The 140,180-nt window shown below is 42.8% G+C and overlaps 4 protein-coding genes across 6 annotated transcripts; 3 read left to right on the top strand and 1 right to left on the bottom strand.

Annotated features, from left to right (window-relative positions):
- Nucleotides 1-41,263: 41,263 nt before the first annotated feature.
- On the bottom strand, nucleotides 41,264-58,977 carry LOC135505684 (WD repeat-containing protein 20-like). Its single transcript, XM_064924728.1, has 4 exons — nucleotides 58,705-58,977; nucleotides 45,713-45,895; nucleotides 43,988-45,451; nucleotides 41,264-43,613 (listed from the first exon to the last, which is right to left on the bottom strand). The coding sequence occupies exons 1-4, from the start codon at nucleotides 58,951-58,953 to the stop codon at nucleotides 43,560-43,562; spliced, it is 1,950 nt and encodes a 649-aa protein (XP_064780800.1). The 5' UTR covers nucleotides 58,954-58,977; the 3' UTR covers nucleotides 41,264-43,559.
- A 1,408-nt stretch (nucleotides 58,978-60,385) lies between these two features.
- Nucleotides 60,386-66,394, top strand: LOC135505685 (heat shock protein HSP 90-alpha 1-like). The gene is made up of 11 exons (XM_064924729.1): nucleotides 60,386-60,631; nucleotides 62,544-62,693; nucleotides 62,901-63,267; nucleotides 63,434-63,567; nucleotides 63,748-64,056; nucleotides 64,182-64,347; nucleotides 64,470-64,660; nucleotides 64,777-64,927; nucleotides 65,047-65,315; nucleotides 65,412-65,745; nucleotides 65,994-66,394. The coding sequence occupies exons 2-11, from the start codon at nucleotides 62,544-62,546 to the stop codon at nucleotides 66,101-66,103; spliced, it is 2,181 nt and encodes a 726-aa protein (XP_064780801.1). The 5' UTR covers nucleotides 60,386-60,631; the 3' UTR covers nucleotides 66,104-66,394.
- Nucleotides 66,395-66,812: 418 nt separating this feature from the next.
- On the top strand, nucleotides 66,813-76,874 carry LOC135505686 (heat shock protein HSP 90-alpha). Its single transcript, XM_064924730.1, has 11 exons — nucleotides 66,813-66,953; nucleotides 69,384-69,533; nucleotides 69,820-70,189; nucleotides 70,359-70,492; nucleotides 70,775-71,110; nucleotides 71,309-71,474; nucleotides 71,577-71,767; nucleotides 75,098-75,245; nucleotides 75,343-75,611; nucleotides 75,831-76,164; nucleotides 76,393-76,874. Exons 2-11 carry the CDS (start codon nucleotides 69,384-69,386, stop codon nucleotides 76,500-76,502), a joined length of 2,208 nt encoding a protein of 735 aa, XP_064780802.1. The 5' UTR covers nucleotides 66,813-66,953; the 3' UTR covers nucleotides 76,503-76,874.
- A 696-nt stretch (nucleotides 76,875-77,570) lies between these two features.
- On the top strand, nucleotides 77,571-117,268 carry LOC135505687 (serine/threonine-protein phosphatase 2A 56 kDa regulatory subunit gamma isoform-like). 3 transcript variants are annotated; one of them, XM_064924731.1, is made up of 16 exons: nucleotides 77,571-77,697; nucleotides 78,124-78,183; nucleotides 82,361-82,526; nucleotides 108,481-108,680; nucleotides 110,261-110,371; nucleotides 110,455-110,547; nucleotides 110,674-110,804; nucleotides 110,941-111,000; nucleotides 111,108-111,216; nucleotides 111,396-111,449; nucleotides 111,662-111,832; nucleotides 111,928-112,055; nucleotides 112,227-112,328; nucleotides 112,414-112,486; nucleotides 112,835-112,945; nucleotides 114,328-117,268. In XM_064924731.1, the coding sequence occupies exons 1-16, from the start codon at nucleotides 77,671-77,673 to the stop codon at nucleotides 114,460-114,462; spliced, it is 1,731 nt and encodes a 576-aa protein (XP_064780803.1). In that variant the 5' UTR covers nucleotides 77,571-77,670; the 3' UTR covers nucleotides 114,463-117,268. The 3 variants fall into 3 exon arrangements, with proteins under 3 accessions (XP_064780803.1, XP_064780804.1, XP_064780805.1); XM_064924732.1 differs by having other exon boundaries at nucleotides 82,364-82,526; XM_064924733.1 differs by lacking the exons at nucleotides 77,571-77,697; nucleotides 78,124-78,183; nucleotides 82,361-82,526 and adding an exon at nucleotides 94,097-94,312.
- Nucleotides 117,269-140,180: the final 22,912 nt, after the last annotated feature.

A 140,180-nucleotide genomic window follows, 5' to 3' on the forward strand; every position in this document is an offset into this window, starting at 1 on the left:
TGTAAAGTGGCTGTTCCACTGGATGTCAGAAGGTGAATTCACCAATTTGTAAGTCGCTCTGGATAAGAGCGTCTGCTAAATTACTTAAATGTAAATGTAAATGTTTTCATTTTTTTAAAACGTATTTTTATCTGCTTCTCGAATTGTCACTTCGAAATGTTTATCAGACCATGAAAAGTCGACACTTTTTTGCAGCTTTCCAAAAAACAATTACCGTTATACCTTCTGATAATCGAGAATTATACTGACGACTACTGACGAAATGTGTGAATACTGGTAACAAAATGCAGCACGGACCATTGAGGGAGAAGTAAGTGTGAGCGCGATGCTTTGCATGAAACTGAGGCCAGCTCTCCCATCACCATCGACAGACAGTTCGGATAGGTTCATTTACCTGTGTGAAATGAGCTACAATAATGATTAGCCAAATCATTGGAATTTGAGATTCACCTTCAATTAAATCCCTTATTGAAGGTGATGCAAACGAATACAAAAAGTGGAATCATGTCATATGTTTGTACTAGATTAAGTTATACAAGTTTGGAATGTTGTTACATAATTTAAAATATAATAATTAATATATTTCACAATAATCAGAAAACAATTGAAATCACACTGTGGATATTTTAGACTGCATAATTGCATTGGGCAAGAGCTCTCAAACTAGGCAAATTACACTCTCCATCACTAAAGGCATTTGATATGCATATCTATTGATTTGTTTTTTTGCCTATTTGTTGTGTACAATTTTTGATGATACACCTTTGATGATGTTTTTATGCAGATTATATATGTTTTACCTGTTTTTGCATGACCTCACATTTCATGTGTGTTTCTGCATATGAACCAATATCTTCAAATCAACCTAAACCTTCCAAGGGCCCAACTGGACATCCAATGACAGTGTATGCACTAGCTTTATAGAAGCAGCACTTCTTAGTTTTTCCCATGCAAAGGCCTTTAGCCTACAACCGTCCTTCGTAATTACGTCACAGACTCCTACCTCTATCACCTTTACCTGCAGCTGAATATCTCGCCGGGTGCAGTGGCATGTGCCTGTAATCCAAGTCACTGGGAGGCTGAGGTTGGTGGATCAAGTGAGCTGAGGAGATCTGGGCTGCAGCACGCTATGTCGAACGTGTGTTCACGCTAAGTTCGGTATCAATATGGTGATCCTGGGGGAGCCCGGGACCACCAGGTTGTCTAAGGAGGGGTGAACCGGCCCAGGTCGGAAACGAAGCAGGTCAAATCCCCGTGCTGTCCAGTAGTGGGATAATACATGTGAGTAGATGCTGCAGTGCATCCTTGGTAAAACATCGAGACCTAATCTTTTCATTTTTTAAAAACGTATTTTTATCTGCTTCACGAATTGTCACTTCGAAATGTTTATCAGACCATGAAAAGTCGACACTTTTTTGCAACTTTCCAAAAAACAATTACCGTTATACCTTCTGATAATCGAGAATTATACTGACGACTACTGACGAAATGTGTGAATACTGGTAACAAAATGCATCACGGACCGTTGAGGGAGTAGTAAGTGCGAGCGCGATGCTTTGCATGAAACTGAGGCCAGCTCTCCCATCACCATCGACAGACAGTTCGGATAGGTTCATTTACCTGTGTGAAATGAGCTACAATAATGATTAGCCAAATCATTGGAATTTGAGATTCACCTTCAATTAAATCCCTTTTTGAAGGTGATGCAAACGAATACAAAAATTGGAATCATGTCATATGTTTGTACTAGATTAAGTTACACAAGGTTGGAATGTTGTTACATAATTTAAAATATAATAATTCATATATTTAACAATAATCAGAAAACAATTGAAATCACACTGTGGATATTTTAGACTGCATAATTGCATTGGGCAAGAGCTCTCAAACTAGGCAAATTACACTCTCCATCACTAAAGGCATTTGATATGCATATCTATTGATTTGGTGTTTTGCCTATTTGTTGTGTACAATTTTTGATATACACCTTTGATGATATATTTAGGCAGATTACATATTTTTTACCTGTTTTTGCATGACATCACATTTCATATGTGTTTCTGCATATGTACCAATATCTTCAAATCAACCTAAACCTACCAAGGGCCCAACTGGACATCCAATGACAGAGTATTCACGAGCTTTATAGAAGCAGCACTTCTTAGTTTTCCCATGCAAAGGCCTTTAGCCTACAACCGTCCTTCGTAATTACGTCACAGACTCCTACCTCTATCACCTTTACCTGCAGCTGAATATCTCGCCGGGTGCGGTGGCATGTGCCTGTAATCCAAGTCACTGGGAGGCTGAGGTTGGTGGATCAAGTGAGCTGAGGAGCTCTGGGCTGCAGCACGCTATGTCGAACTGGTGTCCACGCTAAGTTCGGTATCGATATGTTGATCCTGGGGGAGCCCGGGACCAACAGGTTGTCTAAGGAGGGGTGAACCGGCCCAGGTCGGAAACGAAGCAGGTCAAATCCCCCGTGCTGTCCAGTAGTGGGATAATACATGTGACTAGATGCTGCAGTGCATTTTTGGTAAAACATCGAGACCTAATCTTTTCATTTTTTAAAAACGTATTTTTATCTGCTTCTCGAATTGTCACTTCGAAATGTTTATCAGACCATGAAAAGTCAACACTTTTTTGCAACTTTCCAAAAAACAATTACCGTTATACCTTCTGATAATCGAGAATTATACTGACGACTACTGACGAAATGTGTGAATACTGGTAACAAAATGCATCACGGACCGTTGATGGAGTAGTAAGTGCGAGCGCGATGTTTTGCATGAAACTGAGGACAGCTCTCCCAGCACCATCGACAGACAGACAGTTCGGATAGGTTCATTTACCTTTGTGAAATGAGCTACAATAATGATTAGCCAAATCATTGGAATTTGAGATTCACCTTCAATTAAATCCCTTATTGAAGGTGATGCAAACGAATACAAAAATTGGAATCATGTCATATGTTTGTACTAGATTACGTTACACAAGGTTGGAATGTTGTTACATAATTTAAAATATAATAATTCATATATTTAACAATAATCAGAAAACAATTGAAATCACACTGTGGATATTTTAGACTGCATAATTGCATTGGGCAAGAGCTCTCAAACTTGGCAAATTACATTCTCCATCACTAAAGGCATTTGATATGCATATCTATTGATTTGGTGTTTTGCCTATTTGTTGTGTACAATTTTTGATGATACACCTTTGATGATATATTTAGGCAGATTATATGTTTTACCTGTTTTTGCATGACATCACATTTCATGTGTGTTTCTGCATATGCACCAATATCTTCAAATCAACCTAAACCTACCAAGGGCCCAACTGGACATCCAATGACAGTGTATGCACTAGCTTTATAGAAGCAGCACTTCTTAGTTTTTCCCATGCAAAGGCCTTTAGTCTACAACCGTCCTTCGTAATTACGTCACAGACTACTACCTCTATCACCTTTACCTGCAGCTGAATATCTCGCCGGGTGCGGTGGCATGTGCCTGTAATCCAAGTCACTGGGAGGCTGAGGTTGGTGGATCAAGTGAGCTGAGGAGCTCTGGGCTGCAGCACGCTATGTCGAACGGGTGTCCACGCTAAGTTCGGTATCGATATGGTGATCCTGGGGGAGCCCGGGACCACCAGGTTGTCTAAGGAGGGGTGAACCGGCCCAGGTCGGAAACGAAGCAGGTCAAATACCCCGTGCTGTACAGTAGTGGGATAATACATGTGAGTAGATGCTGCAGTGCATCCTTGGTAAAACATCGAGACCTAATCTTTTCATTTTTTAAAAACGTATTTTTATCTGCTTCTCGAATTGTCACTTCGAAATGTTTATCAGACCATGAAAAGTCGACACTTTTTTGCAACTTTCCAAAAAACAATTACCGTTATACCTTCTGATAATCGAGAATTATACTGACGACTACTGACGAAATGTGTGAATACTGGTAACAAAATGCATCACGGACCGTTGATGGAGTAGTAAGTGCGAGCGCGATGCTTTGCATGAAACTGAGGCCAGCTCTCCCATCACCATCGACAGACAGTTCGGATAGGTTCATTTACCTGTGTGAAATGAGCTTCAATAATGATTAGCCAAATCATTGGAATTTGAGATTCACCTTCAATTAAATCCCTTATTGAAGGTGATGCAAACGAATACAAAAATTGGAATCATGTCATATGTTTGTACTAGATTAAGTTATACAAGGTTGGAATGTTGTTACATAATTTAAAATATAATAATTCATATATTTAACAATAATCAGAAAACAATTGAAATCACACTGTGGATATTTTAGACTGCATAATTGCATTGGGCAAGAGCTCTCAAACTTGGCAAATTACATTCTCCATCACTAAAGGCATTTGATATGCATATCTATTGATTTGGTGTTTTGCCTATTTGTTGTGTACAATTTTTGATGATACACCTTTGATGATATATTTAGGCAGATTATGTATGTTTTACCTGTCATCACATTTCATGTGTGTTTCTGCATATGCACCAATATCTTCAAATCAACCTAAACCTACCAAGGGCCCAACTGGACATCAAAGGAGACAGTGTATGCACTAGCTTTATAGAAGCAGCACTTCTTAGTTTTTCCCATGCAAAGGCCTTTAGTCTACAACCGTCCTTCGTAATTACGTCACAGACTCCTACCTCTATCACCTTTACCTGCAGCTGAATATCTCGCCGGGTTCGTTGGCATGTGCCTGTAATCCAAGTCACTTGGAGGCTGAGGTTGGTGGATCAAGTGAGCTGAGGAGCTCTGGGCTGCAGCACGCTATGTCGAACGGGTGTCCACGCTAAGTTCGGTATCGATAAATATATATCCCATTTAGCAGACGCTTTTGTCCAAAGCGACTTACAAGTCAGCTGGGGCCACTACTTTTACAGCGGGAATCGAACCCACGACGCTTGGCGTTGCAAGCGCCATGCTCTACCGACTGAGCCACACAGTCGATATGGTGATCCTGGGGGAGCCCGGGACCACCAGGTTGTCTAAGGAGGGGTGAACCGGCCCAGGTCGGAAACGAAGCAGGTCAAATCCCCCGTGCTGTCCAGTAGTGGGATAATACATGTGAGTAGATGCTGCAGTGCATCCTTGGCAAAACATCGAGACCTAATCTTTTCATTTTTTAAAAACGTATTTTTATCTGCTTCACGAATTGTCACTTCGAAATGTTTATCAGACCATGAAAAGTCAACACTTTTTTGCAACTTTCCAAAAAACAATTACCGTTATACCTTCTGATAATCGAGAATTATACTGACGACTACTGACGAAATGTGTGAATACTGGTAACAAAATGCAGCACGGACTGTTGATGGAGTAGTAAGTGCGAGCGCGATGCTTTGCATGAAACTGAGGCCAGCTCTCCCATCACCATCGACAGACAGACAGTTCGGATAGGTTCATTTACCTGTGTGAAATGAGCTACAATAATGATTAGCCAAATCATTGGAATTTGAGATTCACCTTCAATTAAATCCCTTATTGAAGGTGATGCAAACGAATACAAAAAGTGGAATCATGTCATATGTTTGTACTAGATTAAGTTACACAAGGTTGGAATGTTGTTACATAATTTAAAATATAATAATTCATATATTTAACAATAATCAGAAAACAATTGAAATCACACTGTGGATATTTTAGACTGCATAATTGCATTGGGCAAGAGCTCTCAAACTTGGCAAATTACATTCTCCATCACTAAAGGCATTTGATATGCATATCTATTGATTTGGTGTTTTGCCTATTTCTTGTGTACAATTTTTGATGATACACCTTTGATGATATATTTAGGCAGCTTATATGTTTTACCTGTTTTTGCATGACATCACATTTCATGTGTGTTTCTGCATATGCACCAATATCTTCAAATCAACCTAAACCTACCAAGGGCCCAACTGGACATCCAATGACAGTGTATGCACTAGCTTTATAGAAGCAGCACTTATTAGTTTTTCCCATGCAAAGGCCTTTAGCCAACAACCGTCCTTCGTAATTACGTCACAGACTCCTACCTCTATCACCTTTACCTGTAGCTAAATATCTCGCCGGGTGCGGTGGCATGTGCCTGTAATCCAAGTCACTGGGAGGCTGAGGTTGTTGGATCAAGTGAGCTGAGGAGCTCTGGGCTGCAGCACGCTATGTCGAACGGATGTCCACGCTAAGTTCGGTATCGATATGGTGATCCTGGGGGAGCCCGGGACCACCAGGTTGTCTAAGGAGGGGTGAACCGGCCCAGGTCGGAAACGAAGCAGGTCAAATCCCCCGTGCTGTCCAGTAGTGGGATAATACATGTGAGTAGATGCTGCAGTGCATCCTTGGTAAAACATTGAGACCTAATATTTTCATTTTTTATAAACGTATTTTTATCTGCTTCTCGAATTGTCACTTCGAAATGTTTATCAGACCATGAAAAGTCGACACTTTTTTGCAACTTTCCAAAAAACAATTACCGTTATACCTTCTGATAATCGAGAATTATACTGACGACTACTGACGAAATGTGTGAATACTGGTAACAAAATGCATCACGGACCGTTGATGGAGTAGTAAGTGCGAGCGCGATGCTTTGCATGAAACTGAGGCCAGCTCTCCCAGCACCATCGACAGACAGACAGTTCGGATAGGTTCATTTACCTGTGTGAAATGAGCTACAATAATGATTAGCCAAATCATTGGAATTTGAGATTCACCTTCAATTAAATCCCTTATTGAAGGTGATGCAAACGAATACAAAAAGTGGAATCATGTCATATGTTTGTACTAGATTAAGTTACACAAGGTTGGAATGTTGTTACATAATTTAAAATATAATAATTCATATATTTAACAATAATCAGAAAACAATTGAAATCACACTGTGGATATTTTAGACTGCATAATTGCATTGGGCAAGAGCTCTCAAACTTGGCAAATTACATTCTCCATCACTAAAGGCATTTGATATGCATATCTATTGATTTGGTGTTTTGCCTATTTCTTGTGTACAATTTTTGATGATACACCTTTGATGATATATTTAGGCAGCTTATATGTTTTACCTGTTTTTGCATGACATCACATTTCACGTGTGTTTCTGCATATGCACCAATATCTTCAAATCAACCTAAACCTACCAAGGGCCCAACTGGACATCCAATGACAGTGTATGCACTAGCTTTATAGAAGCAGCACTTCTTAGTTTTTCCCATGCAAAGGCCTTTAGTCTACAACCGTCCTTCGTAATTACGTCACAGACTACTACCTCTATCACCTTTACCTGCAGCTGAATATCTCGCCGGGTGCGGTGGCATGTGCCTGTAATCCAAGTCACTGGGAGGCTGAGGTTGGTGGATCAAGTGAGCTGAGGAGCTCTGGGCTGCAGCACGCTATGTCGAACGGGTGTCCACGCTAAGTTCGGTATCGATATGGTGATCCTGGGGGAGCCCGGGACCACCAGGTTGTCTAAGGAGGGGTGAACCGGCCCAGGTCGGAAACGAAGCAGGTCAAATCCCCCGTGCTGTCCAGTAGTGGGATAATACATGTGAGTAGATGCTGCAGTGCATCCTTGGCAAAACATCGAGACCTAATCTTTTCATTTTTTAAAAACGTATTTTTATCTGCTTCACGAATTGTCACTTCGAAATGTTTATCAGACCATGAAAAGTCAACACTTTTTTGCAACTTTCCAAAAAACAATTACCGTTATACCTTCTGATAATCGAGAATTATACTGACGACTACTGACGAAATGTGTGAATACTGGTAACAAAATGCAGCACGGACCGTTGATGGAGTAGTAAGTGCGAGCGCGATGCTTTGCATGAAACTGAGGCCAGCTCTCCCATCACCATCGACAGACAGACAGTTCGGATAGGTTCATTTACCTGTGTGAAATGAGCTACAATAATGATTAAAATCATTGGAATTTGAGATTCACCTTCAATTAAATCCCTTATTGAAGGTGATGCAAACGAATACAAAAAGTGGAATCATGTCATATGTTTGTACTAGATTAAGTTACACAAGGTTGGAATGTTGTTACATAATTTAAAATATAATAATTCATATATTTAACAATAATCAGAAAACAATTGAAATCACACTGTGGATATTTTAGACTGCATAATTGCATTGGGCAAGAGCTCTCAAACTTGGCAAATTACATTCTCCATCACTAAAGGCATTTGATATGCATATCTATTGATTTGGTGTTTTGCCTATTTCTTGTGTACAATTTTTGATGATACACCTTTGATGATATATTTAGGCAGCTTATATGTTTTACCTGTTTTTGCATGACATCACATTTCATGTGTGTTTCTGCATATGCACCAATATCTTCAAATCAACCTAAACCTACCAAGGGCCCAACTGGACATCCAATGACAGTGTATGCACTAGCTTTATAGAAGCAGCACTTATTAGTTTTTCCCATGCAAAGGCCTTTAGCCAACAACCGTCCTTCGTAATTACGTCACAGACTCCTACCTCTATCACCTTTACCTGTAGCTAAATATCTCGCCGGGTGCGGTGGCATGTGCCTGTAATCCAAGTCACTGGGAGGCTGAGGTTGGTGGATCAAGTGAGCTGAGGAGCTCTGGGCTGCAGCACGCTATGTCGAACGGGTGTCCACGCTAAGTTCGGTATCGATATGGTGATCCTGGGGGAGCCCGGGACCACCAGGTTGTCTAAGGAGGGGTGAACCGGCCCAGGTCGGAAACGAAGCAGGTCAAATCCCCGTGCTGTCCAGTAGTGGGATAATACATGTGAGTAGATGCTGCAGTGCATCCTTGGTAAAACATTGAGACCTAATATTTTCATTTTTTATAAACGTATTTTTATCTGCTTCTCGAATTGTCACTTCGAAATGTTTATCAGACCATGAAAAGTCGACACTTTTTTGCAACTTTCCAAAAACAATTACCGTTATACCTTCTGATAATCGAGAATTATACTGACGACTACTGACGAAATGTGTGAATACTGGTAACAAAATGCATCACGGACCGTTGATGGAGTAGTAAGTGCGAGCGCGATGCTTTGCATGAAACTGAGGCCAGCTCTCCCAGCACCATCGACAGACAGACAGTTCGGATAGGTTCATTTACCTGTGTGAAATGAGCTACAATAATGATTAGCCAAATCATTGGAATTTGAGATTCACCTTCAATTAAATCCCTTATTGAAGGTGATGCAAACGAATACAAAAAGTGGAATCATGTCATATGTTTGTACTAGATTAAGTTACACAAGGTTGGAATGTTGTTACATAATTTAAAATATAATAATTCATATATTTAACAATAATCAGAAAACAATTGAAATCACACTGTGGATATTTTAGACTGCATAATTGCATTGGGCAAGAGCTCTCAAACTTGGCAAATTACATTCTCCATCACTAAAGGCATTTGATATGCATATCTATTGATTTGGTGTTTTGCCTATTTCTTGTGTACAATTTTTGATGATACACCTTTGATGATATATTTAGGCAGCTTATATGTTTTACCTGTTTTTGCATGACATCACATTTCACGTGTGTTTCTGCATATGCACCAATATCTTCAAATCAACCTAAACCTACCAAGGGCCCAACTGGACATCCAATGACAGTGTATGCACTAGCTTTATAGAAGCAGCACTTATTAGTTTTTCCCATGCAAAGGCCTTTAGCCTACAACCGTCCTTCGTAATTACGTCACAGACTCCTACCTGTCATGTCTTGTTATGTCTGTTCCTGTCCTTTCTCTTCACTCTGTCTCTCTCTGCTGGTCTTTTTAGGTTACCTTCTCTGTCTCTCATTCTTCAGCTGTTCTACATCTCCCCTAAGTAGCTCATTCACTCTTTCACACCTGTTCTCTCTTCCCCCTCTGATTAGGTCTCTATTTCTCTCTCTGTTCCTGCTACTTTCAGTGTCTGATTCTTGTTTGTGTTTTTGATGCCAGAAGCAAGCTGTCATCGCGTTTGCTTCCACCTTGTCCTATCCTGTCGGAGTCTGCCTGGCAGGTGCATCCTGCATTATACTAACGTTCTTTTTGTTCCATTGACTACGTTGGAAGAGGATTTATGCCATTCCTGTTTTTTCATTAAAGAACTCTGTTTTCTGTTAAAACCGCTTTTGGGTCTTCACTCAAGTACATAACAGAAGAATCAGACCAAGAATGGACCCAGCGGCTCCGGACCCTTTTCACTCCGCCGTCGAGATCCAGGGAGCGATGCTAGGCAGACACGAGGAGGAATTGTCTGCTGCTCGACATGCCGTTGAGACCCTGGCCGTCCAAGTCTCCGACCTCACAAGACAGGTTCACCAACTCCACCTCGATCCACCGCCCACTTCCAGGGTTTCCGAGTCTCCGGAGCCCAGGATCAACAACCCGCCGTGTTACTCTGGGGAGCCCACTGAGTGCCGCTCATTCCTCACTCAGTGTGATGTGGTGTTCTCTCTCCAGCCCAACACTTACTCCAGGAGCGCAGCCCGCATCGCCTACGTCATTTCTCTCCTTACCGGACGGGCGCGTGAGTGGGGCACGGCAGTCTGGGAGGCGACGGCTGAGTGTATTAACCAGTATCAAGACTTTAAGGAGGAGATGATACGGGTTTTTGACCGTTCTGTTTTTGGGGAGGAGGCTTCCAGGGCCCTGTCTTCCCTATGTCAGGGGAATCGATCCATAACGGATTATTCTATTGAGTTTCGCACTCTCGCTGCCTCAAGTGACTGGAACGAGCCGGCTTTGCTCGCTCGTTTTCTGGAGGGTCTCCTCGTCGAGGTTAAGGACGAGATCCTCTCCCGGGAGGTTCCTTCCAGTCTGGACTCCTTAATAGCTCTCGCTATTCGCATAGAGCGACGGTTTGATCTTCGTCGCCGAGCTCGTGGAAAGGAGCTCGCGTTCTCCGTTGCTCCCCTCTCCACATCACTGCCACCTGCCGCATCACTGCCACCCTCCTCCGCCGGCTCGGATGCTGAGCCTATGCAGCTGGGGGTATCCGCATCTCGGCCAAGGAGAAGGAACGGAGAATCACCAATTGCCTCTGTCTCTACTGCGGCTCCGCTGGTCATTTTGTCACCTCATGTCCAGTAAAAAAGCCAGAGCTCATCAGTAAGAGGAGGGCTACTGGTGAGCGCAACTACTCAGGCCTCTCCTTCTGGATCACGCACTACTTTTCCGGTCCATCTCCGCTGGCCCGGTTCATCTGCTTCCTGCAGTGCCTTGATAGACTCTGGGGCGGAGGGCTGTTTTATGGACGAGACCTGGGCTCGGGAACATGACATTCCTCTCAGACAGTTAGGGAGCCCACGGCCTTGTTCGCTTTAGATGGTAGTTCTCTCCCCAAGATTCAGCGTGAGACGCTGCCTTTAACCCTCACTGTCTCTGGTAATCATAGCGAAACCATTTCTTTTTTAATTTTTCGTTCACCTTTTACACCTGTTGTTTTGGGTCATCCCTGGCTAGTGCGCCATAACCCTTCTATTAATTGGTCTAGTAATACTATCCTATCCTGGAATGTTTCTTGTCATGTGACCTGTTTAATGTCTGCTATCCCTCCTGTTTCCTCTGTCTCTTCTTCACAGGAGGAGCCTGGCGATTTGACAGGGGTGCCGGAGGAGTATCACGATCTGCGCACGGTGTTCAGTCGTTCCAAGGCCACTTCTCTCCCTCCACACCGGTCGTATGACTGTAGTATTGATCTCCTTCCGGGAACTACTCCCCCGGGGTAGATTATACTCACTGTCGGCTCCCGAACGTAAGGCTCTCGAGGATTATTTGTCGGTTTCGCTCGACGCCGGTACCATAGTCTCCTCCTCCTCTCCCGCCGGAGCGGGGTTTTTTTTTGTTCAGAAGAAGGACGGGTCCCTGCGCCCATGCGTGATTATCGAGGCTGAATGACATAACAGTTAAGAATCGTTATCCGCTTCCTCTTATGTCTTCAGCCTTCGAGATCCTGCAGGGAGCCAGGTTTTTCACCAAATTGGACCTTCGTAACGCCTACCATCTCGTGCGCATCAGGGAGGGGGACGAGTGGAAGACGGCGTTTAACACTCCGTTAGGGCACTTTGAATACCGGGTTCTTCCTTTCGGCCTCGTTAACGCTCCAGCTGTCTTTCAGGCACTAGTTAACGACGTCCTGAGAGACATGCTGAACATTTTTGTTTTCGTTTACATGGACGATATCCTGATTTTTTCACCGTCTCTCTCGATTCATGTTCAGCACGTGCGACGCGTCCTCCAGCGCCTTTTGGAGAACTGTCTTTATGTGAAGGCTGAGAAGTGCATTTTTCATGCCGCCTCTGTCCCTTTTCTCGGTTCCGTTATTTCCGCTGAGGGCATTAAGATGGATCCCGCTAAGGTCCAGGCTGTCATTGATTGGCCCGTTCCTAAGTCACGCGTCGAGCTGCAGCGCTTTCTGGGCTTCGCTAATTTCTATCGTCGTTTCATCCGTAATTTCGGTCAGGTGGCAGCTCCCCTCACAGCCCTTACTTCTGTTAAGACGTGCTTTAAGTGGTCCGTTTCCGCCCAGGGAGCTTTTGATCTTCTTAAGAATCGTTTTACATCCGCTCCTATTCTTGTTACACCTGACATCTCTAGACAGTTTGTTGTTGAGGTTGACGCGTCAGAGGTGGGCGTGGGAGCCATTCTTTCTCAGCGCTCTCTCTCTGACGGCAAGGTCCATCCTTGCGCGTTTTTCTCTCATCGCTTATCGCCGTCAGAACGTAACTATGATGTTGGTAATCGCGAACTGCTCGCCATCCGCTTAGCCCTAGGCGAATGGCGACAGTGGTTGGAGGGGGCGACCGTTCCTTTTGTCGTTTGGACTGACCATAGGAACCTTGAGTACATCCGTTCAGCCAAACGACTTAATGCGCGTCAGGCTCGTTGGGCTCTGTTTTTCGCTCGTTTCGAGTTTGTTATTTCTTATCGTCCGGGCTCAAAAACACCAAGCCTGATGCTTTATCTCGTCTCTTCAGTTCTTCTGAGGTCTCCACCGACCCCGAGGGATTCTCCCTGACGGGCGTGTTGTCGGGTTGACTGTCTGGGGAATTGAGAGGCAGGTAAAGCAAGCACTCGCTCACACTCCGTCGCCGCGAGCTTGTCCTAGGAACCTTCTGTTCGTTCCCGTTCCTACTCGTCCGGCCGTTCTTCAGTGGGCCCACTCTGCCAAGTTAGCCGGCCACCCCGGCGTTCGGGTACGCTCGCTTCCATTCGCCAGCGTTTCTGGTGGCCCACTCGGGAACGTGACGCGCGTCGATTTGTCGCCGCTTGTTCGGTCTGCGCGCAGACTAAATCTGGGAACTCTCCTCCTGCCGGCCGTCTCAGACCGCTTCCCATTCCCTCTCGACCGTGGTCTCACATCGCTTTAGATTTTATCACCGGACTGCCTTCATCAGCGGGGAAGACAGTTATTCTTACGGTTGTCGATAGATTCTCTAAGGCGGCTCATTTCATTCCTCTCGATAAGCTCCTTCTGCTAAGGAGACGGCTCAGATCATTATCGAGAATGTTTTCCGAATTCATGGCCTTCCGTCTGACGTCGTTTCCGACAGAGGCCCGCAGTTCACGTCTCAATTTTGGAGGGAGTTTTGCCGTTTGATTGGGGCTTCCGTCAGTCTCTCGTCCGGCTTTCATCCCCAGTCTAACGGTCAAGCCGAACGGGCCAATCAGACTGTTGGTCGCATTTTATGCAGTCTTTCTTTCGTAACCCTGCGTCTTGGTCAGAACAGCTCCCTGGGCAGAGTACGCCCACAACTCGCTTCCCTCGTCTGCTACTGGTCTATCCCCTTTTCAGTGTAGCCTCGGGTACCAGCCTCCGCTGTTCTCATCTCAGCTCGCCGAGTCCTGCGTCCCCTCCGCTCAGGCTTTTGTCCAGCGTTGCGAGCGCACCTGGAGGGGGTCAGGTCGGCACTTTGCCGTAATAGGGCGCAGACTGTGAGGGCCGCTAATAAGCGTAGGACCAAGAGTCCTAGATATTGTTGCGGTCAGAGAGTATGGCTCTCCACTCAGAACCTTCCCCTTAAGACAGCTTCTCGCAAGTTGGCCCCGCGGTTCATTGGTCCGTTCCGTATTTCTCAGGTCATTAATCCTGTCGCAGTGCGACTTCTTCTCCCGCGCTATCTTCGTCGCGTTCACCCGGTCTTCCATGTCTCCTGTGTTAAGCCCGTTCTTCGCGCCCCCGCTCGTCCCTCCCCCCCCATCCTTGTCGAGGCGCACCCATCTACAGGGTTCGTAAGATTTTGGACATGCGCCCGGGGGCCGTGGTCATCAGTACCTAGTGGATTGGGAGGGGTACGGTCCTGAGGAGAGGAGTTGGGTTCCCTCTCGGGACGTGCTGGACCGTTCGCTGATCGATGATTTCCTCCGTTGCCGCCAGGTTTCCTCCTCGAGTGCGCCAGGAGGCGCTCGGTGAGTGGGGGGGGGGTACTGTCATGTCTTGTTATGTCTGTTCCTGTCCTTTCTCTTCACTCTGTCTCTCTCTGCTGGTCTTTTTAGGTTACCTTCTCTGTCTCTCATTCTTCAGCTGTTCTACATCTCCCCTAACTAGCTCATTCACTCTTTCACACCTGTTCTCTCTTCCCCTCTGATTAGGTCTCTATTTCTCTCTCTGTTCCTGCTACTTTCAGTGTCTGATTCTTGTTTGTGTTTTTGATGCCAGAAGCAAGCTGTCGTCGCGTTTGCTTCCACCTTGTCCTATCCTGTCGGAGTCTGCCTGGCAGGTGCATCCTGCATTATACTAACGTTCTTTTTGTTCCATTGACTACGTTGGAAGAGGATTTATGCCATTCCTGTTTTTTCATTAAAGAACTCTGTTTTCTGTTAAAACCGCTTTTGGGTCTTCACTCAAGTACATAACACTACCTCTATCACCTTTACCTGTAGCTAAATATCTCGCCGGGTGCAGTGGCATGTTCCTGTAATCCAAGTCACTGGGAGGCTGAGGTTGGTGGATCAAGTGAGCTGAGGAGCTCTGGGCTGCAGCACGCTATGTCGAACGGGTGTCCACGCTAAGTTCGGTATCGATATGGTGATCCTGGGGGAGCCCGGGACCACCAGGTTGTCTAAGGAGGGGTGAACCGGCCCAGGTCGGAAACGAAGCAGGTCAAATCCCCCGTGCTGTCCAGTAGTGGGATAATACATGTGAGTAGATGCTGCAGTGCATCCTTAGCAAAACATCGAGACCTAATCTTTTCATTTTTTAAAAACGTATTTTTATCTGCTTCTCGAATTGTCACTTCGAAATGTTTATCAGACCATGAAAAGTCGACACTTTTTTGCAACTTTCCAAAAAACAATTAAAGTTATACCTTCTGATAATCGAGAATTATACTGACGACTACTGACGAAATGTGTGAATACTGGTAACAAAATGCATCACGGACCGTTGATGGAGTAGTAAGTGCGAGCGCGATGCTTTGCATGAAACTGAGGCCAGCTCTCCCAGCACCATCGACAGACAGACAGTTCGGATAGGTTCATTTACCTGTGTGAAATGAGCTACAATAATGATTAGCCAAATCATTGGAATTTGAGATTGACCTTCAATTAAATCCCTTATTGAAGGTGATGCAAACGAATACAAAAAGTGGAATCATGTCATATGTTTGTACTAGATTAAGTTATACAAGGTTGGAATGTTGTTACATAATTTTAAATATAATAATTCATATATTTAACAATAATCAGAAAACAATTGAAATCACACTGTGGATATTTTAGACTGCATAATTGCATTGGGCAAGAGCTCTCAAACTTGGCAAATTACATTCTCCATCACTAAAGGCATTTGATATGCATATCTATTGATTTGGTGTTTTGCCTATTTGTTGTGTACAATTTTTGATGATACACCTTTGATGATATATTTAGGCAGATTATATGTTTTACCTGTTTTTGCATGACATCACATTTCACGTGTGTTTCTGCATATGCACCAATATCTTCAAATCAACCTAAACCTACCAAGGGCCCAACTGGACATCCAATGACAGTGTATGCACTAGCTTTATAGAAGCAGCACTTATTAGTTTTTCCCATGCAAAGGCCTTTAGCCTACAACCGTCCTTCGTAATTACGTCACAGACTCCTACCTCTATCACCTTTACCTGCAGCAGAATATCTCGCCTGGTGCGGTGGCATGTGCCTGTAATCCAAGTCACTGGGAGGCTGAGGTTGGTGGATCAAGTGAGCTGAGGAGCTCTGGGCTGCAGCACGCTATGTCGAACGGTTGTCCACGCTAAGTTCGGTATCGATATGGTGATCCTGGGGGAGCCAGGGACCACCAGGTTGTCTAAGGAGGGGTGAACCGGCCAGGTCAGAAATGAAGCAGGTCAAATCCCCCGTGCTGTCCAGTAGTGGGATAATACATGTGAGTAGATGCTGCAGTGCATCCTTGGTAAAACATCGAGACCTAATCTTTTCATTTTTTTAAAACGTATTTTTATCTGCTTCTCGAATTGTCACTTCGAAATGTTTATCAGACCATGAAAAGTCAACACTTTTTTGCAACTTTCCAAAAAACAATTACCGTTATACCTTCTGATAATCGAGAATTATACTGACGACTACTGACGAAATGTGTGAATACTGGTAACAAAATGCATCACGGACCGTTGATGGAGTAGTAAGTGCGAGCGCGATGCTTTGCATGAAACTGAGGCCAGCTCTCCCAGCACCATCGACAGACAGACAGTTCGGATAGGTTCATTTACCTGTGTGAAATGAGCTACAATAATGATTAGCCAAATCATTGGAATTTGAGATTCACCTTCAATTAAATCCCTTATTGAAGGTGATGCAAACAAATACAAAAAGTGGAATCATGTCATATGTTTGTACTAGATTAAGTTATACAAGGTTGGAATGTTGTTACATAATTTAAAATATAATAATTCATATATTTAACAATAATCAGAAAACAATTGAAATCACACTGTGGATATTTTAGACTGCATAATTGCATTGGGCAAGAGCTCTCAAACTTGGCAAATTACATTCTCCATCACTAAAGGCATTTGATATGCATATCTATTGATTTGGTGTTTTGCCTATTTCTTGTGTACAATTTTTGATGATACACCTTTGATGATATATTTAGGCAGCTTATATGTTTTAACTGTTTTTGCATGACATCACATTTCACGTGTGTTTCTGCATATGCACCAATATCTTCAAATCAACCTAAACCTACCAAGGGCCCAACTGGACATCCAATGACAGTGTATGCACTAGCTTTATAGAAGCAGCACTTCTTAGTTTTTCCCATGCAAAGGCCTTTAGCCTACAACCGTCCTTCGTAATTACGTCACAGACTCCTACCTCTATCACCTTTACCTGCAGCAGAATATCTCGCCTGGTGCGGTGGCATGTGCCTGTAATCCAAGTCACTGGGAGGCTGAGGTTGGTGGATCAAGTGAGTTGAGGACCTCTGGGCTGCAGCACGCTATGTCGAACGGGTGTCCACGCTAAGTTCGGTATCGATATGGTGATCCTGGGGGAGCCCGGGACCACCAGGTTGTCTAAGGAGGGGTGAACCGGCCCAGGTCGGAAACGAAGCAGGTCAAATCCCCCGTGCTGTCCAGTAGTGGGATAATACATGTGAGTAGATGCTGCAGTGCATCCTTGGCAAAACATCGAGACCTAATCTTTTCATTTTTTAAAAACGTATTTTTATCTGCTTCTCGAATTGTCACTTCGAAATGTTTATCAGACCATGAAAAGTCGACACTTTTTTGCAACTTTCCAAAAAACAATTACCGTTATACATTCTGATAATCGAGAATTATACTGACGACTACTGACGAAATGTGTGAATACCGGTAACAAAATGCAGCACGGACCGTTGATGGAGTAGTAAGTGCGAGCGCGATGCTTTGCATGAAACTGAGGCCAGCTCTCCCAGCACCATCGACAGACAGACAGTTCGGATAGGTTCATTTACCTGTGTGAAATGAGCGACAATAATGATTAGCCAAATCATTGGAATTTGAGATTCACCTTCAATTAAATCCCTTTTTGAAGGTGATGCAAACGAATACAAAAATTGGAATCATGTCATATGTTTGTACTAGATTAAGTTACACAAGGTTGGAATGTTGTTACATAATTTAAAATATAATAATTCATATATTTAACAATAATCAGAAAACAATTGAAATCACACTGTGGATATTTTAGACTGCATAATTGCATTGGGCAAGAGCTCTCAAACTTGGCAAATTACATTCTCCATCACTAAAGGCATTTGATATGCATATCTATTGATTTGGTGTTTTGCCTATTTGTTGTGTACAATTTTTGATGATACACCTTTGATGATATATTTAGGCAGATTATATGTTTTACCTGTTTTTGCATGACATCACATTTCATGTGTGTTTCTGCATATGCACCAATATCTTCAAATCAACCTAAACCTACCAAGGGCCCAACTGGACATCCAATGACAGTGTATGCACTAGCTTTATAGAAGCAGCACTTCTTAGTTTTTCCCATGCAAAGGCCTTTAGTCTACAACCGTCCTTCGTAATTACGTCACAGACTCCTACCTCTATCACCTTTACCTGCAGCTGAATATCTCGCCGGGTGCGGTGGCATGTGCCTGTAATCCAAGTCACTGGGAGGCTGAGGTTGGTGGATCAAGTGAGCTGAGGAGCTCTGGGCTGCAGCACGCTATGTCGAGCGGGTGTCCACGCTAAGTTCGGTATCGATAAGGTGATCCTGGGGGAGCCCGGGACCACCAGGTTGTCTAAGGAGGGGTGAACCGGCCCAGGTCGGAAACGAAGCAGGTCAAATCCCCCGTGCTGTCCAGTAGTGGGATAATACATGTGAGTAGATGCTGCAGTGCATCCTTGGCAAAATATCGAGACCTAATCTTTTCATTTTTTAAAAACGTATTTTTATCTGCTTCACGAATTGTCACTTCGAAATGTTTATCAGACCATGAAAAGTCAACACTTTTTTGCAACTTTCCAAAAAACAATTACCGTTATACCTTCTGATAATCGAGAATTATACTGACGACTACTGACGAAATGTGTGAATACTGGTAACAAAATGCAGCACGGACCGTTGATGGAGTAGTAAGTGCGAGCGCGATGCTTTGCATGAAACTGAGGACAGCTCTCCCAGCACCATCGACAGACAGACAGTTTGGATAGGTTCATTTACCTGTGTGAAATGAGCTACAATAATGATTAGCCAAATCATTGGAATTTGAGATTCACCTTCAATTAAATCCCTTATTGAAGGTGATGCAAACGAATACAAAAATTGGAATCATGTCATATGTTTGTACTAGATTAAGTTACACAAGGTTGGAATGTTGTTACATAATTTAAAATATAATAATTCATATATTTAACAATAATCAGAAAACAATTGAAATCACACTGTGGATATTTTAGACTGCATAATGACATTGGGCAAGAGCTCTCAAACTTGGCAAATTACATTCTCCATCACTAAAGGCATTTGATATGCATATCTATTGATTTGGTGTTTTGCCTATTTCTTGTGTACAATTTTTGATGATACACCTTTGATGATATATTTAGGCAGCTTATATGTTTTACCTGTTTTTGCATGACATCACATTTCATGTGTGTTTCTGCATATGCACCAATATCTTCAAATCAACCTAAACCTACCAAGGGCCCAACTGGACATCCAATGACAGTGTATGCACTAGCTTTATAGAAGCAGCACTTCTTAGTTTTTCCCATGCAAAGGCCTTTAGCCTACAACCGTCCTTCGTAATTACGTCACAGACTCCTACCTCTATCACCTTTACCTGCAGCTGAATATCTCGCCGGGTGCGGTGGCATGTGCCTGTAATCCAAGTCACTGGGAGGCTGAGGTTGGTGGATCAAGTGAGCTGAGGAGCTCTGGGCTGCAGCACGCTATGTCGAGCGGGTGTCCACGCTAAGTTCGGTATCGATATGGTGATCCTGGGGGAGCCCGGGACCACCAGGTTGTCTAAGGAGGGGTGAACCGTCCCAGGTCGGAGACGAAGCAGGTCAAATCCCCCGTGCTGTCCAGAGGTGGGATAATACATGTGAGTAGATGCTGCAGTGCATCCTTGGTAAAACCTCGAGACCTAATCTTTTCAATTTTTAAAAACGTATTTTTATCTGCTTCTCGAATTGTCACTTCGAAATGTTTATCAGACCATGAAAAGTCAACACTTTTTTGCAACTTTCCAAAAAACAATTACCGTTATACCTTCTGATAATCGAGAATTATACTGACGACTACTGACGAAATGTGTGAATACTGGTAACAAAATGCATCACGGACCGTTGATGGAGTAGTAAGTGCGAGCGCGATGCTTTGCATGAAACTGAGGACAGCTCTCCCAGCACCATCGACAGACAGACAGTTTGGATAGGTTCATTTACCTGTGTGAAATGAGCTACAATAATGATTAGCCAAATCATTGGAATTTGAGATTCACCTTCAATTAAATCCCTTATTGAAGGTGATGCAAACGAATACAAAAATTGGAATCATGTCATATGTTTGTACTAGATTAAGTTACACAAGGTTGGAATGTTGTTACATAATTTAAAATATAATAATTCATATATTTAACAATAATCAGAAAACAATTGAAATCACACTGTGGATATTTTAGACTGCATAATTGCATTGGGCAAGAGCTCTCAAACTTGGCAAATTACATTCTCCATCACTAAAGGCATTTGATATGCATATCTATTGATTTGGTGTTTTGCCTATTTGTTGTGTACAATTTTTGATGATACACCTTTGATGATATATTTAGGCAGATTATATGTTTTACCTGTTTTTGCATGACATCACATTTCATGTGTGTTTCTGCATATGCACCAATATCTTCAAATCAACCTAAACCTACCAAGGGCCCAACTGGACATCCAATGACAGTGTATGCACTAGCTTTATAGAAGCAGCACTTCTTAGTTTTTCCCATGCAAAGGCCTTTAGTCTACAACCGTCCTTCGTAATTACGTCACAGACTCCTACCTCTATCACCTTTACCTGCAGCTGAATATCTCGCCGGGTGCGGTGGCATGTGCCTGTAATCCAAGTCACTGGGAGGCTGAGGTTGGTGGATCAAGTGAGCTGAGGAGCTCTGGGCTGCAGCACGCTATGTCGAGCGGGTGTCCACGCTAAGTTCGGTATCGATATGGTGATCCTGGGGGAGCCCGGGACCACCAGGTTGTCTAAGGAGGGGTGAACCGGCCCAGGTCGGAAACGAAGCAGGTCAAATCCCCGTGCTGTCCAGTAGTGGGATAATACATGTGAGTAGATGCTGCAGTGCATCCTTGGCAAAACCTCGAGACCTAATCTTTTCAATTTTTTAAAAACGTATTTTTATCTGCTTCTCGAATTGTCACTTCGAAATGTTTATCAGACCATGAAAAGTCGACACTTTTTTGCAACTTTCCAAAAAACAATTACCGTTATACCTTCTGATAATCGAGAATTATACTGACGACTACTGACGAAATGTGTGAATACTGGTAACAAAATGCATCACGGACCGTTGATGGAGTAGTAAGTGCGAGCGCGATGCTTTGCATGAAACTGAGGCCAGCTCTCCCAGCACCATCGACAGACAGACAGTTCGGATAGGTTCATTTACCTGTGTGAAATGAGCTACAATAATGATTAGCCAAATCATTGGAATTTGAGATTGACCTTCAATTAAATCCCTTATTGAAGGTGATGCAAACGAATACAAAAAGTGGAATCATGTCATATGTTTGTACTAGATTAAGTTATACAAGGTTGGAATGTTGTTACATAATTTAAAATATAATAATTCATATATTTAACAATAATCAGAAAACAATTGAAATCACACTGTGGATATTTTAGACTGCATAATTGCATTGGGCAAGAGCTCTCAAACTTGGCAAATTACATTCTCCATCACTAAAGGCATTTGATATGCATATCTATTGATTTGGTGTTTTGCCTATTTGTTGTGTACAATTTTTGATGATACACCTTTGATGATATATTTAGGCAGATTATATGTTTTACCTGTTTTTGCATGACATCACATTTCATGTGTGTTTCTGCATATGTACCAATATCTTCAAATCAACCTAAACCTACCAAGGGCCCAACTGGACATCCAATGACAGTGTATGCACTAGCTTTATAGAAGCAGCACTTCTTAGTTTTCCCATGCAAAGGCCTTTAGCCTAAACCGTCCTTCGTAATTACGTCACAGACTCCTACCTCTATCTTCTTTACCTGCAGCAGAATATCTCGCCGGGTGCGGTGGCATGTGCCTGTAATCCAAGTCACTGGGAGGCTGAGGTTGGTGGATCAATTGAGCTGAGGAGCTCTGGGCTGCAGCACGCTATGTAGAACTGGTGTCCACGCTAAGTTCGGTATCGATATGTTGATCCTGGGGGAGCCCGGGACCACCAGGTTGTCTAAGGAGGGGTGAACCGGCGCAGGTCAAATCCCCCGTGCTGTCCAGTAGTGGGATAATACATGTGAGTAGATCCTGCAGTGCATCCTTTGCAAAACATCGAGACCTGATCTTTTCATTTTTTTAAAACGTATTTTTATCTGCTTCACGAATTGTCACTTCGAAATGTTTATCAGACCATGAAAAGTCTACACTTTTTTGCAGCTTTCCAAAAAACAATTACCGTTATACCTTCTGATAATCGAGAATTATACTGACTACTACTGACGAAATGTGTGAATACTGGTAACAAAATGCATCACGGACCGTTGAGGGAGTAGTACATATCTATTGATTTGGTGTTTTGCCTATTTGTTGTGTACAATTTTTGATGATACACCTTTGATGATATATTTAGGCAGATTATATATGTTTTACCTGCTTTTGCATGACATCACATTTCATGTGTGTTTCTGCATATGTACCAATATCTTCAAATCAACCTAAACCTACCAAGGGCCCAACTGGACATCCAATGACAGTGTATGCACTAGCTTTATAGAAGCAGCACATGTAACTGTGTTTGTCACTAAATTGAGGATAGATGAATATAAAAAGAAGAAGAAATAGGTGTGTCTGTGACTGCAACTAGTCCTTTTCTCAGTGGTTGTCCTTAAAATGGGAACACTGCCATTTTCCTGAGGTTGAGCAGAGAGCGAGAGAAAGCTGTCATGTTCATGGGTTGTCTTTTAATTTTACCACAGCGTCAGACCTCACTCTAAAAGAACATGGCTTGTCATTTTACACCTTCAAAAGAAGATCATTTTTGGCAGTTAGGGGTGGATGTACGTTCATGTTACTAGTGCATGTTCCTTTAAAACTTTGAAAAACAAGACTCTTCTTGTCTGCAAGTTGGTAATGGAGTGTCTGTAATGAAAATTGTTCAATTGTTAAAGAGGTGAATGTAACTTCCACCAATGATGTAAGTTTATGATCGCAGTCTGTAACTGGTCCTTCTCTCAGTGGATGTCCTTGAGCTCAGACTACTTCCAATGAATTGTGAACCAAAGGAACACAATGTACATCACATAGAATGACATGACCCTTCTGTCAAGAAATGTCCTGGAATACAATGTAATTGAAATGTGCGTATGTGATTTGATTTGTGTGGTTCATGCTGAAAGAGTAGGTTACACGTTTGACTACTTCGAGCAGTGGTTCCCAAACTTTTTATAGTCCCATACCCCTTCAAACATTCAACCTTCATCTGCATACAGGGGTCAGCACCAGGGTCAGCGCACTCTCATACATTGTTTTTTGTCATTCTTGTAAGCCTGCCACACACACACACTGTAAAATACATGTATTAAATGTATTGTACAGTATGCATTGTATAATACATTTGCTGAATTTAGCTTAAATTCATCAAAAAAGCTTAGCTTATAACAGTGAACCTTTTAGCTTATAACAGTGAACCATTGGCTGTGCTGCTCATGCATTGAATCTGCTCCTCAAGGACATCATGACACTCTACAAGAGAGCCAAGGAAATGGTTCGGTATGTGAAGGATCATCATGTTATAGCAGCAATCGACCTCACCAAGCAAAGTGAGAAGAATAAGAGCACCACATTGAAGCTGCCTAGCAACACCCTTTGGGTGGTGTTGTCATCATGTTTGACAGTCTCTTGGAGGGGAAGGAGTCTCTCCAAGAAATGGCCATATCACAGTCTGTCGATATGGACAGCCCCATCAAGAGGATCCTCCTGGATGATGTATTTTGGGAGAGTGGTAAGCAGCCTGAAACCTAAAGCAGTAGCCATTGCACTAATTGAGGGAGACAATGCCATCATGTCTGATGTGCAGACTCTGCTTGCAGATGTAAGAGAAAGAAATTGTACTGCCCTGCCCACTTCCCTGTTGCTCGAAGCTGAGGAAACTGCAGTTCTGAAATACATCAAAAACCGTGAGGACTTCTGCCTGAAGCCTGTACATGCCGCTGCATACATGTTGGACCCCAAGTATGGTGGCAAGAGAATCCTGTCTGGTGCAGAGTTCAACAAGGCCTATGGTGTCATCACTACTGTGTCTCGCCACCTGGATGAGGGCACGATTCTTGGCAGTCTGGCGAAGTACACTTCCAAGCAAGGGCTTTGGGATGGAGATGCAATATGGCAGTCGTGCCAACATATCTCATCGGCCACCTGGTGGAAGGGACTTCGTGGATCTGAGTCTCTTTCCCCTGTTGCCGCCATCATCCTCCAAATCCCACCAACATCAGCCGCCTCAAAGCACAACTGGTACTTCTTTGGGAACACACACACCAAAGCACGCAACAGGCTGACCAATACAAGGGTTGAAAAATTGGTGGCCACCCGGGCAAATTTGAGGCTTTTTGAGCCTGACAACGACCCATCCTCAACAAGGTTGGAAAGTGACAGTGAAGATGAGGCCTCAGAGTCTGATGTTCAAGAGGTGGACATTGAGGAGGTCCAAGGAGAAGACATGGAAGCCTGAGAGGAAGACAACCAAAGCTTTAATTTCCAGACTATCATTTACAGATGTATGTTGAAAAGGTTTTTGGGAGATGCGATGAATCATTGGGGTTCATTCAATATTCCCTTACTTTTGTTGTTCAGTGAAATCACCCCTTGTGAAGAATCAACTCATTATTAAAGTTCAATTCGTAACTATGTTTTTTTCTATTGGAAGGATTTAATCATTTGCAATTATGTCTACTTATGATAAGGTAAAATGCTTAAGTTTCTGTCTCCATATGATATGGTAAATATATCCAATGCAAAAAAACATCTACATTTAAATGGTATTGATATTAATTTGCATATGTTTCTGTTAATTCCCATATATTCCCGTTAATTCCCATGGAAAGGGTCTTGCTTTAACAAAGTTAACCATTTTCACTGTAGTGTCCAAAACGTCTTTCAAGCTGTCAAGCATTCCCTTGGCAGCAAGAGCCTCTTGGTGGATGCTGCAGTCTACCCAAGTAGCGTCGGGAGCAACTGCTTGCACGCGCTTACCACTCCACTATGTCTCCCTGTCATGGCTTTACGCCATCAGTACAGATACCAACACATCTTGACCACCAAAGCCCATTTGAAGTCACAAAGCTGTCCAGTACTTTAAAAATATCCTCTCATATTGTCCTGGTTTCCAGTGGTTTGCAGAAGAGGATGTCTTCCTTAATTGACCCCCCATAAACATAACGAACATATACCAGGAGCTGTGCCAGGCCCGCCGCCCTGTCTGTTGACTCACCCAGCTGTAACGCATAGATTTCACTGGCTTGTATGCGAAGCAGTAATTGTTTCAATACATCTCCTACCATGTCACCAATGCGTCATGAAACAGTGTTGTTTGATGAAGGCATTGTCTGTATTTTTTCTTTTGGCCTTTTCCCCAGCATTGTCCCAGCCAAATCCACGGCAGCAGAAATAATTAAGTCCTCCACAATAAGTATGGGCTTACCTGTCCTAGACACTCAGTAGCTCACCATATAAGACGCTTCTAGTCCATTCTTATTAATGGTGTCTGTTGCTTTTATACCTGTCTTAATACTCGAAAGTTGTCTTAATTCTCGCTCAAAGAACTCCCGTGGCTTATTTTTCTAATTGGCATGTTTTGTTTCTAAATGTCTGCGCAAGAGTGAAGGTTTCATCGAGTTGTGAGATAGTACTTTGCACATATAACACACTGTGACTGAGGAAAGGCACTACTCCCAATATAAGTGAACCAAATCAATGTAGTTCTCATCATATTGTTATATATCGTCTATTGTTCAGTGCTTTCCCGGGTAAGGGGGCAGTAGCTCTTCGGCTGCATCAGATTCACAACTGTCAGTGTCCATGCTAGCTGGGCTAACAACAAATGTAGAATTACTGATGCTAGCATTGAATGTGCTTGTGGAAGCAGAACAACTTGTGTCGTCAACATCTGCAGGTGTAGTACTGCTGGTAGTAGCAGTACTACCTGTAGAGCTGGTATGTGACTCTATGGACGAGGGCCTTACTTTTTTTAACCATTAATCCATTTTTGAGCAAACTGAATGAGCAGCAGCTTAGTGGAATTTCCGCAAGAGAGTAACGGTTAATGTGATTGGATGTTAATTATTTAACTAGGCTACCTGTATTTGACATTGTGTTGTTATTATGCTTAACACTATATGTTTTAATTTTAGTTTTGGCAGTGAAACGAGGTCACACAGGCAAGAAAGAAACCTCACCCAAATGTATAGCCCCGTTGGAAAATCTAAATGGACTGTTTGAAAATGTTTCATGTGAATCACATTTCTTTTTGGCGTACCACCTACGGCATTGCGTGTAATAATAGCTGCTCTAAAACATTGGCAACAGAGACGTGCATTTTTTCCTGTGTGTATTGGTCTTTCATAGTTGACTGTCCCAGGAGAGATTTCAGTGTCTCTTTGATAGGGATATATTGACAAAAACGTTCTTTGCCACTAGCATCAGAACCAAGGTAAACCTTTCGTGTTTTGCCCGACCTTAAGAATCCTTCATTGTGTACTGTAAGCAGATCTTCTTGTGATACTTCAACAATGATTTGCTTTACCTCACTGTCCTGCAAGTTAAGCATAGACAACTTCTCTTTGAGTTTTTAAAGTACACTTTTCATTCCTCAGTTGTGGACCTCCTGGAACTCCTCTCTTATGGACTGCATTCGGTTGTCTGGCAACAGCATTTTTGGCTTGCATTTTTAAGTAAAACAAGGCTAAGTTACTCAAGAATGCCCCTTGGTCAACTTCATCGTCTTTATCGACATGTGCATCTGCGAGTGTTCCATTCTCATCCTCTACTGTGTTTACTGCATTTTGTCTAACATGACTGATCTGCAACCGGCTCCTTATGTCTTCTGATCAGATGGCAGTTAAAGATAACCTGACATGGAAATATCTAAAGCAGCCTCTATGGGACAATATTTTTCCCATCTCTGATATGCTCAAATGAGCACACAAAACTGAAAAATAGGGTTCTAAAATGAGCATCCCTGAACCTGGCAGGTCTGTGGAAATTCCCCTTGTTGAGTCACCTCATTCTGAGGACTTGTCTTTTTATAACGCCTATATGCATGGGATTAAAAAGCAGAGAAGTTCTTAAAAATGCAAGGGCACTCCTCTACCCCACAAGCAAAACTTTGTTTTTTTGCATGAGTAATGAATGCTTTAATATTTAGGCAACAGGAATTGCAGGATTTACACCTGTACATTACCAATAAAGTTACTTCCAGCTACCAGCCAGCCTGCAATATTAAAATTACACTTCCCCCACCCACCAAATTGCATGCAAATTGCATGCACACACCTGAAGAGCTATCAAGCTACAGTTACCATGCAACTCATGCCAACCATACAATTTCAAAAAACATTTCTGAAAGATTAGCAAAAGCAAGAGGGAAAATTCTACTCCCGTGGAAAAATGCCACGACCATGGACTTGAATAATGCTGCTAGTTAACCACACAATTTGAAGAAAATGAAAATAAAAGATAACTGTCATATCCTGCATGGGCAAAATACCAGTCTGTGCTGTGCTGAATTAATTAGTGTAATGGATTAAGAAGGATAACACATGCAGGGGGAATATTCCACTACACTTCTACTGTAACAAGCACCCCCAGACTGAATATAGGTACAGTAACCAGAGATATTTAAAGAAAGATGTCCAGTGGAGTTCCCATCTCTGAGCTATAGCTCACATTAGCAAGCACTGTTCCCCTTTCATCTGAGATGCCTATCATTCCAACTACAGAATCCCAAAAAAACTATACATCCCAAATGCAAAATGTCAGTCTGTGCCTGCTGACAAACTAAAGGTGCATTCGACCTAGCTAAACTCTCGCTCCCTCCCTAGCGGGATAGTCTTTTTGTGTAGCCTAGTACGGCCACTTATGCCAGTAATATCTAATCAAACTTTATTTGTCACATGCAACGAATTCACCAGGTGTAGACAATATTGTGAAATGCTTACTTACAAGCCCTTAACTAACAGCACAGTTCAAGAAAGAGTTAAGTTTTTTTTAAACCAAATTAACTAAAGTAAAAAAATATTAAAAAGTAAAGTAACACAATAAAATAACAATAACGAGACAATATACAGGGGGTACCGGAGTTAATGTGCGGGGGTACAGGTCATTTGTACATGTAGGTAGGGGTGAAGTGACTATGCATAGATAATAAACAGAAAGTAGCAGCAGTGTAAAAACAAATGGGGGCAGGGGTCAATGTAAATAATCCGGTGGCCATTTGATTAATTGTTCAGCAGTCTTATGGCTTGGGAGTAGAAGCTGTTAATTAAGGAGCCTTTTGGTCCTAAATTTGGCGCTTTGGTACCACTTCTCATGTGGTAGCAGAGAAATACAGTCTATGACGTGGGTGATTGGAGTCTCTGACAATACCAACGTTCACACCATGCCACCTGTGTCATGCACCCTCCGGTTAAGTAACCTATCCAATGAAACACACATTAGGATTTCTGCATGTGGTTAATAGTAAAATGATTTGCTCTATAGCTACAATATCCCTGATCAGTCTACCAGCAGAAAAGATCAACGCAACAGACCGACATGTCAACTTGGCTTGCTAACACAATCCAAGCAGGCTAGCTAACTAACGTAGCTTGCATATTTTGTATATGGAATTAGTACATACTAGAGGTCGACCGATTATGATTTTTGAACACCGATACCGATACCGATTATTGGAGGACCAAAAAATCCGATAGCGATTAATCGGCCATTTTTTTATATTTTTTTTAATGTATTTGTAATAATGACAATTACAACAATACTGAATGAACACTTATTTTAACTTATATAATACATCAATAAAATCAATATAGCCTCAAGTAAATAATGAAACATGTTCAATTTGGTTTAAATAATTCAAAATCAAAGTGTGGAGAAGAAATTAAAAGTGCAATATGTGCTATGTAAGAAAGCTAACGTTAACGTTCCTTGCTCAGAACATGAGAACATATGAAAGCTGGTGGTTCCTTTTAACATGAGTCTTCAATATTCCCAGGTAAGAAGTTTTAGGTTGTAGTTATTTTAGGAATTATAGGACTATTTCCCTCTATACCATTTGTATTTAATTAACCGTTGACTATTGGATGTTCTTATAGTCACTTTAGTGTTGCCAGTGTAACAGTATAGCTTCCGTCCCTCTCCTTACTCCTCCCACTCCGTTCGGTTACACCAGCCTCATCTCAGGAGTTGATAGGCTTGAAGTCATAAACAGCACAATGCTTGACGCACAACGAAGAGCTGCTGGCAAAACAGCATGAAAGTGCTGTTTGAATGAATGTTTACATGCGTGCTTCTGCCTACCACCGCTCAGTCAGATACTTAGATACTTGTATGCTCAGTCAGATTATATGCAATGTAGGACACGCAAGATAATATCTAGTAATATCATCAACCATGTGTAGTTAACTAGTGATTATGATTGATTGTTTTTTATAAGATAAGTTTAATGCTAGCTGGCAACTTACCTTGGCTTACTGCATTTGCGTAACAGGCAGTCTCCTTGTGGAGTGCAACGAGAGAGAGGCAGGTTGTTATTGCGTTGGACTAGTTAACTGTAAAGTTGCAAGTTTGGAACCCCCGAGCTGACAAGGTGAAAATCTGTCTTTCTGCCCCTGAACGAGGCAGTTAACCCACCGTTTCTAGGCAGTCATTGAAAATAACAATGTGTTCTTAACTGACTTGCCTAGTTAAATAAAGATTAAATAAAGGTGTAAAAAAATATATAAAAAAATCTGCAAATCGGCGCCCAAAAATACAGATTTCCGATTATTATGAAAACTTGAAATCGGCCCTAATTAATCGGCCATTCCGATTAATCGGTCAACCTCTGGTACATACCTAGCAGCTGCTCCAAAATATTTAGGCGACTTTTCCCCAAAGGAAAAGATCCAATAGCTCGAGCAGAACATAAAGCTTATTTTTATTTTCTCATGCGTCTTCCCTCACAGACCGTTTGTCGCAGAGCATCGCATTAGTGGAAATCAAGACTGTTTCTAGATAGGTTCAAGTCGCATCGGGAACCATTTTAGCTTTCCCTAACCTTTACTTAATTATCATAACCTGCCACGTTAATTACCCTAGCATGCTGCATTAATTTTCGTAACCTGCTATGAAAAGTCTGCTAGTCAAAACCAACAGACCTGCCCTGAGAACAGTTTTGGTTTCAACTAAGCAATGCAGCTCTCTCTCTCTCTCTCTCTCTCTCTCTCTCTCTCTCTCTCTCTCTCTCTCTCTCTCTCTCTCTCTCTCTCTCTCTCTCTCTCTCTCTCTCTCTCTCTCTCTCTCTCTCTCTCTCTCTCATACTCTCATACTCACACACACACACACACACCCCACAGTCCGTTTGGCGTTCGGGTATTACTGTAAAGAAATATGTTAGAATAATTTTTACAGCAGGCTTACAATAACAGTTACAGTTTTTCTCAGTCGCTTTGGTGCATTTTTCACATCATCCCTAACATGTGCAAAATAATAAGTGCATTTCTCAGAACTATTTGTACAAACTGCAATATACAATGGATACGTTTCTAAAGCTAGTCAGTCACTAAAAATCCTTAGAACATCTCTCAAAAGTAAATATTCATGCCAATGATCATGTCAGTGTCATCAGAATGATATGTCATTGAGTCATTGTTCACGAACAAGGTCGTCAAAATGTTTAGGCATGTTGTCAATGTAACTGTGTACTTTGACAGTATTACCTAATGTAAACTTAGGCTACAGTTTGGATGACAGTTACTGTATTGAAAATGCACAGGGCTGCACTTCTATGGCATATATCAATTTCAACAGTACTATTTACATATTACTGTATGTGGGTTAGTGATTGAAAGAGACTGGACAACCCAAGGGGCACAAAGGAAAAAAAACTAAATTAGAAAGTAACACAGGAAACCACCCCTAAGGCACAACTTTGCCCGCAGCACTGTTGTGCTGTCTCTACACATCCAGACGTTCCTGTCTGTCGGCCCACATATTCTCATCCACATCACACCGGATATTTTCCCTTCCAATGCAACGTGGAAATAATCTTTTGGAATGCCTTATCCATCCTCTGCAGGCATCTACTGTGATGTGGGTCATCTCTGTGTATGTGTGTGGCTGACGATCGTACACCTTCCACCTCCATGCTGAAAATAACTACTCAATTGGATTAAGGAATGGTGAATAAGGTGGGAGGAATTCTATGAGCACCCTCGGGTGGGTCACAAACCCTTGCCTTATGATGTTTGATCGATGGAAACTAACATTATCACAAATGACCACATACTTTGGCAAATCCTCTCTAAGCAGACCCCTCTCATCATCAGGGATGAGAGCCCTGTAGAGAGTCTCTAAAAAGTTGAGTAGATGCTGGGTGTTGTATCACCCTATAAGGTGGATATGGGTTAGGACACCAATGCTCTGAAATATCACACATGGTGATATTTCCTCCCCGTTGGCCTGGCAAATCCACAGTAGCTCTGTGACCGATGATATTCCGACCCCGCCTTCTGCATTTGGTCAGGTTGAAGCCAGCCTCATCCACGTATACAAAGTTGTGATAGGGTTCACTTGATTCCAACTCCATTATACGCTATATCCCAGAACACACATTTGAATTTGTTTTGGTAAAGAAGAGTGATATAAAATGTACATATATTGCATGTTCCTTCCACAGCAATGGACATGTGTGCAGTTTATGCTTACTGTTCTATGTATCACTATAAAATGTTGCTGTAAAGTAGTTACATAGATATATGTTTTACCTGTACATACTGGTACCGTAGCTCCTTAACTCTGTCCTAAATTCCTTTGGAATGGTACACGGTACAGCTGTTTCATACTCATCTCATTTCTATGCAGCACCCTGTCGATGGTTGAGATGCTAACCGTATGGATGTTTTCAAAGACATCGTTGTCTTCTATAATGGTTCTTTGTATTTCCCTGAGTCTCATGGCATTGTTTACTCGAACCATGGTGCAAATAGCCTCCTCCTGTTGAGGTGTGAAAAGGCGTCCTCTGCCACCGGTTTGAGGTAATCTCGCAGTCCTATGTGGGGAAATGCAGTGATGCATCGCACACTTTCACATAGACAAAAACTATGCGAACACACATTTTACTGTAAAACATACAGGTGGGTGCATGTAAGGTGCAGTATGTATCTGTATAGAGTATATTTCTGTATGCTGTGAAATACAAGTGGACTACTGTAATATGAAGTATTGTAGGAAGTATACAGTATACTGCTTATATACAGTAACAGTGCACTGTACATTGGTGGACTTACCTGTTCTCTCTTCGAAAAGTTTGAACTATTGAGGACACGGTTGATCTCCCAATATTCGGCTGCACCCTTCTACCCGTCTCAGCCATTGTAAGGCCATGATTGACAACATGGTCTACAATAGTGGCCCTTATGTCATCAGATATGTCCTCTTCTGCCTCTTCCTCTGTTTTGCCTTCCACCACACATCCTTGCTCCTCTTCTTCCTCCTCTTGGCTGTTGACCCTGTTCGTTTCCTGGTCCATCCATTATTGGAAAATTGCAACTCTGTGTTGTGGTCTGTCTATATATGCTTGCCAATTGATTCTTCATGAGATGCAACTTTGAGCAATTTAGACAATTGGTTGATTGTTGGTTGAACTAATACTTTACATTCCTTCATGAGTGAGGGTAAATTTCACCTGCACGATTCATCAATTCACGTTTTTGTACAAAAGGTCTAATAGAATTATGTAAAACTATGCTTGACAGTTTATGACAAATAGTTCAACAATTTTGCATGTAATGTCTTATACAAGGAACTAATGCCCAGATGTTTTGAGGGGTAAGACTATTCAACAGAGAACCATCTACTATATTTTGATCAACATGACATGAGCAATTGATAATGTGGAAAAAGCTGACACTTGTACATTATCAATTGCAATTTGTTCAAAAGGAATAAGAATTCGCTTTAATGATGTGCACAAGTGACTAGATGATTTGGAATTTGTACAAGTAGTATCAAGAATTGCACTTTTGATCTAAGAAATGCACCAAAGCGACTGAGAAAAACTGTAATAACAGTATTTTTCAGCATTTTACACAGAATGCAGTGCAATCTACAGCATCAATGCTGTAAAACACATTTAAGGTATTTAAATTACAGAAAACTCTTACAGTGTTGGCTTGATGTTTATTATCTAACTTATTTTTGCCAGTTTAAAAAAATGTGAACTGGTGCAAAAATGTAAATTGCATGTATTGGTTTCCGAAATGTAGTTCCCAAGGTATGTCAATTCTGATTGGCCAATGGGATTTCACAGTGGTGACCCATCATTCTGCCCCACCTGTTTTGAGCCCCACATTTTTTTTTTTTTTTTTTTTTTTTTTTTTTTTTTTTTGGGGGGGGCGCTTGCCTGTTCTGCATGTTTATTTTGGCATTAATACGTGTCACATATCAGTTTGCAAATAATGTAAAAAATATATATATAGATCATTGAGTTAATAAAGCCACATACAAACATGGTCTCTTTTTTGTTTTCTTGAGTAAGGCAGCTCTAAAATGCAGGTGTTTCAGCCTAGCTCAGTGCTTTCTGTGATGGTGGGGCAAGCGTCAGAAAATACGGAGCGTTGCGCCATTATTGTCTCAGTGCTCTGTCACTCATGAGGACACTACGTCAATGCCAAGTCTAAGAGTAGAGCTACAAAAAAGTAATGCCCATCCAAGAAGGCTCAATGTCATTAGCCACAGATAAAATGACTTCAAATCACTCAGGCTCCTGAGTGGCGCAGCAGTCTAAGGCCCTGCATCCCAGAGGACTTGACTAGTTAAATCAAATGTATTATACGTACAGTAGTTTTGATTGGACTGATCATGTCAACATCATACTTTCAAAATCTTAGCTAGCAGTCGTCATCATGAATCAAGTCAACAATCTACTGGCAAATCCTTTTTAATCCTTGTCATAAGAAGAGAAATAATGAAGTGAAATAATAGCTAAATGGTATTGGTGCTCATCAGCCATTGGACATAAACATTACACAACAAGTTGGAAATTGCAAATTCAACAATGAGTGGTTTGGAAGGAATCAGTGACAGTGGCTAACTGCTAGCATTGCAAAGCAATCACTAGCCTACTATTCAGTGGAGTGGCTGTGTGGTCCCAAATCTGCGATTAAGGGTCTCTTTTACAAGTTTAAAATTATAAACATTCAACATTGGTCATGCTGTCAATGAAGCATGAATTGTGCCGCGCTCAAAACAACTGTTAACTTGGAACTGCGAAAACTTGACTTCAAGACAACTGGTACGTCGGGAATAAATTAACTCCGACTGGGACAACGCGTTTTGAACGGTCATTTAACTCGGAATTGTAAATCAGGCCTCTTTCTAGAGCTACAACGTGAAGATCAATAACATCATCATGATTCAAGCTTGTTTTTTTCAGTTCTCAGTTGTTTTTAAAGCACCATAAATCCAGAGAATACCAGACTTTGATGACAAAATTTGCAGAATCACCGCCACGCCACCTTCCTTTTCAAGTGAGCACAGTACAACGAGTTGAGTCCAAAAATGTACTGTATACTGCTGCATAAATTATGTAATATGCCAGGGAGATATATATACTGTAGCTAAGAAAGTAATATTAAGTGTATTTTGTATAGTAAGACGTTAGTAGCCCATGTGCCTCACCCTAATAATTTGGTCTATTTCCCCCTCTTAATTTCGCCTACTGTTCTGACTTGGTGGTGCACATGTAGCCTATAAACTGTTTTGGAGAAATGTAATTATTGAATATCGTATGAGCTTTCATTGTCTGCTTATATGCCCCCTTTATTTATCCTACATTTCTGGCTTGGTGTACAGGGAGAACACTTTAAGAACGGCTCTTGTTCTGAATTATGTTGCTGAACATTTCAATAGTGCTAAACAAATAGTTATACTGACTTACGTCCGTCCTAGCTCGCTCATTAATGTATTCATCGAAATAACGGATTGCCTCTTATCCGCTTGTTGTCCCCTTAAGCCATAGTTTGTACATCTTAATTGTCATTAGAAACCACATTTGTTTAAGCAAGTCAGCCATATCAGCTGTTTTTTTTAAAGGCAGTAAATAAGGCAGTAAATTAGGCTGAATAAACTGTTTCGCTGCCAGACAAGGCTCTGCTGATAGCCAGGTGTAGCAGTGGTAAGCTGTTTGGACTGCAGTTGGGACAGCTTTATGTAGGCAGTATAACAGTTTGTGGGCACTGTTTGTCACTGTTATAGTGAAATTAATGTATTGTTTAGTGTTGTGAAGCAGCTTTGCTGGAATGCATCCCACTTTTTTTTGCCCCACCAAGATTTACATGCCATTTCAACATGGCTAGCAGCTAGCAAGCAGTATTTTGTTATTTAAAATGTACCGGGTGCCAAATGTCATCAGCAAATAAAAATCGAATAGTATCTTCTGAACAATTTAACATGTGGCATAAGATACGGGCATGATAACATCAATACTGAGGGAGTTGCTGCATATCAACATTTGCTGGTGCTGTAGTGACACCCACTGGACATTAAATCAATTACCATAAGGGGAGAAGACATGACTCTTTCTGCTCCTTTTCTGATAGTATAATAACCAGCAGAGGGGTCAAGTTGCTGTCAGAAATGACCCGGTTGACTTGGTGAGTAAGATCACGGGAGAGTGCACCAATCCTCCCCTGAGATATGAGCTAGATTTCAACATCCATTATTTCACCCGCCCTCGAAAATATGTTTACATTCTCAACTTTATTGATCATGTTCACAATGTATTTTATTTTGAATTCAAAACACATTGACATTGACCCCATACTGGACGTCAGATCGTAGGGATTGCTATCACAGCTGTCCGTGGTACTGGATCCCCGATTTCCAAGCCATAGTTTGTTTAGGCTACTGTCTGCAAACCATTCTTCACATCGCATAGACACAGCAACACACTCACGATGATGAAATAGTTATTCAGACTTTATGATGCAGTCAGGAGGAGGATGGATAGTAAGGTTTTGTGGTTCATATTCTAATCTAGATGACTATTTCTGAAATCTTATATATGGATGGGATATAACGTTTTTTACTTTTAAATTTATAATCACATAACATTTTTTTTTGAAAATATCTATTCAACAATAATTTGTCAACAAACGTTGAGTTTCATGTCTTTCATTTTTCTTGTCTTCTGCTTTTTTCTTGTAAATTACAGGATCATCAAGAAAATTGGAAAAGGGCCATTTGCAGATGTTGTAAAGACCAAATGTCTAATGGATGGAAAGTAGGACTACTCTGCCTGTAAGACAATAAAGCAGCCTTTAGAAAGGTAATTCAGCTCACAGACTAGCAGAGATGTGCACCTTGTAATACAGATATTTATACCCACTCTCTCACACACAGCATTATTTGACATTGTGATTAAAAGTTAAAAGTGATTAAAAGCTGTTCGTCAAACATCTAATTCCAAAATCATGGGCATAAATATGGACTTGGTCTCCCCTTTGCTGCTATAACAGCCTCCACTCTTCTGGGAAGGTTTTCTATTAGATGTTGGAAATATTGCTGCTGGGACTTGCTTACATTCAGCCACAACTGATTTTGGGCGATTAGGCCTGGCTCGCAGTCGTCGTTCCAGTTCATCCCAAAGGTGTTCGATAGGGTTGAGGTCAGAGCTCTGTGCAGGCCAGTCATGATCTTCCACACAGATCTCAACAAACCATTTCTGTATGGACCTTGCTTTGTGCACAGGGACATTGTCATGTTGAAACAGGAAAGGGCCTTCCCCAAAGTTTTGCCACAAAGTTGGAAGTGAAGAATTGTCTAGAAGTCATTGTATGCTATAGTGTTAAGATTTCTCTTCATTGGAACTACGGGCCTAGCCCAAACCATAAAAAACAACCCCAGACCATTATTCCTCCTCCACCAAACTTTACAGTTGGCACTATGCATTGGGGCAGGTAGAGTTCTCCTGGAATCCGCCAAACCCAGATTCGCCCGTCGGACTGCCAGATGGTGAAGCGTGATTCATCACTCCAGAGAACGCATGTCCACTGCTCCAGAGTCCAATGGCGGGGAGCTTTACACCACTCCAGCCGACGCTTGGCATTGCGCATGGTGATCTGAGGCTTGTGTGCGGCTGCTCAGCCATGGAAACGTTGCTTTCAGAGGCAGTTTGTAACTTGACAGTGAGTGTTGCAACCGAGGACAGACGATTTTTAAACGCTACACGCTTCAGCACTTGGCCATCCCGTTCTGTGAGACCTTCCACTTCGCGGCTGAGCTGTTGTTGCTCCTAGACATTTCCACTTCACAGTAACAGCACTTACAGATGAGCGGGGCAGCTCGAGCAGGGCAAAAATGTGGCGAATGGACTTGTTGGAAAGGTGGAATCCTATGACGGTGCCACGTTGAAAGTCACTGAGGTCTTCAGTAAGGCCATTGTACTGCCAATTTTTGTCTATGGAGATTGCATGGCTGTGTGTTCGATTTTATTCACCTGTCAGAAACAGGTGTGGCTGAAATAGCCGCATACACTACTTTGAAAAGGTGTCCACATACTTTTGTAATATATAGTGTATGTAGATGTTTGTTAGTGACTGTGTTGTGGTTCAGCTCAGGGCATGTCTGTAAAATGAGGGAGGTCCAGGCTGACAGGAGACTGAGTTCTCATCTCAACATCCTGCAACTACATCAGATCATCTTGTGAGTAACATTGAATGTGTCTGTCCATTCCATAGGTCATCTAAGGCGACAAGCCTCAGTCACAGGCATTCGTAATTGTTACTAACATTTTATTTTTGGATTGAGGTTTAGTTACGTTAATTCTACATGGTTGTCTCAGCTCCTATTTTGAATGCATGTCACTTCAAATAAGCATCAGTTGACTGACTAGTTATGTTCTGTTCTTAAACAGAATAACTCTTCTGTACTACTTACCAAGAATTCCTTTCTGAAGTCATCACACTGAGGATAAACATTAAATATCAAGGCACACATGCTAGTTTCTTTCCCATTGCCACACTCTTCTTCTTCTGTCTGATGTGTCCTGTCAGTGATGAGAACAGTGGTGCCAAAGAGAGACAGTTGAAGTCGGAAGTTTACATACATCTTAGCCAAATTCATTTAAACTCAGTTTTTCACAATTCCTGACATTTAATCCGAGTAAAAATGCCCTGTCTTAGGTCAGTTAGGATCACAACTTTATTTTAAGAATGTGAAATGTCAGAATAATTGTAGAGAGAATTATTCAGCTTTTATTTCTTTCATCACATTCCCAGTGGGTCAGAAGTTTACATACACACAATTAGTATTTGGTAGTATTGCCTTTAAATTGTTTAACTTGGGTCAAACATTTTGGGTAGCCACGTTGAAATTCCTCCTGAAAGAGCTGGTGTCACAGAGTCAGGTTTGTAAGGCCTCCTTGCTCGCACACGCTTTTTCAGTTCTGCCCATAAATTTTCTATAGGATTGAGGTCAGGGCTTTGTGATGGCCACTCCAATACCTTGACTTTGTTGTCCTTAAGCCATTTTGCCACAACTTTGGAGGTATGCTTGGGGTCCTTGTCCATTTGGAAGACCCATTTGCAACCAAGCTTTAACTTCCTGACTGATGTTTTGAGATGTTGCTTCAATATATTCAAATAACTTTCCTTGCTCATGATTCCATCCAGTTTGTGAAGTGCACCATTCCCTCCTGCAGCAAAGCACCCCCACAACATGATGCTGCCACCCCCGTGCTTCACAGTTGGGATGGTGTTCTTCGGCTTGCAAGCCTCCCCATTTTCCCTCCAAACATAACGATGGTCATTATGGCCAAATAGTTCTATTTTTGTTTCATCAGAACAGAGGACATTTCTGCAAAAATAACTGTCTGGCTTTTTTATGGCAGTTTTGGAGCAGTGGCTTCTTCCTTGCTGAGCGGCCTTTCAGGTTATGTCGATATAGGACTCGTTTTACTATGGATATAGATACTTTTGTACCTGTTTCCTCCAGTATCCTCACACGGTCCTTTGCTGTTGTTTTGGGATTGATTTGCACTTTTCGCACCAAAGTACATTCATCTCTAGGAGACAGAACACGTCTCCTTCCTGAGCGGTATGACGGCTGTGTGGTCCCATGGTGTTTATACTTGCATACTATTGTTTGTATAGATGAACGTGGTACCTTCAGGCATTTGGAAATTGCTCCCAAGGATGAATCAGACTTGTGGAGGTCTAAGATATTTTTTTCTGAGGTCTTGGCTGATTTCTTTTGATTTTACCATGATGTCAAGCAAAGAGGCACTGAGTTTGAAGGCAGGCCTTGATAAACATCCACAGTTACACCTCCAATTGACTCAAATTATGTCAATTAGCCAATCAGAAGATTCTAAAGCCATGACATCATTTTTTGAAATTTTCCAAGCTGTTTAAAGGCACAGTCAACTTAGTGTATGCAAACTTCTGACCCACTGGAATTGTGATAAGGTGAATTATAAGTGAAATAATCTGTCTGTAAACAATTGTTGGAAAAATGACTTGTGTCATGCACAAAGCAGATGTCCTAACTGACTTGCCCTAACTATAGTTTGTCAACAAGAAATTTGTGGAGTGGTTGAAAAACGAGTTTTAATGACTCCAACCTAAGTGTATGTAAACTTCCGACTTCAACCGTCTGTGAGCTCATTAAAAGTCAGTGAAGGTTTATGTAGTCTTAGAATACACTTAGTATATGGCTGCATTTCATTTCAAAACATTGTTCCTTTTCTTCTTCATTTCTCTTCATAGATCTCAGACTGGTAGTCATAACCAGTTTTTCCATATAGTTTCCCGCCATATTTCTTCTACATATCCAACCCCATCAGAGTGAAAGAGGGCAAACGGGAAGGAACTTCACAACTGCCGGGAATGAAACAAAGTCTTTGCCTTTGTTGGAATTTAAAATGCTTTCAGCAGTAAACAGGTGATTTTTATCAGGGGTGAGGTGTAAAAACTATGCTTCATTTCTACCATAACCCTTGACCTCTGAGTTAGCCCGACAGTACTCCATGCCAGAGAGCAGGGCCCACAACTTCCTGTACCAGCTCTGCAAGTCTCTGGACCACATGTACCCGTAAGCACAGATGAGCATTAGAGAGCAGGCTCACTTCTGATACTGTGTCAAGGGTAATTTCAGTTGATTTCTGTGATGTGTAGATTCTCTCCTCACAGTCGTGGGCTCTTCCACCGGGATGTGAAACCAGAGAACATTCTGATCAAGGTGAGACAGACTCCCTCAGACAGATCTATTGAGTTTAGCAGAGAACTCCATTGCATCCATCATGGTGGCACATAGAATGCCATGACAAACACAGTACATTTCCATCTCTGTACGAACAAGTTCTATTCTACCCTACTCCGATAAAGATGATTATAGGCTCTGTCTAGCCCAGAGAGGAGTCCCATCGCCCCCCTGGGCTGCACATGTGGAGGGGTCCACAAAGTCCCAAAACACTAATAGCTTCACTACTCCTAGGCCCATAATGTTTAGGGTGGGGTAGGTGGAGACACAATGTTGTGGAAACCATTTCCGCTTTTTTAGTCATAACGCTATTGAACAGTTGGTCAAACAAAACATTATGTTGAGTGATTTCAGAGTAGTCTGTTCAAATGAAATTGAAGTGTCATTTGTCCACTCAATACTACCAAAACAGAGTGTTACAGCTACAATCATAATTGTTTAATTCAAGTGTGAATAAAACAGAATTGAGAGGGAACTTTTGACTGACTGTCCATTCATACTCATTCAGCCCGTAGGCCTACTCGTAAAGACTGGAGGTCGGAGACAACGAGGTCTGTCAAAGTTTTTTAATAGGTGTCACATGGAGGAAAAAAACAATACTCCCACTGTTAGACCTTGGAGAATCCTCACTGCCTACCTGGGTGCTTCACAAAACTCCCTCATCTCCTGGGGTGGGTTCAGGGAGGTGAAACACTCGGGTGCGAGTTTCCCGGACGCTTCACAGCGCTAAAATAATCCGTATAGACGTCCATTGTAGGCAATGGTTTTAAGATGATCTCAGTGCCATGAAGCTTTCGGAAAACGCTCAGCTGAAATGAGCACCTAGAAATGTCATGAATAGAGCCAACTCTAGTCCCCATCTACACAACAGATATTCCCATATCTTTTCTAGACAATACATTTCTATGTGAACGTTTCATAATGTTGCACCCCCGTAAACAAGGCCCAGCACTCATACTGCCATCAAGTAGTGACGTTGAACAGAAATGTGGTTGACACACAGTCCCATTGTCATTACTCATGTAGCAGCCATAGTCCACACACACATATAACACCGGTTTAGTCATATTTGTATACTAGGTAGGTGAATTCACAGATATTTTATGTACTGGGGCCTAATAATGGGTAAGAGAATTATGTTAGCGTTAGTCTTCCGTGGTTTACCTGAGCTCTGAGTGATGGCTGAATTAGACGGCTCCTACCTTAGCCTACGGCCCAGTCCCAAAACAACCACTAGCACCTAAGCCCTGTGACGATCTAAGAAGATTGGTTAGGTATATGAGCAATATGGTAAAGTATAGATCTAGTCTTTCAATTTCCACATTTCCTATACAATCCTCTCAGCATAGCACAGAGAAAAATATTACTCAGAACCCCGTCGACAGCACCCCCAACCCAAAACTTCCTGCGGCCATGCTCTCAGGACTTCACAAGTGCATAGGGTGCAGGAGCGAGTTTGGGACTGGGAAAACTTTTCTACATAGAGGAGACTGCAGCGACAGGCTAGCTTTCAGCACTACCTACTAGATAAAGATGATTCCATAGAGACATCTCCTATAACAAACATTTCATTATGAAAAATACACCTGAATTCTCTTTATGTACAACAGAAAGGAAAAAACATGAACCTGCATATTCAAGATTCATTTTTAATATTATTATGTATATTTTTCTGAATTAGAAATATCACTATTTTCTGAAATGAAGAACTTCAAACTAGTGTAACAATGATAATTTCACCAAATCATTGAAGTACAATATTTACATATAATACAGAGCCCATTTTTTAAATCTGAAACAATATTAAAATAAATGTTCAATAGATAAAGGTTTTTAATTCTATTTATATTTTTAAACAACCTTGTCGGGGGAGTCCTTGCACACTCCAAAATTGTAAAGCCATTCTCTTCTAACAAACTATTAAGTGCAAACAATTCTCTTTTCTTTAAAAAAAAAACTATGATTTTAGCATCCAGACAGAGATTACTCGCCACAACCCAAGTGCATCCAAAGGCTATCTTCAACCATCTTGTTTTTGTCATAATTATGAATAAAAATGTACATAAACAATAAAATCAGTGCAACATACTCAAGCTGTGATATTCTGATTTAAATTCAAAAATATTTTTTTATTGTAGTTATAGGAAGCTAACTGCTCCGGTCTCCCTTTGCTATGAACATGTGATCCAACTCCACCAGGGTTAGTCATGGATGAGGATCAAGCTAAAAGCGATAGCACCTGTCCCAAGACAACACCTAGCCCTTAATACCTAGGCAAGATCTGAGAGAACTGAATAGTGGAGAAATGTGCCTACTACCATAATGATTAAACCTATCCAAGGTCTTTCAGATCTACATGAAGAGCCTAGGGGGTAGTAGAGGCTAGGGGTGGTTTCTGGAAGAGGCCACGCTATTAGAGACAAGCCCAGTCTGAAAACAAGCTGTAGCTTTTACAGGGGTTGTTTTTGCCCGGGAAAGAGAATGTTGAGAGAGGAAGGGAGGTGAAAACTAAGTAAACACATCGCAGCCAGCCTCCCTCTCTGAACAACACTTTAAATCCTCCTGGACGATTTCAAGCATTCTGCACCTTTCACACGATCCTTTACACTCTTTTCAGACTGTGGGCCAACCCATCTACCCTCAATGGCCCACGTTAGCTATCCATCTTTCTATCTAAAGATAAACAGAACAAAAATAGCTTCAGTAGTGGTGATTGTGATGAAGGTGTGTGAGAGAGAGAGAGAGAGAGAGAACAGCGCTGCAGGGCTGTGGCGAGGTGTGGCCAGGTCATCCTGTCCCGTCATGTCTGGTGGAGCTCGGTTTAGTTTAGCAGCACTAGCACCAGGGCTATACAACAGTCCCACTAGGAGAGTTGGCCGGGTTCTGAGATGATAGTAAGCCCTGTGGAGGAAGAGAGCAGAGGGGAATGAGTTAGAGGAGAAGAGATGGTTTTTGGACACTCAGAACAGTAAAACAATTTGAATTCAAACTTAGGTAATTGAGGGGAAACGGTACGTTTTCATCATCATAAAGAAAATCAAATTAAGATCCTGGATTGATAATCACCCTTGTAAGTGAATCACAGTGGGCAAAAGAGGATGCTGCGCTGCAAACCCCAACTCACTCAATCATTTTTAGAGATTTATGATTTGTCTAGTCTATGTGTTAGATGTCAAACTGAAGTGTCTGGGGTTGAAAGTGGCTTGGGGTTAAGACTCACCACTTTCCAAGGCCTGGCCCATATGCCTAGGGGTTAGGGGTTGTAACAGACTCACCACTTTACCGGGCCTGGCCCATGTGCAAATGAAGCCCTCCTGGCAGGCTGTGACCAGACAGTCCTCCAGGAAGATTAACACAGTGAGTCTTTCGTGAGCAATCTTCTTACACACCAGCGGCTCCAGCAGAGGAACCTCCTCCATGCGCGGGCACAGCAGCGTGCCCAGAGTCTTAGCGGCGTCCGCCTTGGCCGTCCGCGCCGCAGAGCTCAGTTGGTTGAGCTTGTCGCTGCTCTTGCTGCTGATGTGGCCCATGCTGTGGTTGCGTTTGTGGTCCTTCTCGTGGCGCTCCTTGCGTGTGTCGTGCAGCGACAGTGTAGCGAACTTGCTGACGCCCGTGGCGATGAAGGTGCTGTCGATGATGCTGCTTCCTTTGCTGCTGCTCGTGTGGCAGTTAGGCGTAGTGCTGCCCCCTGCGGGGCCGGAGGAGTGTGGCAGGCTGTTGGAGCGCGGCAGGGGGGCGGGGAGCGAGTTAGCTGGAGCGCCACTGTTACCACTACTACTGCTCACTGTGTTGTTGCCATTGGTACCAGGTGGGTTAGTAGTAGGAGTAGTAGCAGTAGTAGTAGTAGTAGTAGTAGTAGTAGTAGTAGTAGTAGTAGTAGCAGCAGCAGCAGTAGTAGTAGTAGTAGTATTAGTAGTGGCCGCCCCAGTAGCCGGGGGGCTGGTGGCACTCATGACGTTAGTGTGAGTTCTGGTACGTGACAGGGGTAGGTGGGGAAACAGGATGTCCTCAGTCAGGTCCCACAGGCACAGCTGGGTGTCCTGGCCCACCGAGCCGAAGCGATAGGTCACGCTGACTGGCCTGCCATCTGTAGAGTTCCTCTTGGAAAGATGTGATTGGGAGCTATTAGCCCGGTCCCGCCCCCCTCCAAAGTGGATCTGCTCGTGGAACTCCTCGTCGCTCCCGCTGAATTCGGCGGGTGGGTCGCTGTCCTCCACGCTGGTAGTACAGTGATCAAACGCCACCACGCTCACCCACGACTTGTGGCCGTGGCCCCTGGCGATCACCCTGCAGTCTGAGAAGGACCAGACGGTCACTAGGTCGTCCTCCCCCCCGGCCACTATATATCGTCCGTCCGGGCTCCAGCACACGCACAACAACCCGCCGAAGTAGCTCTTCATTGTGCCGTGCAGCTCGGCTGCGTCGAAGCCAAACACGCGCAGGAAGCCGTCCTGGCTTGCGCACGCAAGGAACTTCCCATCGGGGGAGAAGGCAAACTCGTTCAGCGCCCCCTCGCCTACTGTCCAGCGCAGTAGGGGGTTGCGGGCCGACTTGCTCTTGCAGGTGTGCACGGCGTAGCCATCGCCCTGTTTGAGAAGCTGGTAGTGGGGTGGCGTGGTGCCACAGGTGTGCTCTACGTTGTACAGGTACAGGCTACCGCTGGAGTGGGCCACGAGGAAGAGGCTCTCTGAGCCAGGAACCCACCGTACACATGTCACACGAGACTTGTCTATCAGTCTCTGAGGGAGAGAGGGGGAGACAATGATTGTCAGTGAGAGACAAATAACTCAAGTGTCAAACATGCATTCAAACAAGATATCAACACTAGCGTTACACTTAAATGCATGCCTAATACATTGGATATTGGAACAGAACCTTTACTCTCATTTTGCATTAGAAAACAGTTTCCTCCCAGTAGGCAGTCAACATCATACATTGATATTCAACCACAGGACACCCATCTTAGCCAGCTTGGCTAAAGTAAACGCTGTTAAACCTACCTCCTCATTGAAGAGCTTGCTGGTCTCCTTCTTGATTGGGTCAATGAGCTGCACCTGGCCGGCCGAGAAACCCACGAGCAGGGAGACGCTCTCCGCTGTGGCTGTGAGGGGGTTGAAGTCATGACACGTGGGCTGCGTTCCTTTGTAGATCCTCTTGTCTATGGGCTTGCTCAGGTCAGCCGCCTAGAAACGTGGAGAAACACAGGACACAACATCTAACTCACAGGTAAAGCAATTATCTTGAACATACACCTCAGTTATTTTACAAAGCCATTCCTCCTGTCTATATAACACTTGCAGAGCATCATTGACCTAATGAGAAATAGTATCATTTCCATGTAAAAGGACCTATGATCACCAACATGTGAAGTTCATAGGAGAATGTCAAATTGAGTGTCAAATGAGTCTATAATGTTGAGGAATTAAGGGACATGTAAATTGTTCAACCATTTTCCATCCTAAAAACTTGGAATAATTAAAGGCTTTGAATTCTGGTCAAACAGATAGAAAACGGGTCTTAGAAAACATCTACCAGAAAAATAAGTCTTAAAGGTATTAGAAATACATTTTCTTCCATCATTTAATAAATATTGCCTTGTGCCTTAACTCCGTTATTGAAAACCCACATATCTAAGATATTTTCAAATCGCACTCCCTCATCAGGGAGAATAATGAAAGTTCACAGAAGTAACAAGGTAGACCTTTCAATTAGTTAAGTGTTTTTACTGATAGCAAATGTGTTCATTGTTAAGCGATTAAAACTAAATTCCTTTACAAAATCAGTAATGTAATTCCCTAAACAAAAATCGGTAACAGACTGTCTGCAATTGAATTGGCTACAACGGTAAATCATAGTAGTCACAAACCACAGTAGAGTTCACAAGTTTGGACAATACAGCACAGTAAAGAAAAGTAGAGTACAGCTCACTAAAGTACACAGCACACACTAGAGTTGAGTATACTCTACTGTGCTGTACTTTGATGTCCAAACTTGTGAAACAGATGTCTATGATTGGTGAAGAGTTGGTGCAGTCCATACATTGTTAAAAGCCTTCCTTGTGCATAGTTGTATGGATTGTTAAACTTTGAAATCAATGTTTTTTGTTAAGCATACATTTTAAGTGACATATCAGAGTCTCCGCACAATTCCCATATCGTGGAATTGCCCTATAGCAACAATATTAGTAGAGATTTAACGATTCACCACCGATAAGCAACGTCCCCAGATCAAATGTGTAAGATACGACTGCAACAGCCTGCGTCCGCTCTTTCAGTGTCGAGCTAAGTATGTCATTATGTTGACAGTCATTGATCTACAAATCATTTTTCCTATCGAACAACCCCAGGCAATATCAGTAGCCTAGTCAAAATGCACTGCGTCGAGAGCTGACCAATGAGGAGGTAGGCCTATTCCTGATCTGGCACATCTGCGCGTCACCTTCAGCATTAAAATGTTTGTAAAATGGCTTGGGGAACATAAGGCTTTATTAGTTGAATGACAACACAATGTAATTTGATAGTTTTTTTTTATCATGTGTGTTAAATTGTGTTTTACCGGAATAAAAATAGCCTAAGCTACCACCGATGACAACTCATCTGACTATATGTAGGCTACACGCTGATCAGGGCTGACATGAGATTTCATTTGATTGCTCAGATTTTCCATCACCAATAGGTTTGGTAGTTTTTCTTGAAACAGTCGGTATATATGCTGGCGCGGATCCACGAGGTGGCAAACAGGGGCTTCGCCCCCTCAGTGAAGTTTTATATGCCAATATATTAAAAGAAGCTAAAAAGTTCTACTGATTGAGTGACAAGTTGGCACAGAATCTGTATCTCCGCTGCTTCAGCACCATAGACAGCGCACGCCGCTGTGTGTATAGGGGGACTATGGAAAGCCACTGGGGTGGGTTAGGTATGACTCCTTTGGGTTTCCATAAAAAGCGGGAGGGATGCTTCTTATCTGGTAAGCTAAGTGAATAACATGACACGCCTCCACCTGTAATATTTGATTTAGGTTTATAAGGGCGGGGGGTCAAGTTCACAATTGAAGCTGCTTCTCTCAACTCTGCCTCATGCCCCACCACTACAAAGTTTAGTTAGCTTCTTAGCTTGCTGTGTGTGTGTGTGTGTGTGTGTGTGTGTGTGTATATATATATAATTATTTTTTTAAGTCTTAGCCTTAGCCTATTTAGCTAGCTCGAACCAGCTAATCTGCCATTGTGGATATCAGAAATTGGCTTCGCTAAAGTACTCAAACAAAGCCAAAGGAGAAGGGGACACATGGCAACTGTGTCAGTGGTTGTTAAAAGTTGACAGCATTGTGAAGTTCCTCTGTGACATCAAATGACCATGTTTGTACAACACAGAAGTAAGCCTCGAGGCTACAGGGCTGCTGAAGGCAGTGACGGACCCTGGCTTTAAATTTACAGCCACCATGGTTACAGAACCAGTCTTCTCGATCCTCCAAACAAATAACTCCATGCAAAAGCAACAGATCTTTACACGAGAGTCAAAGTGGTCCGCAGTGCGTTGGAGTGTTGAGAAGCTGAGGTGTGACAGCGAGTTCGAAACCATTTGGGCACAGTTCCGTGCCAGTGGCACTGACTCACCACCAGCTCCAAGCAAACGACAACGTTATGTAAGTACATATCTCCAGCAATACATGGTGGAAAGTACAGTAGGCCTATGAGGACAGAGAAAAGACTGAGTGTAAAAAGACTGTTCTTGGACGCGTTCATTGGTAAAATGTCAGAATGATTCAGCGAACGCAACAGCCAACTGGTGGAGGCCCTGTGTGCCCTGTGGAGGCCCTGAGAGCCATGACTTTCCAGATGTGAAAACGTGAAACCACTGCAGGATCTAAGCAAAACAGATTTGGTTGAAGCTGAGTTTAGTGTCACTTGCCAGTTTTTGCGCCAATGAGGACAACTGAACGCACTTGATATCCTGCAAACGAATCTCTGGGCCTCTCTCCGCTATGCCGACAGTGCTTACTGCACATGGATTGACTTTTGGGGCATCCACAACTTCATGTGAGAACTCCTTTTCCACTTTGACAAATGTGTTCAGTCAGCACAGAAGAAGCATGCTACACTCAAGGAAAACTAAAACAACTGGCATATGAGGGGGATCTTACAAGAAGATTGAGAATGGAATGATCGATTATTCAGGAAGTTCCACAGAGGATCTTTTGAAAAGGTAAACAATCTAGCTGTTTGATTTTTCAAAAACTCTTTGTGGTATAGCCAGCAGCGTCATTTCGGGCAAAAACCCTGGGTATGGAATGATAAAATTACTTCCTTAACCAGCCTACATTTTCAACAGCCTTGCTTTAGTGTGTAGGGTGCTTGGTCAAAAGCAATCAATGGTCTCAGTATTTGAACTTACATTTATTATGGTATAGCGTGATAGGTGATTATTTTTTTATTTTTTTAAGTACTCCAATTTTTTATTTCTTTAGCACTATCACATATCATTATAGACGGTATTTTTACAATACATACTGGTATGTGGCTCCATAGTCAGATCCACCATCCCTCACACACAGTTCAAAACAATCATAACCTAGCAAGTAGCAACATTGTCAAACTTCCCCAAGGACAATCATATCAAGGGCATTAGAGGTATCGCATGTCTGTAAATTCATTATTAGGCACAAGACGCTGGTCCAACTGCCTTCCTGATGCTCATTAGCCCAGAGTGAGAGAGCGAGAGCGACAGTGCCAATTTCTACCAACAGGTGGCTAGGGCAGAGACGCACCTCTGGGGTGACAACTTGACTCTAAATCAGAGAGATGCTGCCGTATAAACACTATAAGAGGGGTCATTTGTAATGTCGGCAATTTAACAGCGGTTGTCAAATTCATGAATGTAAAACATTTAAGAGTAAGGGTTTGTGGACAGCTGGTCGGTACTAGGCAGTGAGTGGTACAGTAGGTCACTGCAGCTGGATTTGAGGCCCCCCGAAGGTATAGGGTAGGTTATCACTTGTAAGATAAGTAGCTTTATTGTTGACGATTAGTCCAAGAGTTTTTCCTGTCCATGTGAACTCACCAGGAAAAACACCTGGCCATATTTTTACCTAAAACTTTTCTGAGGAAATTCAGAAAAACTCCTGGCCCAAGGGATGATACTGTAGGAGTCAGTCTGAGACCCTGGTGATGCAACGGAGTGGCGAGGGAGATTATATGGCTGTCATAAGACTGCTGACAGATCTGTCAGAGCACGGCCAGCACACTTTGATATGCCAAGAATCCATGCTGCTCCAAAGCCCTCGACAAACCAATGACCATAGGCCTTTTCTATCCATGGCATTTTAAACTTTAACTGAAGTCATGTGAAACTCATTCAAAACACACAAAAGACAGGCAATTGATTAGGCCAAGCCTATGTCTGAGAGAATAATGCAGAGTTCCACTCAGGATCAGATCTTGCTGATCTGTGGACCCTCAGATGAAAGACACCATGACAAATTCAATCACACACACCAAGAGCCACAACAGGGCATAAATGCTGTCAGACCTGCTAACTCCGAGCTCCAGCATGAGTGATGACAGTGAGTGATTGAAAATGAATGTCAATAACCAGGTTTCTATTAGGGGTGTGAACATTTTAAAGTTAAAAACTTTGAAATAAAGTGTAATCTTTAACATTAAAGAAAAATGTAAATAGTGCAGTTATCACAAAACGTGATTTTCCGTGTTATAGCCTAACTAGACGATAGGCTATAAGGCCTGGGGAAAATTGCGTAATTTAAATAGAACTTTAGGCTACTTTGGTAAATATATGCAAGGCATGCTAAACAGATTATCAAGACATTCACATCACAGCATTTTCTGCCTGCCCCTTCCTTGCACCGGCTCGCCTTGGGCGTATTCATTATGCCGATTGTGTTTCAAAACCATTTCTTAAACGGAAGCAAACAGGGAGCAACCTACCAGCATTTAAACAATAGAAATCTTGTTTCAGTTGCAAAATGTTTTGAGCCGAGATCTACCGCTCAATATGTAACTTTTAGGCCGACCCAACCAAATTCACATAGAAATGTGAGCTATCGATCTGTCACACATTAATAGCAAGTCTAAGAAGTGGTAAATATGTTCTATGTGCACTTTCTATGCTTTAGGTACTTAAGTTTGATTTTTGAAAAATATTTCACATGGGTTTAGATGGTACAATGATTCTCTACACTACACACTGCTTGTTTTGTCACAAACCAAAACTGGGTAAACTGTTAGAATTTTAGCAACCAGGAAATGGCAGAGCAATTGTGCACCTTTAATAACCCATTAAAAACCGTTCTGTAGCAATGAGGTTTGTGCAGGCTGTAGGCCCAATACATTATCACTGCATTTTGGCTATGCTTGAATTACCCTGCCAGTGTTATTCTCAGACCATTTAAAAATTATATTTCAAAACTTGAGGCATATGAATACACTGGTAATATATAATTTGTTGTATTACTTGTGAGGCACAGCTGAGTGAACAAAAACTAAAATGATTCCTTTTAATTTTCCTGGACTGATTGTGCCTGCATCTGATGGCCAGCCTCTCAGTTCCTCAGCTCTCGTTTCCTCTGCTGACACTGACCAAAAAGGGGCCACCGTCTTGCACCACATTTCATTATTTCTGCCTCATACATGAATACATGTTCTTACTCCTATCACCAGAGAACATGAAATATTCCTCAATATTAAAAAAGGCAAGCCACTAATAACATAAGCCAATCGATATTTTGTAGCGGGACTGGATAGGGAGAAGCACATTTTCTGGCTTATATAAGTGTTGACAGTGCTGAAAAAAGATAAACATTCACTCACTCAGAAAAACAGCTGTCACGACAGGCCTGACGGACACAGAATTTGTCAGTAAACTTTTCAAACGTCGACAAAACAAAAAAAACACACTAGACAAGATGGGATCTTTGTAAAAATGAATAATGTGATAAATGGTGGTAGAAATGCCTTTATGGGCAAATATTGACATAATAACCATCATATCGAAGTCAACTTGGAGTCACACAATGTGTTGTGTGGTCCTCCCACTACGATTTGGGAATTGATGCAGTTTATTACGCTACAGCTGAAATAAATTATGAACTTCACAGGGTGGTAAAAATGCACGGTGATGAGCTTCATGCTCCTTTCCAATAAATATCAAGGGTCTTATTCTGGTGGCATGATAATCAATGCTTGCCTGGCGTTTGACAAATAAAAAGAATCTCGCTCTTTTGTCCATAATAATCTGATCATGTAGGCCTAGGCTATAGTGCACTGTCTGTGAGCGGTTGGCTAGAGCGCACATGGCAAGACCAGAGTGGGAACATTCACTATATATAGAAAATAAATAAAATGCACAATTTGTGATAAAACCATCAGCAGAGTTGAAAATCCATTTAAACAAAAGTTATTTTTCTATACACTACGTGATCATGCATTTTATCCACAACAAGTCAATTGCATGGAAACATCTCTGGTGGGAAAATGCAGATATTGTTTTTATGATTTTAGAATATTCACATGTAAATCTGTCTTCAACTGGAAGGATAACTATCTAGTGACAACAAAAAACAGTTTAGCCAATTAGACTGGACGGTGCTTAGCCTTCTGCCTCCTTGTCTTTAACTGAGAAATGTCCACACAGACACTGCTAAAATATAATCCAATGCCACTATTAAACTCATTTCGAGATTAACACAGACTGTCCGAACTCTCTGGTAATGAGCGAGGGACTGTAGTCCTACTCCCTGCTATAAAATGACTTATCACAAATGTATCTCCTGCTTTAAACGAACCCAATGAAACCAAAAAGCACCCTCAAAACCAACAGGCATTAGCTCTGCAGCCCTATTTACCTAGGGGTGTTCTACAAAACAAGATCAATGAGTTAGCCACCTACCTCTAATAAAACTGCAGAAATAACCATTGATTTTCTTGTTAATTAAAAAAAAATAGCTAAACTTAGATGTGTTATAATTTGTTTAATCAATTAGACCACACACATTTCAAGCTTCTCTCTCTCAAAAAAAAGTTATATCAGAAGATTTAGGCAAGTTAGCTGGCTTGTGGTATACCCTTCTGGCATGCTTCACTGACGACAGGAAGGACTACATAGAGACCTGCTGAGTCCAGTCCTGGGGATGGCAGGTTTGCCAATCTTACCGACCTGTACTAAGAGAGCACTGTTTACAGGAAATGACAATGTGACAGGAGTGAACTCAGTGAAGAAGTAGGCCTTTATGATGCATTAAACCAGTCTGTCCCTAAAATTATTTTCCAGACAGGGCACAGAGAGCAACATCCAGGCCCTCTTATACAAAATATTTTGTGCCAATTGTGTCAAGGTCAGTAGACCATTTATTTGTCAGGAACACTTGCAAAACTTGGTGACAAGTGTTAAAATATCTTACAATCTCCCACACAGATCTACTCCATCCAAGAAGTGGCCCACAAGTCCCCCATGTTAAATGGGCAGTGCAGTCAAAAACATGACTTTCCTGTGTTTAACAGTGACTTTGGAAAGTATTCAGACTCCCTGACTTTTTCCACATTTTGTTAGGTTATAGCCTTGTTCTAAAATTGATGACAGTTTTTCCCCCTCCAATTTACACACACAATACCCCATAATGACAAAGCAAAAGCAGACAAAATGTATATATGTGTATATATATATATATATATGTGTATATATATATATATATGTGTGTGTATATATATATATATATATATGTGTATATATATATATATATATATATGTGTATATACATATATATATATATATATATAAAAAAAATTATATCACATTTACATAAGTATTCAGAAACTTTACTTTGTTGAAACACCTTTGGCAGTGATTACAGCCTTGATTATTCTTGAATATGAAGCTACATGCTTGGAACACATGTATGGGAGTATCTCCCATTCTTCTCTGCAGATTCACTCAAGCTCTGTCCGGTTGAATGGGGAGCGTTGCTGCACAGCTATTTTCAGTTCTCTCCAGAGATTTCGGTCGAGTTCAAGTCCGGTCTCTGGCTGGACCACTCAAGGACATTCAGAGACTTGTCCCGAAGCCACTCCTGCGTTGTATTGGCTGTGTGGGAACATTGTCCTGTTGGAAGGTGAACCTCCGCCCCAGTCTGATAACCTGCTCCAGAGCACTCAGGACTTCTTCACGGATCTCTGTACTTTGCTCAGTTCATCTTTCCCTCGATCCTGACTAGTCTCCCAGTCCCTACAGCTGAAACCTCCACACAGAGTGATGCTGCAACCACCATGCTTCACTGTAGGGATGGTGCCAGGTTTCCTCCAGACGTGACGCTTGGCATTCAGGCCAAAGAGTTCAATCTTGGTTTCATGAGACCAGAGAATCTTGTTTCTCATGGTCTGAGAGTCCTTTAGGTGCCTTTTGGCAAACTCCAAGCTGGCGGTCATGTGCCTTTTACTGAAGAGTGGCTTCCATCTGGCCACTATACCAAACAGGCTGATTGGTGGAGTGCTGCAGAGATGTTTGTCCTTCAGGAAGGTTTTCCCATCTCCACAGAGGAACTCTGGAGTTCTGTCAAGAGTGACCATCCGGGTCTTGGTTACCTCCCTGACCAAGGCCCTTCTCCCCCGATTGCTCGGTTTGGCCTGGCGGCCAGCTCTAGGAAGAGTTGGTCATTCCAAACTTCTTCCATTTAAGAATGATGGCATCTACTGTGTTCTTGGGGACGTTCAATGGTACAGCAAATGTTTCGTACCCTTCCCCAGATCTGTACCTCGACACAATCCTGTCTTGGAGCTCTACGGACAATTCCTTCGACCTCATGGCTTGGTTTTTGCTCTGACATGCACTGTCAACTGTGGGACCTTATATAGACAGGTGTGTGCTTTTCAAAATTATGTCCAATCAATTGAATTCACCACAGGTGGACTCCAATCAAGTTGTTGAAACATCTCAAGGATGATCAATGGAAACAGGATGCACCGGAGTTCAACTTCGAGTCTCAAATCAAATCAAATGTGATTTTGAATTTGATTTGAGTCTCATAGCAAAGAGTCTGAATACTTACAGTACCAGTCAAGTTTGGATATACCTCCTTATTCAGGGTTTTTCTTTACTTTCATTATTTTCTATATTGTAGAATAATAGTGAAGACATCAAAACTATGAAATAACACATACGGAATCATGTAGTAACCAGAAAAAACTTGAATCAAAATGTTATATTTGAGATTCTGTAAAGTAGCCACCCTTTGCCTTGATGAGAGCTTTGCACACTCACGGAATTCTCTCAACCAGCTTCATGATGTAGTCCCTGGGAATCCATTTCAGTTAACAGGTGTGCCTTGTTAAGTGAATTTGTGGAATCTCTTTCTTACTGAATTTGAGCCAATAATTTGTTCTGTGACAAGGTAGATGTGGCATACCGAAGATATACCAAATAGGGCTAACACCAAGTCCATATTATTGCAAGAATAGCTCAAATAAGCAAAGAAAAATGACAGTCCATCATTACTTTAAGACGTCAAGGTCAGTCAATGAGGAAAATTTCAACACCTTTGAAAATTTATTCAAAAGCATTCGCAAAAGCCTATACTCTTCTGTAAACTAGTCATCTCTGTATACCCGTCGCAAGACCTACTCAGGGCTCTATGGTGCTACCATTTTGGTCACATTGGCTCCTAAATATTTTGCTGTGCTACCTGACATTTTTATTTGGAAGCGCCAGTGCCCTTACAGTACTTGGATAACACTCTTCAGGAGATTTTTTCATGTGCTCCTACATGTTTGAACTGAGGTGCACGTGCTCCTCGTCAAAAATCTCAGCGTAGAGCCCTGCCACTGGTTGTTGCTTATTTATGAAACCCTCTTAGGCCTCACTCCCCCCTATCTGAGATATCTACTGCAGCCCTCATCCTCCACATACAACACCCGTTCTGCCAGTCACATTCTGTTAAAGGTCCCCAAAGCACACACATCCCTGGGTCGCTCGGCTTTTCAGTTCGCTGCAGCTAGCTGCAACAAACACTCAAACTGGACAGTTTTTATCTCAATCTCTTAATTCAAAGACTCAATCATGTACACTTACTGACAGTTGTGGCTGCTTTGCGTGATGTATTGTCTCTGCCTTCTTGGTCTTTGTGCTGTTGTCTGTGCCCAACAAAGTTTTTACCCTGTTTTGTACTGCTAACATGTTGTGAGCTGCCATGTTGTGTTGCTACCATGCTGTTGTCATGTGTTGCTGCCATGCTATGTTGTCGTCTTAGGTCTCTCCTTATGTCGTGATGTGTGTTTTGTCCTTTTGGTAGGCCGTCATTGTAAATAAGACTTTGATCTTAACTGACTTGCCTAGTTAAGTAAATCAAATAAAAATGTGCAAAAGCCATCAAGCGCTCATGAGGACAGCCACAGGAAAGGAAGACCCAGAGTTTCCTCTGCTGCAGAGGATAAGTTCATTAGTGTTCCCAGCCTCAGAAACTGCAGCCCAAATAAATGCTTCAGAGTTCAAGTAACAGACACATCTCTACATCAACTGTTTAGAGGAGGCGTGAAATTAGGCCTTCATGGTCCAATTGCTATAAAGAAACCACTACTAAAAGGACACCAATAATAAGAAGAGACTTGCTTGGGCCAAGAAACACAAGCGATGGACATAAGACCAATGGAAACCTGTCCTTTGGTCTGATGAGTCCAAATGTGAGATTTTTGATTCCAACCGCAGTGTCTTTGTGAGACGCAGAATAGGTGAATGGATGATCTCAGCATGTGTGGTTCCCAACGTGAAGAATGGCAGAGGTGTGATGGTGCTTTGCTGGTGACACTGTCTGCGATTTATTTAGAATTCAAGGCACACTTAACCAGCATGGCTACCACAGCATTCTGTTATTCAAAAGGACAATGAGGGGTGGCAGGTAGCCTAGTGGTTAGAGCGGTGGGTCAGTAAACTAAAGGTTTCCAGATCAAATCCCTGAGTTAACGAGGTAAAAATCTGTTGTTCTGCCTCTGAACAAGGCAGTTAACCCACTGTTCCTATGCCGTCATCGGAAATAATAAAATTGTTAACGGACTTGCCTAGTTCATTTTTTACAAATTACCCAACACACCTCCTTGACCAAGAAGGAGAGTGATGTAGTGATGCATCAGATGACCTGGCCTCCACAATCAGCTGACATCAACCTAATTGAGAGGGTTTGGGATGAGTTGGACTGCAGAGTGAAGAAAAAGCAGCCAACAAGTGCTCAACATATGTGGGATGTTCCAGGTGAAGTTGGTTGAGAGAACGGCAAGAGTGTACAAAGCTGTCAAAGGCAAAGGTTGGCTACTTTGACTAATCTAAAATAACATATTTTGATTTGTTTAACAGTTTTTTGGTTACTACATGATTCCATGTGTTATTTCATAGTTTTTACAAATGTAGAAAATTCATTAGGCCCTTATCTATGGATTTCGCATAACTGGGAATACAGATATGCATTTGTTGGTCACAGATACCTTTAAAAAAAATTTTTTTTTTAAGTAGAGGCATGGATCAGAAAACCAGTCAGTATCTGCTTCATGCTGCATGAAACACCTCCTCCTGCATCGAGTTGGTCAGGCTATTGATTGTGGCCTGTAGAATGTTGCCCCACTCATCTTCAATGGCTGTGCGAACTTGCTGGATATTGGCGGGAACTGGAACACGCTGGCTTACACATCGATCCAGAGCATACCAAACATGCTCAGTGGGTGACATGTTTGCGTATGGAAGCCATGGAAGAACTGGGACATTTTCAGCTTTCAGGAATTGTGTAGAAATCCTTGTGATATGGGGATTAAACATGAGGTAATGGCGGTGGAATGGCACGACAATGTGCCTCAGGATCTCTGAGGCAATTGTGTTCGTTGTCCGTAGTTTCTGCCTGCCCATACCATAATCCCACTGCCACCATGGGGCACTTTGATCACAATGTTGACATCAGCAAACCACTTTCCCACACATGGTCTGCGGTAAGATCATTAATTGTTAGCCAGAAATTATTTGATATTGTGATAAAAACAGCTGCAATGGACCTTTAAAACCAACTAGGCCAACACAGTAAGTCATGGAAGTGGTAAAACATCTTCCTCATCATAACACTAGAAAGCTCCTAGCAGCCAATGGATCATTTACTGGTGTCTGATAATGGTCTAAGTTTAACTTGTTTTATGATTTGAACAAGTTTAGAAATGTGTGGATCAGACATGTGATCACCATCATCGTCACTAGATACCGTAAACAAGCATACAGCTCGACGCAGTGACATCCCCAAATGTTGCATCACCACCACTGTCAGAACCAGACAGATCACTTGCATGACATCACCATCCCGAATCATCAACAAACACAGCTTACTTCCAACCTAACACACATCCACAATACTGTACAGCGCTGGCTTTGGGGCCTTGAAGTACCAGCAGCATATCACACATAACTAGCTTGCTATGCAATGGTCAACTATTCTATGATTGCAAAGAACCTGTGCAGAATCAATTAAACAAGAGCACTAAAAACACAACCAGTTAATTATCACTAACCTCAAAATGCACTATGTCAAAGAGGAAACGTGTCTTATTTAACATACTCTGAAACTGCAGATGTCAATCAACATGTCAGAACTGAAGACGGGCACGAGCCTTTGCCCACACTCCAAGGTTAAATCGTACATATTCATATAGAGCAAATAGGCATCACACAAGAGTAATCTCATGCCTATGCGTAAACAGTCCACCATAACAGGAGGGCCCTTCGCTTGAATTTAACTGGTTAACTAGATAGCTAAGTAGGTGGGTGACATGTAAACCAGCATATCTCCACAAGGTGCGGGCAAAACAAACTGTGGCGGTGCTAGCTAGCCACCATAGCTAAGTGGCCTAGTCTGGCTATCTGCGCACGTCAGTGAAAATACCATACTAGACAGCAAATTACTATGCGTTTGAACACACACATTCACTTCTTGATAATACAGGCATTGTCACCTGAGTGCTATGTACCTTTCTTACGCCTTTGTAGATATAAAAATACAGTTCCCGGCCCACATTGAAACAGATTCTGTCGCCGTTGCCGGACTGGTCGTTGACGTTCACGAAGGAGACTTTCACCGGATTCGAGCCCTGTGAATTGAAAGGCACCCTGTTAGGGCGGCTATATTCGGAGTGAGTTAGGAGTTTATAGACACCTTCCCGAGTGGTGAATTGAGTTTTAATTTCGTTCATCTCCTTCCCTCCTCCCTCCGCCGCCATCTTGGAAATTGGCGTTCATCCTGTCCAAAACCCGGATCTTACCCACAGAGCATGCGCTCGGCAATTGATTCGAGAACCCATGCGCTAAAAGCATCAATGAACGTTAGAAGTGACGCTCGAGTTTAGCGAAAGCAGTGAGGTATTTGATAAGACGAAATTCACTTCTAAACCCTCGACAAAAATACATTTCATAGTTTAATCTAGTTTAAACGCTCTTGTGGAATTGCATGGATGAGTAATTTCTTATTGTGGAGAATGCGGTCTCTGTGGGTCCTTGAATCATGGTGGACCTTTGGAATATAATATCCTCCTGAACACGCTCGAGAATGTCGTAAAGAAAAAAGTATTCTTTCAATTTGAATTACAATCCCCCTTTACATGACATTTATATTAATGTTGTGAATATGAATATGTGAATATTTGATTGATCAGTTACATCAATGTATGACATTGAATCATCCAGTCCAATCATCATAGTTGCAAGCAATTAAATGTATTCCTTCTTGTTCATTATTTGTTCTGTCCAGATGTTCTCTGTAGTGTGATCATAGTCTAAATCTAATTATTCTGTCTCCTCTCGATGTTTACATCCACTAGGGGAGATACAGTAACTTCTCGAAACAACTCGATGTGTTTTAATAACTCGTCTGTTGCTAATAGTGCCATCGTCTGGTCAGTCTGCGGTCAAGCACTGTGCAGTATACCCATGCCTGAGAATTCTGGTATTTTCTATGATTTGACATAAAAGATTTTCTAATTTCTTGTTTATAATCAAGATGTGTATTGTATATGTGTTAGCCTACTCATGTTAAACTCCTCACACAAAATCAACATATTGCAAGTCATGTTAATAACATCATTATAACTAAATGAGCAGTAGTGTCACCATTAGGACACAAAACATGTCCTCTTGTTGGGATAAAACCACACAAAAGAGTGTATTTCTATAGGCCTACAAGTGTTTTATTGGTTGGCGGGATTAAAGAATGTAGAAGTAATCTCTTTATCCAATTTGTCAACACAGTTTCTGTGGCCTAGAACTGAACCATTACTTGAACACATCTATTCTTTCCAATCTCACAGGCCCCAAAAAATACTTGTGGCCAGCCTGTTATCTTTTCAGAGTCCTTCTGCCCTGCGTCTGTCTGTCCGGGTGGTTCAATGGGAGCAGGTGGTTTGAAAGGCTGCGCACAGCTGTGACATTGCTGACACGCCATAGGGGAGTATGGTGGGGCCTAGTGGGCCAGACCTGACACACTATCATAACGCCTCGTGCCCCAGAGTGGCAGGCACCCCTTATGACTGTGCTGCCCTATAAGGACACATGTGGTTTATGGCGCAGACCCCTCACAGCTTTCACTATCACCCCCACCCTACTGGTCATTTCTCTCTTAGCCTGTACTGTAGAGGGACTGGGCATTCCTTCTGGAAGCTTCTGAATGGGGGCTTCGAGAAAGCTGCCCCTTGTATAAAAAGAATGGAGTAGGCCCAGGGGTACTCAGATACAGAAAGTGAGAAGACATTCACCTGAAACCATAGAGGATTTAGGAGCAGTGAAATACAGAGATTTAAAGACTACATTAATCTGCAGAGGAACAGAAGTGACGCTCAGAGATTCAATCTACAGCGATCAGCAAACGAGAAGTGAAGCACCGGAGCTCATTCTTATCTATTCAAGGTAAGAGAGAGAGGGTATCAGGGAGAAAGGTAAACCAAATATATAGCTACTTACAATTCAGGGGCACAAGGAAGATCAATAGACAATATTCTGGAAATACATTATGAATTGATATTATAAAGGTGAAACACCAGCAGGAAGTAAGCAGCCTACAGTATTGGTACTCTAAATATAGTATTGGTACTCCTGTAATATTGGTACTCTAAATTGAATAATATATCATGGGGATAAATTGCACTGTATTAATCTGAAATGTCATTAAATCAGTGAGGAGACTTTGATAGACAGTTACCCTGGATCTGGTAAAAACCCTTTTGTGGGTGCATGGCAAGAGAGGAGCACATGGCATGGAATATGACCCTGGTTAGAAGGAGCAAGGGACATGGCAGTTGAAGAGAAAGAAGAGAGGCCTGGCAGTCAGCACAAATAATTATTACAATCAAGTTATCTATACCAAGTTATTAAATAATGCATTTATCAGACCTGGAAGTGTCTCAGACCAGAATTCTACTGGTTCATGTAGTCAATTTGAAGCCAAGGACCAGGAAGGATTCATTTATTCGTTCATTGAAATGGAAAAATGCCTTTGATGTGTTTTATTGATAAGCAGCTACTTTAGGAAAAAGTATCTTTCATGGGAAAGAGTGTTAATGGCATTTGATGAATACTTCTCAGTATATCAGTGCTGTTAAACAATCATAACTTTTAAGAGCAACTCTAATATTTTTGCTGAAAGTTAATAACATATAAAACCCTATACTTGAGAGAAAAATGCAATATTGAATACACCCTATGGGTGAATTTACATTAGTAAAATATGTCTAGTGAGATCTATCTCTCTTCGACACCAGATTTGCAAATGTTCTGTTTACACTAGCCTTGGATGTGGTGTGGCCAAATCCACATTCTTGCTTAAAGTGTGACTGCAGCTATTAATTAACATATCGTAAAAACCATAGTATATAGACAAACAAAATAAGGGTAGCAATTCAAACTATACAGGCGCTTCTCATCTAAACCATATTGCACAGTGTACATATTGCACACTTTATTAATGCAATGATTCAAAAATGTGCAGATATTTTAAAAGCCGTTCATTTTCTATTTGGCTAACAGAGCAAAAATGCTCTCTACTGGTGTTAAGGTCATTGCTGCAGGGATATGTGATGTGGGAGAGCCATTGTCTTTACACTGTACAACTCAGAGGAGGATATGTTGTGTAGATGTCTTGCACACGACCCGCAGAGGTAGCTTGGGAGAAATCTCTTAAAAAGAGAGATTTTAATATAGATCCGTCTCTTTACACTAGACAAGTATATCTCCTGGACCTAGTTTGTGTCATTTAAGTAGTGTAGTGTGAAGAAGCTCTATTAATACAACTCTACATTACTCTATTCAAGCCAAGTCTTGCTTCATCTTAATACTCCATTTCAAAGAAAGGGTATCACATGGCATGACTGCAGCTGTTGGCAAGGGGGTGTGAAAAGGTCTGGAAACTCCGACAGTTTTTCAAATGGCAGAGGCCTTGATTGACAGATGTGGCCTGTGCAATAGGAGCCTCTGACGGAGGGCTGTAACAGGTGCCTCTATTCCTCAATACTTCAATCCCTTATTGCCTCATTGTCATGTGGTCTGACTAGACGAGAGGCTGTATACAAAAAAGCAGGTGTTTCTGGCTTTAAAAGCTGTAAAATATCAAATCAATTTTTTTTATTTAGCTGAAGCAAGTCTTATTGCAAAATGCAGAAAAAAAGCCTTATGTGCTTTTCAAAAACATGTCTTCTGAATAGCCTCATTAATACAATATTCATCCATTGTTAGGATAATTGAAGAACAATTCAAATCTAAGTATTGAGGCATCAGTCTCCATCAGTCTGAAGTACAAACTCTGCTATTTTGTTTCTCCTTCCAGATGCCAGAGAAAGCCGGCCACACCATGGATGAGGAAGTGGAGACCTTTGCCTTCCAGGCTGAGATCGCCCAGCTGATGTCTCTGATCATCAACACCTTCTATTCCAACAAAGAGATCTTCCTTAGGGAGCTCATCTCCAACTCCTCAGATGTGAGTAGATTAATCATAATGCTGAATTGACCAATGTAACATTTTACCTTAATAAGCAGCCACTTATACACTGCTCTCTGAGCCAATATAGTAAAACAAGCTATATCCTGGAGTTAACCTGCTAAACACTTTGTTAAATTCGCTCAAGGTATCAACCATGACACTTTTCTTTTACCCTTGTGACCTCTTTTTGCCATGATCTGACAGGCTTTGGACAAGATCAGATACGAGAGCTTGACAGACCCAACCAAATTGGATTCTTGCAAGGAGCTGAAGATCGAGGTCACCCCTGACCTGCGTACTCGTACCCTGACCCTGGTTGACACCGGCATCGGCATGACCAAGGCTGACCTGATCAACAACCTGGGAACCATTGCAAAGTCTGGCACTAAGGCCTTCATGGAGGCCCTGCAGGCTGGAGCTGACATCTCCATGATCGGGCAGTTCGGTGTGGGTTTCTACTCTGCCTACCTGGTGGCTGAGAGGGTGACTGTCATCACCAAGCACAATGATGATGAGCAGTACATCTGGGAGTCTGCAGCTGGTGGCTCTTTCACTGTCAAAGTTGACACTGGTAAGCATCTTCAACAGTATTGATTAATATGCTGCTGCAATTACTTTTCTCCAATACAACACCATCAACCTACATCTTGGATCAGATGAATCTTCTTTTCAACAATGTCATTCAAAAGGAAGTAAGCTTAGATCCAATGACTAAGTCTGATTTTTCTGATCTGAAGGTGAGTCCATTGGCCGTGGCACCAGAGTGATACTGCACATGAAGGAGGACCAGTTTGAATACTGTGAGGAGAAGCGCGTCAAGGAGGTTGTGAAGAAGCACTCTCAGTTCATTGGCTATCCCATCACACTCTTTGTAAGTTCAAATAGAACTTTATATTTCTTTGGTTGTAACAATGTAACAACATAATGCGGAGATTGACTCAAATCTGCTGTATGAACTAGGAAATTAACCTGTTAAAAAATGTGGATCCAAACATTGCTCCCCATACTGGACAAATCCTACAACTTTTTAATAACAAACATTTTCGTCCAGGTGGAGAAGTCTAGAGAGAAAGAGGTGGACCTTGAGGAGGGAGAAAAGGATGAGGAGGCTGATAAAGATTCTGCAGCTGAGGACCAAGACAAGCCCAAGATCGAAGATGTCGGTTCTGATGAGGATGAGGACACCAAGGATTCCAAGAACAAGAGGAAGAAGAAGGTCAAGGAGAAGTACATTGACGCAGAGGAGCTGAATAAGACCAAGCCTATCTGGACCCGTAACCCTGATGACATCACCAATGAGGAGTACGGAGAGTTCTACAAGAGTCTGACCAACGACTGGGAGGACCACCTGGCTATCAAGGTGTGTCTCTATGATGGCAAACTGAAAATCAAAACTCAAGCCTTATGGGTTTGTCTTGATCCAACCTATGAATTAATATATTAGTATGACTGTATGAGTCAACGTTTATCTCATTATTCCCACAGCACTTCTCAGTGGAGGGCCAGCTGGAGTTCCGCGCTCTGCTTTTTGTGCCCAGGAGGGCTTCCTTCGACCTCTTCGAGAATAAGAAGAAGAAGAACAACATCAAGCTGTACGTGCGCAGGGTGTTCATCATGGACAACTGCGACGAGCTGATGCCAGAGTATCTCAGTGAGTACTGTACCTTGAACCTTTAGCCTTTCATGGATACCTCTTCAGCACCGCACTCAAGCATGACATTGAGTAAAGCTGTAAGTAAGATGTCTGACCAGTTGCCATTCTCTTATCTCCAGACTTCATTAAGGGTGTGGTGGACTCTGAGGATCTCCCCCTGAACATCTCCAGAGAGATGCTGCAGCAGAGCAAGATCCTCAAGGTGATCCGCAAGAACCTGGTCAAAAAGTGTATGGATCTTTTCGTCGAGCTCTCAGAAGACAAGGACAACTACAAGAAGTTCTATGAGCAGTTCTCCAAGAACATCAAGGTAAGGTCTTCCTCCCTTTGAAATGGATTTTCCAAGTTCCTGAAACTCTTCAACCAGAACTTCTCCTTCTCTTTTTGAGGGACCTTCAGCTTGAACATTTTCCATCTTTCCATTAGCTGGGAATCCACGAAGACGCTCAGAACCGCAAGAAGCTGTCAGACATGCTGCGCTACTACACCTCCAACTCCAACGCTGACGAAATGGTCTCCCTGAAGGAGTATGTTTCTCGCATGAAGGACACCCAGAAACACATCTACTACATAACTGGTGAGCTGCTATCTAGTTTCACTCTCCATTATTCATCCTTTGTTAAATCCATCTGACATAAAAATACATCATTTAAACCAGGGTAATCTAACTGTTAATAACTGTGTATCCTCTTCTAGGTGAGACCAAGGAACAGGTCGCCAACTCTTCCTTTGTAGAGCGCCTCCGTAAGGCCGGCCTGGAAGTAATCTACATGATTGAGCCTATTGATGAGTACTGTGTCCAGCAGCTGAAGGAGTATGATGGCAAGAACCTGGTCTCTGTGACCAAGGAGGGTCTGGAGCTGCCTGAGGATGAGGATGAGAAGAAGAAGCAGGAGGAGCTGAACACTAAATTCGAGAACCTCTGCAAGACCATGAAGGACATCCTGGACAAGAAGATTGAGAAGGTACAAGCACAACTCACCTGAACCCAATCCCTGTGCAATGTGTCTACGCCTTTTAATAACATACCACTTCATACACAACTGTCAATATGTCTACAGGTTTCAGTGTCCAACCGCCTGGTCTCCTCCCCCTGCTGCATCGTCACCAGTACGTACGGCTGGACGGCCAACATGGAGAGAATCATGAAATCTCAAGCTCTCAGAGACAACTCCACCATGGGCTACATGACAGCCAAGAAGCACCTGGAGATCAACCCAACCCACCCTATTGTCGAGACTTTGAGAGAGAAAGCTGAGGCTGACAAGAACGACAAAGCCGTAAAGGACTTGGTCATCTTGCTGTTCGAGACTGCTCTATTGTCATCTGGGTTCACGCTGGACGACCCTCAGACCCATGCAAACCGCATTTACAGGATGATTAAGCTTGGCCTGGGTGAGTTGCTTTGCCTTAATGCATTATTTGCCCTCAACTCTTGTCTTGGTTGATGGGGTTTAAAGGCTCCTCCTAGAGCAATTTACAGTACAGGTCGGCAAACACCAAGTAACTTACAGGACTCTCATGGTAGTACAATGGTTAGGAATAAGGCTTTTGTTTTTTCCCATACTTTGGCTGTCTGAATAGCAGATTGTACACGATGTGAATATGTTTTTCTAATGTCGGCTATTTCTTCCCCTCTACAGGCATCGATGGTGATGACTCAGCAGTGGAGGAAATCCTCCAGCCCAATGAGGATGACATGCCTGTCTTGGAGGGAGATGATGACACATCAAGAATGGAGGAAGTTGACTAAAGATATATCAGAAGTACATCATTTTTTCCCTTTTTAACATTTCATTTTTTAAGTTACTTCATTGTGTCCCAAATAGACTTTACATTTTCATGACTGTTGAGTCGTGGAGAAAGTGTTGTAATTAATTCATCATAATTAATGAATACCAAAATTATATAGTATATCTGCTGCTTTCAACCCTATTCAACTGTAAAAGTCAACAAGGATTTGACTTGTGTCTTTATCTATTTCTGTAAGCTATTTTCTATGAAAAACGACAAGGTTTATAATAAAAAAATATTTTGAAACATATTTGACATGTTTTCTCTTTATCAAATAGTCTGGATTATTGTGATGGCATGTTTATAATTCAATACTGGACTATCTATTTTGCATCTTCATTCATACTTTTGCAATCACCTTACCCCCATAAGAACTCCCTGTATTTCAGATCTTTTTAGAGTAAACTTTTAGGTAAAATGTTTATCTTAATTATGAAATCTTGTGAGGGTCATGAATGATGATGAATATCCCAGGTACACTATGTACCCACTGTACAGATTTGATATCGCCACGCCCATAGACCCGCCTTCACGATAGAGTTAAATGAAGGAGGGGCGTGGACAGAGAAACAGTAGGGTTTGATTGATATTCCATTGCTCCTCTCAGTGTACACGCTCATCCTTACACATAGTAGAAGCGTCAGGAAGATTCCAGACCCTTCTGGAAGCTGATTTCTCGAACACTCTCAGCGTCTATAAAACCTAGCCAGTTATCATCTCCCCATCTTCTCCGATAGCTGGCTAGGTTTCGTTTCGTTTCGTTGGCGACCAACTTCTGAAGAAGAATTCAGGGATATTTCCACAGCGAGGTAAGACATGAAATAACATTTATGTTCCAACATGATGATGCGAGTGTCATTATCCAATTAATATAGTCAATGGAAGTTTAGAATATCAACATAATATCATCAAATGTCGTTTTTACTATCAGAATAATCCACTCAAAACATTATTTTAAATTTTGTTGCAATGAATTGCATTGTACATTTCCTAATTTGTAGGTCTGACGTTATTTCAGAATGAACTTCGTCCGCTATTTCAGAATAGGCTACCACATTCTCTATTAAAATTGACCTATAAAACCTAGGCCAATACATCCAAATGTGGGTCTTGACTGCCACACATGCTTTGATAATCCTTTTCAGAAAAGTATTTCTATTCACGTCACTTCACTGTCGACATGACAACTATCCATCACGATTTGGCTAATATTTATTCAAATAGGAAATTCATCAAGATTCACATTCAAACTCGTTATGGTACCCGGTCGCGAGATTGAGAAAGGATAGAAACGTTTGATCGATCGTTCTGGTAGTTTCTAGAATCATGTTATTAGTCGCGCGAACCGGCAGGTGGAGTATGTTTTGCCGTTGCGCTTGGTGAGTTTACACTGGGATATGGAATAATGAATGAAAGCCAATGAAATATATCCGTCCCTTTAAAAACTGTGCATCATCATTATGGCTGGTTCTTACATAGTCTACCAGCAATGTGCAATGTGGAATGTAGAATATTTGATTACATTTTATTATATTCTAGTGTGCCTGTCCAGAGTACAAAATGATCAATTTATGATGTGCCTATCAATTTCCTTACAAGGAACTTAATTCAGTTTATTGGAGAAAATTTTCCTAAAACCCTTTCCTTTGTGGAAAGGAACATGGAACCAAAACGGTCAAAACGGTGTCACCTGGAACCAACAAGGGTTATCTTATGGGGACAGCAGAAGGATCCTTTTGGAACCCTTTTTTTCCTAAGAGTCCCGCTGATTCCCGTAGACCTGAAGTAGGCTTGTGGACTGTCATAACCATACTGTGACTAACATGCTGATAAACAGCTGTTTATTTGTGGATGGAATTTTTGATGGTTGCATGGGGCAACCAAACCATGCTTTAAGTGGCTGTGCAAACAGCCAAAGGAGTGATGCAAGCTGTCAGAAGACAATGCAGTGCCAGGGCGTTTTGTAGTGTTGTGCCTCCTTCTCAGTATGTGCTTACGCTTAACCCTTATTCATGACTCCAATTCCATTGTATTACATTAACCTATTGGACGCCCCCTTTACAGTGTCTCTGAAGACAATTTGGGCGATAAAACTACGGAAAGCCATTAATTTCCAATGGAAGAGAAGCAAAGTGGGTGGAGGACCTTTGGGGCGATGCGAGCATGGGCGAAGGACGTGAACTGAGCGGCACCAAAGTTGGGGAGAGCTGAACTTTATGGAAATACTCCTCGACTTTGTGGCACGCTTGTTTCTTAACCCAGAGGCGCAACATCGCAAGACTTCCAGGAGCGCTTGCGAAACAGATCAGACTAGACTAGACTAGGTTTGGGAAATCAATGAGAGAAGCGTAAAATTCTTCTTCAGTTGTTAATTATCTCTAAAACAAAAGGCACAACGTAGGTTTCCAACCAATGTCTTAAGTAGTTGAACATGTTTTTACTCCAAGCAATCTGTGAAAGTGACAAACTGACACGTCTAATTTGTCAGAAACAACTTTATATTGAAGGAGTACCTTTGATTTGAGGACCTGATTACATATTTTGTGCATGAGCTTTGCGAGCCAACGTCACCATGACAATGCCTACAAGTATGATCTGGGATTTCGATTGGAGATGCAGTTTTTGCCAATATTCATGCTGTACTCTCTTTGCTAGTGTGGCGAGGCGGAATATAAGTGCTCCAGTGCCTTGCACGCGATACATTTGGAACTTAACTTTCATTAAGTGAGAAATAATTTTGAAAATACAAAAGATACACTTACTGTACGCAGTTTAGGAAAGTTGCACCTGCTGTATTACCAAGAACACTGCCTCCAACCGAGAATACACTTCCTCCCCTCCATTTTTGTGCTTCAAACTTCTCCTATGGAGTGTATCTGGGGAGGAGGTTTCGTATCTCGGCTTGGGGCTGTGTTTTAAACAATTCTGCAGGGTGTAACCAGGATGCAACTTTGCTGAACTGCGTACAGTAAGTGCATCATTTGTTTTTGAAAGATTATTTACTGCTGTTATGAAAGTTAAGTTACACATGTTTCCAAAACTGTACCACAAGCAAGGATTATTCGTTTCTAAATGTTAAAACAAAGTGTTGGGATTGTAGTTCACATGGAACCAGCTGTCCTCCATACCATCAGCTGAGAACCTAAGACGGGGACTGGCTGTAAAGCCACCTTGGGCCCCCTTGTCACCACAGTGTGTTTACAGTATATTCATTCAGTATGTGTGTTGTGTCTCCACAGATGCCGGAAGCCTATGACGCCCCGATGGAGGAAGAGGCAGAGACCTTTGCCTTCCAGGCTGAGATCGCCCAGCTGATGTCCCTGATCATCAACACTTTCTACTCCAACAAAGAGATTTTCCTTAGGGAGCTCATCTCCAACTCCTCAGATGTGAGTACTTCAGGCACCACAGTTGTTTAGACTACTTGGTAGTTTAGTATTATTTGATGATTTACAAAATATACACACAGGCATATTACTTTAAATACTTGTTTATTACACCACTATTCATATTTTATTACATATCTATAGATAGTTTATTAGGAGGTATTCATATTTTATTACATAAAATATTGATGTAGCCTGCAGAATACATTTACATATAATTAAGAGTTTTGTTAATCTAGTGACGTCAAAAAACAGATTTATTTAGACCTATGTATTTTCATTCAACTAGGCTCTAGACAAAATCCGCTATGAAAGCCTCACAGACCCATCCAAGATGGACTCTGGCAAGGACCTGAAGATCGAGGTAATTCCCAACAAGGAGGAGCGTACCCTGACCCTGGTTGACACCGGCATCGGCATGACCAAGGCTGACCTGATCAACAACCTGGGAACCATTGCAAAGTCTGGCACTAAGGCCTTCATGGAGGCCCTGCAGGCTGGAGCTGACATCTCCATGATCGGGCAGTTCGGTGTGGGTTTCTACTCTGCCTACCTGGTGGCTGAGAGGGTGACTGTCATCACCAAGCACAATGATGATGAGCAGTACATCTGGGAATCATCCGCTGGCGGATCCTTCACCGTCAAAGTCGACCCGTCAGGTAAGGACAGATTATAGTTTTACACGTAACTTAACCAGAGCTTGTTATTCTATTATTCTATATTTCATATAAATTGTGTGAAATGAAGAGGCCTACAGTTACAGACTATTGTTTTCCTGGTATGGTCTGTTCTTAACACCCACGAAACTCCCATGTCACTCTACTATAGCTGAGTCTATTGGTCGTGGGACCAAGGTGATTCTGTACCTGAAGGATGACCAGACAGAATACTGTGAGGAGAAACGGGTCAAAGAGATCGTGAAGAAGCACTCCCAGTTCATCGGATACCCCATCACACTCTTTGTAAGAGCTAGCAGGCATGAGATAGTGGAAACTCCATCTGAAACTTCCTTTCAGGTTTACATAAGGTGTCAAGGGAGGGGCTAGGAGTTGATTTCAGATTGGACAAGTAAATGACTGGATGATAAATTGATGCGGATATCTTTCACTTTTAGCATTTTTATATTGAATGAAAAACAGGCACAGTGAATTAAATATTTCAGACAACTACCCACTTAAAGTCAGCTACAGTACATCAACACCATGAATGTGTCCCCTAACATTCACATGATCCTCTCTGTTCAGGTGGAGAAGGAGCGTGACAAGGAAGTGAGTGACGATGAGGCAGAGGAGGAAGAAGAGAAGAAGGATGGGGAAGAAGGAGAGAAGAGAGAGGTTGACAAACCCGAGATCGAGGACGTAGGCTCAGACGAGGAGGATCACCATGACCATGACCACGACAGCGCATGTGGTGACAAGAAGAAGAAGAAGAAGAAGATCAAGGAGAAATACATTGACCAGGAGGAGCTGAACAAGACCAAGCCCCTGTGGACCCGTAACCCCGATGACATCACCAACGAGGAGTATGGAGAGTTCTACAAGAGTCTGACCAACGACTGGGAGGAACACCTGGCTGTCAAGGTGAGGATATTCTATTCTTATTGGCCAACAGAATAAGTTCCCACACTGTTTATTTCCTAAGTTTCCCTCGCTGGTGTGTGAATTCATAGATAGTACCAGTATTAGTCAGCTGATAATGGGTGAGGTAATTTCATAATGACAAATATACATGTACATTAAGCTTTCAGCAGTTGGCATTCTGCATGTTTACTTACACAGCACTTCTCAGTGGAGGGCCAGCTGGAGTTCCGTGCCCTGCTCTTTGTGCCTCGCCGTGCACCCTTTGACCTCTTTGAAAACAAGAAGAAGAAGAACAATATCAAGCTGTACGTCAGGAGGGTCTTCATCATGGACAACTGTGATGATCTTATCCCTGAGTACCTCAGTGAGTCAGACAGAACTGAAGCAGATGCTCACGCAGATCTGGGAATGAGCTATAATCTAATTGAGAAGGTGTCTGACCAATTGTCTCTGTCATTTTCTCCAGACTTCATCAAGGGTGTGGTGGACTCTGAGGATCTCCCCCTAAACATCTCCAGAGAGATGCTGCAGCAGAGCAAGATCCTCAAGGTGATCCGCAAGAACCTGGTCAAGAAGTGTATAGAGCTCTTCACTGAGCTGTCAGAGGACAAAGAAAACTACAAGAAGTACTACGAGCAGTTCTCCAAGAACATCAAGGTCAGTTTCATACTTTTTAACGTAACAGTATAGAACATAGTAATATTGGATTGCATTATTTATACAGATATTCTCACTAGTTCTTTCTGACAATTGATGTTGCAGCAGCACCCACCACATGGGTGATACAAGGCAGCCATTTTGTGCTAGCAGGTTCACCATGAGTCAGCTTTCATCATTATGTAACATTGCCTTAAAGGTCAACCTAAACTGAACTTTGAATGCATTGTATTTAGTGTTAGACATGATCTAGGTGGATACTACGATGACCCTTATCACCACCTGTTCTCTTAAAAATCCTTGGGGCACATTCTGAATGGTGTAGTTGTTGAATGTTCCACTAACCTTTAACTGGTCACCACCCGTCTGATCCCCTCGCCATCTTGTCTCCTCTAAACCTGATATAAGCGGCTTAGGGCTCAGTCCTTCAGAGCTCCTTACCATCATCCTCTGGCTTTCTGTAGTGTGTTTAAATGACTAGACAGACTCTGGCATATCGTTACAGTTATCGCGTATGTCTTAAGGTAAACCTTGGATTCCATGTGGAAATAATCTGCAGGGGGTGCACCTTTGTCATGTCTGCTGAAATTATGTGAAATCTATCTGGTAACGTGTACGCTGGGAGTCAGGAAGCAAGTATAGGGAGTGTATTTAATAAATTAATTAACATGGATCAAAACAAGAAACGCAAGTAGAGTGCAGATATGGAACACAGTCAGTAACACCTAGGGAAAGAACCAAATGGTGTGACAGATATAGGGAAGGTAATCAGGAAGGTGATGGAGTCCAGGTCAATCAATCAAATGTATTTATAAAGCCCTTTTTACATCAGCCGATGTCACAAAGTGCTATACAGAAACCCAGCCTAAAACCCCAAACTTAGAGCAATGCAAATGTAGAGAAGCACGGTGGCTAGGGAAAACTCCCTAGAAAGGCTGGAACCTAGGAAGAAACCTAGAGAGGAACCAGGCTCTGAGGGGTGGCCAGTCATCTTCCGGCTGTGCTGGGTGGAGATTATAACAGTACATGGCCAAGATGTTCAAACGTTCATAGATGACCAGCAGGTTCAAATAATAATAATCACAGTTGTATACGGTGCGACATGAGTAAATGTCAGTTGGCTTTTCATAGCCAAGCATTCAGAGTTAGAGACAGCAGGTGAGAGAGAGTGCACGTCTGGTGAACAGGTCAGGGTTCCATAGCCGCAGGCCAGTTGAAACTGGAGCAGCAGCACGACCAGGTGTCTGGGGACAGCAAGGAGTCTTCAGGCCAGATAGTCCTGAGGCATGGTCCTAGGACTCAGGTACTCCAAGAGGAAGAATTAGAGGGAGCATAATTAAATTCACACAGGACACTGGATAAGACAGGAAAAATACTTCCAATATAAAACAAACTATTGCAGCATATATACTGGAGGCTGAGACAGGAGGGGTCGGGAGACACTGTGGCCCCTCCTGACGATATCCCCGGACAGGACCAACCAGGCAGGATATAACCTTCACCCACTTTACCAAAGCACAGTCCCCACACCACTAGAGGGATATCTTCAAACCACCAACTTACTACCCTGAGACTAGGCTGAGTATAGCCCATGAAGATCTCCCCCACGGCACAAACTCAAGGGGGGCGCCAACCCGGACAGGAAGATCACGTCAGTGACTCAACTCACTCAAGTGACGCACCCCTCCTAGGAACGGCATGGAAGAGCGCCAGTGACTCAGCCCTTGTAATAGCGTTGGATGCAGAGAATCCCAGTGGAGAGAGGGGAACCGGCCAGTCGCTCAATTGCCTTTCCGTTCACCTTCACAACCCTGGGCCAGACTACACTCAATCATAGGACCTACTGAAGAGATGTGTCTTCAATAAAGACTTAAAGGTTGAGTCCGAGTCTGCGTCTTTCACATGGATAGCCAGACCATTCCATAAAAATGAAGCTCTATAGGAGAAAGCCCTGCCTCCAGCTGTTTGCTTAGAAGTTCGAGGAACAATAAGGAGGCCTACGTCTTGTGACTGTAGCGTACGTGTAGGTATGTACGGCAGGATCAAATCGGAGAGATAGGTATGAGCAAGCCCATGTAATGTTTTGTAGGTTAGCTGTAAAACCTTGAAAATCAGCCTTAGCCTTAACAGGACGCCAGTATAGAGAGGCTAGCACTGGCGAAATGTGATCAAATGTTTTGGTTCTAATCAAGATTCTAGCAGCTGTGTTTAGCACTAACTGAAGTTTATTTAGTGCTTTACCTAGGTAGCCGGAAAGTAGTCTAATCTGAGTCTGAGATGCTGGTGCGAGTAACGATGTGACAGGTGTGCATAATAAGCAGACTTGCGACCTCGAGTGCTTGAGAGGGAGTATGCGTGAGAGTACACCCTCCCTGACGCGCGGCCTAAGCCACAGGACACCGACCAGAGCGACGGTCCCAGGGACCAGCAGCGAGCCGGTCGCTTCTGCTGAGGCTTGGGAACCTGTCAAGCCAGCTGAGGCATGGGAGCCTGACGAGCTAGCTGAGGCATCCTCCAAGTCTTGTAAACTTGACGAGCTGAGGCATCCCCGGTTACTCCTGTAGTGGCACCGGACCTGGCGTCACCTACAAAAACACTCCCTGATGCGCCCCTTTGGTGAGGTGATATTCTGTAACGTATATGCTGGGAAGCAAGTACAGGGAGTGTATTTAATAAATAAATGAACATAGAACAGCCGGCTCGTCGGGCTCCCGCGTCTCAGCTGGTTCTACGGGTTCCCGCGCCTCAGCAGAGGCGACCGGCCCGCTTCTGGTCCCTGGGACCGTCCCTCTCGTCGACGTGCTGTGGATGGAGCCACGCGTCAGGGAGGGGGTACTGTCACATCTACTCCCACTCCCCCTCTCTGGCTCTCGTTGTTGCCAGTTTATTCATTAGTACGCACACTGGCCACCATCGTTACACGCACCTGCGCTTCATGAGACTCAACTGGACTCCATCACCTTCATGATTACCTTCCCTTTATCTGTCACTTCCTTTGGTTCTTTCCCCAGACATTATTGACTCTGTGTTCCATGTCTGTACGCTACTTGTGTTGCTTGTATTGGTCCATGTTTGTTTATATATTAAATATTCACCTGTACTTGCTTCCAAACTCCTAGTGTACACGTTAAATCGTCCCAATATTACACTTTTATACATCACAGAAGACTGAAATACTGTTTGACATAGAGACACCAGATTTTCATAGTTTCATAATCTTTATTATGAAACATATTAATTAAATTCCACCGATGAGGCCAAAGAGGGTGGTTTTTGTCATTGACTGCAGGAAAGGGCCACATAACCTATCCTGTGTTTTCTCTCTCCCAGCTGGGGATCCATGAGGACTCTCAGAACCGTAAGAGGCTGTCAGACATGCTGCGCTACTACTCCTCAGCCTCAGGGGATGAGATGGTATCCCTCAAAGACTACGTCACACGCATGAAGGAAACCCAGAAACATATCTACTACATTACTGGTGAGGAAACACACTCCTCTCTGTACAGCCCAGTTTATAGATTGTCACATGACAAGAACCTGATTTCTCAAGTTGCTTTATCTACTGCATGTTTCAGGCGAGACCAGAGACCAGGTGGCTAACTCTGCATTCGTGGAACGCCTCCGTAAGGCCGGCCTGGAAGTAATCTACATGATTGAGCCTATTGATGAGTACTGTGTCCAGCAGCTGAAGGAGTATGATGGCAAGACCCTTGTCTCTGTGACCAAGGAGGGTCTGGAGCTGCCTGAGGACGAGGACATGAAGAAGAGGCATGAAGAACAGAAGTCTCAGTTTGAGAACCTCTGCAAGATCATGAAGGACATCTTGGAGAAGAAAGTGGAGAAGGTAAGAACGCTTAATCACATTGCTTACATATATCATGTTGCTGAAGGGGTCCTTTATGTTAAGACAAATGTCAGGAGGCTTGACATTACCTTAAAAATGCCACCAATATTTGCCACTGTATTTACATGCTCACTGCCAGTACAACGATTGTCTGATTCAATGTTGTTCTGATCATCTCCCTAATAACCAACCTCTCCTATCTTCTCCCCCCCTTTATAGGTGACAGTGTCCAACCGCCTGGTCTCCTCCCCCTGCTGCATCGTGACCAGCACCTATGGCTGGACGGCCAACATGGAGAGGATCATGAAGGCCCAGGCCCTGAGGGACAACTCCACCATGGGCTACATGGCTGCCAAGAAGCACCTGGAGATCAACCCAGACCACCCCATTGTGGAGACCCTGAGGCAGAAGGCAGAGGCTGATAAGAATGATAAATCAGTGAAGGACCTAGTCCTTCTGCTGTTTGAGACGGCTCTGTTGTCCTCTGGGTTCACCTTGGATGACCCTCAGACACACTCCAACCGCATCTACAGAATGATCAAGCTAGGACTGGGTGAGTTAGTTTGTCTAAACAAGAACCATGTTTGCTGTCAATATATGATCAATGCTAGCCCCTTGTCTGTATTCCTTTTGTGTTTGCTGATCTGAAGGACCCACGTTGGTGTAATAATGGCTCCATCTAGTCCACCTTCATTTTCTCAGCATTAAGTGGTCTAGATGAGAACATTGTTTAAGCTTCAGTAACTGACTGAGACTCTATTCCCTCCCTTCCCCTGTCCAGGTATTGACGAGGATGACCTGACCCCCGAGGAGCCAACCTCAGCCCCTGTGGAGGACATGCCTCCCCTGGAGGGAGACGAGGACACATCCAGGATGGAGGAAGTTGACTAGACCAACTGACTCAGCTGCAGTGTTACTGTAACTACACCAGTTTGCTTTGACACTAGTAGTGTTGTAAATTAAGACAGGATGACTTTGATGTTTGTTCATGAACCTTGAATTTCTCCCCCTTGCCCTCCTTCTCGATCCAAAATCCCTTGACCTGCATTGATCATATGCAGTTTAGATTCATTCCCATAAGTGTTAGTGTTTACAAAACAAGAGCCTGTTGACACTTTTTTTGTATCTTGAGTTGTATCAATGATTTTTTTTTATTGACATTCCAACTTTCTTTTGTGTTGACTTGACTGTAAATATTTTCTGAAATTGATACTGTAACTTGAAATGGTGGGACCCCAAAATAAATTTGCCCATGTTAACCAATTCCATTGCTTCATTTTCGCTATTTATGTTGTTGAATGAAATTAGCTCTTTTAGAGGTTTAGTTAGATACTGTACAAATACTAAAGTTTGAGGTGATGCGAACTTATTTGGTCACTTACTGTGCTGAGAAATACTTTACAATAATTTAGTCTAGACCAATTGCACAGTACATAATTACAGTTGCATATCCTGTGCATGCACACCACGAATGGAAAATAACTCCATAATCTGAATAAATATGCACAAGTCAGCGAAACCTACAGTCTTGCGTCAGACAGTTTGGCCACCAGATGGCATCTGCGTCCATGACTACCCCACACAGTGACTGAAAGAGGTCGGCATATTGAACATGTTTAAGGCACTAACTACAGTAGCTACTAGTAATAGCTACATACACATATTTGCTAATGTGCGTCGTTATTTATTTGTGAAATAGATATCAGAGCATCTGATACAAATAATTTATAGATAACTGACAATTCTGGTCTCCAGCAGATTAATAAAAAAATAAGTTAGCCCCACACATGAAAAGAAACTGCTACCTGCCACGTTGGAGAGGGAACAAGACCCACCCAATGACTATATTTATGCTGTAATTTGTCTCGCTGGCAGGGTGCTTCCATCACCAAGGTATAAAGAACTCCCTCCGATGCACTCTTTAAGAGCACGTTGAGTCACCTGACAGATATCAGCCTATCATATCCGAGAGGATAGGCGAACGGCTAGTGCAGTGGAGAGTTGTCAGGATTTAGCTTCGGTGTGTCAAAACGGGAACGACGGCGGTTATTTTTGTGCAATGCCGAATAAAGCGAAAAAAGAGAAGGTGAGTTAGGAGTTTGCTTTGCAAAACAGTTGATACTAGTGCAGAGTACTAACAAAACTAGCTAGTTTTTTTTGTTTTAAAACTACGAACAGACACCCATCGACGCGATATTTGTAATGTCCCATCAACGCATCATCAGCTAGCTAACTAGGCTTGCTAGCTACCTGAGTGTTGTAGTGAAGCTAGCTATAGTTTGAGTAACGTTAATATCTAACGTTACCGTATGTACGTTTTGTGTTACATGAAAACGCTAACGTTTGCTACAAAATTCACTTTAAAGTCAACTTGTTTAACTAACCACAACTGTCAACCAGTTTAGTTAGCGGAAAAGTTAAAGTACTAGCTAAATTAACGTTAGTCTAAACTTGCCTCTGTCCCTTCACATTAGCTGACTGGTGAATAATGCATCTCCATTTTTTTTTACAGGACTCTCCTAAATATGGAAAAGTTGGCAAAACTGGAGGACAAGAGAATTCGGACATTGAGGTAACTTTATAACACGTGCATGCTGACCACACCGCTTGCGTGCGCCAACGTGTTGATTTGGTCCACCAGCAACAGACTCTACTTAAAAATTAAGCGTTTAATTTAACCTTTATTTAACTAGGCAAATCAGTTAAGAACAAATTTATTATTTACAATGGTCTACACCGGCCAATCCCAAACGTCGTTTGGCCAATTGTGCGCTGCCCTGTGGGACTCTCAATCACAGCTTGATCTGTGATACAAGCTGAACCAACTATACTAATTTGGGGACAGGTCAAAAAGCATTAAACATTTATGGAAATGTAGCTAGCGAGCTTGCTATTACTGGCAAATTTGTCCTTGGATATAAACATTGGTTGTTATTTTACCTGAAATGCACAAGGTCCTCTACTCAGACAATTAATCCACAGATAAAAGGGTAAACAGTTAGTTTTTAGTAGTCTCTCTTTATTCAGGCTTGTTCTTTGGACTTTATAGTGGTTGGCAAACAACTTTTTAAGCTGCATTACCACCACCAACCGGAGTGTGGACCTCAGTTCATCTTTTAATCACCCATGTGGGTATATCCTCCTAAAAACCAATGAGAAGGGAGAGGCGGGACTTGCAGCACATCACAAATAGAACCAAGTTTTATTTTAGCACCTGGCTATGCAGACACTCGTTGGCGCACGCAATGATTGAATAACATGTATGTGTACATTTGTTTGCAGCGCATGCGGCATATGCTATAATGTCAGCATGTTAGCTAACGTTATATAACCAACTAAATATGAATCAACTTTGGTTTTGAATAAAAGCGTTTCCATTTGGATGCCATTTGGTCTATCCAAGTAGCTGTTTTCAACCTGAATCACCTGGAGACGACACTAGTTGTTAGTGTTGAAGTCAGTTTCAAAAACATGGTAGCCATTACAATACTTTCTTGTGGATATTTTGTCTCACATTTTAGTGTTGCCAATCATAAATGCATCTATTTTGTCCAATAGGTAAAATGTTTATTGTGTAGATACTCCCATAAGAACACCAATGGTCCAAACTTCATGTTTCTAACATAATTTGTTCAAACGTTATGCGTGTTATTACTCTTGTATGATGGCCATTATTATGGTGACTAATGAAGGCCAGAGAAAAAAATGCTACAAAATCAGGAAAATTGTGTCGTGTCAGCTAGGCTGGGTTCTGTGCAAGAATTAAAGATGGATTGTGCAGAAATGTCTGCCATTTCGTGGTTGCAAAAATTCTAATAGTTTGCCTAATTTCAGTTTGTGACAAAACAAGCAAGTATAGTGTAGGGAATCAAAGTACCTTCTAAACCTCTGAAATATATTTTCCATAACCAAAAATATTGTTTTCAGTTATTTGAAGCTGGTGTACAAAACCTAAAGTTAAAGACTCAATAACTAAACTTTTATTTTATAAAAAACTTTTTTTTTTCCCCACCCCAATTTCGTGGTATCCAATTGGTAGTTAGTCTTGTCACATCGCTGCAACTCCCGTACGGACTCAGGAGAGGTGAAGGTCGAGCCGTGCGTCCTCCGAAACACAACCCAACCAAGCCGCACTGCTTCTTGACACAATGCCCACTTAACCCGGAAGCCAGTTGCACCAATGTGTCGGAGGAAACACCGTACACCTGGCGACAGTGTCAGCATGCACTGCGCCCAGCCCGCCACAGGAGTCGCTAGTGCGCAATGGGATAAGGACAACCCTCCCCTAACCGGACGACCCAATAGTGGGTCTCCCGGTCGTGGCAGGCTGTGTCAGAGCCTGGACTCGATCCCAAAATCTCTAGTGGCACTGCGCTGCAGTGCCTTAGACCACTGCGCCACTCAGGAGGCCCTGCAAAAGCTAAACTTAAGAACGGGAAGCATAGAAATAGCCCACGTATAACATCTATTGCTTTTTAGACTTGCTTTCAATGAGTGACAGATCTATAACACGTACTTCTATGTGAATTTAGTCAGGTTCCTCCAAAAGTTATATATTTCAGCTTTAAGGCTGCTCCCTACCTGACAGGTTCCACTTTCTCATTGAATTCGTCATATCATATCTGCAGGACATAAAACAATAGAGGTTAGATGGACATTTTGAGACATGACATGTAGCATTTGTTTTATGGACTGGTTGGCTGACAACACAAATGCTGTGCGCATCGATGTGGCTGGAAGGCATGCGTTATGATTCTAAATGGTCAGAGCATTAGCAACAATGACAAGAAGCTGCTGTGTGGGGAATCGTAGGTGGCTCGTGTCTTATGGATACCATGTCTTGTTTTGAGGTGTTGACTGATGTCATGTCTATGCTAATCTGGCAATTATTTGTTAACTAACCAACAACAACTGTATTTGAGAGACAAGTGCTCATTGTGCAAATGTATTTGTTTTCAATAAATATTTGGAAACAATAAGGTTTGCATGTTTTCAACTGTCTAAGCCAACTGTCTGTTTTGCCTCATAATTGCGCACGTGTCAGTTTCTGTTGTTAACAACCAACAAGTCTATTTTTAGTGTACACTTTTCATATTAATTAGAAATTCCCCCCCCCCAAAAAATGGATGATTTCTCACAAAAACAAGCGTATCGCTGTGAAATATTTTGATATTATATTAAAGACCCCACTGAACGATTCAGAATATGACTAATCATATTTGTCTTGGTAAATTGTATTTAAAACAGAAGGAAGTGAAATTTATTCAACAAAGCTCGCTTTCACAGCTGAAAGACATACCGCACAGACAACCGGTAGAGTAGGGTTAAATGTAATTTTATATAACATTCTGGCTTGTAATGAACATTTACATTATTTTTGCAGGCAGTTTCAGGCTGTATTACAGCCTGATTTAATCTGACTATGTAGCCACTATCCCTTCAGAATGGATGGTAGTAGCTAATGTTTTGCAAACATTATTTTTACCATTGTGCGCTGAGACCACTTGAGATGATTAGCTATGTCTGTTCAAATCAGAAAATATACTCAAGACCAAAACGAAGATGTGGCCTGAAACACACAAACCAATCGGTAATGAAAAAAGCTCATAGAATGGAAGATGTCCCTTGTTAACACCCAGTAATGCATTTCTTTATTTTGTGTAGTCTGCTCTTCTCTCTGGGGCTATAACCTGGATTATGTTTCTACTGTGTGTCATCAGCCATGAGGCAGATCTGCTAATGTGCCAACCTTGTGTCAAATTTAAATCGATGGACAACAAGCTGTTGCTGTATTACTCCCCCACCCCTTCCCTGTGTACAGCCAGGCTCCACTTTCCTCACGGATGCTTGTGGGCACTAGGGCTCTAAGCTTTCGACGTCAATGGGACAACAACAAAAACACGGGAGTCATATTAAGACAGGCTGATTCAGGCTTGGTAATTTCCTTAGTTTAAGCGCCAATGGTCTGTGAGCTGACTATCTTCTCATTGTTTGAGCAAGGTTAAAAGGGGCACTAAATGTAAGCAAAGAGGTCTGTTAATATGTATTCTGCTGGTTTCTGAACAGACATTTCTGCCTCTGGTTGATATAGCTAAACCTATTTTCTATCCATCTTGTGTGTTTTGGATGTATGAACCAGTCCTCTTATTCAATCTCTAACCCAAGGGCCTGACGAGCCGCAGTATGAAGCGAATACAGTATATGAAGCTATTAAGCCCACACATTTGTGAAGCTAACAATGTTATTTGAAGGTAAAAAGAAGCTGGCACAGTAAGAAACTGGCACACATTGGGTAAATGAATCAGCGGGAGAAAAGACCTTCGGTTGGGTCACATGCGTCAGTAATCCAGGCCCATCACGGGGTTCAGCAGCTTTAGTCTCCCAGACAGTCAGCCAGCCGGCGGCTCACTAAGAAGGCCTAAAACCCTAAACCCCTGTCTAGTAGTGTGAAGGGCAGAATTAGTTGAGGTTCTAAGTTCATTTGACAATTCCCACCCCCCTTGTTGTCGTGTGTGTGTGGTGATGAATGGATCCCAGCAGGCAGATGGGACAAGACAGGAGAAACTGCCCACATTCACCAGATTACATATCTAACCTAGGGCAGATTGGGGACAACACTGGGTTGTGCTAAAACCTTTTGAAATGAATAGTCCCTCCCCGTTTGTCTTTTGTTTCTTTGTTTGGTGTCTCATGAACAAACCCAGGTGCATGCTCTGATCCACCTCTACTCTTTCCCTCCCTTCATACAGCAGGGCTCCAACAGAAAAGACAGTAACAGTGTCCCTCCTACCACTCAGCTGCTGAAGGGCAAGCAGCTGGGTTCCCAGATGCCTGTCAAGAAGGACAAGAGGCAGAGCTCGTCCCGCTTCAGCCTCAGCAACAACAGAGAGCTGCAAAAGCTGCCTGCCTTCAAAGGTATGACTGGACCTAATCTAGTCTATTCCTTGCCTTGCTGTTATGCAGCCCATTCTTTTGCCTTCAAAAGTATGACTGTGTAGTACGCCACTACTAGCCATGGCTAGTTGGGGCTGGGGGATATATCGAGTTAAATAAATGAGTTTTTTTTTTTTTTTTTTTGAGCCACTTGTTCACATGTTTTTGGTCTCGCCTCCTTCGCTCCTTCTGAGGTGTGCACCTTCCCATTTACGTCAGAGATCTGTATATAATGATGAGATGCGCATGTCCCCACCCTAACAATGGAAGTCGTTGTCCCAAAGGCGGGAAGGGTGGCTGCAAGCTTAGGTCCAAAATAAGCCCATAGAAATGCATTGGGCTTATTTTTGTGCAGATTTTTGTGAGATTGAAACCTCTCGCTTCACCTCTTCCTCTTTGTTTACACACACACCAAGCCTCTAACCTGCCACTCACAGCAACAAAGATGGGAGATCACTTCTTCTTCTGACAAGTGGTTTCAACTCGCTATTTGCATTTTGAGTTTTTACTTTCTTTTTTCACCTTTATTATTTAACCAGGTAGGCAAGTTGAGAACAAGTTCTCATTTACAATTGCTACCTGGCCAAGATAAAGCAAAGCAGGTCGACACCTACAACAACAGTTACACATGGAGTAAAACAAGCATAGTCAATAATACAGTAGAAAAATAAGTCTATATACGATGTGAGCAAATGAGGTGAGATAAGGGAGGTAAAGGGGAAAAAAAGGGCATGGTGGCGAAGTAAATACAATATAGCAAGTAAAACACTAGAATGGTAGATTTGCATTGGAAGAATGTGCAAAGTAGAAATCGAAATAATGGGGTGCAAAGGAGCAAAATTAAAACAGTAGGGGAAGAGGTAGTTGTTTGGGCTAAATTATAGATGGGCTATGTACAGGTGCAGTAATCTGTGAGCTGCTCTGACAGCTGGTGGTTAAAGCTAGTGAGGGAGGTAAGTGTTTCCAGTTTCAGAGATTTTTGTAGTTTGTTCCAGTCATTGGCAGCAGAGACCTGGAAGGAGAGGCGGCCAAAGGCTAGAATTGGTTTTGGGGGTGACCAGAGAGATATACCTGCTGGAGTGCGTGCTACAGGTGGGTGCTGCTATGGTGACCAGCGAGCTGTGATAAGGGGGGACTTTACCTAGCAGGGTCTTGTAGATGACCTGGAGCCAGTGGGTTTGGCGACGAGTATGAAACGAGGGCCAGCCAACGAGTGCGTACAGGTCGCAGTGGTGGGTAGTATATGAGCCTTTGGTGACAAAACGGGTGGCACTGTGATAGACTGCATCCAATTTATTAAGTAGGGTATTGGAGGCTATTTTGTAAATGACATCGCCGAAGTCGAGGATCGGTAGGATGGTAAGTTTTATGAGGGTATGTTTGGCAGCATGAGTGAAGGACGCTTTGTTGCGAAATAGGAAGCCAATTATAGATTTCACTTTGGATTGGAGATGTTTTATGAGTCTGGAAGGAGAGTTTCCAGTCTAACCAGACACCTAGGTATTTGTATTTGTCCACATTTTCTAAGTCCGAACCGTCTAGAGTAGTGATGCTGGACGGGCAGGTCCAGTTAGCGATCTGTTGACGAGCATGCATTTGGTTTTACTTGTATTTAAGAGGAATTGGAGGCCACGGAAGGAGAGTTGTATGGCATTGAAGCTCATCTGGAGGGTTGTTAACTTCTTCGATATAGGGGGCGCTCTTTTAATTTTTGGATAAAAAAAACATTCCCGTTTTAAACAAGATATTTTGTCACGATAAGATGCTCGACTATGCATATAATTGACAGCTTTGGAAAGAAAACACTCTGACGTTTCCAAAACTGCAAAGATATTATCTGTGAGTGCCACAGAACTGATGCTACAGGCGAAACCAAGATGAAATTTCAAACAAGAAATGGCCCAGATTCTGAAGGCGCTGTGTTCCAATGTCTCCTTATATGGCTGTGAATGCGCCAGGAATGAGCCTACACTTTCTGTCGTTTCCCCAAGGTGTCTGCAGCATTGTGACGTATTTGTAGGCATATCATTGGAAGATTGACCATAAGAGACTACATTTACCAGGTGCCCGCTTGGTGTCCTCCGTCGAAATTATTGCGTTATCTCCAGCTGCGTGTTTCCATTTTCTTCAGAGGAGAAACACAACTGCCGCAAATGATTTATCATCAAATAGATATGTGAAAAACCCCGTGAGGATTGATTCATAACAACGTTTGCCATGTTTCTGTCGATATTATGGAGTTAATTTGGAAAAAAGTTTGGTGTTCTAATGACTGAATTTTCTGGCTTTTTTCTTAGCCAAACGTGATGTATAAAACGGAGCGATTTCTCCTACACGTAATCTTTTTGGAAAAACTGACCATTTGCTATCTGAGTATCCTCATTGAATACATCTAAAGTTCTTCAAAGGTAAATGATTTTATTTGAATGCATTTCTTGTTTTTGTGAAAATGTTGCCTGCTGAATGATAGGCTAATGCTATGCTAGCTATCAATACCTCTTACACAAATGCTTGTGTAGCGATGGTTGAAAAGTATTATTTTGAAAATCTGAGATGACAGTGTTGTTAACAAAAGGCTAAGCTTGTGAGTGAATATATTTCTTTCATTTGCGATTTTCATGAATAGTTAACGTTGCGTTATGCTAATGAGCTTGAGGCTATGATTACGCTCCCGGATACAGGATTGCTCGATGCTAGAGGTTAACACAGTGTCCAAAGAAGGGCCAGAAGTATACAGAATGGTGTCTTCTGCGTAGAGGTGGATCAGACTCACCAGCAGCAAGAGCGACATCATTGATGTATACGGAGAAGAGAGTCGGCCCAAGAATTGAACCCTGTGGCACCCCCATAGAGACTGCCAGAGGCCCGGACAACAGGCCCTCTGATTTGACACACTGAACTCTCAAGTCTATCAGGTTTGGTCCAACATTATTGGTCATATAGACACCGAAACAAATGGAGACATTATTTTACTGTGTTAGAGAAGTGAACCTCTCTAACGAGACCCTTTTATTTTTCAACTACTCAAATTGCGGGAGCATCAATGAACATTGCTTCTGGAAAATGAATGCGAGGTTTGTTACGTGCAGCGTTGTGGTACCAGTAGCTGCATTTTAGCCAATGACTGTTATACTTGCTGTCTATTCTGTTTAATAAATGTGCAATAAACATAGAACACAATGTTATATAAGGAATTGGCAACTCGTTCTTAGAAATAAGCTAGGCCCCTAAATTTCAACATCTGAACAAAGTGTACAGGCTAATATGCTGTTTAAACAGTTGGGGAGACACTGAAGTGTGTTCATAAAAATTCAACTGCTCTGCCTTGTTGGCTAGTAAATGGATAAAAATGATTGGCTAAACTTGACATATAAAGATTAGCTGGCGACTCAATAGCACACGAGCTTGAGATTGTTTGAGACCTGTGTTAGTTTTCTAAAACACCTGCAACAAGAAGTTAGTCATTATTAGTGAATGTGCGTTATGCATAGTTTTGGTTAAATTTGTAACAAAGGCCATTTTCGTAGACTGACTTGAAAGCCAGATCAGTGACTATTGCAAAAAAGACGGGTTAAACTATTTTGATTAAATTATTGAAAGGTATTACGTTTGTGGAAGGCTTATATTTAGCTTGGGTAGCATTTCACAGGCCCTGAAATAATTTAGATTATTGCTGACTGTTTGAAATGCAGTGTATTTGACATTTTAATTGTACAGCAAAGCTTATTTATTGTTTGCTGAAATGTTACAAACGCACATAAGCTTATTTCTCAAGTTTTGTGCACAAATTTGTTTACATCCCTGTTTGTGAGCATTTCTCCTTTGCCAAGATAATCTGTCCACCTGACAGTTGTGGCATAGCTGATTAAACATAATTATCATTACACAGATGCACCTTGTGATGGGGACAATGAAAGGCCATTCTAAAATGTGCTGTTTTGTCACACAACACACTGCCACAGATACAGTGCCTTGCGAACGTATTCGGCCCCCTTGAACTTCGCGACCTTTTGCCACATTTCAGGCTTCAAACATAGATATAAAACTCTATTTTTTTGTGAAGAATCAACAACAAGTGGGACACAATCATGAAGTGGAACGACATTTATTGGATATTTCAAACTTTTCTGTTTTTTGATTCTGTCCCACTTGTTGTTGATTCTTCACAAAAAAATACAGTTTTATGTCTTTATGTTTGAAGCCTGAAATGTGGCAAAAGGTCGCAAAGTTCAAGGGGGCCGAATACGTTCGCAAGGCACTGTACCTCAAGTTTTGAGCGAGCATGCAATTGGTATGCTGACTGCAGGAATGTCCACCAGAGCTGTTGCCAGAGACTGGTATGTTCATTCCTCTACCATATGCCGCCTCCAACGTCATTTTAGAGAATTTGGCAGTACTTCCAACCGGCTTCTCAACCGCAGACCACTTGTATGGTGTTGTGTGGGCAAGCGGTTTGCTATTGTGAACAGAGTGCCCATGGTGGGGTTATGGTCAGGCGTAAGCTACGAACAACAAACACAATTCCGTTTTATCGATGGCAGTTTGAATGCACAGAGATACTGTGATGAGATCCTGAGGGCCCATTCAACCACCGGCATTGCATGTTTCAGCATGAACACAATTCCTGTAAGCTGAAAATGTCCCTGTTCTTCCATGGCCTGCACACTCACCAGACATTTCACACATTGAGCATGTTTGGATGCCCTGGATTGACGTGTACGACAGTATGGCAGGAACTGGAACAATATACAGCAACTTCGCACAACCTTTTATGAAGAGGAGTGGGACAACATTGCACAGGCCAAAATCAACAGCTTGATCAACTATGTGAAGGAGATGTTTCATGCTGCATGAGGCAAATGGTGGACACACCAGATACTGACTGGTTTCTGATCCACCCACCTACTTTATTTTTTGGGGTGAACAACCAATGCATATCTGTGTTCCCAGTCTTGTGACATCCATAGATTAGGACCTAATGAATGTCCTTTTATGAATTGTAACTCAAAATATTTTTAATAGACTGTGTGTGTGTGTGTACACTGCTCAAAAAAATAAAGGGATAACTTAAACAACACAATGTAACTCCAAGTCAATCACACTTCTGTGAAATCAAACTGTCCACTTAGGAAGCAACACTGATTGACAATAAATTTCACATGCTGTTGTGCAAATGGAGTAGACAACAGGTGGAAATTATAGGCAATTAGCAAGACACTCCCAATAAAGGAGTGGTTCTGCAGGTGGTGACCACTTCTCAGTTCCTAATATTCCTGGCTGATGTTTTGGTCACTTTTGAATGCTGGCAGTGCTTTCACTCTAGTAGTAGCATGAGACGGAGTCTACAACCCACACAAGTGGCTCAGGTAGTGCAGCTCATCCGGGATGGCACATCAATGCGAGCTGTGGCAAGAAGGTTCGCTGTGTCTGTCAGCGTAGTGTCTAGAGCATGGAGGCGCTACCAGGAGACAGGCCAGTACATCAGGAGACAGGCCAGTACATCAGGAGATGTGGAGGAGGCCGTAGGAAGGCAACAACCCAGCAGCAGGACTGCTACCTCCGCCTTTGTGCAAGGAGGAGCAGGAGGAGCACTGCCAGAGCCCTGCAAAATGACCTCCAGCAGGCCACAAATGTGCATGTGTCTGCTCAAACGGTCAGAAATAGACTCCATGAGGGCCCGATGTTCACAGGTGGGGGTTGTGCTTACAGCCCAACACCGTGCAGGACGTTTGGCATTTGCCAGAGAACACCAAGTTGGGCAAATTCGCCACTGGTGCCCTGTGCTCTTCACAGATGAAAGCAGGTTCACACTGAGCACGTGACAGTCTGGAGACGCCGTGGAGAACATTCTGCTGCCTGCAACATCCTCCAGCATGATCGGTTTGGCGGTGGGTCAGTCATGGTGTGGGGTGGCATTTCTTTGGGGGGCTGCACAGCCCTCCATGTGCTTGCCAGAGGTAGCCTGACTGCCATTAGGTACCGAGATGAGATCCTCAGACCCCTTGTGAGACCATATGCTGGTGCGGTTGGCCCTGGGTTCCTCCTAATGCAAGACAATGCTAGACCTCATGTGGCTGGAGTGTGTCAGCAGTTCCTGCAAGAGGAAGGCATTGATGCTATGGACTGGCCCGCCCGTTCCCCAGACCTGAATCCAATTGATCACATCTGGGACATCATGTCTCACTCCATCCACCAACGCCACGTTGCACCACAGACTGTCCAGGAGTTGGCGGATGCTTTAGTCCAGGTCTGGGAGGAGATCCCTCAGGAGACCATCCGCCACCTCATCAGGAGCATGCCCAGGCGTTGTAGTGAGGTCATACAGGCACGTGGAGGCCACACGCACGACTGAGCCTCATTTTGACTTGTTTTAAGGACATTACATCAAAGTTGGATCAGCCTGTAGTGTGGTTTTCCACTTTAATTTTGAGTGTGACTCCAAATCCAGACCTCAATGGGTTGATAAATTTGATTTCCATTGATCATTTTTGTGATTTTTGTTGTCAGCACATTCAACTATGTAAAGAAAAAAGTATTTAATAAGAATATTTCATTCAGGTCTAGGATATTTTAGTGTTCCCTTTTATTTTTTTGAGAGATATATATATATGAGGGAGAAAGGCAGCTAAAATCATCAAGGTTCCCATCTGCAGAGCACGCAACTCTGCTGTCCCCAGAACTGGGTAACTATTAAATAATTCACATCGCTGACTAAGTTTACATTCTTATTAGGCCTGGGCTTCTATACGCTGTAGCCTACATTGCTAACAATAGGCAATGGAAAAAGGCCTACTCTACATATGTATTTTCATAAGCTTTACTCAGCTGTATCTTTTGACTTCTCATTAGATTTTTCCATCTTGATCTTGTTTGCTCAATTTCATTTCTTGTTGCCTGTAATATTTGTCATTCAAAATAAAGCTGTGAGAGAATCACCTGTAGACTCTGACTTTCACAATTGTTCCCATTTTGAAAGCTGCAATTTTAGGACATTAAACACTTTATTTGAATAGCTTATTTGAGAATTACTTTTCATAACTAACTTAATGCTTTTGATAGGCTGTTTTTTAATTAGTAGGATTTGGCTTTTGGTAATTTTGTTCACAACAGCAATGAATAATTTATTGTATAATTGACTAGGCTTTCAACTGTAAGGTTTGTTCAAACTATCTTTTGATTTTTCTATCTTGCTCTTGTTTGTTCTACCGCTCTCATTACCTTAGGCCAATTGTTTTTATGTTATTCATAAACAACTTAACTTTCTTATAGCCTAGAACTCCGTTAGATAATTCATTGTTTGATCATGAGGTAGCGTGGCGGGACAAAGCCAGTATGCATAAAAAACCGAAGTCATATTCATATCTAATGGAGAGAAAATACCAAATTTGGCTTTTTGGCTATATGACCCAGATCTTCCAACATTCAGAGAGGGATTGGGGGAGGTTTGACTGGACATTTTGCACTGCTTGGTGTAAATCTTACATCTGTCTACATTGTTCTCTTGCATTCTGTAAATTGTTTAACATCTTGAAATAATAGGTTATGCAGGCTATAGCAAAGAAATAGGCCACTTGGCTGCCCGGTCAGCTCCTTACTGCGTGGTGCTGGTCAAGTTGAAATGGGCTATACATTGTCTGTCACATCACGATGTCATCGCCATCTTCAATATCCGATACTAACAGAAGATTTCCCAACCCTTTTGAACCACTTTTGATTGACTAGTCAACTAGTCTCTCAGGACAGAACCATGTTTTGGCTTGGTAAGGTTTGGTTTCCCAGCCCACCTTACTGATGCCTGTCCCCTGGCCTTGGCTTAGCCTTTAAGTTCAGCCTTAACATAGCTGCCTGCCATCTCAGTCTGCTTGCATTCTTATCTGATGTAAATCACACCGTGTCTATCCCTCTCTTCTCTCTCTCTGTGTGTGTCTGAAAATCCACACTGCCCTGCTATAAAACGCACCGCCACGGTGTTGCGCAAGCCATGGTAACATTAAATGTAAGTGACTGACTGCTTGTTTTAACTCAAGTGTCTATATTTAGGGAAAATCCAGAGATAAGGCTTTAATGCTGTGGGTCCTTGTGTTTCAGGATGCTGCCAGTGCCTAGATAAGCGGGTGGCTGGCAGGGAGCTCCAGTGTACAACTGCAACCCACCTCTCATCCCCTGCTCCTCTCATGGAAAATGTCAGCATTGGCAGATGCATGTCCAATGCTATGCTATCATGTTACTACTTTGAGTGACTGGCACTAAGTTGGCTCTCCATGGCCAAACTTTTAAAGATGTGGAAAGTGCACAGTGTGCAAATCCAGGGGATTTTACAGGAGAGATGATGCAGTCTTGCAGAGTGTTTTGGAGCTTCTAGAGTTTTAATGTAGCTGTGTTTGGACCACTGTGTGGATCCTCTCCATGCTATTCTACCATCACCTGAACCACCAAACCTCTAGGGCAAAGTAGAGAGCCGCTATCTGGCTTCAACTCAGTCTAGACTGGAGCTTTGGCAACAATCCAGCCGAACACACACACACACACACACACACCACAGTTGCCTTGTTACAGTTGCCAACCAAGCCAGCTACCTCAGTAGTGATATGGTGTCATGACCTGTATTCACCTCTCATTCTTCCCTATGTCTTCTGTCAGACCGCAGTGCTTCCCTCTGGGATTTTTTTCAGCAACGGTGGCAATGGTTTGGGGGGTGCATGGCTGCTAGGGTTAGTGAATTGCTTGTTAGCGCATTGACATGCTAGCTGTTCTTATAGACTTCAAGTCATTTGAGCTAACGACTATCCCTTTAAAAGTTTGTCTCTTTAGAGCCACCGCTGCTAAATTTTAATACTTGGGAAACACTGGACAGCCTACATTGTCAGACACAAAGGACTGTTTTCTCTGATCATGGAGGACCTTTTATCTTGGTTTTACTATGGTCTTTACAACACATTCCATAAGCTTTGATTCGTGATAACAGCTGGGCACGTCCAGCGGCCCAGCAACGAGGGCTTCTCCAAGTATTGGGCCATGGATGTGGTCCTTTCCTGACAGGCAGTCAGAAAAGGCTTGTTTTCAGAGCTTTACCAAAGTGCTCACTCCGGAGACTTGGGCTACATGTAGTAGAGGGCTGCTTTTGGAAAGTTAGTTCTTCTAGTAAGTGCCTCTTTTGGACAGCAGTCTATAGGCAGGAAAAGATGCCTGATACCACCTCACATTATTGCTGAGTGGAAGATGCAGTATGCATCGTGTTCATTTGGTGATTAATGCTTGAAAAGAGCTGTGCCACAGTCGCAGGATAATTGATAAGCATGACAAACATGCTATTTTGGGGGACAGCAACACCAGTGTTTCAGACCGGTGCCTTTAAAAAAATATTTAAAAATTCACCTCAACTCTCCAGCTGCAAGTGTTTGCCAAAAGGTAGTGAACGAAGAAACAGCTGGTGATAGTGTGGAAAGAGGAACTGTCCTGGGAGGGATAGTTTCTCACGCTCCGTCTCCCTCTGTTGGGGGGAAATGGGAACTGTGGTCTCATAGTGGATAAAGTTCACTGACTTGGCTGGATGATAAATGGCTTCAAGTTCAGTAATCGAGGTCAGTAGAACCTCGAGGGTCAGCGGTTTCAGTCTTCAATTCCTGTCGTTGACTCCTCTTTGAAATCGCCTCAAAACAGACTTTAACGTTAATAGCCAGAGTCAGTCACAAGATCAACCCCGTCGTTCTGCACAGATGTAGAGGCTGAGTTTATAAATAACTGGAGCCCGGTTACGTGTGCCAAAGTAGAGTTTAGAGGATAACCGCAGACCGCTGGAGAGAAAGTGTGTTCGTTCACGCAGGCGTGCGCTTATTTGGTCTGTATCAGAAGAACAACAGCTCTTCAGACAGGAGAATGCCCCATGACTAGACAGTGGGATGATAGTGAGTGGACTCGTTCGGATGATTTCCAATTGAGTCAAATCTGTCCACGGCATGAGTGCTACAACGTCTGCTTTATGTTTGGTGAGACTGAGCAGAACAGATGGAGCTCCAAATGTAGTTAACAAAGGACAACGCTGCAAGTCTCTATCAATAACTTGAGAAATGAGTCAATAGCAACATCAATGCTTCCTCACACCTTCCTGTAGCCACCCAGCCCAGGACCTACAAAGTTCAGACTGAAAACATTCAGCAGCTAACCTGCCGGGTCAAGTTCTGTTTTACCTGTTACAAACAAAGCCAAGAAGTCCCGCTTAGTTGGTGTTTTCTGTTTACTGGATGCACTATGACTAACTTCACCTAAAGATTTAGGTCATCAACCACAGTAGGAGGAATACATTGACTCTTCTATTTTATTTTCTCTATGCACTCTCACTCCATACGCGCACACTACACACTCACTCGCACAGTCACACTGACACTCCAACACACTCACTAAATTTGCTCACACTCTCGCATACAGTCATCAAATACACCGATGCTACTCTTTTTATCATATCCTGATGCGTAGTCACCTTACCCCTATGCATGCATGCATACATACAGTATCAACCTCTATCACTCCAGTGTCCCTGCACGTTGTAAATAAGGTATTGGAACTGAACTTATACACTGTAGCTTACTTTCTCAGGCTTTTATTTCTATCTCGTGTTTTTGTTCTACTTTTATGTATGTATTCATTTTTTTTTATAGTACTACAGATATTGATTACTGCATTGTTGGGAAAGCACGAGCAAGGAAGGCAATTTGTTGTAATTGTGCATGTGACACTAAAAACATGAAACTTTGTTCTTACAATGAACGTGGTTAGTCAGTCTACACTCGTGTCAAAGTCTTATAAAGCAGAAAAGTCTGATACACAACTAAGAACAATAGACGGATGTGAGCCATTGCTGTGGGTGCACTATGTGGTGCAGATGGGGACATTGCGTTGGTGTAAAGCACTGTAACTGCTCACTCTGGGAGAGCAGCTGAGGCAGAGCACACTCGCTCACTGGCTTCCTGTTTTTTGTATAATCGTGGCTTCCTGTTTCTCACACCTGGGCCATCTGTCCACACACACGTCAGCAGTGAATTCTGTGTTTATAACAGCCTTTTACTGAATGATAATCAATGCTTCCCTTCAAGTCTTGGTTATTTTTCACATCTCTAATTGTTCACTGTCATTGTGTGATGTTTTGAGGGGAAATCCATGTGTTGTGGCTCCAGAAAGGCCAGATAAAGAGCTTAAAAATGTCAGTGTGCGTATAGAACTGACCTTTCTATGATGTATCAATGGACTCTCTATGCTTTTCCTGGAGTGAAGATAAGGGAGGTGATATGTATTAGGATAAGCCAAAAACTCTGCTTGTTGGGAATGTAATTTATTGTAGGGTAGATGTGTGTGAGCCTGAGGGAAATAAAAAATAAATGAGGGGAAAGGTTAGCTGTGCCTCAGTTAGCCAGACCTCCTGCCTCTGCTCCAATCAGAGCAAAGGTCCTGCCCCAGACCACCAGCCAATCCCCTGCCTCATGGTTATGCATTCTGACAGCCTTCCCTATGTGACCCAGGTTGGCCAATCGGGCTCTTTCCTAGAGAGATGACGTCACTAACTAGCCTTTTCCCTCCAGCAGCAGGGCAGAGCTTTATTTTCTGCTCTGAGTGTTTGATGCTAAAATGGAGGTTGGCTCCTCGACTTAGCCTGGGCTATCTCTTCCTCCCCAGCCCCTAGATGTTGACATGTACTAGAGCTGCCAGTGCGATGGTTCTGGATTCACCAAACTCAAATGGGCCTTTCCAGCCCGTGGCCCTCATGCATTTTAGAGGTGAGCAACGCTAGCTGGCTGGCTTTTTGTGTGTGTGTGTGTGTGTGTGTGTGTGTGTGTGTGTTAGGGGGAGGTGGACAAGAATGTTGCGATTTACCATCTGTAGCTTTTTAGTGTACTTTGGAGATCAACCGTTTTGAAAGTAAAGCCTGCTTTAGGAGACAGGGAAGGGTGTCTTTTTATCTTTGTCTGCGTAACTGGGGTGTATTTGGAGCAGGAAAAGGTTGTGCGTGTTTTTCCTATGAAAACGACTAGGATCGCTTAGTGAGAGACAGCGATGGGAGGGGGGCTAGTTTTACTGCCTTCTGCCTCTCCCATCCCCCACCAAGACTGCTGACGTCAAAGGAAGTGAGGTCACAGCCGTTTGCATGTGTTTAGTGTTACCCTAAAGCGGCAGTGCCCTTTGGCTATGTTCTGTCTTGCAGTCCTCCCTTCGCAGTGGAAATGGTTTCTTTTTCATACGTCCCCTCGGTGTTACACTGTAGCTTTTGAAGGGGAAAATTAGTACAACAGTAGCAGACGCAGACTATCGTGCGCGTGACTTTTGAGATGAATAAATTGATTTTGCTTCTGGGTTGACTATCAGAACACCGTAGATATCAACATAAATTGTCCCCTGTTAAATGTAGGCCCCACATAAGCGGAGATGAACAATTCAAGTCAGTGTGTGTCTACTGTCATTGCGTCCTGTAATAATCCTGTTTGGTTTCCTTGTTGCAATATGAGTAAATGTTTATAGATACCATACTATGTGCTGGTGGGGACACTACACTTATCTCGTTTGATTATGCACATACAGTACCAGTCAAACGTTTGGACACCTGCTCATTTAAGGTTTCTTCTTTACTTTTACTGTTTTCTACATTGTAGAATAATAGCAAAGACCATCATACTATGACATAACAATTGGAATCATGTATTAACCAAAGTGTTAAAACAAATAAAAAATGAGATTCTTCAAATAGCCACCCTTAGCTTTGCACACTTGACATTCTCTCATCCATGAGGTTGTCTCCAGGAATGCATTTCAATTAACATGTGTGCCTTGTTAACTTGTGAAATTTCTTTCAGGGGTGGAATACAGAAGATATCCCTATTTGGTAAAATACCAAGTCCAAATTATGTCAAGAACAGCTCAAATAAGCAAAGAGAAATGACAGTCCTATACTTTAAGACCTGGTCAGTCAATCTGGAAAATGTCAGACTAAGTTTCTTCAAGTGCGTTTGCAAAAACGCTCTGATGAAACTGGTCTCATGAGAACCACCACATGAAAGGAGGACCCAGAGTTTCCTCTGCTGCAGAGGATAAGTTCATTATGTTTGCCAGCCTGAGGAATTGCAGCCCAAATAAATGCTTCAGACTTCAAGTAACAGACACATCTCAACATCAACTGCTCAGAGGAGATTGCGTGAATCAGGCCTTCGTGGTCGAATTGCTGCAAAGAAACCACTACTAAAGGAGACAATAAGACAATAAGAAGACTTGCTTGGGCCAATAATCACGAGCAATGGACAATAGACTGGAAATCTCTCTTTTGGTTTGAGTGGAAATTTTTGGTTCCAACCGCTGTGTCTTTGTGACGCAGGGTAGGTGAACGGATATTCTCGGCATGTGTGGTTACAACGGTGCAGCATGGAGGTGTGATGGTGCTTTGCTGGTGACACTGTCTGTGAATTATTTAGAATTCAAGGCACACTTAACCACCATGACTACCACAGCATTCTGCAGCGATACGCCATGCCATCTGGTTTGCGCTTAGTCCCACTATCATTTTTTTTTCAACAGGACAATGACCAACACACCTCCAGGCTGTGTAAGGGCTATTTGACCAAGAAGAAGAGTGATGTAGTGCTGCAGCAGATGACCTGGCTGGCACAATCACGCGACCTCAACCTAATTGAGAGGGTTTGGGTTGAGTTGGACCGCAGAGTAAAGAAAAAGCAGCCAACAAGTGCTCAACGTATGTGGGAGCTCCTTCAAGACTGTTGGAAAAGCATTCCAGGTGAAGCTGCTTGAGACAATGCCAAGAGTGCAAACTGTTATCAAGGCAACAGGTGGCTACTTCGAGAATCTAAAATTGAACATTATTTTGATTTGTTTAAACTATTTTTGGTTGCTACATGATTCCATATGTTATTTCATAGTTTTGATGTCTTCACTATTCTACAATGTAGAATATATTAAAAAATAAAAACCCTTGAATGAGTAGGTGTCCAGACTTTTGACTAGTACTGTAAATTATGCTAAGACACCTGGGGCCTCAGATGTCATTACATTTTTTTGTGGGGTTAATGCATTAAGCATCAGCATTTGTTCAAATATTCATAGAAGCTAATGGCCACTGGCACTGTTGCGAATAGTTTAGTGAGTCACTGCAGCAGTGACACTGCCATTTTGTCTTCAAGGTGGGGACTTGTTACTATACCTAGTCATGAGAAATGCATGTATGCCATTACTCGGCATCTAAATGGTACAAACATTCGAAGCAGTTTGTTTAGGGAGGGCACACTTTCATCTTGGCCTAAAGTATTGAGAGCAGGCACTTCTAGCCACACTACGGGGCTGTTGCAGAGACTCAGTTTAAGCTTGTTACTGGAGTTAAACAGACTTTCCACTGCAAGTGCCTTGGCTGAATCGGGGTCTGTGCAACAACCTCCCTTCAGATGTGCTTGTGTTCACTGGGAGTTCTGATGAAGGGGATCCTTGATCTCTTGCCTTTTACACCTGTCAAATGTTCAGATGCTTTCTCTTAAACTGTAAATGCCTGTGGGGGCATAAAGGCCATGTGTCTGTCTGTTAGCTGTGTGTGGCGCCACAGCGCATCCCTTGAATGTTTTAGGCGTGTTGAGAAACCCTAATGCTGTTGTAAGGAGAGCAGGGGTACGGTAGGCATGGAGGATCATAGGACAACCGTGTTAGCACAACATGTGCCTCAACACACCTGACACCGGCATGTACCATAGCAGGAGCAGTGTTGGGAAACAGGAGATTGACAGGGACATGTTAGAACAGGGCTGTCAGGTAGTGTATTTTTACTTTGTGGAAAAACATAGGTTTAGGCTTAGTTATGTTATGGAATTTTCCAGTTTGGCCAGTCATTAGGGTTGGTGCACTACTCATATTTCATACGCATATGTATTATATTTTGAGTGAAAGGCTCGATTTGCTGTGTTCTATGATCAACAGCCCCCGTCCCAGTTTGCGCAACCTTTTCTTCAGGATTTTCTATGGGGTTGCATCAGAAAAATGGGTTCTAGTAAAAAGTATCCCATTCCATAGGGAAAAGGGTACCATTTCGGACACGGCCTCTTGGTCATGCTGTGGGAACTGGGAAAATCTGACATTGCCAGGCAGTTTTTTTTCCTTTTTTTTTCTCCCCTCTGTGATAAGGTTGTGTGATTGGTGTGATGTTATTGTTGGATGTTCAGTCTCCCTCCTCCAGTATCTCATGTGTTTTTGTGTTAGGGCTTAGCCTATATACAGCATATCTGTATACACTCCCCTACATGTGTTTGGACAGTGATGCTATTCTCTCTTCCAACATTTAGGAATTGACATCAAATGTTTCATGAGGTGACTGTACAGATTGTCACCTTTTTATTTAACCTCTGGGATATGCCAGGGAAAATACAGAGCGCCAAATTCAAATAAATTGCTATAAAAATCAAACTTTCATTAAATCACTTGCAAGATAGCAAATTAAAGCTACACTTGTTGTGAATCCAGCCAATATGTCAGATTTCAAAAAGGCTTTTCGGCGAAAGCAAACGAGGCTAACGATCACAAATGGTCATTTTGTTCGATTAATTCCGTCATATATATATATATATATATATATATATACTGCTCAAAAAAATAAAGTGAACATTTAAACAACACAATGTAACTCCCAAGTCAATCACTTCTGTGAAATCAACCTGTCCACTTAGGAAGCAACACTGATTGACAATAAATGTCACATGCTTTTGTGCAAATGGAATAGACAACAGGTGGAAATTATAGGCAATTAGCAAGACACCCCCAATAAAGGAGTGGTTCTGCAGGTGGTGACCACAGACCACTTCTCAGTTCCTATGCTACCTGGCTGATGTTTTGGTTACTTTTGAATGCTGGCGGTGCTTTCACTCTAGTGGTAGCATGAGACGGAGTCTACAACCCACACAAGTGGCTCAGGTAGTGCAGCTCATCCAAGATGGCACATCAATGCGAGCTGTGGCAAGAAGGTTCGCTGTGTCTGTCAGTGTAGTGTGCAGAATATGGAGGCGCTACCAGGAGTCAGGCCAGTACATCAGGAGACGTGGAGGAGGCCGTAGGAAGGAAACAACCCAGAAGCAGGACCGCTACCTCTGCCTGTGTGCAAGGAGGAGCACTACCAGAGCATTCTGCTGCCTGCAACATCCTCCAGCATGATCGGTTTGGCGAGGGGGCCGCACAGCCCTCCATGTGCTCGCAAGAGGTAGCCTGACTGCCATTAGGCACCGAGATGAGATCCTCAGACCCCTTGTGAGACTATATCCTGGTGCGGTTGGCCCTGGGTTACTCCTAAAGCAAGACAATGCTAGACCTCATGTGGCTGGAGTGTGTCAGCAGTTCCTGCAAGAGGAAGGCATTGATGCTATGGACTGACCCGCCCGTTCCCCAGACCTGAATCCAATTGAGCACATCTGGGACATCATGTCTCGCTCCATCCACCAACGCCACGTTGCACCACAGACTGTCCAGGAGTTGGCGGATGCTTTAGTCCAGGTCTGGGAGGAGATCCCTCAGGAGACCATCCGCCATCTCATCAGGAGCATGCCCAGGTGTTGTAGGGAGGTCATACAGGCACATGGAGGCCACACACACACTACTGAGCCTCATTTTTTGACTTGTTTTAAGGACATTACATCAAAGTTGGATCAGCCTGTAGTGTGGTTTTCCACTTTAATTTTGAGTGTGACTCCAAATCCAGACCTCCATGGTTTGATAAATTTGATTTCCATTGATCATTTTTGCGTTATTTTGATGTCAGCTCATTCAACTATGTAAAGAAAAAAGTATTTAATAAGAATATTTCATTCATTCAGATCTAGGATGTGTTATTTTAGTGTTCCCTTTGAGCTGTGTGTGTGGTGTATGTATGTGTGTATGGTCATGTCTGTATTGTATGGTTATGTATGTACGTATGGTTATGTATGTATGGTAATGTTATGCATGTATGGTAATGTATGGTAATGTACGTATGGTAATGTTTTGTATGTATGGTAATGTTTTGTATGTATGGTAATGTTTTGTGTGCATGGTAATGTTTTGTATGTATGGTAATGTATTGTATGTATGGTAATGTATGTATGGTAATCTATTTTATGGTTATGTATGTATATATGTATGTATGTATGTATGGTAATGTAATGCTATGTATTGTATGTATCGTAATGTTATGTATGTATGGTAACGTATGTATGGTAACGTATGTATGGTAACGTTATGTATGTATGGTAACGTTATGTATGTATGGTAACGTTATGTATGGATGGATGGATGGATGGATGGACTACAAAATATCTCAAAAGTTACCTGTAAACTTTGCCAAAACATTTCTAACTACTTTTGTAAATTAACGTAAATAATCTATAAAATTAAAGACTGGATGATCTGTGTTCAATACAGGAAGTATACAAACTGTAGCATGCTTTCTGGTCTCGTGCCTCTATCTAACAGTACACTTCAAATGACCCTTGTTCAAGATGGCCGTACTTCATTACACAAAGGAATAACCTTAACCAATTTCTAAAGACTGTTGACATCCAGTGGAAGTGATAGGACTTGAGAGAAGGTCCCTTAGAAATCTGGATTCCCAATGAAAAAGCATTGAAATATTTATATATATATATATATATATATAAATATTTCAATGTGTGTGTATATATATATATATATGTATATGAATGGTTTTTCACCTGCTAAATAAGTTCTGCTATATTCAGACATGATTCAAACAGTTTTAGAAACTTCAGTGTTTTCTATCCAAATCTACTAATAATATGTATATTTTATCTTCTGGGGATGAGTAGCAGGCGGTTGAATTTGGGCATGCATTTCATCCGGATGTGAAAATACTGCCCCGTCACCAAGAAGTTAAGGGTATTGTCATAAATATCTGACTTTACTCTTTACAAAGGACAGCAATTTATATATCTAGTCCCCCATTTTAAAGAAGTCATAAGTGTTTGGACAAATTTCACATAAATGCTGACCACACCGCGAGTGTTGCAAAATAAATGTACACAAGTCAAAAGTTTGGACACCTACTCATTTCAGGGTTTTTAATATATCTTTACTATATTCTACATTGTAGAATAATAGTGAAGACATCAAAACGATGGAATCATGTAGTAACCAAAAGTGTTAATCAGATCAAAATATAATTGACAATTCAAAGTAGTCATTCTCTCAACCAGCTTCACCTCGAATGCTTTTCCAAACCTTTTGACTGGTACTGTACATGTTATTCAATCATTGCACCCGCACTGCTCACGTCCGTCTGCGTAGCCAGGCGCTAAAATATAACTTGGTTCTATATGTGAAGCTTGTTGCGCTGAAAGTCCCACCTCTCCCATCTCCTCATTGGTTTTTGGAGCATATACCCAGTTGGTGGTGGTAATGCACCTTATCGTTGGTTGCCAACCACTATAATGTCCAAAGAAGAAGCCTGAAAGTTTTTAGTAATCTCTCTGTTTACCCTTTTATCTGTGGATTAATTGTCTGAGTAGAGGACCTAGTGCATTTCAGGTAAAATAACAACCAATGTTTATATCCCAGGACAAATTAGCTAGCAATAGCAAGCTAGCTAGCTGAATTGCCATGAATGTTTAATGTGTTTCGACCTGTCCCCAAATTAATATAGTTTGTTCAGAGTTTGTTTTGTTATTTCAACCTGCGTGTCCTGATCGCGTCTGTTGGGGGTGGGCAAAATCAAAATGTCTGGTCAGCATGTTAGTGTACCATATTCCCAGCACGTAATGACTACATCAAGCTTGTGACTCCACAAACTCGTTGGATACATTCGCAGTTTGTTTTAATCCTGTTTTGGGGCATGTTTTGCGCAATAAGTACTGACCTTTAGGTTACTGGCCCAATGCTCTTAACTGCTAGGCTACCTGCCGCCAGGGTCCCTCTAACTTTCTCACTCATCACCATTCACAATTGTCATTGTTATCCATATTCATGGTAGGAACCACATTCATGCTTACATACAATAAAAATGACTAAAATGACACCATTATTTATCGTTCACTTCCTATTGGACAAAACATAATCTGAAACACAACCCAAACAAGCTTTAAATGTACCAAACAAGTTTGTAGAGTCACAAGCTTGATAGTCATTGTGTGTAAGGAATATGGGACCAAATAATACACTTTTTACTTCTTTAATAAATACTTTCATACATTTTCAAATGGGGGACTAGATGTATAAAGTGCTTTTGTTTCTAAACAGTAAAGCACTGATGTATGAAAATTCTGGAGTTTAGAGCCATATTTAAATATATTAGTGTCACTGTCCAAATACATAGGTAGTGTAGATGCCTTGATCTCCATTAACTTGTGTGTGTGTGTGTGTGTGTGTGTGTGTGTCAGAACAGGGTTCCATTTTGGATAACTGCATCTTCGAGTCTAAGCTAGCCAGGCATGGTTAGGCTACCCATCATGCGGGTGTAGTTTAGCCAAAAACAACAACTTCCCTGGGTATTGCTATCTGTGGGATTAGAATTGTCATCTGCGGCCATATGTATCAAGTGCTGATCTATCATCGGGGCCCACTGTCCATACATTTGTGATCTAAAAGGTACAACTCATCCTAGAGCAGCGCTCCTGGTCTCTTGCCTGTCTCAGTGGTGATGGTGATGCATAGATAGAAGTAGTCAGATACAGGTGGGTCAGTAAAGTGCTGACAAGTTGAAAAAAAATGAACGGCAGACATTTCATAAAGAAACAGTTGTCTACTTGAACAGGTTAAAAGCAACATTCTGAGTGGTTTACCAGAATGCACTGTCTGAGGCCACGGGAGACCCATGTCAGACTGCATCTGTGTCCTCTGCAGATTGGCATGGCTGTGTAGTGTACGAGGCTGCTTTGTTCTTAAACCTTGATTTCTGTCCGGCTGTTTTTGTGGTCGGTGATCACATGCACAGTGCACAGAAGGCTGCTGCTCGGCAATGATGAGTGTGCAATAGCTAGCTATCTACATGAGGTGAGTGTTCATCCAGAAAAATGAGACTGATAACGGCTATTTGTGAGTTAATGCTTCTATGGTGGCTGTCACGCTCTGTTCTCCTGGAGCATGATTGAAAGTGTTTTACATTTTGTATTCATTCAGCAAGCGCTGTTGTCAGGAGTGCCTCAGGGTCTGAGACTGCCTACTATTAGAGTATCAATCATTTGCTCATTCCCGTTCTATGCATGTTATTTTACACTTTTTTAGGAAGCTGCTGCCCACCCTCCCCCTAGTCACATTTCTTATGTATCTGCTGCTCAACCTCCCCCTTCACGTTTCTCTCTTTACTCACCGTCTTCTGAACCTTCAACCAATTTGATCAACATGATGTAGCCTATGTTTCTGCCTCAAATTTCTGAACAACAGAAATAAAAACCCAGCGGCTATTTGAATTGACCTTCCAAAAATAAATAAGTCTTGTAGGGGGATTTAGTTTACAACCTTCTCTGTTGTAACTAAGGATATTGCAGTAGCATAATATCCTTAATCTACATATTGTTTTGCCACAAAGCAATCTGTTTTAAGCACTAGTGTTGTACTTTAGGGCTGGGAAATGCCAGGGACCTCACGAAACGATATTATCATGATACTTGGGTGTGATGTGTTGCGATGGTGTTTTTTTTAATGTGATTAGCACAGTAAATAACACCACAGAGCTAGTGTGACGGCCACATTGTTTCAAAAGTTAGTGGAGTATTTACTGCTGCTCGCTATCAACACCTCGTCAATCTGTCAATCAGCTCTTCGTCTGCTTCCTCCAAAATGCAACTATTTTGCCCAGGTGTATTTACCACTTAGTTTCTATTAACACTAGAAAAGTCTGGTCTCTTTGTACCCCCGTTGAGGCCATAGAGTAGTCACTTTTACTCAACATTCTAATAGTAATAAATACATTTCATGTATGCTACGGGGAGAATAATATTTTGCTTGTGTTTATGAAGGTCTTGGTTAACATAAGGAAAAAATCTATCTAAAATACCATTTCCATCTGTTTGTTTGTTTGAGTTACTTGGCAATGGTAAGTGTTTTGGAAATCTCAGAATATGCTCTTTCTGATACATTTTATATATAGTAACCGTTTTACCTGCATGTGATGTTTCGATTGACATGTCCTCTTAATTAACTGCTTATCACAAACAATGTGTTATAAGCAGTTATTGATATTCTAACATACGTGTGTTAAATAGACTTAGGGAAAAGGTGGGGACATAAATACATTTTAAATGTTAAATTAATATCGGGTCAAAATGAGCCCTTTGGCCTTCATAGTGTTAAAATAAAAACATACTGTAGTTTTAACTTCTTGGTGACAGGGGGAAGTATTGAGTAGCTTGGCTGAATAAGGTGCCCAGAGTAAACTGTCTGCTACTCTGTCCCTGATGCTAATATATGCATATTATTAGTAGTATCGGATAGAAAACACTCTGAAGTTTCTAAAACTGTTTGAATGATGTCTGTGAGGTATAACAGAACTCATATGGCAGGCGATTACCTGAGAAAAATCACACCAGGAAGTGGGAAATCTGAGGTTTGTAGTTTTTCAACTCTTTGCCATTCCAATATACAGTGTAAATGGGGTCATATTGCACTTCCTAAGGCTTCCATTAGATGTCAACAGTCTTTAGAACTTTGTTTGAGGCTTCTACTGTGAGGTGGGGGCGAATGAGAGGGGATTGAGCCAGGTGTCTGGCAGCAGCCTCGATCTCAGTGACGCGCATTCACATGAGCGGTAGCTCTCGTTTCATTGCTTTTCTACAGACAATGGAATTCTCCGGTTGGAAGATGATTGAAGATTTATGATTCAAAGATTATTAAAAATGTATGATTAAAAACAGCCTAAAGATTGATTCTATACTTAGTTCGACAAGTTTCTACGACCTGTAATAACTTTTTGTCCAACGTTCGGCTGGACCTGAACGCGTATTTGGATTTGTTTACCAAACGCCCTAACAAAAGAAGCTATTTGGACATAAATGATGGATATTATCGAACAAAACAAATGTATTGTGGAACTGCGATTCCTGGGAGTGCATTCTAATGAAGATCATCAAATGTAAGTGAATATTTATAATGCTATTTCTGACTAATGTTGACTACACAAAATGGCGGATATCTTTTTGGCTGCTTTTTCTGTAACGTGTTTTTGAGCGGTTGCAACAGCGGTTGCATTAAGGAGAAGTATATCTCTAATTCCATGTAAAGACTTGTATTTTCATCAACATTTATGATGAGTATTTCTGTAAATTGATGTGGCTCTCTGCACAATCACCGCATGTTTTAGAACTACTGAACCTAACGTGCCAATGTAAAAGGAGTTTTTTTTTGTTGGTATAAATATGCACTTTAGCAAACAAAACATACATGAAGTCCTATGAGTGTCATTTGATGATTATCAAAGGTTAGTGATTAATTTTATCTCTATTTGTGCTTTTTGTGACTCTACGGCTGGAAAAATGACTGGGTTTTTCTGTGACTTGGTGGTGACCTAACATAATCGTTTGTGGAGCTTCCGCTGTAAAGCCTTTTTGAAATCACACTGTGGCTGGAATAACGAGGATTTAATCTTTAAAATGGTGTAAAATACTTGGATGCTTGAGGAATTTTAATTGAGATTTTTGTTTTGAATTTGGCGCCCTGCACTTTCACTAGCTGTTGGCGAGGTGGGATGCTACCGTCCCTCATAACTTCTCTGGGATAAAGAACCTCTAGCTTGCTCTAGTCGTGTATTATCGACCACCTTACGAGACCTAGACAGTGGTTTGTTTACAGTAAAGCGAGACTATACAGATGCTATTACTGACACCTTGTGGTGTTAATTTTGAACTGCACACAAGGATGGTACATAATATGAACTTTATTGCAAGCAGCATTTGGCGATTTCTTTTTTTCTTTTTTTATTATTATTAATTTTTTTTTGCAATTAAATCAAATTAACCTTCAAATATTCCTCTCTACACACCCTCACGATTGTGGTATTTGCTAATAATGTCTCCTGTGTGTCACCCCTTAAGTCCTACTTTCATTACGAGGGTAAGGCTAGCGACAGATTTCACACCAAATAATGTGATTTAACCAAAACGGGATTCTCAATGTCAGTGTCCAGTTGCAGTGTTTAAATTAGAAAATGCCCCCGTTATTAAATCTGTTTTTGCTCCATGAAGTAATCCAACAATGTATACGCGGTCTCATTGATTGAGACCGGTGGGTCCACCCTGAAGTGCCACATTTCATGACACTCACCTGTCTCTTACAATGAGAGAATATTTGAAATAGACAAGATGGTGGCGTACACGTTGTTTGAATACTTCATAACAGAGCATTTTCTAAGTTAAAATGGGCCCCCTGCAACTGGACATGGACATTGAGACTCCTGTTTCCGTGAATTGAGAACAAAGATAATATCGCCAATACCAGGTTAGTTGAAACATCTGACGTTTTGTGTAGGCAAACCTGTAACTCCCAGTATAATGGATACCAACATTTTGGGGTTAAATCACATTATCTGGATTTAACATCTGTAGCTAGGGTAGGGCTTGCACAAATACATTTCATGACTGCATGTACAGTAGCTGGCGAAGTCAAATCGGTTATTCTTCCACACAGTTAGCCTCATAAAATGAAAAACCCACACACTCATCTTTCCAATGTCAGCCTTTTTCTTTTTTTAATTAAGTTACCATCCCATGATTCCTACACACTTTACACTTTACCTTTACCTATATGTGAGTGCTTTTACTACGTCTAATATCATTTTAAAATTTAGTTGAGAAATGTATGAATTAGTTGAGAAATGTAACATTTAGTTGAGAAATGTATGAATTTATTAGTCCTGTTTCAGTATAGAAATGACAAGCCACATGCATTGCACATGCCCACAAGGTCAATACTAATCCCATCAGTTAAATTACCATAAAATTCACTATACTGAAGTCAAAGAATGAACACTTCCATATCATGCAAAGACCACCACCTACAGTGTTCGGCCACTTGAATTTTTCCACATTTTGTTACGTTTGTCTTATTCTTCTGAAGTTAATGAAATAAAGCGATTTCCTCTTATATCTACACACACTACCCCATAATGACAAAGCGAAAACAGGTTTTTATAATGTTTAGCAATTGTATTACAAATAATAAACCACCTTTATTTACATAAGTATTTAGACCCTAGAAATTGAGCTCAGGTGCTTCCTGTTTCCATTGATCATCCTTGATGTTTCTACAACTTGGAGTCCACCTGTGGTCAATTCAATTTATTGGACATATAATTTGGGAAGGCACACCTGTCTACATAAGGTCCCCACAGTGGATGTCAGAGCAAAAACCAAGCCGTGAGATCAAAGGAATTGTCCGTAGAGCACTGAGACAGGATTGTGTCGAGACAGATCTGGGGAAGGGTACCGGGACATTTCTGCAGCATTGAAGGTCCCCAAGAACACAGTGGGAATGTTTTTCAGTGCAGGGACTGGGAGACTAGTCAGAATCAAGGGTAAGATGAGTGGAGCAAATAGGGAGAGATCTTTGATAAACCTGCTCCAGAGCGCTCAGGACCTTAGACTGGTTCACCTTCCAACAGATCAATGATTCTAAGCACCCATCCAAGACCACACAGAAGTGGCTTCGGGACAAGTCTCTGAATGTTCTTCAGTGGCCCAGCCAGAGCCCGGACTTGAACCCGATCAAACATCTCTGGAGAGACCTGGAAATAGCTGTGCAGCAACACTCCCTATCTAACCTGAGGATCTGCAGAAAAGAATGGAATTACAGGTGTGTCAAGCTTGTAGTGTCATACCCAAGAATACGCCAGACTAATCGCTGCCCAAAGTGCTTCAACAAGTACTGAGTAAAGGGTCTGAATACTTATGCAAATGTGATATTTCACTAGATTTAAATTTCAAAAATTTCTAAACCATTTTTTGCTTTGTCATTGTGGGGTATTTTTTAGATTGATGGGGGAATTATTTATTTGTATTTATTTACAAGAAAAAGGGGGCAGCTCTTGGGAACTGTGGGGAGGATATTGGCCTGGCGGTTGGGAGCTTTGGCCGGTGGCTGATGGTTCAGGTCCTTGTTTTTGACCTTGTGGGAGATCTGTCTACGTGCCCTTGAGCAGGGTGTTGACCCTGGCTGCTTCTGTGTGTCGCTCTGATGTGAGTCTGTTAGATGACTAATGTGATGTATTTGTTGAGCGCTTTCACTGCAAGTATGTTTTAAATAATAATACAAAAACATTTAGAAAAACTTACCGTGTGCTACACGTCATCCTGGCGCCGCCACCTCCTGCGGCTAACGTTACTATCCGTGCAGGCACTGCATCCCGCTGCCATTCTTCTTTGGGAAATTTTAACTTTTTAATTTTGAAAAATAGATTCCTTCCCGGTCGTAAGGACGATCCCACCTGTGAATAATATGGTCAATTGCACATTTTGACCTTGAAAACAACTAGACTGTTTACACACCAGCAGTTCTTTGGGTTCCAGGAATCACTTCTGCTGATCCTCAAAGCAATTAAAAGATGTACAGTTATGCTGCCATATCGTAACCTTAATTGCTGGAAAATAACACTTACTTTGACTGCTTGTCTGCCCCCCTGCTTTGACGATGTTTGCAATGAAAAAATAACATTGCTGCTTTCGACTACCTGTCTGTCTTACTTGTGTTTGATATGCTGCTTTTAGCTTGCCTAAATAGCTGCATGTACTCCCTCCTGAAAAAACATGAAATCACTATATTGGGAAGAAGGGTCCAGGAAAAGTTGGATCCCCAGCCTCTCCATTTCATTATTTTGCCTACAGCCTGTGCTGCAATTTTGTTTGTTTTGCGTATTTTGTCAAGCAGGGAAAAGGAATTTCCCTCGTGAGACGACAACGTATGAATCTGACTCTCTCTCTCTCCCTCTCCCCCCTCCTAGATGTCCCTGCGGGGGAGCAGGAAAAGCTGTTTGTCCAGAAGCTGCGTCAGTGCTGTGTCCTCTTTGACTTTTTGTCGGATCCTCTGAGCGACCTGAAATGGAAGGAGGTGAAGCGGGCTGCGCTCAGCGAGATGGTGGAGTACATCACCCACAACAGGAACGTCATCACAGAGCCCATCTACCCAGAGGTGGTGCACGTGGTCAGTAGACACACAGTGGACAAGGCCTTGTCTCATGCACTTACAAATGCCTATCTTGCCGTTTCCCTTCCATGCTGATTGTGTGGTGAACATCGGACTAGTCACAGCGACATTGATTCTGGTCTTTTTAAGGGAGTATGTGAGCACACTCGTTCGGTTTGCCTAGCCGACTTCGGCTAGCCGCCAGCTGAATTAAAGCGTACTGAAGCCTTTACACTCACTGGACTTAAATCTTATCGGTTAGCTCTAGGCCTCTTATCTACCAGTATTAACTTGCTAGCTGTTATCAGCCAAGGGCTACTACTGTGGCCTGAATCTGTTTCAGTCCACATAGTTGACACAAAATCGAATTGGTGTTCGTCATCATGGGTTCACCTACCTCTAACAGATATAGCCTCCTCGTTGTCCCTTCAGTTCAGCCCTGGTTAGCAGGCCAGGCCGCCTACTACCGTAGCTGAGTGAATGAAACACTGAGTCTGTGGGGTAGTCTAAATGTAAATGAGTCCAGTGTGGACATGGCTGCAGATGTTAAGTGCTGCCTGTGTGCCTGTCAGCCAGCCAGGTCTGAATTAATGCCTTTGATGTTTATCAAAGCAGGCCTCAATGCTACGCAGGAAGCCGAGGATGATCGAGGTGCAAATTTCCCCCTATTCTCCTGATCCTGTCTCTATTTGATCAGTGCAGCAGAAAATGAAAGGCTGCTGCCAAATCGGCATAACAATGTTCTTGGTTTACTTTAGTTCTCCCCTTCTTGCCCCTTCACTTTGAAGTGTTCACTGCTTTTAACATCAAAGTATGGAGAGAGATGGATGAAGTGCACTGTAAAAGGTGTCCTTTATGGTTATAATAGGCCACAACGGACAGCTCTTTGATAAGTGCGCTATTGTTAGACGTATCAGCTTCAGATTGGTAAAGCACTCCCTGTTCATGTGCCTTGGTGGTCCATTAGACTGACTGACACACTCGGGGAAAATAAAACGGGTTCTCAGAACGTAAACATTGACAAGTGAGTGCACGCTAACCTCAGGCCTGCAAGGGGTGTGGCGGGATGTATTGTTCTCTGAGAGGTGAGAAAAGGCTGTGAGATAAAGAGAAGCATGCGTCTACTCTGACAGACGGAGTGATGAGGGATGTCTGCTGCTTATTCGTTATGGGAGATTGAGAGAGTGGTGAAAAAAAGCAACTATCTAGGCTACTTGTTTTTTTTGACAGAGCTGGAGAGCGAGAGGCCTGGTAAATGTCATCTTGACGGTCGTGTCATTTCTTCCTCCTCTGTCTAGTCTGCAGCAGTAGTGGTTTGCGATTCATCTTTTGGCTGCGTTGACAGAAAATGTTTTGAAATCTAAAAATGAGCGCACAAATTAACAGGCTAATGGGTGAAGAGGTCCGATGAAAGTCTGTACTGTTATCTTCTATTTAGTTTGATACACATTAATCAAAATGTCCGTTTTCACGTTTGTGTGCTGGAGTTGGTTTGAAAGCTAAATCATTGACCCCTGTCATGATTATTTTTTTCAATAGCTCTGATGGTGGTAATGTGTGGCGTTTTGTGTAGTGACTTGTCTGTCTTTGTCCTTCAGTTTGCAGTGAACATGTTCAGGACGTTGCCTCCATCGTCCAACCCCACAGGGGCGGAGTTCGACCCGGAGGAGGATGAGCCCACGCTAGAGGCAGCGTGGCCACACCTACAGGTACACACACACACACACGCACGTGAATCAACACACACTGTTTCATACCAGTGATGTGTACACCTCTGCTCCTCTTTCTCCAGCTCGTCTACGAGTTCTTCCTTCGGTTTCTAGAGTCTCCAGACTTTCAACCAAATGTAGCCAAGAAGTATATCGACCAGAAATTTGTAATGCAGGTAAGCACGGGTTGTTTCTCACTGGAAGTAAAGCAACATGGGATGTGATGTTGTCTGTGTGGGACTGGCTGTGTCTCTGTGTGTGTTGTGAACAGGTGTTGTAAGGTCACTGTGTTGTCTCCACAGCTATTGGACCTGTTTGACAGTGAAGACCCCAGGGAAAGGGACTTTCTAAAGACCACTCTGCATCGCATCTACGGCAAGTTCCTGGGCCTGAGGGCGTACATCAGGAAACAGATCAATAACATATTTTATAGGTGAGTAAATAGAACTAATCTCACAGTGCTGTATTAGGGCTATGTTGGCAATGTTTTAAATGACCATTAATTTCACTAGTCTGTTTCGCTTCGGTCTTTGGTAATTTTAATTGATAGAACAGTCATTTCTTTGCAGCTTCATTTATGAAACGGAACATCATAATGGAATAGCGGAGTTATTGGAAATATTAGGAAGGTATGTCAATTTGTAATTATTTCAAATAGTTTTTGTGCCTATGTTGTTTTGCCAATCTCCCCGTATTAGATTTGCTGATCACAACCCTTTTGTCTTTCTGTTTGCAGCATAATCAATGGGTTTTCCTTACCGTTGAAAGAGGAGCACAAAATATTCCTGTTGAAGGTGTTGCTGCCTTTACACAAAGTCAAGTCCCTTAGTGTCTATCACCCGCAGGTATAGCATCTAGACCCATTACTGTTAAAGAAGCCTTAGGCCTACTTTAGAACAAAACCTTTTGATATAGGCCTACAGTGTTATCGGTTGGAATACATGTTCATTCCAGTTCTAACCAGCGTTGTTAACATGATAGTTGTAGTTAATATGCTCTTTTGTGTCTGTCTGTCTCTTTCTAGCTGGCATACTGTGTGGTGCAGTTTCTAGAGAAGGACAGCACCCTCACGGAACCGGTAAGACCTCTTCCAGTTCGCTGGGCAAGAATCACCAGTCCCAGTACACTGTTTGAGATTAGTACATTGCTCCAATGCTGGTTCAGTTATCATGTGTAAATCATCTCCATAGGCAGTGATGGCTCTGTTAAAGTACTGGCCAAAGACCAACAGCTCTGTGTGTGACTAGTTAGTACAGTGTTGAAGTATGGCTCTGCTCTTCTCGCCTACAGACAGTGATGGCTCTGTTGAAGTACTGGCCAAAGACCCACAGTCCAAAGGAGGTGATGTTCCTCAACGAGCTGGAGGAGATTTTGGACGTCATCGAACCCTCTGAGTTTGTCAAGGTCGTGGAGCCCCTCTTCAGACAGCTGGCCAAGTGTGTGTCCAGCCCACACTTCCAGGTGTGTTATGTTGTTTGCTCAAGTGTTGTGTGTTGCGTGTGTTAGTGGTTATGTGTGCTAAGACGTTACCTGACCAAGGATTCCTCATGTGTCAGGTGGCAGAGAGAGCGCTGTACTACTGGAACAACGAGTACATCATGAGTCTGATCAGTGACAATGCCGCCAGAATCCTCCCTATCATGTTCCCCTCGCTCTACCGCAACTCCAAGACCCACTGGAACAAGTGAGTCACTCTGCTAACAACTAACTACCACTATGGAGCTTGCCTCTCTTTCTGCCTATTGGTTTTCCGCCCTAATATAAGGAAGTTAACAACCGTATGTTTTATTGTTATGCATTCCTGGGTTCATACGAATTTGTGTGTGCGTGTCTCTCTGCATGTCTGTGTGTACAGGACGATCCACGGTCTGATCTACAATGCCCTGAAGCTCTTCATGGAGATGAACCAGAAGCTATTCGACGACTGTACACAGCAGTTCCGAGCAGAGAAGAACAAGTAAGAAGCCTTAAACTTACAACATCCACCCACGTGTTGCCCATGACTTTGAAATGACTGTTCCCCTGTCGTTGTGTGTGCGCAGAGAGAAGGCCAAGTGGAAAGAGCGAGAAGAAGCGTGGGTGAAGATGGAGAATCTGGCCAAGTCCAATCCTCAGGTGAGCATGGTCACTATTCGTCTCTGTGCGGGCATGTTGCTCCAGCCCCGGTGTCTCTTCCCCTCTCAACCCAGTAGTACTGCACCTAGTCCCCCATCTCAGGACAGAACAGCCCAGGCAGCAGCAGATAAATGGATGTACGCTATGGCTGTACTCTGTGTATTGCTCAGAGCCCAACAACCACTTAGCAGAACTGGACACACAACCATCATATATATTTTGACCAAATTATCTAAAAAGGTATATTTATTATCTTTGGTTCTGGGAGTCCTTCACCTCTTTCTCTTGCTGGTTTTACTTCCTGGTGTCTCATTATAATCCTCCCCTCTTTCCCTCTCCCATGTTTAGTTCCTGGTTTACGTGGACCAGTCAGGCCTGGGTAGTCCCATGGAGACAGACGGACCAATGATAGAGGACTTCAACATGCTAAAGAAGACTATAGAGGAAGAGGCCACACAGGTACTGTGGGTGTGGGACTGTGTGTTCCTTTCCTGCTGACCACCTCCATGCTGTCGTGTGTTCACGTGAACGTCCAGAGCAGTGTCTTCTTCACTGTGTGAAATGTAGCACCAGTGTGACATTAGTAGAACTAATCTTGTGGATCCTCTCACACCTTGTTGCAGTTTTTAAATATGTGGAGAGACAGACGTGTGTTTGAACAGGAGCAGGGTAGCATGGGCCCTGGTCAAAAGTAGTTCACTACGTGGGGAATAGTGTGCAATGTGGGACGTAGTCTAGGTTGTAGGTGAAGAACGGGTTCAGGGAGAGTGCTGAGTGCCGCACTTATTGACAGGATCAGATATAGGCAGGCTCACATTTCAAAGGCAGTGTAGAGCTTACATGAGTTAATCAAACACCGTACTCTAGTGTACACCCTACAGCAGTTGTTTTCAACCTGTGGTCCGCAGGGGTACTGCAAGTGGTATACAAATTATTATATAAAAAAATGAGGTTTTTCTTCCAAAAAATGTTTGGAGTATTAATAGTATTATAAGCTTTTTTACATATCACATATTTGTTTATTGTAGTAATAATAAGCCTTTAATTTTTTACATTCAACGCAAATATTTATAAAATATGACTGCCAAGATATTTTATAGGAAAAAATATATATATATGTTTGACCCGTTGAATGATTGTCCTCGAGCTTTTGACAGTGATTTGGTGGTCCCCAGAAAAGGCTGAGAACCGCTGTCCTACAATGCACAGCATAGTGTACACTTCCTACTAGACTACTACATGTCTAGGAGGGTTTAGTGATCACTGATGGATTGGGCTGAGTTAGCGATACAGTATGATTCACTTTGAGTTGAGATCTCGGCAAGACGTGATGGACCTAGTGAAACTTGTTATTTGAATTTTTGCGGCACTGAAGAGTATTAAGGACTAGAGAACGTTTGTTTTGGGGGGGTGAACTCACTCTGTGTAACTGTTCCTTTGTCTCTTGGCGCAGAGGAACCAGTATGAGTGTGTGACCAGTCCAATGCTTTGATTACACCAGGCACCATCTCTAACGATAAATTGCTGGAGATAATTTGTTTTTCAATGGGGGGAGGAGACGAGGATACATTCAGCAACTTAGTGGTCGACGACTATGAGTACCATGTTTATGCAAATTAGCAGCAACCAATAACCAATCGGGGGAGGGTTTAGTTAGCTTGCTTTGGCACTGTGCTGGATAGGCCAACAGCCAACGTGAAGTTGTGCATGCTATTTGGAAAATACACCCAAAAATGGGAGTGCTTGGCAATTTCTTACTATTTTGGAGCTTTTGGTATAACTGGACTATGCTTAACTGTTCTCTCTCTGTTCCTGCATCTGTTCCTGCCTATCCCTGATAGCTCCAGAGGAATGAGCGCAAGGAGCATCCGCTGGTCAGGAGGAAGTCTGAGCTGCCTCAAGACATTTCCACCGTCAATGCCCTGGAGACGCATCGGAGGGCCGAGGACATGGGAACACCACACGACGGCCACTAGAGACCACACACAGTACAGTCCAATTCACACTGACAGTCCGATGCACACTGACAGTCCGATACGGACGGAAGGACACGACAGACGGACCAGCACAGAAGAGAAGAGAACAGAATGACATGGCTGAAAAAATCTGGAGCTCAAACCAAATCAGCACAACTCTACTTAGCCCAGTCCAACTATGACAGTTGATCCCCAGTCCACTCCAGCCCTGCGCAACAGATGTCAATGGCACAGGACGTTATGGCATGACCAAACATGACATTGTTTCCCTCGCCTCACCTCCCTATCCCTCTGTTCTTCTCTCGCTGTCTTGTAAAAGCGCTCTAGGGTTCAGTGGTGCCCCCTTCTGGTAATTTCTCTCAGGTTTTCTTTTCTTGTTTTTATTTGTTGGTTTGTTTCTGTTCTTTTTCTCTCATGAATGATGTCATGTGCTTTGGAAATCCGACTGGCGAACAGACATGTATTATAGGCACATGCTGTACGTAATGGGCGAAGGAAGAAGCAGCTTGGTTGAAGACCACTTTTTATTTTCTTCCCATCTCTCTCTTCTTGAGCATAGAAAGGAAAGTGCCGTACTTCTTCCTCAGAGCCCCATTACAGCTGCTTTTGCCATGAGCTTTACCCTTCTCTCTCTGTGTGCATTTTTCTTTGTTCTGCTATGATTGGATAGGAGGAGAAGCAAGGGGGACAGTCGGCGGACTGTCTGTTGGTCAACAGACGTTGTAATGGAGTTGTGGGGATTTAAATGTGCTGGCCTGAGGAAGGTTGAGGCTGAGGGACAGGAAGGGGTTCTTCTGTCCTCGACTGGATATCTGCTGGTCTGTACAAACATAGTTTGGTGCCAACTTCACTTTTTTTTTTATCTGAATGATATTGTAGGCAATAAGTTGACCCAGGTTGCAGTGTGTTTGGGTTGTTCACACAATGGTCAATGGTTTTCTGGATCCATTGGAGTTTACTGTCCATGTAAAAACAAAAGACAGACTCCGTCTGTGTACTTCACAATTCCCATCAGTCTTTCAGTCCTCATTAATATTGATCAATGTTATCCAACTCCTGTCATGTTATTGATGTGAGAACTCCAAGGTCTAATTTTATAGTTCAGTGTTTACAGACTCCCATTTCGAGTTTTAGTGTGTGAGAGTGGGACAAGAGGAACTGAACTGGGCTACACACAGGGGAATACTCATCGCTGGTTTTTCTACTCTTCATAACCAAAACCCCTTTCTTTCTGATGTTGCTGTTATGTGTTAGCAAGTAGTAGGCTAGTTCAGCCATATAAAGACCATTCTGTCTGGAGAAACCGAGTCGAATTTGAACACAAGCCTTTCTTTTCATAGTGCCTTTATTGTACATGGGGGACATCGGCTAAACTGGGAAAGAATAGAAGAGTAACGTTATTTGAAGGCCAAACCATGGTAAATTCATCATTCGCTTCCTAACAGACCAGAGAGAGAGAGAGACGTCAACACACTGCCCCAGAGTATTGTTAAATCTACAAAGCTGATGATGATGATGATGGTGGTCAAGCTAGAGAGGAGTGGAGTAGCCCCAATGACTTAACATGGAAGGACTTCCTGATTTTAAAAAACATGAACAATAAAAATATCCAAAATGAGTCAGTCATGCTGTGTGGTCTGCTCGGTTCTGTCAGTCCCTCTGTGTGCCCGATGAATAATGTGTATAGAAGGATGCTTCCCAATTAACCTCTAATTCCCCGTTCCATTTAGGATCTATCCCATGGCAATGGCAACTTATTCCCCTAGAGCCCTATAGACCTTGATCAAAAGTAGTAAACTATATAGGAAATAGTGTGCCATTTGAGATTCTATCAAGAGTATTGATGTCTGTTGCAGTCCCATTGTTTGCACCCCCAGACAGACAAGTACTCTGGCTGTATCCCTGTAGAGAAGCTCACCATCCAGGTGGTGCTGCTGTGTATGTTTGTGTGTGTGAGACTGCTTCGGGATGCTTGCAGGGTCTATTCCTTTGCCTGCAAATTCTATTATTTGCCTGTTCAAATTGAATGTGGAAATGTTAGATTTACTACCATGATCACGTTTTTTCTTTTTTTTTTAAGAAATAACTCACCCATTTATGCCATCCCCTTCCACTCCCAACTATTTTGCTGTACAATTACTAAAAGGAAGTCTAGAGTGCTTTATAGATGGCACAAACAATTAGATGGCTCCAGGGTTGTGGTCAATTCACTTACAATTTCATAAATTAAGGAAGTAAACTTAAATTCCAATTCATTGCTTCCCAAAGAAGAAAATTTGCTCTTCAGTTGACTTCCTGAATTGACAAAGTAGAATGGTTCCCAACCCTGTATGTTCCAATGTCCTGAGAACCGAGGACTTCACTTTGGTGATATCAAATGGCTTTAATATTATAGTTTCTTTGGAGCCCTCTTTATATTTTACATAAGCACTTTTTCAAATGAATATTGAAATGAATAATACTGCAAGTGTCCTTTTAGTAGACATCCTGTACTAAATGGCTTAATCTACTATTGTACATATAATGTACTTTTATTTGATCTGTGTATTATTAAATGGTAGATGCCCCTGTGTACATACAGGAAACAAAGGTTATTAGCTACTGCAGACAGTTTGGCTGTGGCACAGACTACAATATGTGACTATTTTGCATTTAGAGCAGTTAAGAATTTGAATTATAATATTTTTTTATCGCTTTGTAATTAAACAATTTGTTTTACAGCATTTAAAAAATGTGAAGTGATCCCACATTAGCATTTTGTGAGCGCTTTTATAAAATAAAAAAAACAGCTGTGTACATCAATATATATGGTAAATAAAGAATGTGTTTTTTATATTTTCATCCAAGAACAGCCATTGAGTGCATTCATGATTTGCCTCATTCCTCCTTGACTAGCCTTGGAACCCCATGAGACGAGATCAGAAAGGATGGCCACGGGAGACTACTCCTTGATGGATTGCATCTCCTATCCCTCTTATTTAGTTCGGTATCCGTGGACACAGATCACTTATCAAGGTTTCAGTCTCAAATCTCCATCACTCAAAATCTGGAGATGACCTTTTTAATACATCTCTACAACACAGCACATCAACCCTGAGAGAATATTTACAAATCAAACACCAGACCTGTTTGTATTAGCTCTGTACCAAGCTTACCATTTAGAATGAGCCCATGGGTATGATTTTAGCCTGCAGTCATGATGCGTTGTATGAGTCATTTCATTGAACCTTTATTTAGGTAGGCATAGTCAGTTGAGAACAGATTCTTATATACAATGACGGCCTGGCAAAAGTCCGCTTGCGGGGACGGGATGGGATTAAAAATGTATTAAATTAAAAAAATAGAACAAAACCCATCACAAGTGAGACAACACTACATAGAGACCTAAAATGACAACAGCATGGCAGCAACAGTTATTAATATTTGACACCCCTAGTGTCTTATCAAATGCTTAGGCGTGTATTCTATACTGGTACGAGGATATTGGAATGTAGGCAATTATTCTCACTTTTCTCACCACCTACAATTTTCCGACGCAAGCAAGCATTTTCCTAGCTTTGAAACGGGGCCCAGGATCAAGCTGCAAGACTAGAGAGTCCTACTGTAACTCTCTGCTACCATCTTGTGGTTTAAAACGGTCACTTTAATACTGAGCACCGGAAAACAAATAATTAAGCTTTCGATCAAGTGAACTCACTGAACCAGTGACATTCTGAAGCGATTTGCTAGTCTGCCATTTGGTGTACTAGACAAGGGGCCAGTTGCATAAAACTGATTCAGTGGAGCAGACAGGGAGGGCCTTGTTATTGTTTTGACATACTAGACAAATTTCAGTTAGCCTGTTGTGTAAATGGAATGACCTATTGACTGTTGGAGGGCTTAGTCAAAGTCTGGGGGCTACACGACTGAATCAGACCTGGGTACAATCAAATAATTTTGAGATTAGTCCAGATTAAAGAGTTCACTCACATTGGGTAAGAGGTCTCTGTTCACGAGATTATGTATGGTGTGGTCAAACAGGCTCCCTTCCATTGTCCATAGCATACCACTTATTGTGTATTTGATACACAGTGAACAATGGACATTTGTCACCCAGCCCAGGATTTGTACTGGCGACCTTATTCCTACAGGTCTGCCTCCTTAGCCTTTGGGCTAGTGAACCTCAGAGCACCAATTCATAACCTTGAGGTAAAAGCTCTACCGCTTAGCTGTTATCGATCAATATAACCTCATAGATGAGGTAAGTGTAGGCAATTTCTGTGCTGTGTTGTCCCTGTGCACTCTCAGTAGTGGTGCCGTGAGACAATTGGCTACACGGTGCCAGCTCCGGACTTAATTGGTTGTTCTAGGGTCATGTAGTTTCCCAGCCCCTTAGAGAGCAGACAGGGCTGACTGTGGTGTGGGAGACGCTACCCCTACGCACACTGTGTCTAGCACATCTGCTGAACCCTGCTCTGCTCCCACACCATCCAGCCATCCAACAGACCAACACACTCAGCCACTCAGGGAATCATGTCTATAATTATTATGCTCACTCAAACCCATGATCATTATCAGGATGATAATAATTGTGATGGTTGTGATTGACACAGTTATTTTTGTTTTCTGGCCTCTGTATTGTGGAGGTGATGACTCGTGTGTGTATGTCCGTAGAGCCGTCCTCTATAGACAGTGTGGATCACTCCCAGTAAGAACAACATTAGGCATAGGCGAACAAATCGTTTTAGGTTAGCAGGGAAAAAGTAATCGGTGGTCAACTTCTGAGAACTATTCATCTGTGTCATAATCATTCATTTACGTAAGTGAATAGTGTCCCCGTTTTGACCCTTATTGGAGGTGTTTATTATGAACAAATAATTTGCTTTATCATCGACACATTGCTTCCCATTTATCCCAAAACATGTTCTCTGAGGAATCTGAGATGTTGAAAATAAATAAATAAACTGGTTGTCTAATGGTTCTCTCCCCCCCCCCCCCCGTGGTCACCCTCTTTCCTCTCTCGCTCTCTCCCCCTGTAGGTACCCTCCCTCTTTCCTCCCTCGCTCTCTCTATCTTTCTTCATCTCTGTCTCTCAGACAAGGTCGTTTAAGATGCTGAATGTTTTTGCCGACAGCTGTAGCGTTTTGTTTAGGATACCAGAGATTTTCAAAAAGGATCATGTACTAGTTATGTGCCTGTCCTCCTGTATACCTCCCTCCACCTCCAGTGTTAGATCTTACGGCTGCGGTGCTACCCCAGGTCTCTGTATATAAAGACATTTTGTCACGACGGGATGGTGTCAGCTCCTATTGCCATGAAAACATGACTTCGAACTTTTAAGCGTCGACTCCATTGTGATTTGCGTTCAATAATACACTGCTCAAAAAAATAAAGGGAACACTGAAACAACACAATTAACTCCAAGTCAATCACACTTCTGTGAAATCAAACTGTCCACTTAGGAAGCAACACTGATTGACAATAAATTTCACATGCTGTTGTGCAAATGGAATAGACAACAGGTGGAAATTATAGGCAATTAGAAAGACACCCCCAATAAAGGAGTGGTTCTGCAGGTGGGGACCACAGACCACTTCTCAGTTCCTATGCTTCCTGGCTGATGTTTTGGTCACTTTTGAATGCTGGCGATGCTTTCACTCTAGTGGTAGCATGAGACGGAGTCTACAACCCACACAAGTGGCTCAGGTAGTGCAGCTCATCCAAGATGGCACATCAATGCAAGCTGTGGCAAGAAGGTTCGCTGTGTCTGTCAGCGTAGTGTCCAGAGCATGGAGGCGCTACCAGGAGACAGGCCAGTACATCAGGAGACAGGCCAGTACATCAGGAGATGTAGAGGAGGACGGAGGAGGGCAACAACCCAGCAACAGGACCGCTACCTCCGCCTTTGTGCAAGGAGGAGCAGGAGGAGCACCGCCAGAGCCCTGCAATATGACCTCCAGCAGGCCACAAATGTGCATGTGTCTGCTCAAACGGTCAGAAACAGACTCCATGAGGGTGGTATGAGGGCCGGCATCCACAGGTGGGGGTTGTGCTTACAGCCCAACACCGTGCAGGACATTTGGCATTTGCCAGAGAACACCAAGATTGGCACATTCGCCACTGGCACCCTGTGCTCTTCACAAGAGATTGTAGGTTCACACTGAGCACATGTGACAGACGTGACAGTCTGGAGACGCCGTGGAGAACGTTCTGCTGCCTGCAACATCCTCCAGCATGACCGGTTTGGCGGTGGGTCAGTCATGGTGTGGGGTGGCATTTCTTTGGGGGGCCGCACAGCCCTCCATGTGCTCGCCAGAGGTAGCCTGACTGCCATTAGGCACCGAGATGAGATCCTCAGACCCCTTGTGAGACTATATCCTGGTGCGGTTGGCCCTGGGTTACTCCTAAAGCAAGACAATGCTAGACCTCATGTGGCTGGAGTGTGTCAGCAGTTCCTGCAAGAGGAAGGCATTGATGCTATGGACTGACCCGCCCGTTCCCCAGACCTAAATCCAATTGAGCACATCTGGGACATCATGTCTCACTCCATCCACCAACGCCACGTTGCACCACAGACTGTTCAGGAGTTGGCGGATGCTTTAGTCCAGGTCTGGGAGGAAATCCCTCAGGAGACCATCCGCCATCTCATCAGGAGCATGCCCAGGTGTTGTAGGGAGGTCATACAGGAACGTGGAGGCCACACACACTACTGAGCCTCATTTTGACTTGTTTTAAGGACATTACATCAAAGTTGGATCAGCTTGTAGTGTGTTTTCCACTTTAATTTTGAGTGTGACTCCAAATCCAGACCTCCATGGGTTGATAAATTTGATTTCCATTGATCATTTTTGTGTGATTTTGATGTCAGCTCATTCAACTATGTAAAGAAAAAAGTATTTAATAAGAATATTTCATTCATTCAGATCTAGGATGTGTTATTTTAGTGTTCCCTTTATTTTTTTGAGCAGTGTATTTTAGGAAGAGCATTCGACAATGAGCATTACTTTCGTTGCAATTGCTGTGTGTGTGGTGTGTGTGTGTTACTCCCCCGCATCTCCATGACTCAGCACCCCTCTCCAGCAGTCTGTGGATGAATGGGAGAGGGAAGGGGGATGGAGGGGGCCAGCTACCAAGGAAGGAGCTACTGAGAATCAGAAAACGGACTCCCACTGCCCTGAAGGTCTGGAACGGCTGTGATATGACTCCCTCTTGTTCTCTGTCTTCAGCTGTGCTGCTTCTTAGAGAGGGATGTGTTTGCTTTCCCTTACTTACTTTCTGTCTGTTCCCTCAGTCATCATGGGACCATGCGATCCATTCACTAAGTCATCCACCACCAGAGCAGCTCTCTCTGTGGTCAACACACTGACTGGAGTGGTGTGGCATGGAGCAGGGAGGGTGAGAGATGGGCACACAGAAGGAAGGAAAGGGGGAGGAAGAGAGGGATGGAAAAGGAAAGAATAAGAAGGAGTGAGGGAAAGGGGTAGAAAGAGGCCTAGTCAGTTGAGCAACTGAATACATTCAACTGAAATGCGTCTTCCACATTTAACCCAACCCCTCTGAATCTGAGAGGTGTGGAGGGCTGCCTTAATCAACATGCACGTCTTCGAGAGGGGAACAGTTATGACACTGACAGGGGCGTGAATGGATCTACTCAGAGAGGAAGTGGGGGGTGGAGTGGTAGAGCAATAGAAAGATATAAGGAGAGGGAGTGTGTAAATGAGTGGCTATATTAAGGGGCATATCTAGTTTAGGATTTGCTACCTGTGGTGCTCTTGCTTTCATAATAACCACCCTTACTGGTGCAGGAGCAAGGTCCTGTGTGTCTCTCAGCTGATGGGTTATATTTGTAGCCTCCACTTCATGAAACACACTTTTAATTGAACCGGAAGAAAACAATGAAAAAAAGAGGGAGCGAGGTGTAGTGAATGAGACAGAGTGAGCGGCAGCATAGACTTAATATGAGCTTCAACAGAGTGGGTGGAGTCGAGCCAACGTCCCTCTCTCACCCTGTCCGAGGCCACAACAGGACAGCAACCTCGAGACTGGCTTTTGGTCCAGTCTACATGTAGATAACCATTACACACGATGTCTGCTGAAGACTCTAAAGTCAGTCACACCTTATCATAGCTTCAGTCTCCTTTGTCTCTGTATTGAATAAAAGAGGCTGTACATTTGGAAATAGGCTTCAAAGGGTTATTCAGACTGGGACTTCAGTAGCCTATTTCAATGAACTATGCCTTTAACAAAGAAATGCATTTCCTGCTGAAACCCCCAGTATAGACCAACCTAAATTTCAAGCTGGTCGAGCTGGTTAGGCTGGCCGACCATCTGTTCAAGCTAGTGATGCTGGTGACTAGCTCATGCTGGTATGCTGGTGATGCTTGGTATGCTAGACCTAGCTGGTCAAGATGGTCTGGCAAAACCACACCCATAATATTTCCCAGCATGCTCTATTGCTGTTTGATTTACAATGGTTTGTATCAACGTCTGTTTTGTTTGTTTTTGCATGTGCATTCATTAATCTTATCATGCACAAAGATAAATACCATACATTTTGATAAACTAATCCAATCTGTTAGTTGGATTTATTACACCTGTTACTGAAATGGTTGTTCCAGTTGAGATGGTTTAGGAAGTCTATGAACCCGGCAATCATTCTGAATGCAGAATGTGGGTGAATAAAAGTTCCAGTTGTTGGATATCCCCACTCTGGCTGGATTCCTATAGGAATTAAACATAACTTTGCAAGCCAGTGGAAGGTACCCTGGCAGTTAGAGTGTTGGGCCAGTAACTGAAATCCCTGAGCCGACAAGGTAAAAAAAATGTGTTGACGTGCCCTTGAGCAAGGCACTTAACCCTAATTGCTCCTGGGTCGCTGTTGATAATGGCTGACCCTGGCCGTGACCTCACTCTCCGAGGGAGCCTCAAGGAGAGAAGGGATGCACAAAAAAACCCACATTCAATTCACACATGCGTATAATACACACTTGTTCATAAAATTGGACAAACATAAGCACTCTAAATGATTTCTTATTTTAATGTGGCTTGCAGGCCAGATATGGCCACTGTATTAGTGAAAAACTAGGCCTTTAAAGTAAGGCTGTATGTAATGTATTGTCCTGTTTTGCTGGTGGCGAGCATATGTTTGTATGCTGGTGACCAGTGTCCAAAACACAGTGACGACACCAGCAAAAGAAACTGCGAATGCTGGTCTCCAGCAGAAGCCCAGTGAAGGCTGGTCACTAGTGTCCAAAACAGAGAAAGCCTATGCTGGTCTCCAGCAGAAGCACAGTGAAGGCTGGTCACTAGTGTCCAAAACAGAGAAAGCCTATGCTGGTCTCCAGCAGAAGCCCAGTGAAGGCTGGTCACTAGTGTCCAAAACAGAGAAAGCCTATGCTGGTCTCCAGCAGAAGCCCAGTGAAGGCTGGTCACTAGTGTCCAAAACAGAGAAAGCCTATGCTGGTCTCCAGCAGAAGCCCAGTGAAGGCTGGTCACTAGTGTCCAAAACAGAGAAAGCCTATGCTGGTCTCCAGCAGAAGCACAGTGAAGGCTGGTCACTAGTGTCCAAAACAGAGAAAGCCTATGCTGGTCTGTGATGGGTTTTTTTCAGCATGGTTAAACAGAAACAAACATTTTTGGTGAGCTACGGTATCAATTCAGTATGTTAAAGTGGGTGTAGTTACTCCTGACAGGTTTTTGCCAGGAACAGATATTTGGGGATGTTTTGTTCTGTCCTGAAGGGAGGGTTACATTGCTATGAATGCGCCACGAATGAGGCCATTGTGAAGGCCACACAGAGAAAGGACAATAGATGGAAAGCAGAGAGTCCATGGGGTTGGGGTCCATGGGGTTGGGGTCTCTGAGAGGCGAAGCACAGTTCTTTGGTTTATGAATCTGCTGTTAATTAAGTGTTGCGATGGTGCTCTATGAACTTGGTTTGAACTCACTCAGAGTTCACTCTAGTCATAATAATAGAAATCGGCCGGTGACAGGCTAGACTTGCAGTTCACACCTCCCTTTTCCCTACAGACCAAGATTGATGCTCTGAAAAGAAAAAAAGACAGCTCGACAATGTTCTAGTCTAGTTCTTGAAAATAATAGAAGGCGTCTTTTCCTCCTCACGGTCTTGGAAGTGATTACTTGGAAATGTTTACTGATCAGAGATGACTGGGTAATGGATGTCGTGGCATCTTGGCTATCTAAGTGTGTTCTCTAACTATCCAAGAAAGGAAGGGCGAAGCATGTCTATAGTATTAGAACAGGCTCGTTGTCTAAAACTGCTCTGTAATACCCATTGGATGTTGACTTTGTACATTGTAATTGCAAAGTAATAAGGCATACAACTTTGACCAAGTACAGTTATTAGCGACTATGTTGTTTTTTTGTTAGGAAATCTCTCGCTTCTTAACAAGAGAAGAGGTGACTTCCACAAACTTGTGTCTTCTAGTAGCAGCGAGGTCTTCTGTGAATAGTGTATATTTTCTTGCTGAACTCTTGCCCAGGAACTGTCTTAAAGATTTGTTCCAAGAGCTATATTTTGTGCTGGAGTGGGAGCCAGGAGAGTGGGGGGGGGGTTTAAAACTTGAGTGCTGAGAGTTCGTCTGAGGTGAGGCGAGATGAGAGGAGGGGAGACGCAGTGATCTGAGTTGAACTGATAAGGCGGGACAGGAGTTGCATTTTGTGTGTGTGTGTGAAGTGGATAAAGCTGTGTTGGTATCCTCAGCCGTAATCCAATCAACAGGGACGCTGGGACCGCTGTCTGTCAGGATATGACAGAGTTACACCAGGACACTCTGCTGCTGTCACCCTCAGTAGCAGAACACACATGCACACACACACACACACAAAATGTTTACTTATCAGAGCTGACTGGGTTAATGGGTGATGGGCATTCCAGGTATGTTTGGTGAGCCAGATCTTTTGGCTCCGCTCACCAAAATGAGCCGTTAATTTGGCTCCTAAAAAAGCTCAATGGGGTTCAAACGGATGAAAAACCATGAAAAATAGCACATTTCTAATGTAATGCATGAAAGGTTGCCTACCCTTATGTCAGATTGTGAAATGTGAGTTCCAATACATTTTACCTGCCAATTTTTTTTGCTTGGGACAATAAGTATTTGTAATTATTTTACACACTGCAAAAAAATGATCATGGACCAGAATGAGGCTCTCTCCTCAGTACTTATTGTTCCTGTAGTGAGGAGTTGCCAGCTTCAGATAATGTTTTATAACACACACCCACAGCCACACCCAGGGACTATGCTATTGTCCACCAGAGTCAAATGGGAACAACAACAACACCCTCTCTGTGTGAGAGTCTGAGGGACAGGTAAGTGTGTGTCTTGCTGCCCCTGCAGCTGTACTGTATAAGGGCCAAAGGTGCATTCAGACCACACTGGAAAACCACAGGTAGCCAAGACCACACTCTGACTGTCAGAAGCAGGAGTGGGCAATCTTACTCTGCCAGTGTGTGTGTGTGTGTGTGGGTCCAGGCTTTTGTTCCAGCCAAGCTGTAACACACCTGATTATATTACTCAAAGCCTTGATTAAAGACTATGATAAGTTGATTCGAAGAATCCGGTGTGTGTCTGCTTGGATTGAGCATTTCAGTAAGAAGAATTACACGTAGACTAATGAGTATTTGTAAATGCCAAGTGCAACATCTCTAAGGTGCATTGACAAACACATGATATTTCCAGCATGGTGATATCAATTTGATACAATGACAATTTATTTCAGACACCAAAAGATCCAGCATTGGGTTGGAACGAGATTGAGAAGACAGCCAAGAACAGGGAGCGATGGAGAGGAGTTGATTGATTGCCTATGGTCCCTATGAGCCTACGTATTACGTAAGTAAGGCATTTTATCACAGTTTTTACCATCCAATTGATCAAGATGATCACACTATTGTGTCACGCCCTGACCATAGAGATCTGTTTATTCTCTATGTTGGTTAGGTCATCTAGGGGAATTGTTTATCTATGTTTCCCTGGTATGGTTCCCAATCAGAGTCAGCTGTTTATCGTTGTCTCTGATTGGGGATCATATTTAGGTAGCCATTTCCCCATTGTGCATTGTGGGATCTTGTCTATGTATAGTTGCCTGTGAGCATTATTATAGCATCACGTTTCGTTTGTTAGCTTTGTTGTTTTTTTCTTTGAAGTTTTCTATTCCATAATAAAGTATGGAAACATACCACACTGCATCTTGGTCTACTCCTTATGACGAACGTGAAATATTGGTAGAATTTTCTAAACTCTCAGTTTCAGCATAAACATATCAAAAACATTTGTAACATATTGTAAGATTAATTGAATTTTTAGTTGAATTAAAATTAAATTCTGCACTATAATGACGAATCAACAAAATAAACGTTTTCTGAAATACCATCAGAACATTGAAATAAACAGAAACACCTGCTTCATTGTTAAGCTGTTTGAGCAGACAATGAACTTGACAGATCTTCCATAATGAATGTCTTTGATGTGTTAAATAAAGGGAATAATGGACATATTACCATTTTGCCAGGCTCACAGTGAAACTACTTTGAATCATTCATTGTTCTTAGAAGTACAGTATCAATGCAGTTCATTTTGGTCTCCCTCTGTCAGTTAATGTATCAATTTATTAAATGCAGATGAAATCCAAGATGCCTCAGACTTGCAATAATCTATCTATCCCAGGGTGTTTCTTCCGTGTTGAACAGAACCAATTCTCCTGATTAATATTGCAACAAGCCATCTCTCCATCTCTCTCTCTCAATTTCTCCTGGGGGGATGCAGTCGAAAGATTGAGTGGCCACATGACATCAGGGGTGTAACCTCTGGCAACAGGATCAGATGTTCAGCTGTGAGCCATGGTTACAGTTCCTTCAGAATAGTTTTCACACTCCTTGACTTGTTTTGTGTTGTGTTACAGCCTGAATTTAAAATGGATTCAATTGAGATGTGTCACTGGGTTTAATGGCTGTGATAGGAGAAAACTGAGGAGGGATCAACAACATTGTAGTTTCTCCACAATACTAACTAAATGACCGAATGGAAAGAAGAAGGCCCGTACAGAATACAAATATTCCATAACATGCATCCTGTTTGCAATAAGGCAATAAAGTAAAACTGCAAAAATATGGCAAAGAATTAACTTTATGTCCTGAATACAAAGCGTTATGTTTGGGGCATGATGGTGGCTGCATCATGTTATGGGTATGTTATCGGTAAGGACTAGGGAGTTCATTTTTTTATAAAAAGAAACAGAATACAGATAAACACAGGCAAATTCCAAGAGGAAAAGCTGGTTCAGGCTGCTTTCCAACAGACGCTAGGAGACAAATTCACCTTTCAGCAGGACAACAACCTAAAACAAAAGGCCGAATATACACTGGAGTTGCTTCAATGTTCCTGCGTGGCCTAGTTACAGTTTTGACTTATTGAATCGGCTTGAAAATATATGGCAAGACCTGAAAATGGCTGTCTGGCAATGATCAATAACCAACCTGACAGGGCTTGGAGACATTTAAAAAGAATAATGTACAAATATTGTACAATCCGGGTGTGCTAAATTCTTAGAGACTTTCCCAGAAAGACTCACAGCTGTCGTCGCTGCCAAACAGGATTCTAACATGTATTGACAAGGGGTGTGAATACTTAGGTATATGAGATATTTATTTATTTGATTTTCAATAGATTTGCTAACATTTCTAAGAACATTTTGTCATTAGGTAGGTCATCATTGCAAATAAGAATTTGTTATGAACTGATTTGCCTAGCTAAATAAAGGTTAAATAAAATAAATAAAATAAAATGAAGGGGTATGTAGATGGGTGAGAAAAAAATATTGATTTTTGTTTTAAGTTCAGGCTGTAACACAACAAAATGTGGAATAAATAAAGGGGTATGTAAACTTTTTGAAGGCACTGAATGTCATTAACACCAGACAGGAGAAGTTTAGGATCCATGGTGGGCTATTGGAACAGAGACTGTAACTTTCAGATTGATTTTGTGATATCCACAGATTGATTCTGACGCGTTATCAATTCCCTGTGGCTGAAACTCTAAAGGGAAAAGCCGACCAGAGACTCAGAGTTCCTGCATAATGTCTCGAAGACCTGGATCCTATGCCTCCGTATTCCACTCACAATCCAACCTCTGACAACAACCTTCTTCAGATTCAGCTGGGATGGTACAGGCTGCATTATGCTACGTAGACTTCAGTCACTTTACTGAAAAAGTCAAAACAGTTTGTGTGCTCCCCATTTCCCTCCAGAGTTTGGTTTATAACCAGGACCAGAGGCACTTTCTGTGTCTGACCCTGACCATTGACCCATGACCCTAACCCTGAGGTCTTCGTAAACATGTATGTGTGTGCGTTAAATTCCCATTGTGTGCCCAATTCCCGTTGTGTGAAGACCAATTTTCAATTGTGACAAGAGGACAATAACTTTATATTGAATTGTATTGTATTGTATTGTAGACTCTGCCAACAACTGTGGCTGTGATTTATATCTCCTAGTACAACATAGGGTCGGTCGTATGAGGCCAGAGGCTCTAACATTCATGTAACATGAGACTCTCGAGGCCAGGGCCATGCTTAGCACAAAGCCTTGACAATCAAACTCTCTCAACCCCACCTCCATCCTACACAAACACACACACAACACACACACACACACACACACACACACACACACACACACACACACACACACACACACACACACACACACACACACACACACACACACACACACACACACACAGTTTTGTAGAACTAGCCTTGTGGACACAACAATTCAGTCCCGTTCAAAATCTTATTTACCCTAACACCATAACCTCATCCCTAAACCTAACACCAGTTCCTAACCCTAAAAGTAACCCTAGTTCCTAACCCAATTTCTAACCCTAACATTAAATCTAACCTTGAGCATACCCCACCTAGAAATAGCATTTTACCTTGTGGGGACTCTCTCTCTCTGACTGCCTTTAAACAGCTTAGAATATTCCCAAAAATTGTCATGGCTTTAGAAAGTTCTGATAGGCTAATTGACAACATTTGAGTCAATTGGAGGTGTACCTGTGGATGTTTATCAAGGCCTACCTTCAAACTCAGTGCCTCTTTGCTTGACATCATGGTAAAATCAAAACAAATCAGCCAAGACCTCAGAAAGAAAATTGTAGACCTCCACCAGTATGGTTCTCTCCTCCGGACCGTACCCCTCCCAGTCCACGAGGTACTGCAGGCCCCTCACCCGGCGTCTCGAGTCCAAAATCGCTCGTACTGTGTATGCCGGGGACCCCTCGATGTCCAGAGGGGGTGGAGGGACCTCCGGTACCTCACTGCCTTGTAGGGGACCAGCTACCACCGGCCTGAGGAGAGACACATGAAACGAGGGGTTAATGCGATAATAAGAGGGAAGTTGCAATCTATAACACACCTCGTTTATCCTCCTCAGGACTTTAAATGGCCCCACACACTGCGGCCCCAGCTTCCGGCAGGGCAGGCGGAGGGGCAGGTTTCGGGTCGAGAGCCAGACCCTGTCCCCCGGTGCGAACACCGGGGCCTCACTGCGGTGGCGGTCAGCGTCTCTCTTCTGCCATTCACTGGCCTGCCTGAGAGAATCCTGGACTGCCCGCCAGGTCTCTCTAGAGCGCTGTACCCACTCCTCCACCGCAGGCACCTTGGTCTGACTCTGATGCCACGGAGCCAGGACCGGCTGGTAGCCCAGTACGCATTCGAATGGCGACATGTTCGTGGATGAATGCCGAAGAGAGTTCTGGGCCAACTCTGCCCACGGGACGTACCTCGCCCATTCTCCTGGCCGGTCCTGGCAATACGACTTCAGAAACCTACCCACTTCCTGGTTTACTCTCTCCACCTGCCCATTACTTTCGGGGTGATAACCAGAGGTAAGGCTGACCGAGATCCCCAGACGCTCCATAAACGCCCTCCAAACCCGGGACGTGAACTGGGGACCCCGATCGGAGACGATATCCTCTGGAACCCCATAGTGCCGGAAGACGTGGGTAAATAGAACCTCTGCAGTCTGTAGGGCCGTAGGGAGACCAGGCAGTGGGAGGAGACGGCAGGACTTAGAGAACCGATCCACAACGACCAGAACGGTAGTGTTCCCCTGGGATGGGGGAAGATCAGTAAGAAAATCTACCGAGAGATGGGACCATGGCCGTTGTGGAACCGGGAGGGGCTGTAACTTCCCTCTTGGAAGGTGCCTAGGAGCCTTACTCTGGGCGCATACCGAACAGGAAGAGACATAGAGCCTCACATCCTTAGCTAAGGTGGGCCACCAGTATTTCCCCCTAAGACCCCGCACTGTCCTATCAATCCCCGGATGACCCGCAGACGGTAGTGTGTGGGCCCACCGTTGAGGGAACCTGGTCTGTAAGAGATCGTACATCTAAAACGTGTAAAGAACATGGCCCACCTAGCCTGACGCGGATTCAGTCTCCTCGCTGCTCGAATATACTCCAGATTACGGTGGTCAGTCCAGATGAGGAAAGGGTATTTAGCCCCCTCTAGCCAGTGTCTCCACACCTTCAGGGCCTTTACCATAGCTAGTAACTCCCGGTCCCCCACATCATAGTTCCGCTCCGCCGGACCCAGCTTCTTAGAAAAGAAAGTGCAGGGACGGAGCTTCGGTGGCGTGCCCGAGCGCTGAGACAGCACGGCTCCAACCCCAGCCTCAGACGCATCCACCTCCACTATGAATGCTAACGAAGGGTCCGAATGCGCCAACACGGGAGCCCCAGTGAACAGTGCCTTCAACTGGTTGAAAGCTCCATCAGCCTCTGCTGACCCCCGCAGACGCACCGGCCCACCCTTTAGCAGTGAGGTAATGGGCGCCGCTACTTGGCCAAAACCCCGGATAAACCTCCGGTAGTAATTGGCAAATCCCAAAAACCGCTGCACCTCCTTTACCGTGGTCGGAGTCGGCCAATTACGCACGGCGTTAACGCGGTCACACTCCATCATCATCCCCGAACTGGAAATGCGATAACCCAGGAAGGAAACGGCTGGTTTGGAGAACACACATTTCTCAGCCTTGACGTATTGGTCATGCTCCAGCAGTCGCCCAAGAAACTTGCGCACCAGGGAAACATGCTTGGCGCGTGTGGTAGAATAAATCAAGATGTCATCAATATAGACTACCACACCCTGCCCATGCAAGTCCCTGAGAATCTCATCTACAAAGGATTGAAAGACGGCTGGAGCATTCTTCAACCCATACGGCATGACGAGGTACTCATAGTGGCCTGATGTGGTACTAAACGCTGTTTTCCACTCGTCTCCTCCCCAAATACGCACCAGATTATACGCGCTCCTGAGGTCCAGTTTTGTGAAGAGACGCGCTCCGTGTAATGATTCCACCGCCGTAGCAATGAGAGGTAGCGGATAACTAAAACCCACTGTGATCAAATTGAGACCTCGATAATCAATGCACGGACGCAGACATCCCTCCTTTTTCCTCACAAAAAAGAAACTCGAGGAGACGGGTGACATGGAGGGCCGAATGTACCCCTGTCTCAGAGCTTCCGTGACATATGATTCCATAGCCAGCGTCTCCTCCTGTGACAGTGGGTACACGTGACTCCGGGGAAGTGCAGCGTTCTCCAGGAGGTTTATCACGCAATCCCACCGTCGATGGGGTGGTAATTTGGTCACTTTCTTCTTACTAAAAGCAATAGCCAAATCGGCATATTCTGGTCGAATGCACACGGTGGAAACCTGGTCTGGACTCTCCACCGTCGTGGCACCGATGGAAACTCTACACCTATCTGAACACTCGTCTGACCACCCCTTAAGAGCCCCCTGTTTCCAGGAAATAAGGGGATTGTGAATAGCCAGCCAGGGAACCCCCAACACCACTGGAAACCCAGGTGAATCAATAAGATAGAGACTGATCCTCTCCCTATGATTCCCCTGCGTAACCATGTCCAGCGGAATCGTGGCCTCCCTGACCAGCCCTGACCCTAACGGTCGGCTATCTAAGGAGTGCACGGGGACAGGTGGGTCTATCTGCACTAACGGAATACCCAATTTACGGGCGAGTCCGCGATCCATAAAACTCCCATCTGCGCTTGAATCGACTAGTGCCTTATGCTGAAGAGAGGGGAAAAACGCAGGGGAAAAAATTAACAAAAACATGTGACCAACAAGGAGCTCTGGGTGAGTTTGATGCTTACTCACCTGGGGTGGCCGAGGAGTGTTCCGCCGACCATCTCGACTCCCAGAGGAACTCCTTCAGCACCGGTCCAAAGTGTGTCCTCTCCGTCCACAATAGGAGCAGGAGGAGCCCCCCTCTCTGATCCCCCTAGATGCAGCTCCTCCCAACTCCATCGGAGTGGGAGTGGGAGAGCTGGAAGGTGGAATTAACAGGACTCCTTCTGAACGCCTGCGGGCAGCTAGCAGGTTGTCCAATCGAATAGACATAGTCTATTAGTTAGTCTATTAGTTCATCCAGGGAGAGAGTTGTGTCCCTGCAAGCTAGCTCCCGGCGGACGTCCTCCCGGAGACTACTCCGGTAATGGTCCATCAGGGCCCTGTCATTCTACCCAGAACCACCGGCATAAAACAGCCAGACTACGGTTTGCAACTGCACATGGGGATAAAGTTCGTACTTTTTGGAGAAATGTCCTCTGGTCTGATGAAACAGAAATAGAACTGTTTGGCCATAATGACCATCATTATGTTTGGAGGAAAAGGGGGAGGCTTGCAAGCCCGAAGAACACCATCCCTACCGTGAAGCAAGGGGGTGGCAGCATCATGTTGTGGGGGTGCTTTGCTGCAGGAGGGTCTGGTGCACTTCACAAAATGGATGGCAGCATGAGGGAGGAGAATTATGTGTATATATTGAAGCAACATCTTAAGACATCAGTCAGGAAGTTAAAGCTTGGTCACAAATGGGTCTTCCAAATGAACAATGACCCCAAGCATACTTCCAAAGTTGTGGCAAAGGACAACAAAGTCAAGCTATTGGAGTGGCCATCACATATCCCTAACCTCAATCCTATACAAAATTTGTGGGCAGAACTGAAAAAGCGTGTGCGAGCAAGGAGGCCTTACAAACCTGACTCAGTTACACCAGCTCTTTCAGGAGGAATGGGCCAAAATTCACCCAACTTATTGTGAGAAGCTTGTGGAAGGCTACCTGAAATGTTTGACCCAAATTAAACAATTTAAAGGAAATGCTACCAAATACCAATTGAGTGTATGTACACTTCTGACCTACTGGGAATGTGATGGAAGAAATAAAAGCTGAAATAAATCATTCTCTCTACTATTATTCTGACATTTCACATTCTTAAAATAAAGTGGTGACTGACTGACCAAAGACAGGGAATTTTTACTCTGAGTAAATGTCAGGAATTGTGAAAAACTGAGTTTAAATGTATTTGGCTAAGGTGTATGTAAACTTCCGACTTCAACTGTAGGTAGTTGAGTGTACTGTATGTTGACAGCTAGCCAGGGCTCTTACACCACCCCACGTCAAAGGTACTGGGCCAAGCGTCATACGGGGACACCCTGGGATACGCAGGGAAGGGGGAAAAGAGGGAAGGAAACGGGGGAGGGGGACAGTCTGTTGGGTGGAATGCTATTCTCAATGGGCACTTGCAGATGGCCAGACAGACAGGTCTTGGTTGTGTAGTAGATGACTGCTAATCATTACCAGCTACGCATCGCAGTCTGACGCTGTTTAATTTGGTATGGCAGATACTGTTGTCAAGACAAGTCCTACCAATTGTTTTCACCTGGAAACTGTGGAGCGTACGCCCTATTCTATATTGCAGTTAGTCACTGACCTCACTCATTATGAAACAGAGGATGAGGGGAGAAACAGTGGTTAGGAGATCTATAACAGTCCATGTTAGATTTAACACATTCTAAAATGATGCTTCATTAAGATAAATGCTTATGGAGAATCAATCAGTCATTCCTTCTTTCTCTTTCCTGCATGAGCATTACCATTAAGGCTATAGATTATTCTTCCTTTAGAAATATATATATATATATTGTACATGTGATAAGTGATTTGATTCTGTTTCAGTGACAAGTCAGAGCGTAAAAGCTTGGAGGTCGAGTTTTAACTGTATGCTACTGAGTCCGTTTTCAGAGGAGAGGAGAGGAGAGGCATCTGCAAGCCACTGTGTGATCTAAAGATGGATTGATCTCATAGCAACCGCGTCGCCATGGCAATCCGGGATACAGATTCCACGCTGAGGTGACCTGACGAGTGATTGGATGCTACATAACCCAAAATAACTGACGACATCATCTCGTCTTCTTTTCGCTTCCTTCTTTTCTTCTGTTCTCCATCTCTCCATCGCAATATTCATACCATCCCCTGACAGTTCTCCAATAGGCTTTTATTAGATTACATCCACTTTAGACTGTATGCTACTGAGTCCGTTTTCAGAGGAGAGAAGAGGAGAGGCATCTGCAAGCCACTGTGTGATCTAAAGATGGATTGATCTCATAGCAACCGCGTCGCCATGGCAATCCGGGATACAGATTCCACGCTGAGGTGACCTGACGAGTGATTGGATGCTACATAACCCAAAATAACTGACGACATCATCTCGTCTTCTTTTCGCTTCCTTCTTTTCTTCTGTTCCCCATCTCTCCTTCGCAATATTCATACCATCCCCTGACAGTTCTCCAATAGGCTTTTATTAGATTACATCCACGTTAGAATGTTGTGTAATTATCACGTGTGTAATTACCTAAACTTCAACTTGTGTCTTACAATAACTGTCTTACACATATTGTTCGCACCATTCTATATTCACCAGATTGGTTAGAGAATAGATATCCACTTAAAGATGTGTTACGCTATCATAACAGCATAAGTTCCTGTATCCAATCAGAACACTGGTCCTGTGTTTTACAGACAGAGTCTGAGGGACTGGCTGGAACAACACTTATAGCCACTTCTCCTGTCCATGTGTCTTCCACCCAGGCTTTCATCTGTCTTTAAGTCACCCTGGAGGAGAGGAGTGTTTGATCACATGAAATATTATCATAAAAGGTCGACAGATTATCGCTCGTCTCTCGCTCTCTTGCTCTCTCTCTCCTCCACAGTCTGTCTGCTGTGTGTGTTGTGTGTATGTACTGGTTCTGACTGATGAGTTTGAATGCCATATATTACATACCTTTGTGCCAGATGAGCAACAAGAGTGGATGAGCAACAAGTTCTGAACATGTCTTGTATGTTCGGTCCTGTTCTGTCACATACGTGTTACCATTTTGATACATAACATGCATTCAACCAGGTAGATACAAAGCCATATATTAAAATAACTGACCAGAGAAATTCTCACTTTTAAAAGTTCATACCCAAATAACGTTGTTGACTCATCCTATATTGGTGTTTGTAGCCAAAGCATAAATTGGAGAAACAAAAACACTTTAAAAACCCCAACTCAAAATTGTATCTCAAACAGCGTTTCAGAAATGCTTGCTATTAATTTTGTGAATGACCAGTATACTCACACATTGTAAATAAATATAGTTCATATTTCATTGAAATCTGGGAACACTAGACAGTTACTTACTTATACAGCAGCCATATGTATTTATAGGAATACACCGAGTGTACAAAATATTAGGAACATCTTTCTAATATTGAGTTGCACCCCCCTTTGCCCTCAGAACATCCTCAATTTGTTGGGGCGTGGACTCTACAGAGATGCCCATGTTGACTCCAATGCTTCCCACAGTAATGGAGCTCCTTGTGCTGCCTAATGCTGGGGTGGCATGATGGTTTTGGTTTCTAATAGTACTCTCTATGTGGTCAAACTAAACAATCAAGCAAAAGGGGAACAGCCGAGCTTCATGTAAAGAGTTTAGATAGCATTAGGAACAGATGAAGCAGATATAAGCAACAATTAAAGCAGGAAGCACCAGTGACTCGGCCAATAAAAAAGTGGTCAGATGAAGCATATGCTAGGAACACCTAATTATATCTTCCTGATTCCTGCTTACAAGCAAAAATTAAAGCAGGAAGCACCAGTGACTCGTCCAATAAAAGAGTGGACAGATGAAGCAGATGCTAAAAGGCTGTCCAGTCTGTGCTAACAAAACAGAACACTAAGGTAAGCTGCCTAAATGACTACCGACCCGTAGCACTCACATCTGTAGCCATGAAGTGCTTTGAAAGACTGGTCATGGCTCACATCAACACCATCATCCCAGAAACCCCAGACCCTCTCCAATAAGCATACCGCCCCAACATATCCACAGATGACACAATCTCTATTGCAGTCCACACTGCCCTTTCACATCTGGACAAAAGGAACATCTATTTGAGAATGCTATTTATTGACTACAGCTACATACTACAGTATTCAACACCATAGTGCCCTCAAAGCTCATCACTAAGCTAAGCTGGGACTAAACACCTCTCTCTGCAACTGGATTGTGGACTTCTTGACAGGCCGCCCACAGGTGGTAAGGGTAGGTAACAACACATCCACCACGCTGAACCACAACACAGGGGCCCCTCAGGGGTGCGTGCTAAGTCCCCTCCTGTACTCCCTGTTCACTCATGACTGCATGACCACGCAAAACTCCAACACCATCATTAAGTTTGCCGATGACACAACAGTGGTAGGCCTGATCACTGACAAGGACAACAAACTCTCCCTCAACGTGATCAACGCTGCGGCTACTCTCTGTTATTATCTATGCATAGTCACTTTAACAACTCTTCATAACCTACATGTACATATTACCTTAATTACCTTGACTAACCGGTGCCCCCGCACATTGACCCTGTACCGGTACCGCCTGTATGTAGCCTCGCTATTGTTATTTTACTGCTGCTCTTTAATTATTTGTTACTTATATATACAGTGCCTTGCGAAAGTATTCGGCCCCCTTGAACTTTGCGACATTTTGCCACATTTCAGACTTCAAACATAAAGATATAAAACTGTATTTTTTTGTGAAGAATCAACAACAAGTGGGACACAATCATGAAGTGGAACGACATTTATTGGATATTTCAAACTTTTTTAACAAATCAAAAACTGAAAAATTGGGCGTGCAAAATTATTCAGCCCCTTTACTTTATACAGTTTTATATCTTTATGTTTGAAGCCTGAAATGTGGCAAAGGGGGGCCGAATACTTTCGCAAGGCACTGTATATTCTGTGGTATTTTTCTTAAAACTGCATTGTTGGTTATTGTTGTAAGTAAGCATTTCACTGTACCTGTTGTATTCGGCGCATGTGAAAATACATTCATTTGATTTTAATATTGAGTTGCAATCCCCATTTGCCCTCAGAACATCTTCAATTCAGCGGGGCATGGACTCTTCAAAGTGTCAAGCGTTTCACAGGGATGCTGGCCCATGTTCACTCCAATGCTTCCCACAGTTGGGTCAAGTTGGAAGGATGTCCTTTGGGTGGTGGACCATTCTTGATACACACGGGAAACTGTAGAGCATGAAATACCCAGCAGTGTTGCAATTCTTGACACGCCCAAACCGGTCCATCTGGCACCTACTTTCATACCATGTTCAAAAGGCACTCAAATCCTTTGTCTTGCCAATTCACCCTCTGAATGGCACAAAATCCATATCTCAATTGTCTCTAAGCTTAAAAATCCTTCTTTAACCTGTCTCCTCCCCTTCATCTAATTGGATTGACGTGGATGTAACAAGTGACATGAATAAGAGATCATAGCTTTCACCTGGATTCACCTGGTCATGTTATAGAAAGAGCAGGTGTCAATGTTTTGTACACAGAATAAGTATTAACTTGACCATGCTTAAAGATATATTCAATGTCTGATTTGTTATTGTTACCCATCTACCAATCACTGCCCTTCTTTATGAGGCTTTAGAAAAGCTCCCTGGTCTTTGTAGTTGTATCTGTGCTTGAAATTCTAGACTTGACTGAGGGACCTTACAGATGTTATATGTGTGGGGGACAGAGGATCATGTCAACCCCTGTTATTTCACACAGAGTGAGTCCATGTAACTTATTATGTGATTTGTTAAGCCACGTTTTACTCCTGATCTAATTTAGGCTTGCCTAAACAAAGGGTCTAAATCCTTATGCAATTACTACATTTTAGTTATACATTTTTTATTTAAATCCCACTTTGTAACACAATAAAATGTGTTCCGCATAACACACAAAAAATTCTTTATTTAACTAGGCAGGTCAGTTAAGAACAAATTCCTATTTTCAATGACAGCTTAGGAACAGTGGGTTAACTGCCTTGTTCAGGGGCAGAACAACAGATTTTTACCTTCTCAGCTCTGGGATTCGATCTTGCAACCTTTCGGTTACTAGTCCAAAGCTCTAACCACTAGGCTACCTGCCACCCCACTATCTGATGATAGTGTTTGTGAATAACACTGTCCATGACCAAAGTCAACCAGTATTCTTTTAATGTTTCCAGTAGATTTTCCTGTTCCTTCTGAAAGCCCTAATCTGCTCACTTAAATAAGTAGAGATCCTGGTTATGGTGCTACAGTATGTTGTTACAGCATAATCAAAGTGAGAACAATCGGCCTTCCTCTCCGGCCTCGAGGTCACCAGGCTGCTTATTATTGCGCACCTGTCACCATTGGCGCGCGCATCAGCGCCTAATGACACTTACCTGGAGTCCATCACCTCCCTGATTACCTGCCTTATATATGTCACTCCCTTTGGTTCATTCCCCAGGCGTTATTGTTTCTGTTTTAGTTTCATGGCTCTGTGTGGTTCGTGTTTCTTGTTTTGTATTATATTCATTTATTAAATGATTCACTCCCTGAACTTGCTTCCCGACTCCCAGCACACACGTTACAGGCGATCTGCTGTATACTTATGGCCTACTGTAACCTGAAAGTCACACCTTTCCAGTACTCCTCACCCCGCCCCAAACTCCACAGTACACAGTTACCATTCAAAAACGAGCTGTTTAAAAAAAAAATGACGTTGCAACCAAAGAGAACAGACTAAATGGACATCAAGCCAGCTTCTTTCTATGGTGCTACCTGACCGGTCACGTTGCACAGCACCATTATATAACGGCCTATTCTGGCCAAACCCGGACGACGTTGGGACAATTGCGCGCTGCCCTATGGGACTCCCAATCAAGGCTGTTTGTTCTTGGTAAGAGTCTATTGTCATACTATCAGAAAGAATGTTGGTACATATTTATTTTGATTCAAAGCCCTTCAAAGCCATGAATGAGTGAGTCACTCCGCTTTATCTAGGTGCCGAGGCTATATGACTGCACCATCAACTTGATTATTTAGCAGACATCATTTGTTTATGTTCAGTCAATTCTTAGAATAAAAACCTTAATGGAACAACAGTTTTAGTAAGTAATACTGATGAGTAGAAACAAAACGAATCAGTGTCTTTTCTGGGTGTGCAGGACAGAGGAAAAGCATTTCAATCACCTTCTTCATCTTCATCATTCAGTTAATTGAAATTCAATTTTGAAGTCGTGCACAATTATGGTTTATGTTGTCCATTCATTGTCAGTTAGAGACACATTAGTGCCTTTGGATTCAAAAGCATAATCAGTGCTCTAACTCCCCCCTATGGTGGTCTGGAGCAATAAAGCAGTGACGCAGGGTACCGTACTAAATCCCAAATTACGTCTAAATCCCACAGCATAATATCAAAACCTTTAGTTGAGCAACCACTGTGGACACACCTACTCATACCAGGGTTTTTCTTTATTTGTACTATTTTCTACATTGTAGAATAACAGTGAAGCCA

This window comes from Oncorhynchus masou, chromosome 19 (assembly GCF_036934945.1).
Source record: "Oncorhynchus masou masou isolate Uvic2021 chromosome 19, UVic_Omas_1.1, whole genome shotgun sequence".
NCBI lineage: Eukaryota > Metazoa > Chordata > Actinopteri > Salmoniformes > Salmonidae > Oncorhynchus > Oncorhynchus masou.

What these genes read in the sequence shown, in the direction of transcription:
- LOC135505685 (XM_064924729.1), top strand. Translation starts at nt 62,544, where the DNA reads ATGCCAGAGAAAGCCGGCCACACCATGGATGAGGAAGTGGAGACCTTT. An exon ending in GCTGATGCCAGAGTATCTCA is followed by an intron (nt 64,348 to 64,469) that starts GTGAGTACTGTA and finishes TCTTATCTCCAG; the next exon opens with ACTTCATTAAGGGTGTGGTG. An exon ending in TGGACAAGAAGATTGAGAAG is followed by an intron (nt 65,316 to 65,411) that starts GTACAAGCACAA and finishes ATATGTCTACAG; the next exon opens with GTTTCAGTGTCCAACCGCCT.
- LOC135505684 (XM_064924728.1), bottom strand. Translation starts at nt 58,953, where the DNA reads ATGGCGGCGGAGGGAGGAGGGAAGGAGATGAACGAAATTAAAACTCAA. An exon ending in TCTACAAAGGCGTAAGAAAG is followed by an intron (nt 45,896 to 58,704) that starts GTACATAGCACT and finishes CCACGTTTCTAG; the next exon opens with GCGGCTGACCTGAGCAAGCC. An exon ending in GCAAGCTCTTCAATGAGGAG is followed by an intron (nt 45,452 to 45,712) that starts GTAGGTTTAACA and finishes TCTCTCCCTCAG; the next exon opens with AGACTGATAGACAAGTCTCG.
- LOC135505686 (XM_064924730.1), top strand. Translation starts at nt 69,384, where the DNA reads ATGCCGGAAGCCTATGACGCCCCGATGGAGGAAGAGGCAGAGACCTTT. An exon ending in CGTCAAAGTCGACCCGTCAG is followed by an intron (nt 70,190 to 70,358) that starts GTAAGGACAGAT and finishes ACTCTACTATAG; the next exon opens with CTGAGTCTATTGGTCGTGGG. An exon ending in GATACCCCATCACACTCTTT is followed by an intron (nt 70,493 to 70,774) that starts GTAAGAGCTAGC and finishes CTCTCTGTTCAG; the next exon opens with GTGGAGAAGGAGCGTGACAA.
- LOC135505687 (XM_064924731.1), top strand. Translation starts at nt 77,671, where the DNA reads ATGCCGAATAAAGCGAAAAAAGAGAAG. An exon ending in ACCAGAAATTTGTAATGCAG is followed by an intron (nt 110,548 to 110,673) that starts GTAAGCACGGGT and finishes TTGTCTCCACAG; the next exon opens with CTATTGGACCTGTTTGACAG. An exon ending in TTCCGAGCAGAGAAGAACAA is followed by an intron (nt 112,329 to 112,413) that starts GTAAGAAGCCTT and finishes GTGTGTGCGCAG; the next exon opens with AGAGAAGGCCAAGTGGAAAG.